The 131,383-nt window shown below is 40.5% G+C and overlaps 10 protein-coding genes and 2 long non-coding RNA genes across 17 annotated transcripts; 7 read left to right on the forward strand and 5 right to left on the reverse strand.

Annotated features, from left to right (window-relative positions):
* Positions 1-3,435: 3,435 nt before the first annotated feature.
* LOC103974742 (uncharacterized) lies at positions 3,436-12,332 on the forward strand. Its single transcript, XM_018821912.2, has 6 exons — positions 3,436-3,666; positions 5,202-5,310; positions 6,418-6,548; positions 6,624-6,698; positions 7,083-7,232; positions 12,009-12,332. The coding sequence occupies exons 1-6, from the start codon at positions 3,472-3,474 to the stop codon at positions 12,126-12,128; spliced, it is 780 nt and encodes a 259-aa protein (XP_018677457.1). The 5' UTR covers positions 3,436-3,471; the 3' UTR covers positions 12,129-12,332.
* Positions 12,333-13,055: 723 nt separating this feature from the next.
* On the forward strand, positions 13,056-14,375 carry LOC135680293 (gibberellin 20 oxidase 1-D-like). Its single transcript, XM_065194176.1, has 3 exons — positions 13,056-13,612; positions 13,716-14,037; positions 14,109-14,375. Exons 1-3 carry the CDS (start codon positions 13,056-13,058, stop codon positions 14,373-14,375), a joined length of 1,146 nt encoding a protein of 381 aa, XP_065050248.1.
* Positions 14,376-32,959: 18,584 nt separating this feature from the next.
* On the forward strand, positions 32,960-35,103 carry LOC135587571 (gibberellin 20 oxidase 1-D-like). The gene is made up of 3 exons (XM_065079137.1): positions 32,960-33,733; positions 33,836-34,157; positions 34,246-35,103. Exons 1-3 carry the CDS (start codon positions 33,168-33,170, stop codon positions 34,513-34,515), a joined length of 1,158 nt encoding a protein of 385 aa, XP_064935209.1. The 5' UTR covers positions 32,960-33,167; the 3' UTR covers positions 34,516-35,103.
* A 3,887-nt stretch (positions 35,104-38,990) lies between these two features.
* Positions 38,991-47,774, reverse strand: LOC135587572 (phosphoglucomutase, chloroplastic-like). Of its 4 annotated transcripts, none has more exons than XM_065079139.1 (23): positions 47,452-47,774; positions 47,293-47,358; positions 47,148-47,192; positions 46,978-47,070; positions 46,802-46,854; positions 45,598-45,649; positions 45,454-45,522; positions 45,015-45,083; positions 44,354-44,476; positions 44,215-44,267; positions 43,043-43,121; positions 42,904-42,968; positions 42,767-42,834; positions 42,299-42,417; positions 42,141-42,215; positions 41,705-41,820; positions 41,250-41,391; positions 41,086-41,167; positions 40,958-41,004; positions 40,778-40,855; positions 40,575-40,680; positions 40,291-40,358; positions 38,991-39,219 (listed from the first exon to the last, which is right to left on the reverse strand). In XM_065079139.1, the coding sequence occupies exons 1-22, from the start codon at positions 47,665-47,667 to the stop codon at positions 40,291-40,293; spliced, it is 1,884 nt and encodes a 627-aa protein (XP_064935211.1). In that variant the 5' UTR covers positions 47,668-47,774; the 3' UTR covers positions 38,991-39,219. The 4 variants fall into 4 exon arrangements, with proteins under 4 accessions (XP_064935211.1, XP_064935213.1, XP_064935212.1 ...); XM_065079141.1 differs by having other exon boundaries at positions 38,991-39,223; XM_065079140.1 differs by lacking the exon at positions 38,991-39,219 and adding an exon at positions 39,364-39,636.
* A 1,654-nt stretch (positions 47,775-49,428) lies between these two features.
* On the reverse strand, positions 49,429-52,151 carry LOC135587573 (uncharacterized). Its single transcript, XM_065079142.1, has 4 exons — positions 51,756-52,151; positions 51,594-51,685; positions 50,395-51,522; positions 49,429-50,300 (listed from the first exon to the last, which is right to left on the reverse strand). Exons 1-4 carry the CDS (start codon positions 51,955-51,957, stop codon positions 49,623-49,625), a joined length of 2,100 nt encoding a protein of 699 aa, XP_064935214.1. The 5' UTR covers positions 51,958-52,151; the 3' UTR covers positions 49,429-49,622.
* A 2,929-nt stretch (positions 52,152-55,080) lies between these two features.
* Positions 55,081-55,921, reverse strand: LOC103994985 (NDR1/HIN1-like protein 1). Its single transcript, XM_009415469.3, has one exon. The coding sequence runs from the start codon at positions 55,844-55,846 to the stop codon at positions 55,160-55,162; it is 687 nt and encodes a 228-aa protein (XP_009413744.3). The 5' UTR covers positions 55,847-55,921; the 3' UTR covers positions 55,081-55,159.
* A 136-nt stretch (positions 55,922-56,057) lies between these two features.
* LOC135587574 (ribosome-binding factor PSRP1, chloroplastic-like) lies at positions 56,058-58,962 on the reverse strand. The gene is made up of 5 exons (XM_065079143.1): positions 58,577-58,962; positions 58,357-58,500; positions 58,004-58,270; positions 56,538-56,646; positions 56,058-56,439 (listed from the first exon to the last, which is right to left on the reverse strand). Exons 1-5 carry the CDS (start codon positions 58,811-58,813, stop codon positions 56,303-56,305), a joined length of 894 nt encoding a protein of 297 aa, XP_064935215.1. The 5' UTR covers positions 58,814-58,962; the 3' UTR covers positions 56,058-56,302.
* Positions 58,963-59,338: 376 nt separating this feature from the next.
* Positions 59,339-62,495, forward strand: LOC135584323 (protein GRAVITROPIC IN THE LIGHT 1-like). 3 transcript variants are annotated; one of them, XM_065079146.1, is made up of 3 exons: positions 59,344-59,469; positions 59,550-59,616; positions 60,903-62,495. In XM_065079146.1, exon 3 carries the CDS (start codon positions 60,937-60,939, stop codon positions 62,203-62,205), a length of 1,269 nt encoding a protein of 422 aa, XP_064935218.1. In that variant the 5' UTR covers positions 59,344-59,469; positions 59,550-59,616; positions 60,903-60,936; the 3' UTR covers positions 62,206-62,495. The 3 variants fall into 3 exon arrangements, with proteins under 3 accessions (XP_064935217.1, XP_064935218.1, XP_064935216.1); XM_065079144.1 differs by having other exon boundaries at positions 59,396-59,469; positions 60,898-62,495; XM_065079145.1 differs by lacking the exon at positions 59,550-59,616 and having other exon boundaries at positions 59,339-59,469; positions 60,898-62,495.
* Positions 62,496-63,080: 585 nt separating this feature from the next.
* On the forward strand, positions 63,081-70,216 carry LOC108953665 (uncharacterized). The gene is made up of 3 exons (XR_001979566.2): positions 63,081-63,211; positions 63,324-63,392; positions 70,049-70,216. It is a non-coding gene; the product is annotated as an uncharacterized LOC108953665 (long non-coding RNA).
* On the reverse strand, positions 64,900-71,032 carry LOC135587575 (beta-glucosidase 18-like). The gene is made up of 12 exons (XM_065079147.1): positions 70,898-71,032; positions 69,372-69,438; positions 68,655-68,713; positions 68,476-68,551; positions 68,330-68,404; positions 68,019-68,106; positions 67,678-67,930; positions 67,348-67,463; positions 66,719-66,968; positions 66,031-66,133; positions 65,561-65,666; positions 64,900-65,344 (listed from the first exon to the last, which is right to left on the reverse strand). The coding sequence occupies exons 1-12, from the start codon at positions 71,021-71,023 to the stop codon at positions 65,137-65,139; spliced, it is 1,527 nt and encodes a 508-aa protein (XP_064935219.1). The 5' UTR covers positions 71,024-71,032; the 3' UTR covers positions 64,900-65,136.
* Positions 70,488-72,260, forward strand: LOC135587576 (uncharacterized). The gene is made up of 4 exons (XR_010475915.1): positions 70,488-70,664; positions 70,849-71,314; positions 71,486-71,915; positions 72,060-72,260. It is a non-coding gene; the product is annotated as an uncharacterized LOC135587576 (long non-coding RNA).
* Positions 72,261-84,614: 12,354 nt separating this feature from the next.
* LOC135587577 (succinate--CoA ligase [ADP-forming] subunit beta, mitochondrial-like) lies at positions 84,615-91,911 on the forward strand. Its single transcript, XM_065079148.1, has 13 exons — positions 84,615-84,867; positions 85,186-85,296; positions 86,012-86,123; positions 87,604-87,668; positions 88,209-88,286; positions 88,945-89,019; positions 89,171-89,323; positions 89,436-89,570; positions 89,769-89,933; positions 90,196-90,318; positions 91,239-91,310; positions 91,428-91,505; positions 91,584-91,911. Exons 1-12 carry the CDS (start codon positions 84,769-84,771, stop codon positions 91,503-91,505), a joined length of 1,266 nt encoding a protein of 421 aa, XP_064935220.1. The 5' UTR covers positions 84,615-84,768; the 3' UTR covers positions 91,584-91,911.
* Positions 91,912-131,383: the final 39,472 nt, after the last annotated feature.

The raw sequence follows: 131,383 nt of genomic DNA on the forward strand, positions 1-131,383 counted from the left end.
TAATTCATATGAGAAAACTATAAAAGTAAATCATAATTTATATTTTTTAAAAAATTAAAAAATTAAATCTAATCAAATAATCAAAATATAATCATGATTAAATTCAATCATAATTATAATAAATCATATTTATTAATTTTATAATTGAGAATATAAATTAAAATTCTTAATTTTATAAGGGTAAAATTGTAAATATATTGATAGGACATATATTAGAATTATGAAATTTGTAAAGCGCAAAACTATAATTTGATAAAATCTTAGCCTCAAGGGTACAATTGTAAATATGTCAAAAACACTACTGCTTGCACCACTACAGCCTGCACGTGCAACACTACCACTGCTTGCACGTGGTCGTTGTGATGGTTCCTGCCCGCGCGTGGCCACTGCCTTAGTGGGGCTCCTGCCCACGCATGACTATCGCTTGGGCGCGACCTACCTGCGCACGACTACCGTCGAGGCCGTTTGCCTTCTTGTAATCATTGAATGGGTGCGGGTTATGCCCGCGTGTAGTTACCGCCTGTTGCGCTATAGTGGGCACGCTGCCCAGCATAGCCTCTATCGCCTATCGATTCGCTAGCTGTACAGCAAGGTCGACGATGACTATTTCTGCTTTGCGATCATTGGAGAATATGGATCATTCATACATCGTAAACAAAAATAATAGATCTAATATATCTGATCTCAAGAACCTAGGCTCTGATACCAATTGTTAGCATAAAATCTGTAATATACTATATTAAATGTGAAAATGATCTTTTATGCCAGGATTGAAATCAAATATAATTAAATCTAGTTTTATGATGTATACCTTTTGTTGTCATCTAAAAAAGAGATCTCTATTTTGATTTGTAAAGACATCGTCTTTAGATCCAAGATCGCTGTCAATCTGCAAGAGAACTAGATAATTTTCTTCTCTTCTTATTCTTTCACAAGACCACATATATTAATGAGACTGTAATCTCTCAACTGAATCATTTATGAGATGCGTAACCTCTCTTCTTGTCCAGTCCCTAGAGGTCTTGTCTATTTATAGATGAGAATAGAGGGTCTAGGATAAATAATTAGAAGAAATCCTCCCATCAAAATTATAACCTAAGAAATTCTACTTTAAATTAGACTTTTTTTTATTTACCAATATATATCATCAAAATCTAATTAGTTATATTATATATATTTTATTTAATTATAAAAGATCACAAAATCTAACAGTATTCTCCCAATATAAGATGAGTTCTATATTCTCCTAAATTGGAAAAACCCATGTCACACTTCTAATAATCACAGATTAAATGATATCTCTCATCCATCCAAATGGGATGCATTCTTCTCGAGTGATATCTCTCACCCATATCATTCTCTCCCTTAGTACGAAGTCCAAAGGCTTGTAGATCTTCGCCAATGACAGCTGGTATACCACCACCCCCAAGCCCAATGCCTTCGTCGTCAACATCGACAATACCTTCTTCATGGTGAAGCCCAAGCGAGCCTCCCTCCCACTACACTAATGCAGGCGAGTGCTCCAAAGCACTAACGAGCTGCTGCATTACACGTAAGGATTGTTGAAACGGGAGATACAAGAGTTGTCTACACAAGGTGGCCGTGAACATCAAGGTAGCACAAAAGTCGATCCTTCTTCCTATGCCCATCCATCGACAAGGTGGTGCGACCGTCAATCTACCCTAATGCATACCCCCAACCTCACATGGCCCGAGCTACTCTGAGTTCACGCAAAAACATCATCGAGCTTACTGAAAGGATACACTCGACGCCTTTACGAGTTGGATTCTGCACACTCGAGTTCACGCAAAAGCATCATCATCGAGCTTAGTGAAGGTCTTGTTGGCCGTGCCCAGGATGAGACGAATAAATAACTCTGATTTGATCGGTCCAAATCAGAACTGGACCTTTTTTATCTGTTTTTGAGTGGTTCAATAAAAACACTCAAATATCTACGATTCTTGTTTTTATTTATCCTACGGACACTTTATTGAGTTAAGCACATTCCTTTTGTTTTATTGTGCTTATCTTGGAATCAAGTTTTTTTATTACATAGTTTAGCTTATTTTTTACCATTGCAAAAAGTATAATAATTATATATTTTTCCGGACGTTATGCTTTAACTGATACAAATATTAATTATCAATTATCCATGGTGTACTTTGGGTGCTCAGTGGTATGCTTTCATTGGATGAACGGATATAACTCCACATAATAAAAGGTTTAATTTCTCATAGACGAAGATAACTTTTATTATTATTTTAACGATGAATGTAGTGTTATCTCTTATATGCCAATGCAAGATATATGTTTTTCGATGATAGATGGAAACTTGCTGTGGAGAACATGACTGTATATGCAGAGGTCTTAAGGTCGTATCAATCTAAGCAGTTATTCATTTTGTTTCTTTTAATATATCATATTCTTATTTATGTACGCATAGAATACCATTAATAATGCGTCTAACAAAATATAAATCTATTAACAAACATGTTATCACATGCACAAAATGATATTATTAATATTATCATTATACATATATCATTATGTTATAACGTCAAACTTCATTTTAAATGATTGACTACAGTCGAAATAAATCGATTTTACGAATAACGATTCAAATTCCATGGTAAAAATACCCCACAAGCTGCTTAGAACAACCACTAGATTCTACAATGGGCCCGACTAGGCCCGAAAACAGGGTCATCTGGCCTAAACCAGTTTGGGTCGATTGAAATCCTTATTGAACCGATCCTAGTTTTTACTAAATCAACATATACTGGGCTCAGTTGCTGTTGAACGAGACACTAAACCGGCTCCAATTGCTACTGGACCAACATAAATTAGGCTTAATTTCTGCTGAACCCTATCGAACCGACTCTAGTTGCCACGGGTCCAACATTAAGCGGACTAAATTTCCACTGAACCGGAGGAACTCCAACGAACTAGCAAAATGTGGGCCCCATCTCTATTGAGCTAGACCGGATTGACCTGGACAAGCTTGAACCAGGTTGAAATCGGCTTGAACCGACTTGATTTGTCTGAATCGAGTCGAACCTGTCTGATTTGCGTCAAGTTGCGCACGTCACGTGGTGGGTGGAGATGCGCTGCATACCTAGTCCAACCGACGCTCGCTAAACCGGACCCGAACTGGGTCTGACTTGCCTAATTAGATTCGATCGGAATCCATTTTAGCCTATTTGGTTTGTGCCGGAATCGCGCCCGTGTTGGGTCAAGACAAAATGTACCTTTCTCTTCTTGCAACTCTGATATCTGAGTTGTAAGCCCTAATTTTATTTGATTTAAATTTTTTGGGTTTAATTAGGAATAAATTTGCTATTTAAGTAGGAATACACACACATAAATAAATAAATAAATAAATAAATAAATATATATATATATATATATATATTTATTTATTTATTTATTGGGGGATACGAGGAGGGAAGAAGAAAAAAAGGCCGCGAGAGAATGGAGGACGGGCGGAGCGTGCTGGAGACGGGGCGGGCGGAGCGGTCGGTGTGGCTGATGAAGTGCCCGCCGCTGGTGTCGCGGTCGTGGAAGTCCGCCGCCGCCTCCGCCGACCCCTCCAACCCCAACCCCGCCGTCGGTAAGGTCGTCCTATCCCTCGACCCCCTTCGCCCCGACGATCCCTCCTCCCTACAGGTAATCTCCCTTCCCCCTCACCGCCTTCTCGTTCTTTTATTAGGTGTCTTGAATTTTGATGCTTCTTTCTGGAATGTTATGTGATGATCTCTTGCCCTCATGTCCTCGTCTCTGGAGCCGATCTTTCAGAATCGTTTTTAGCTTTTGTCTTCTATGTCGCCGAGAAGTTTGAACCCTCCCACTTGCTATCGATTGCAGACCGGCTTGTGAATGGCATGTCCCCTGGTAGGATTTAGGAGTAACAATGTGAAGAAGGGAGACGCATGTGATGGGCGCCTATTTTAAGATGTCGCTGTTGTATGGAACCCTAAACGAATCTTAAAACTTTTGTATGAGAAATCTTTCCTGGCCCGGGAATAAGGCTATTTAGGTATATATATAAAGGGTTCTAACGATGTTCCTGGTATCAATTGCTTGTTCTGTTACGATACTTGGTATATCTTGTTGAACTTATCGACTATTGGCTTTTACCTTTCTTCTTCAAGGCATGCCTTGGTTGGTGCAGAATTGTGTTTATTTTGATTGTGGTTTTTGTTTGTTTTGTTCCTGCAGGGTAACGATCTTGACGCATTTGGGAGTAGATAGTTATCACACTAACTCTTATAGTTTAAGGACAAATTAGACTTTGTTCTTTCTACGTGATTACTATATACACGACCCTCAATGTAATGCTAGAATTCTGAGAGGTATTTTTTACAGAAAGCCACTTTGTATTTGCTTAGGTTATTTTTTCCTTTTTTCTCTATTGATCATTCATCCTTCCTTGAGTTCTATGTTTCTATAACTCTGAGGCTGTGCAGTTGCGGCTTTTGGGAAGGAAACACTCGAGCTTGGTTGATTGCACCTATGTCTGGCTGCATGTCTTAACTAAGAAATGATCGCTCGGATTGTGTTTTGGCATGACCTGGGTCACAAGGCCAGACACTCGGCTATTCTGTTGGCAGTTCTCAGATATATATATCCTTTTGACTATATCTCAGTATAGGTGATCTTGACACTCCAATTGAGTTCCAAGTTAGATGTGGGAGGACAAATGAGTTGGTTTACAGGACTAGAGTAAGTCTATTACCATTAATTTGAACCTATGTCTTTTGGGCTAATGGTTCAGGCCCATCAAGTTAATGTGGGATATCCCATTGGACTGGTTTATGTACGTCAGTGTACTAAAAAATTATCAACAAGTCCCCATGTCATGATACTCTCATTTCCTGTTTGGACTTCCATAGGCCTTTGTTAGTTATGAAATGCTCCGGAACAATCAATGGTATAGTAGCCATTCATCTTGATGTGTCTTATCCAGCTTAGCATTAATATTTGTTATGCAGGCTGAGCTGCTTATATTTAGTGCTTATATTTGTTTTCTGCATTCTCTAATTATTTGTTCTTTTTAATGGTTCTTTTTTACCATTGCCGAATCAGATTGGCAGTTGAACTGGCAGTACTTTTAAAGCTCATTAGACTTATGATTTTGGCCTACTAAAGTCCATAGCAGTGAGATCTACCTTTGGAGTAATACTATGCTTTTGAATTTGCAGTTTAAGATGGAAATGTCACAAACTGATTCTGCCAATACACCCAAGAGTTACACCCTGAATATGTTCAAAGACTTTGTCCCAATGTGTGTTGTTTCTGAATCTAACCAAGGTAAGGATATGCTAACTTGCCTTTGTTCGGGGGGTTCTAAAGCCAATAGTGTGCACTTTGATGGATTTTACATCACCAGTTAAACCCATCATGTACAGTCACCTAAGCTTTAGATAGACCTTAGGAACTATGCTATGCATGATTGAACCAGTATAACATATTTAAAACCATGTATATTATATGATAAGTATAATCATGTATAATACAAATATATGTATTTAATCTCTTTATATGTTGTTTGTTGAATAATAGCTATATGTACATACTTATACATATTAGTATGCTTCATTTCTAAGTCTGTAATCTTTGCTATTGCAATATTTTTTCAAGTATTTTTTGAATACATTTGTCACTGCTGTAAAGTTTCTGTTATAATATTCAACTGTTGGTTTTGGTTATAATATTTTTTATGTACTAATGATACAAAGCTGAGTGGCCTTTTTTAAAAAATTGTTACCTACTGTTCCACCAAGAAGCCTAGACAGCTTGTTTGTTAATCCCCTAAGGTAGCCAAGTTTGATCAAGAACTATGCAAACTGCCTAGCAGCGAAAAGCCCCCGCACATTTTCCTTCTATTGTGGTGGCAAGGCTGACTGGGCTATTTATTGCTAGTGTATTTGTCTAGAAAAAAAGATCTATTCCAATATTGTACATGCATTTTATTTTTCAAAATAATTGGGAGCATTTGGAATATGTTGATAGCTAACCTCTGCGGCATCATACTGTTATTTCTTATGTTCCTGAAATTCATTTTTAGGTAATGAATCAATTTGTTTTACAAAATAAATATTAGCATCATGCAGTTTACCTGCAACTTTTTTTGGTTTTACCATGTTTTGATTATGGTTACAAATATAGGAAACGATTGTTGTACTGCACGTCATGGTTGGCATTACTCAGATAACACCAACTCTTGCAGTCGATGCCACATATAGTTAGTTGGCATGTGTCGACTGGTGCAAGGACATGTTAAAAAGGATCCTTGATCTAGAATATTGGTACCGTTGATCATATGCTTTATAAGTCATTATACTCACTGAATAGATTCTTTTGCATTAGATAAATATTGCAGTTGTATAATATCTTGATAAAAAAATGCTAATGTAGGAAAATTTTCACTGGAGGGGAAGGTGGAACATAAATTTGACATGGAGCTTCACAGTGAGAATTTTAGTGACTATGGTAAATTATGTCGTGAAAGGACTAACAAAGCTATGATCAAAACTAGACAAGTGCAGGTTGTGTTTTTTTTTCCCCATTAATTTGTGTTCTATCTTTTGTGTGGTTCTAAATCTTTTTTTTATTGGTTTAAGGTAATTGACAAAGATCATGGAGTGCTTATGAGGCCTATGCCCGGTATGGTTGCTCTGGTTCCATCGGGTTCAAAGGTAAATGTTTCTCTTTGTTTTTGAACAGTCAAGATACATACATGTATATAATGTTTTATTCACCTTTTTATGTGTCAGATGTACATGTTTCTTATGTTTTTGTATTTCATGCTCATTTAAAAACACTTCATCGGTTACTTTTGGTGGCAGTTATTTTTCATTGGTGCGTACAGATAAGTGTGCACAATTTATTGCTACTTTCTCCAGCATCTCAATATTGGTAAAGCTTACTTGTGTCGGTGCCTGTATTTTCTATCTTTGCAAAGACTGTTGTTGCAAGAAAACATTGTAATTAATATTTTGCAGTGCTTGTTAGTAACAAAAGTGCTGGTCACTATTTACAACACTAGATATTCCATTTTAATTGATATTGTTATGCACCAGGACAAGAAGAAACTAACACCAACAAAAGGATCGGATGCAAAACGAACACGTAGGGACCGTCGTGAATTGGAGAATATTATCTTTAAGCTCTTTGAAAGGCAACAAAATTGGGCACTGAAGCAACTGGTCCAAGAGACTGATCAACCTGAGGTTTGTGCTTCAACTAAAATACTATACTCTTTAGTATCAGGGCTGTAACTTCATTGGCTGATTTCAGAAAAATCATAGCTGAACTTGATTTAATTTTCTATTACCACCAAGCCTGAGAGATAAAAAGTATGCTACAGACTACTATTATGTTTTTCATGTAATGCTCTACACTATAGAATAGACGAACCTTAGATCCCTCTTTGGTGTCATAATGAACACCTCTTTCTTGTTACTGTATCTGGAATTTTCCAAGTATCCTTTATGAGAAGTTCCTTTTTATATTTACATTGTCAAAGTAATGTAAGAATACAACACATTTTCTATCCTTTTTGGCACTAGCTTTGTTCAGGTCGGAGGACTGGCTGATAACAATTTCACAAGTGACAATGATAGTCTTGAACACGAGAATATAATTTTTCTCATTCATTGTTCTTTTCTATATACAAAGGAAGACATATATAGGTTGATTACAATTTGGACAACTAAGGAAATTGATTCTATACAATATTTCATTTTAATTCATTTCTTATAATATTGGCTGATTTGATACTGATTGTGAATCCCTTAATTATGATACTAATTCATTTTCTTAATTTGATATTGATTTGATACTAATTCATTTCCTTAATTATGGGATTATAAATCCCTTAATTATGGGATTATAAATCCCTTAATTATGGGATTTAGGATCCTATAATCATCGGATTTTTTACACTCCCCCTCAAGCTGGCTCGAAGATGTCAATTATTCCTAGCTTGCTAGTTAGATCCTCATAAGAAGATCTTTGAGGCCCTTTGGTAAAAATATATGCTAGTTGTTTCTCTATAGGAATGTAAGTTATGTAGGCAATTCCTTTTTCAATTTTTTGCTTTATGAAATGTTGATCTACTTCAACATGCTTTGTTCTATCATGGTGCATTGGATTATAAGCAATGTTGATGGCGGTCTTATTGTCACAATATAGTCTCATAGGAGTTTCTATGATATTACACATATTTGGATATAGGATGTATCGTACAAGATCTAATTCTTTTTCTAATGACAACGAGAACATTAAGATCTGAGGAAGGAATAGATTTACCTGTATTTATGCCTGGATCTGCTATCGGCTAAGACTCTTTGCAATACTCAGGAGGGTGAACATCGACCTTTTTTAGATTTCGCTGTCTTGAATACATATGAAGCTCAGGTGCAATCACAGTGATGTCTCCCCTTGCCAATAGCATATTGTGGCATTGGAGATTTGGGTTATGGTGTTGGAAATTTGGATTCATAATTATTAATAGGACTAGTTAGTTGTTGACTAGGTAGGTTTGGTAGAGTAAAAGTAGGATATGAACGTGACAAGAAAATAGGGATTGGTAGAGATAGTTCCCAAAAACAATCTTCTTGGGTAGAATTCTCTCTTTTGGGAATATGTTTGGTTTTCAAAGAATGTGACATCCATAGTGGCAAATATTTTTTTGATATAGGATCATAATATTTATAACCCTTTTGAGTCGGGGAGTAACTAATGAACTCACACTTTAATGCACGAGGTTCAAGTTTACTTCGATGATAGTTATGAATATGGACAAAAGCAATGCACCCGAATATTTTTGGTGGAAGAGAGTTAAACAGTTTCACATGTGGATAAATGGAGGATAAATAATCAAGGTGTTTGAAAATTAAATATTCTGGTAGGCATTTGATTAAATAAAAAATGAAGCAGTAAGATTGACATCTTCCAAAAGATATTTGGGAATATAAGTGGTAAATAAAAGAGAGCGTGCTACTTTAAGTAGGTGTCTATTTTTTCGTTCTGTCATATTATTTTGTTGGGGGCTATCAACACATGAAGACTGGTGGATTATTCAATGCTCTAGCAAGTAGGAACCAAGAATGATATTAAAGTATTCTCTATCATTGTCAGTTCTCAGAACTTATATTTTTTCTTGGAATTGATTTTGGATCATGGTATGAAAGTTCTCGAAAGTTTTCTCTACATCAAAATTTTCTTTTAAGATGTAAACCCACCATACTCTTCTATGGTCATCAATAAATATTATAAACCACTTGGTCCCAGATAAATTTGTCACTTTAGAAGGAGCCCAAATGTCACTATGTATAAGATTAAATGGTTTAAATTCTTTCTAAGGACGAGTAGGAAAACAGTGTGATGGTGTTTAGCAAATTGACAAATTCCACATTGAAATAGAGAACTATTATTGTTTTTGAACAATAAAGGTAAAAACTTTTGTAAATAAGGAAAGCTCGGGTGGCCTAGTCTATAGTGCCACAACATTATTTCACTACTAGCATGAGTGCTACTATGTACTGTCAACTGAGCTTGTCCATTCCAAGTAGCGTCATCTTCAAGATAATAAAGTCCTTCACTCGCTTTATCACTGCCAATCGTCTTCCCCGAATACAGGTCCCAAAAATCACAGTGAGAAGGAAAGAATTTAGCAAAACAACGCAAATCCTTTGTGAGTTTGCTAATAGACAAAAAGTTCAAGAGAAGTTGGGAACATGAAGCACATAATTTAGTACAAAGGAATCTGAAATTGCAATCGTGTCTTTTCCTACTATAGAAGAAAGTGATGTATCGTCAACTTTTATTTTAGAGTTTCCAGGACAAGGTGTGTAAGAGGAAAACAAGTGTGGAAGACTAGTCATATGGTCTGTTGCACCTGAATCTATGATCCAAGGAGCCTTAAGACCAAAAGAAGCAGACAAAGCTGTGAAACAATTACCTTTCTTGGCCAAAGAGCAAGATAGTTTTGGGATTGGTTCAGAAACTTAAATAGTTTCTCAATTTGTTCCTTACTAAACAAAGGCGTTTCGGCTCCTTTAGAGGTGGTGGCAGATTGATTGTCTTCTTGAAATCCTTGGTCATTAACCTCATCTGGAATTCGATTGTTCTTTTAGTTTGCTGATTTTCTATGCATCTTCTAGCAAGTTTCTCGTGTGTTTCTCGGTTTATTGCAAAAATCACACCATACTTTGCTATTAGCATCCCCGTTCCTTTGATTACATTGCAGAACATTAGCAGAAGAATTAATTTCAGCTGTTATAATAAGTGCAGAGGTTTTTGCAACCATAGATGGAATGGTATATCTCATCATGACTTGTCTTCTACTTTCCTTTCTCCTAACTTCGAAGAATATAGCTTAGAGAGATGATAATGGATCATTTCCTAATATCTGTCCACGAACTGCATTTAGTTCTTTGTTTAAACGTGCCAAAAATTGAAAGGCCTGATCCCTCTCAAGCATTTTTATGTATTGAGCACTATCAGCAACACAACCACTCAAAATCATAAAAAATTTCAAGCTCTTGCTAGAGTGTTTTCAAGGTATTAGAGTATTTTGTAACACTAGTACTACCTTATTTAAGCCCTTTGATCTTGTTTGTAATCTCAAATAATTGAGGTAAATTCCTCATATCTGAATATGTCTCGATTGCAGCATCCTATATAACTCCTTTGCTGTTGGTAAAAACATATATGTTTGGCCAAATTCTGGTTCCATAGAGTTTATCAATCATGATATGATCATGGAATTTTTAGAATCCCATACTTCGAACTTGGGATCCATCCTCTGCAGGTGTCGTTGTTGATTCGATCAAATAGTTGATCTTTTCTTTTCCTCGAATATACAGCTTTACGAACTAAGACCAATGAAGAACGTTCTGTCCGTTGAGTTTATGCATTGTAATCAGCAATGATGGATTGTCGCCTAAGCTGTTTGTTGGTGATGGAAGTATTGATTTCATCTTCTCTCCTCGAGACATAGTAGCGTAGGTTCCTCATGAGCAAACAAGGAAGAAGAAATAGTTGGGGCTGATCCAGAGAGTGGTAGAATAGAGGAAAAGATTTTCAGCAATTAAGGCTGAAAGAAAGAAATTTGTTTCCTATAGGAACCAAGCTCTGATACCATGAACACAAGATAATATAATTATTCGTATTCATTAATCTTTTCTGTATACAAAGGAAGACATATATAGGCTGATTACAACCTGTACAACTAACGAAATTGATTTTATTGATCATGGTTTGCCTTACCAGTCAGTATCAATATATTGACCAGTCATCGGTATGATATGTGCTGACATACCGACACATGATATGGTGGAGTGTACCGGTAGACTAATATGTACCGCCCATATTGATTTCCTATTGGACCAATATGTATCGTCCATACAGGGCGATATGCTTCGGTACGATGAACCTTGCTTGCTATTGATTTTATATAATATTTCATTCTAATTCATTTCCTATAATATTTCAATATAATATTATTTCAATATAATATTTGATATTGATCGAGAATCCTTTAATTGTGATACTAACATATTTCCTTAATTTGATACTAATTAATTTGATGTTGATTTGACATTAATTCATTTTCTCAATTATGGGATTCAGAATCTTTTAATTATGAGATTTTTCACAAGTATTAATTGGCCTACAAATGAGAACATATACATTTTTTAATTAAATGCAGAAATCTAGTGTGATGTTGTGTTATGGTCTAAAATACTTCTACTCGGGCAAAACTGTGAGAGAAGCATATTTTTAGGCTGTTAAGAGTAGGAGGAACATTTTCTCAGGCTGCCAGCATTTTTTGAACGTTGTATTACTTTATATTCTTGTTCTGACTTGGTCGGCACACGGAAGCCGATTATAGTGTTATGGTTCAGTTACTTCTTCCCATGGAACTGTGCCAAGTACTGAGATATGGTTGACTTATTGGTTCGTTCTGTTATTTAATTTTGTTACTTTTCCTTTTGCAGCAATTCCTGAAAGAGATACTAAATGATCTTTGCGTCTATAATAAGAGAGGACCAAATCAAGGAACCCATGAACTGAAGCCAGAATACAAGAAATCCACAGAGGAACTCGACAATATGTGAAGTTCCATTGCTGCTTCCAGCAAATTTCTTCTCCTGATGGCTCTAAATTTAGAACTCTTTTCTTGGAGGAGCATATAGAGATACTTTGGGCTTGTTGATGTATTGGGTCCATTTCCCATTTCACTGTTGATCAATATTCATTCATTGTGACATTAAAACAGGATACCACTTTTTAATCAGGCATTGCTGGATGATTTCCTACCATTTTTGAAGTGATATTGTATCACCTCTCTCTCTCTCTCTCTCTCTCTCAAACACACACACAAATATACGGTGATGAAACCTCAGTCATGCCAGTTAATGATATTTTAATTTTGTTTTAGAAAACTACTGTAAGTTGTAATTGCCAGTGCTCATAGTGAAATATTATGTGTATAACCGGTAACTTGAAGTATATATCTTCTTCAGTAAATATAACGGCTCTTTTGTAGTAATTACAATTGTTGTGTAGTAATTGCTTCTTGTATTATTGACCGTGTCATCTGTTGTTACAACTAAATCCAGAGCTGCAAGAAGCAATGGTGATATGAGAGCCACGGAGCATGGGCTTCTTTCATCTATGACCCAACTTTTGTACATGTGACTTCAACCTTTTATACATCGTCTTTAAATATAATATAATACATCCTTGTGCGGCGTCTCCTATATTTGCACGTACTCATGCCTTCTCCGTACCAATTTGTAGATGCAGTTGGGACATCCTATTTATTTTTGGTATCCTGTGCCCGGGATTCGCTGCCCGATTCACCGTAGCGAGGTAAGATACACTGATAGAAATGGATGATCGCTGTTGATCCGATGCAGCACCCCGAACCCTAACCCTCCCCCCTCCTTCCCCTTCGAGGAAGAGGAAAAGGCAGCAGCTGGACGTGTATATATATACTTTTTATATGCACACGCAGAGGTCGTCCAAGGAAGCTCCTCAGCATGGTCCTGAACACTCCTTCTCCACCCAAAACAGAGGTGGATGCAACCACGGCGACGCCAGGGCCACCCGGGACGCCGTTGGTTTTCGACGCTGCTTTCCATAGCCAGCAGGCCGACATCCCCAAGCAGTTCGTCTGGCCCGAAGATGAGACGCCGACTCCCGACGCCGACGAAGAACTCGTCGTCCCCATGATCGACCTCGGCGGGGTCATGTTCGGCGACCCCGCCGCTGCTGCCATGATCACCAGGTCCATTGCGGACGCGTGCCAGCAGCACGGGTTCTTCCAGGTCATCAACCACGGCATCGATGCCGGGCTCCTGGAGGAGGCCCTCCGCTGGGCGGAGGCCTTCTTCGTGATGCCGCTCGCCGAGAAGCAAAGGGCGCAGAGGCGGACGGGCGAGAGCTTCGGCTACGCCAGCAGCTTCACCGGGAGGTTCACCGACAGGCTGCCATGGAAGGAGACCTTCACGTTCCGCTTCTCGCCTTCGCCGCTTGCCGGCGACATCGTACAGGACTACGTCGTCCGCACCCTCGGGGAAGACTTCCGTCACTTCGGGTAAGCGATCGGCAATGAATGGACTACGATCGAGCAGGTCAAACAGGATTCATGGTGATGAAAGCGCGTCTCGCTAACTCGATGCTTCATGGTTGGATGACAGGGAGGTGTACCAGCGTTACTGCGATGCGATGAGCAACCTGTCGCTGCAGATAATGGAGGTGATCGGGCTGAGCCTGGGGATGGGGCGGGCGCACTTCCGTGACTTCTTCGGGGACAACGACTCGATAATGCGGCTGAACTACTACCCGAGGTGCCAGAAGCCGGAACTCACGCTCGGCACCGGCCCCCATTACGACCCCACCTCGCTGACCATCCTCCTCCAGGACGACGTCCAAGGCATGCAGGTCTTCGCCGACGGCAAATGGCGGACCATCAGCCCCAAGCCCAATGCTTTCGTCGTCAACATCGGCGACACCTTCATGGTAAGGCCTAGCGAGCCTCCCTCCCACTACACCAACGCAAGGGCACTAACGAGCTGCGGTACTGCGTGCAGGCGTTGTCGAACGGGAGGTACAAGAGTTGTCTGCACAGGGCAGTGGTGAACAGCAAGGTCGCGCGGAAGTCGCTGGCCTTCTTCATGTGCCCGGCCACCGACAAGGTGGTGCGACCGCCGCCGGAGCTGGTGGACGCCGACCATCCCAGGGCGTACCCAGACTTCACATGGCCCGAGCTGTTCCAGTTCACCCAGAAGCATCATCGACCTGACATGAACACACTCGACGCCTTCACGAGTTGGATTGCCGCTGCGGTGCCACAGTGAGGAGAAAGATGCGACAGGAGTATAAATAAATAAATCAATCAATCAATAAAATTTCCTCTTCGGTTTCGATGAATTATAATATTTTTTATTTCATATATATATATATATATATATATATATATATATATATATATATATATATATATATATATATATATATATATATATATATATATATAGAGAGAGAGAGAGAGAGAGAGAGAGAGAACCTTTAGACGTCTGATGTATTTCATGAAGAGAATCTTCGGAAGAATCGACATGTATTCCATGCAGCAATATAAAAGCAAACCTTCTATTGATCAGCGTTCCTTGTGCCGATCTGGGCGTCGTGTATTTCGAGCTACATCTCTCCTTCTCCAGGGTGGCTGGCAGCTCGCCTTTGTGGGGTGGCCGGGTTTTCCTGTAAAAATGGCCCTCGTTTGGATCACCCGACGAGGCCCCTCCAACGAGCAAATTAGTGGAGTGATCAATTGATCTTTCGCCCCCCCCCCCCCGGCTGTCAGATGCTGGCTAGAGGTCTTTATAGTACTGCACGTGGGTCGGTCGTATGTGGGTTGGTGTGGTAGACATACCAAATAGTGTCTTGGTACGAATTTTGACTTGGCGTGTCTCGGGAGCGGCTTTGCCTCGGGATTCCCAAGATATGACGCGCTGAGCAGTGTCCTAGTACAGATTTTGACTGTGGCCGATGGCATCGGACTCTGACGTGTCTTGGGCCAAAATATACCGTATCACTTCCTCTCCCCCCCCCCCCCCCCCCCCCTTCCAAGGCGTCCGGAAGGGCCGGGAGGCATGCATGGGTCCGAATGACGCGATTGTGTTGGCTACTCATGCGAGGAAGCTGGATTGATACGTCGGGGGATGATTTAGAGGGGCGGTGCCCCGTGATTCGGGCAAGACTGATCCTGCTGATCGATCGGTGGGGGCCTGGTGAGGCAAAACTAAAGCGGTGAAACCGGCGAGGCGAGACCTGCGCGACGAGGTTGGATTGACTCGTCGGGGGCGTTTTAGAGGGGCGGTGCCCCGTGATTCAGGTAGGACTGATCCTGCTGATTGATCGGTGGGGGCCTGGTGAGGCGAAACTAAAGCGTCGAAATCGGCGAGGCGAGACCTGCACGGCGAGGTTGGATTGACTCGTCGGGGGCGTTTTAGAGGGGCGGTGCCCTGTGATTCGGGCAGGACTGACCTTATTGATCGATCGGTGGGGACCTGGTGAGGCGAAACTAAAGCGTCGAAATCGACGAGGCGAGACCTGCGCAGCGAGGTTGGATTGACTCGTCGAGGGCATTTTAGAGGGGCGGTGCCCCGTGATTCGAGCAGGACTGACCTTGTCGATTGAACGGTAGAGACTTTGTGAGGCGAAACCGACGTGTCGTAGGTCGGATAACGGGTTTGGCAGGCCCGGAGTTACAGTTGCCGAGATGCGACTGAGGTGTGGCTCGGGCGTTGGATTGGCCAAGGTGCGCTGAGGCGTGGCTCAAGCGTTGGATTGGCCGAGGTGCGTTGAGGCGCGGACGCTGGATTTGGTCGAGATGCGACTCGGGCGTTCGATTTGGCCGAGATGAGTGGCTCGGACGCTGGATTTGGCCGAGATGCAACTCGGGTATTGGATTTGCCGAGATGCGTGGCTCGGACATTGGATTTGGCCGAGATGCCACTCAGGTATTGGATTTGTCGAGATGCGTGGCTCGGACGCTGGATTTGGCTGAGATGCGACTCGGGTATTGGATTTGCCCAAGATGCAACTCGGGCATCGAATCAATCGCGAGGTGTGACTCGGGTGTTAGGTCGCCTGTCGAGAGCGATCTAGAGTGATTCGGGCAAGAGCTAGACCTGCGGGCCGAGGGACTATGCTCGTGCTTAGGTTTTGGTGCCGGCGGGTCACCTGTCGAGAGCGATCTGGGACGACTTGGGCAAGGATTTGGACTTGTGGGCCAAGTGACTAACCTCGGGCTTAGGTTTGGTGCCGACGAGTCACAAGTCGGGGACTGATCTGGAGCGACTCAGGTAAGAAGCTGAGCTGGCGAGTCGCAAGTCGGGGATTGACATGGAGTGACTCGAGCGAGAAGCTGAGCCGACGGGTCACAAGTCGGGGATTGACATGGAGTGACTCGGGCGAGAAGCTGAGCCGATGAGTCACAAATCGGGGATTGACATGGAGCGACTCGGGCGAGAAACTGGGCCGGCGAGTCACAAGTCGAGGATTGACATGGAGCGACTCGGGCAAGAAGTTGAGCCAGCGAGTCACAAGTCGGGGATTGACATAGAGTGACTCGAGCAAAAAGCTGAGCCGACGAGTCACAAGTCGGGGGTTGACATGGAGTGACTCGGACGAGAAGCTGAGCCGATGAGTCACAAGTCAGGGATTGACATGGAGTGATTTGGGCGAGAAGCTGAGCCGACGAGTCGCAAGTCGAGGATTGACATGGAGCTACTCGGGCGAGAAGCTGAGCCGATGAGTCACAAGTCGGGGATTGAAATGGAGCGACTCGGGCAAGAAGTTAAGCCAGCGAGTCGCAAGTCGGGGATTGACATGGAGCGACTCGGGCGAGAAGCTGAGCCAACGAGTCACAAGTCGAGGATTGACATGGAGCGACTCGGGCGAGAAGCTGAGCCGACGAGTCACAAGTCGGGGATTGACATGGAGCGACTTGGGTGAGAAGTTGAGCCGACGAGTCACAAGTCGGGGATTGACATAGAGTGACTCGGGCGAGAAGCTGAGCCGACGAGTCGCAAGTCGAGGATTGACATGGAGCGACTCGGGCGAGAAATTGGGCCGGCGAGTCCAAGTCGAGGATTGACATGGAGCGACTCGGGCAAGAAGCTGAGCCAGCGAGTCACAAGTCGGGGATTGACATGGAGTGACTCGGGCGAGAAGCTGAGCCGACGAGTCAGAAGTCGGGGATTGACATGGAGTGACTCGGGCGAGAAGCTGAGCCGACGAGTCGCATGTCGGGGATTGACATGGGGCGACTCGGGCGAGAAGCTGAACCGACGAGTCATAAGTCGAGGATTGACAAGGAGCGACTCGGGCGAGAAGCTGAGCCGACGAGTCGCAAGTCAGGGATTGACATGGAGCTGTTGGGAAATCTTGGGGGCGACATCATATGCGCAGCGGAAGAACTGTTGGTTAATCATAAGGGGGGGGCGACATCATATGCGCAGCGGAAGAACAAGAAAACAAAAATCCCCGATTCCCAAAAAGATGTTCATCGTCGTGCGAAGATTGGTGCGCAAAATCCGCAAAAATCACAAAAACTGCGTATAGAGATTGTGTTACCTAGGGAGATCGTATATCCCTGTTTCCTTGCAGATCCTTAGAAGAGGGTGAAGGAGGTCAAGCGTCCTCCTCTCTAGCGGTGATCCACACAGCAGGGTTGCGACGACGCTCCTCAAAACTCCAGGCCTACTCTGAGGTGGAGAGGGAGAGGAGAATAGGAAGGGCAAGCAAAGACTCTAGCCTATGAGGCTGTGAATCCCTCCTATTTATAGAGATCCCGTGTCAAAACCCTAATGGGTCCTTTCCCTAGTGGGTATTGGATCTGCATCCAATAAGACAAGGGCTCCGTCGGATATCTCATATCCGAACCTCTACTCATCACAATGCCTACCATATGTGTGTGACCCTCTAGGCCCAATATCGAGCTGGCCGTGAGTCATACCTGTCAGAACTCCTTCTAACTAAGTGAATTATTATCTCTGTAATAATTCACTCGACTCATCGACTACGGAAGTACTAGGCCACTACGCCGTAGTCCCCAGACGATACAGGGGAATCCAATCCATTGGACCTGTCTGTCCTCAGTTACCATGTACCTATAGTCCCTCATCCATCTAATATCCCAGAGACCGTATATCGAGCATGGTGCTGTCAGACCCATACGGTTTCTACTCGAGTCTCGCTCTAATCGGATTCTCCCGGAGAACTCTTTCTCTCTCAACCCGAATGACCCTGGCCAGGGATTTGTCTGAGCAAGAACACATGGGATATTCCTCTCATGATACCGAGAGTGGATGATCCTCTATCGACACTCAATAGCCCTCGTAAGGTCGACTACCACTCCCAATGACCAGCTGTACTAGATCTGGGAACAGCCAAACCTATAAGTCTGGTATCAAAGAGTGGAGCACTCATACAGGACATCCTTGGTGTCTCAAGTCTAAGAACCAGATACACCACTAGGACTACGGAATCGTTGTCTGACAATAAGGCATCATCAACCATCCAGCATTCCGTAAGCGGATCAATCAGTGAACTCATTCTCCAATGAGCACCTGTACTGTATCCCTAGTGTCCCTACACGAGCAGCTATGAGACCAGCTGCATCCATCATATGGACGGGTATACAGCATACCAGTCTATCCGGTTATCACGATGTCCCTCTCGAGTAACCTATGACCGGGATTATTTAGGATATGTGTTTAAAGGTGAATCGATCTCATTATCGTGATCTCATCACGATCCGATTCCCATTGCACAAATCCAAGGACATCACAATATATATGCATTTATGCAATAGTTATAAAGTGATATATGCCAAAATATAATAAGCAAAAAGATTCTGTATCAAGTCACACGTGTCATCACTCACGTGATTGGCTTGCTGGGCACTTATGACTAGCAATCTCCCACTTGACCTAAAGCCAATCACCTATGTGTCTGATCCCCATCAGACCCCTGTGACGCTCAAAGACAATCTGAGACAATGGCTTTGTTAGTGGATCTGCAATGTTATCTTCGGATGGAACTCTTTCCACTGCTACATCTCCTCGGGTCACGATCTCTCTGATAAGGTGGAACCTCCTCAGAACATGCTTAGATTTCTGATGAGACCTAGGTTCCTTCGCTTGAGCAATTGCCCCGTTGTTGTCGCAATATAGGGAAATCGGCTCCTCACTATCCGGCACGACTCCCAAATCTGTGATGAACTTATTCAACCAGACTCCCTCCTTTGCTGCATCCGATGCAACAATGTACTTCGCCTCTGTGGTCGAGTCAGCAGTAATATCTTGCTTGGAACTCTTCCAGCACACTGCTCCTCCATTCAAGGTGTACACATACCCTGAATTCGACTTGCTATCATCGACATCAGACTGAAAACTTGAGTCAGTGTAGCCTTCAACCTTAAGGCTATTACCTCCATATACTAGTAAAAGATCCTTAGTCCTTCTCAAGTACTTAAGGATACACTTTACTGCTTTCCAGTGCTCCAAGCCTGGATCCGCCTGATACCTGCTCGTGACACTCAGAGCATGCGCTATATCAGGCCTAGTACATAGCATGGCATACATGATAGACCCTATTGTTGAGGCATAAGGTATCATATCCATGTTTGCCCTTTGGAATTTTCCATGCCAAACCTTTTGACAATGGTTTTTATGTACCTGGACTGGGACAAGCCAAGCATCCTCTTGGATCTATCTCTATAGATTCTAATCCCCAAGATATAGGATGCTTCCCCTAAGTCCTTAATGGAGAAGTGTCTAGATAACCAAGTCTTTACAGTGGATAGCATTCCTATGTCATTCCCAATGATGAGGATGTCATCCACATATAACACCAAAAAGCTAATAGCGCTCCCACTTACCTTTCTGTATACACAAGGCTCATCTTCATTCTTAACGAAGTCATAAGATCTGATTGCCTCATCAAATCTTATGTTCCAACTTCGGGAAGCTTGCTTTAGTCCATAAATGGATCTAAGCAACCTACACACCTTATCTGGGCAGTTCTTGGACACGAATCCCTCAGGTTGCATCATATACACCTCCTCCTCCAGGTTCCCGTTGAGGAATGCGGTTTTCACATCCATCTGCCAGATCTCATAATCATAGTGTGCTGCAATAGCCAATAGAATTCTGATGGATTTTAGCATTGCTACGGGTGAGAAAGTTTCGTCGTAGTCAACACCTTGCCTTTGACGATACCCCTTAGCCACTAGCCTTGCTTTATAGGTCTCTACCTTTCCATCTACTCCGATCTTTTTCTTAAAGATCCACTTGCAACCGATGGGTACAATACCTTCGGGTGCATCAACTAGGTTCCAAACCTTATTGGAGTACATAGAATCCATCTCAGAATTCATGGCTTCTTTCCACTTCCCGGAGTCTATACTCATAATAGCCTCCTCGTAGGTCTGAGGATCAATATCCTCTACATCCTCTGCTCTAATATGTCCCACATATCTCTCAGGAGGATGGGATACTCTATCAGACCTGCGTAAAGTTGAAACTTGTGTATTAGATACCTGAACAGACTCGGGCTGTAGAGTGGTGCTTGAGCTTGGTTCTCCAACCTCGCTCAACTCTATCATTCTCCCACTGTCTCCGCCAAGAATGTGTTCCTTCTCAAGGAACACTACTCTCTTAGCTACAAAGACCTTTTGGTCCTCGAGATGATAGAAATAATACCCACAAGTTTCCTTGGGGTATCCCACAAATTTACATCGCTCTATCCTTGATTCTAACTTATCGGGGTTGTGTCTTTTAACGTGGGAGGGCAGCCCCAAATCTTAACAACCTTAAGATCAGGCTTCTTCCCTCTCCATATCTCATATGGTGTAGACACTACCGACTTAGTTGGAACTCTGTTCAGAAGGTAAGCTGCGGTATCTAGGGCATATCCCCAGAATGAGATGGGTAGGTCAGCGAAACTCATCATGGACCGTACCATATCTAATAATGTATGATTTCTCCTTTCAGAGACACCATTGAGCTGAGGTGTATAAGGAGGTGTCCATTGGGATAATATCCCATAGTCCTTGAGGAACTGAGTAAACTCTGTACTTAAGTACTCACCTCCTCGATCTGATCGAAGAGTTTTGATACTCTTTCCAGTCTGGTTCTCCACCTCATTCTTATACTCTCTGAATTTCTCAAAGGCCTCGGACTTGTACTTCATTAAGTACACATATCCATACCTTGAGAAATCATCAGTAAATGTAATGAAGTAGGAGTAACCTCCAATGACATGAGTTGACATGGGTCCACATACATCACTATGTATGAGTTCCAACAACTCAGTGGCTCTCTCTCCAGTTCCACTAAATGGAGAGTTGGTCAGTTTTCCACGAATGCAAGGCTCACAAGTTGCATATGACACATAGTCGAATGGATCTAGATATCCATCATTTAGCAACTTTTGAATCCTTCTTTCATGGATGTGACCTAGCCTACAATGCCACAGGTATGCACTGTTCAACTCATCTCGTTTCCTTTTGGACACATTTATATTCATGATATGTGGAGTGGTGTCTAACATAAATAAACCATTATGCAATGTTCCTTTCGTGATGATCTTATCATCTAATAATATCGAACAACCATTGTTCTCAAAAACAAATTTATATCCACTAACTGTTAAACATGAAATGGAGATAATGTTTTTGATAATAGAAGGAACAAAATAACATGCATCTAATGCAATAAAAGCTCCACTAGGCAGATGTAAGGCGACCTCGCCAACAGCTAATACAGCAACTTTTGCTCCATTACCCATCTTGAGGTCCATCTCGCCTCTCTCTAGTCTCCTAGGCCTTGCCAGAACCTGCAACGAATTACATATATGATAAGCACTACCGGTATCTAATACCCATGTGTTATCATAAGAGTCTGACAAATGGAGACTGATCATGAATGTACCTGAAGCTTCATCAAGCTTTTGTTTCGCCCTTTCTGCAAGGTACTCTTTGCAGTTTCTCTTCCAGTGCCCATCTTTACCACAGTGGAAGCACTGGCCTTTGTCCTTTGTTGGGTCTTTCTTAGCAACCTTTGCTTTACCTTGTTTGCCCTTGCCCTTTCCCTTCTTAAGGGACCTTTCTGCTTTCCTTTTCTTTCTGGTCTCACCAGTGTAGAGAACTGGCTTCTCTTTCTTAATAGTACTCTCTGCCTCCCTCAACATATTGAGGAGCTCTGGGAGAGTCACCTCAAGCTTGTTCATATTAAAGTTCATTATGAACTGTGAAAAGGAATCTGGTAGGGACTGAAGCACAATGTCCACACACAAGTTATCCTCTAGGACCATTCCTAGACCTGTGAGTTTCTCTATCCACTCAATCATCTTTAGGATATGGTTCTGAACCGGTGTCCCCTCAGTCATCCTAGCGCGGAAAAGGCTCTTGGATATCTCATATCGTTGAGTCCTTCCCTGTTCCTCAAACAATTTACGGACATGTAGGAGAATGGATCTGGCATCCATCTTTTCATGTTGTCTCTGTAACTCTGGAGTCATAGAGCCCAACATATAGCACTGAGCAAGAGTGGAGTCATCAATGTACTTCACGTAGCGAGCGATCTCATCCTCGCTTGCCCCTTCTTCGGGCGTAGGCATCACTGTATCAAGGACGTACACGATTTTCTCCGCTGTGAGAACAATTCTCAAGTTACGGAGCCAATCCGTATAATTTGGACCAGTGAGGCGGTTGACATCAAGTATGCCACGTAAGGGATTTGAAAGCGACATTTTCTGAAAATAAAGATGTAGCAAAAATGAATAACATGCAGATTTTGCAAGAAATAAACTATCAAGATATGGACTTCTATCTTAATATGCTCCCACTATTTTACTAACGAGTCACGCGACACCCTCAGCACGTGAAACGGAAGTCTCCGGCAGACTTCTAGTGGGGATCAGGATCCAATCAGCGTCTTAGTGTAACCTCGAGGGACTCGACCAATCACACTAAGCCTAAAAGGTAGACAACTCTTGCCGATCACAACTCCTTATGATTCCCGTCCTGTTCGGCCTCCGAATCACCATGGCCTCGAGGGACTCGACCAACCATGATGCTCGGTTAAGTCAACACCTTCGTTACAAGATGAGTCTGATTTGATGATATACCCTCGAGGGACTCGACCAAGCATATCATGCCCTCAGGTCACCGGTGACATCTCTATGTCGTAAGCAAGATAGCGAATCGCGATATAGGTGAGTCTCGAGGGACTCGACCAACTCAACCTACACCGGGATTCGGTTCCTACTCATAACGATGGAAGGCCACGTGGGTCAATCTAATTGCCTCACGTTTACCGACTTAATATTATCGAGAGATGTTTCTATGATTTGGTCTCCTAATATGACATGTCACACATATACATATTTAATATATATCTACATCGCATGCAAATATATATACATATCTAGTATGTGTATAAGCAATCACACCAGATGATCATGGACCACAACCTAATATGATTAGGCCCGAGCCAGTAGGCCTAATCACTCACATCAAGATCTGTGTGTGCAACGGTGCATCTCCATGCCTTGTGATCGTCCATCTCGTCCTCGTCGGTTCCGTCGACATCTTGATGCATCTCCATGCATCACGATCGTCCGTCTCGTGGGTCCCGCTATGGCTTCCACGCTCCCGCTGCGCCTCCTCATGTGATTACAACTTAATCATAGGCACGCAGGCCCGACAATAAACGAGAAATATAATGGAGGTTCGCAGACCTCAATAATAATAATCACAAGTACACACATCACACGGTCCATGATCATCCGTCCACTCATCATACATCACATGTATAAATAATCATCATCATGTAGGACTACTAGATAATAATAAAAATAATAATCAACTAAACCTTTTAATTAATTAATATTTTCTGAAATCAGGGATATATAGGGAATTTCTCAATTCCTAAGGGTATTTTCGTAATTTGGACAAAAGACAGAAACTGGAATTTCTCAAATTCCGAGGGGCAAAACTGTCTTTTGCGCAGAAAACCCTAATACCCTTTCCCCTTTTCGCTGCTGCCGCCGCCGCCACCCTGCCGGCGGCGGCCTGTGCGGCGGGGCGAGGGCACTGCCCTCGCCTGCAGGCGGCACGCCCGCTGGCGGCGATGCCGCTGCGGGTGGGCGCCCTCTTCGGGCGCCGCCGCCTCCGCGGGCGGTGCTGTCCCGCCAGGCGGCCGCCCCTGTGAGGGGGGTTTCGCCCGCGGGAGTAGCGGCGGCAGGCGTCGCTGCAGGTGGGCTCCCCCTTCGGGCGTCGCTGCCTCCGCAGGCGGTGCTGTCCCGCCGGGCGGCCGCCCCTGTGGGGGGGGTTTCGCCCGCGGGAGTAGCGGCGGCAGGCGTCGCGCGTCGCTGCCCTGCGGCGGCAGGCGCCGCTTCCTTTCGGCGGCAGGCGCCGCTGCCCTGCGGCGCCTCTGCCCGTGGGTTGCCAACCCCGTCGGCAGCAAGCCTGCTGCAAGCAGACCGCCGGCCGGCTGCTGCAGGCATAGCGCCGGCGCATGCGCCGGCGCTGTGCTGCCTGGCTGCGGCTGCCGCTGCAGGTGGCTGCAGGCATGCAGATCGAGGGCAGCAACTGTTGTTGCCCTTCCTTGCTTTTGCGTCAACGATTTTGACGTCAAAATTCTTCCTAAACACAATACACGCAGTTCAAAACCAATCATTCGCACGAACAACCTGGCTCTGATACCACTGTTGGGAAATCATAAGGGGGGGCGACATCATATGCGCAGCGGAAGAACAAGAAAACAAAAATCCCCGATTCCCAAAAAGATGTTCATCGTCGTGCGAAGATTGGTGCGCAAAATCCGCAAAAAACACAAAAACTGCGTGTAGAGATTGTGTTACCTAGGGAGATCGTATATCCCTGTTTCCTTGCAGATCCTTAGGAGAGGGTGAAGGAGGTCAAGCGTCCTCCTCTCTAGCGGTGATCCACACAGCAGGGTTGCGACGACGCTCCTCAAAACTCCAGGCCTACTCTGAGGTGGAGAGGGAGAGGAGAATAGGAAGGGCAAGCAAAGACTCTAGCCTATGAGGCTGTGAATCCCTCCTATTTATAGAGATCCCGTGTCAAAACCCTAATGGGTCCTTTCCCTAGTGGGTATTGGATCTGCATCCAATAAGACAAGGGCTCCGTCGGATATCTCATATCCGAACCTCTACTCATCGCAATGCCTACCATATGTGTGTGACCCTCTAGGCCCAATATCGAGCTGGCCGTGAGTCATACCTGTCAGAACTCCTTCTAACTAAGTGAATTATTATCTCTGTAATAATTCACTCGACTCATCGACTACGGAAGTACTAGGCCACTACGCCGTAGTCCCCAGACGATACAGGGGAATCCAATCCATTGGACCTGTCTGTCCTCAGTTACCATGTACCTATAGTCCCTCATCCATCTAATATCCCAGAGACCGTATATCGAGCATGGTGCTGTCAGACCCATACGGTTTCTACTCGAGTCTCGCTCTAATCGGATTCTCCCGGAGAACTCTTTCTCTCTCAACCCGAATGACCCTGGCCAGGGATTTGTCTGAGCAAGAACACATGGGATATTCCTCTCATGATATCGAGAGTGGATGATCCTCTATCGACACTCAATAGCCCTCGTAAGGTCGACTACCACTCCCAATGACCAGCTGTACTAGATCTGGGAACAGCCAAACCTATAAGTCTGGTATCAAAGAGTGGAGCACTCATACAGGACATCCTTGGTGTCTCAAGTCTAAGAACCAGATACACCACTAGGACTATGGAATCGTTGTCTGACAATAAGGCATCATCAACCATCCAGCATTCCGTAAGCGGATCAATCAGTGAACTCATTCTCCAATGAGCACCTGTACTGTATCCCTAGTGTCCCTACACGAGCAGCTATGAGACCAGCTGCATCCATCATATGGACGGGTATACAGCACACCAGTCTATCCGGTTATCACGATGTCCCTCTCGAGTAACCTATGACCGGGATTATTTAGGATATGTGTTTAAAGGTGAATCGATCTCATTATCGTGATCTCATCACGATCCGATTCCCATTGCACAAATCCAAGGACATCACAATATATATGCATTTATGCAATAGTTATAAAGTGATATATGCCAAAATATAATAAGCAAAAAGATTCTGTATCAAGTCACACGTGCCATCACTCACGTGATTGGCTTGCTGGGCACTTATGACTAGCAAGAACAAGAAAACAAAATCTTCGATTCCCAAAGAGATGTTCGTCGTCGTGCGAAGATTGGTGCACAAAATCTGTGAAACTTAAAACTGCGTGTTGAGTAGATTGTGTTACCTAGGGAGATCGTATATCCATGTTTCCTTGTAGATCCTTAGGAGAGGGTGAAGGAGGTCAAGCGTCCTCATCTCTAGTGATGATCCACACAGCAGGGTTGCGACGATGCTCCTCAAAACTTCAAGCCTGCTCTGAGGTGGAGAGGGAGAGGAGAATAGGAAAGGCAAGCAAAGACTCTAGCCTATGAGGCTCTGAATCCCTCCTATTTATAGAGGTCCCCTATCAAACCCTAATGGGTCCTCCCCTAGTGGGTATTGGATCTGCATCCAATAAGACAAGGGCTCCGTCGGATATCTCATATCCGAACCTCTACTCATCGTAATGCCTACCATATGTGTGTGACCCTCTAGGCCCAATATCGAGCTGGCCGTGAGTCATACCTATCAGAACTCCTTATAACTCAGTGAATTATTATCTCTGTAATAATTCACTTGACTCATCGACTACGGACGTACTAGGCCACTACGCCGTAGTCCTCAGACGATACAGGGGAATCCAATCCATTGGACCTATCTATCCTTAGTTACCGTGTACCTATAGTCCCTCATCCATCTAATATTTCAGAGACCGTATATCGAGCATGGTGTTGTCAGACCCATACGATTTCTACTCGAGTCTCGCTCTAATCGGATTCTCCCGGAGAACTCTTTCTCTCTCAACCCGAATGACTCTGGCCAGGGATTTGTCTGAGCAAGAACACATGGGATATTCCTCTCATGACGCCGAGAGTGGATGATCCTCTATCGACACTCAATAGCCCTCGTAAGGTCGACTACCACTCCCAATGACCAGTTGTACTAGATCTGGGACAACCAAACCTATAAGTCTGGTATCAAAGAGTGGAGCACTTATATATGACATCCTTGGTGTCTCAAGTCTAAGGACCAGATACACCACTAGGACTAGGAATCGCTATCTGACAATAAGGCATCATCAACCATCCAGCATTCCGTAAGCGGATCAATCAGTGAACTCATTCTCCAATGAGCACCTGTACTATATCCCTAATGTCCCTACACGAGCAGCTATGAGACCAGCTGCATCCATCATATGGACGGGTATATAGCACACCAGTCTGTCCGGTTATCACGATGTCCCTCTCGAGTAACCTATGACCAGGATTATTTAGGATATGTGTTTAAAGGTGAATCGATCTCATTATCGTGATCTCATCAAGATCCGATTCCCATTGCACAAATCCAAGGACATCACAATATATATATATATATATATATATATATATATATATATATATATATATATATATATATATATATATATATATATATATATATATATATATATATATATATATATATGCATTTATGCAATAGTTATAAAGTGATATATGCCAAAATATAATAAGCAAAAAGATTATGTATCAAGTCACACGTGCCATCATTCACGTGATTGGCTTGCTGGGCACCTATGATTAGCAGGAGCGACTCGGGCGAGAAGCTAAGCTGACGAGTCACAAGTCAGGGATTAACATGGAGCAACTCGGGCGAGAAGCTGAGCCGACGAGTCATAAGTCAGGGATTGACATGGAGTGACTCGGGCGAGAAGCTGAGCCGACGAGTTGCAAGTCAAGGATTGACATGGAGCGACTCGGGCAAGAAGCTGAGCCGGCGAGTCGCAATTTGGGGATTGACATGGAGTGACTCGGGCGAGAAGCTGAGCCGACGAGTCGCAAGTCGAGGATTGACATGGAGTGACTCGAGCGAGAAGCTGAGCCGACGAGTCGCAAGTCGAGGATTGACATGGAGCGACTCGGGCGAGAAGCTGGGCCGATGAGCCATAGGTTAGGAATCGATCTGGCGAGCCTATGGACCTCTTGTCGTGAGTGGCTTTTCGACGAGAGATTTTGGATGACGAGGCATCTTTCGATGGGTCCCTTGGGACGTGGGGTTGCTGCTCGGAGTTCCTTGAGATAGCACCCGAGGTGACCTTTGCGGATCAAGTCCTCGATTTGATTCTGGAGGTAACGGCAATCTTCCGTGCCATGGCCGTAGTCCCGGTGGAACGTGCTCAGAGGGAGAGGCGGGGGCCTCGGGAGCAATAGCTCTTGTCAATCGAGCCTCTGGCGAGGTTGCACTGGGGCTGCTGAAGTCATTCTCCAGGATTGTTCCACCCTTGGCCTCTTGCTGTTCATGCGCTTTCCCACCACCAAAGCTTCGGCAGCGATGTACTGGTTGGCGCGTTGGAGCATCTCAGGGATAGTTACTGGCGGCTCCTCGATCAGTGACCAGAATAACCTTGAAGGTTTCAACCACCAGAAACGCCTGCATGATAAGAGAGGGGTGAGCATCGGGAATCCCCGGATCTCAACGGCAAAGCGTGCCACGAACTGAGAGAGCGACTCGTCTTCGTGCTGGGATAGCACGAGTAGGGTGGCCGTGGAGGGCCTAGGTTGCATGTTGGCGAGGAAGTTCTGCTCGAACTCCTCGGTGAGCTGGTCGAAGGATGAGACCAAGGATTGGCGTAGCCGGCTGAACCATGCTCGTGCCGGTCCCCTTAGAGTGGTCGGGAATGCCCGACACATCAGTGCGTCGGGGGTGCCATAGAGGGCCATCTGAGCCCGAAACGCGACGACATGCTCCGCGGGGTCGGAGCCGCCATCGTACGTCTCCAATGTGGGTAGCATGAAGTTGAGGGGTACAAGCTTGCCCTGTATATCCTGAGTGAAAGGGGACCCACCCGAGCCGCCTTCGTTGGACTCACCCCGTAATTTTTGAAACTCACACTAGAACGCGTCCAAACGCTGGTTGACCCGGGACAATTGGGCCCTAAGCGAGTCGTCCGCCGAGTCGGACGATATGGTGTCAAGTTCTGAGCGGGGCGGTGTGATTCGATAGGGTGCAGGTATGCTCTATTCGGGCGGGCCTCTCAGGTCCATTGCTTGCTCTCGGGCTTCTCCAGTCCAGATCTGCTCCTCGCTCGGCCGCTGCCAAGTCGGGTCGGTCATGCACGTCACTAGTCGCACGATCTGAGAAATGATTGGAGCGAGCATCTACATCATACCCGTCATGGCCTGCATTTGCTTGGTCAGGCTAAGGAATGCCTTGGGTGTCACGGCCGAGGTCCCTGTGGCAAACCCCGGGGGCGACAACCCCAGGTCGTTGAACAAACGCTAGTAGTGATCTGGCGTCAAAGCCGACGTTCCCCCGTCTCCGGGGGTGGGGAGGGCCTGGCCTTTTGGTTCGATGGAAGAGAGGTCGGTCAGAGGTTCTCCCTCGGGGAGAACTCCTGTCAGCTGCTCCTGCGACATCGACCCTCCTTCTAACGCCAAAATGTTGGTGAACAGATGTGCCGTGGCTGGTGAGTCAGCATGGCCTGGTCCACAGGTCAATGTCGGGAGTCTTCTATCGGTTGAGCTGGATGCCGAGGTCGATCGGGCCCTCGCGACGGGGTATTGATTAGCATTCCTTGTGTGCCGATCCGGGCCCCGTGTATTTCGAGCTGCGTCTCTCCTTCTCCGGGGTGGCTGGCAGCTCGCCTTTGTGGAGTGGCCGGGTTTTCCTACAAAAATTGCCCTCGTCAAGATCACCCGACGAGGCCCCTCCGACGAGCAAGTCAGTGGAGTGATCAATTGATCTCCCCCCCCCCCCCCCCCCCCGCTACCAGATGTTGGCTAGAGGTCTTTATAGTACTGCATGTGGGTCGGTCGTACACAGGTTGGCATGGTAGACATGTCAAATAGTACCTTGGTACGGATTCTGACTTGGCGTGCCTCGAGAGCGGCTCTGTCTCGGGATTCCCAAGATATGACGTGTCGAGTAGTGTCTTAGTATGGATTCTGACTGTGGTCGATGACGTAATACTCTGACGTGTTTTGAGCCAAAATATACCGTATCACCTTCATCCCAATCGTCGCTTTCCGCTCGTCCTCGACCCTCTCTCGTGTTGAATGGATAAGGAGAAGTGATAGAGCTAAAACACATGGAAGAATTGGAGACAAGGTAAAGTAATTTTATTACGGTCGAAATATTCTTATAACAACTCAATCGTATGATTCTCATGATCCGACACATAAGGAACCCGACCGTCGCCGTGTCGTCACCTGTTTGGCGTTCGCAGCCTCCTCCGACTGGGCCGCACGGTCGTCCCGTCAATGCTGTCCTCGTGGATGAGCTTTGGGCCTACGGGATACGATTACTGCCCATCTCGCGTTGTTTACGAGAAAAGAAAGGGGTTGGTTGACATTGGTGGGCTTACCGTCCACGAGTTGGGCGACAAGATGGTCAAAAAAAGGTGTCACATCCTTCCATTTCCGTCGTCGTCGCACACACCCGCGGTGCGCGAATTCCCTTTAATCTGGCATGTCGTAACTTATCGGACTGCTGGCCCACGTCAAAAGAGCACGTGACGGCGGCTTGCTTACTGGATGGCTTAACAATAGGATACGAGCACCTGTCGGTAAGATTACCGTTCACCAGTTTCATCCCAAAGGGAGCCGAAAAAAAAAAAGGGCCTCAAATCCTTCGACTTCGTCGTTCTTAGTCTCACAATCGGTGACCAGAATCGAATCGTTTGTCGATACAGATAGATCGACGCATATCTTCCGGTGGGACGCAGAGACAGCGAGGGATCCCCTACACATGTGACTTTACAAGGAAGACGACACGTGTACGTACACGAATATAAAAGCATTCAACATAACATGATCCGTCATTGGGCCTTCGCGGCATTAGCGTGGCCCAATCGAGCCACGTTCGTGGGCTCAGTAGTTGCCCATCGGAGAGGAGCACTGTTGTCACAGGACACAAGAAGCGTACGTCCCCAACCGTGTGTTTTTTATGCCCTGCCTCACATTCCATTCAATTATTAGAGAGGCATTATGCTAATAAGAACGTGAGACGCTCGAGCCTTTATGGCTGTTGAAGGGACAACAACACCATTCCCTATGGTGTAAGGGGACAAGCGTCGTGAATTCTATAAGAGCATGGAACCACTAAACAACTCTATGCTCGAATGTGGCTGCCCTCCTCTATGTGCCAGCATGAAGACACACCTACGCACAGAAGATAGACAGGTATGATGCAAGTGGAAATTTGCCACCATCATGTAGCAGTGGAGCACCCGTTGGACTATTGTTAGAGTGAGAAGTTCAATAGGCATGGCCAGCCTTAAGGGTTTTGGCAGTTCTTGCCGGCACCGGATTCACTTCCCCAGGGTTTTGGCAGCGCTTCCATCAAACAATGTTTATGATCACAGATTGTGGCATCCGTTAGCGCAGTAGCTGATGGTGCTCAGCTCATGTCTGGTCACCGATCACTGTTTCCGGAGTGCAATCTCCCGGCATGATGATTTCTGTTTATCTATGCAGGTCCTGTCGTGCAGCACAGACCTCCTCTCCTGGCTACTGATTTGGTCCATCCCGGGCTCTGTTAAAGAACTCCTCCATATTGGATCGGGTGGGGAGTCAGAATGAGGTCGTCTGTGGTCTCGTAGCGCTCAACATCTGCATGCGACGAGCGAGGGTGGGTGATGGTGAGCGATGGTGTGAATCCTCCTGACGCGGTGTTGCTTCAAGCTGTTTTAGGAGACGCAGGGTGGGTGATGGGATGCTTGGAGTTGGTAACCTCGGAGCAGACCAGATTGAGACTAACCAAATGATGGGGACTAAGTGGAGGGCGGTGGGCGACACTGTTTATCCATTTACCTTGCCAGCGTCGGGAGAGGGAGAGAGGATAAGAAGAAGGAGAGGGTGGTTGCAAGTGCACACGGAGGCCCCCATCGGAGAGGGGCGGCCAACCATCGTCGACCGCATCAATTCCAACTCTGCCAAAGAAAAAGGCGACCGGGTCCACCTTAGAACTGGAACTGCTGCTGCGCTCCATCATCACATCTTTCGGATCCTGATGTTTGATATCAGGTAGATATTGTCATTGTCACCCGTAATTTTCTTGTAATTCCTCTCTTCTTTTTTTTTCCCTAAAGAAAAATAATTATGAAAAAAAATAAAATAAATAAATAAAGACAAAATATTCCTAATTTTGAATGGTCAAGTCCAATTATTTGACAGGTCAGATTTGATTTCCCTTCTTTGATATCGACCTGAATTCGATAACAAATCTGCATCATCTCCTCTCCTTTCCATGAAACTGAGATGGCGGAAAAGGCCAAACTTTTATCCCCAAAATCCAAAATTTCATTGGTTAAAGATGATGCGTGCCTCGTTGGATCCGATTACACCATAGGAATATAATTGCTATATACGGGAAGAGAGAGAGAGAGAGAGAGAGAGAGAGAGAGAGAGAGAGAGAGAGGAAGACATCCACAACATTGCACCCATAAGATATGGTATACTGGAATTGTACTTTGCTGTGTTTGCTTTTACACATGCGTAGCTACGCACATCATTCTCCATCGCCATTTGTATATGGAGAAATAAAGACATGCTCTTTTTGGTATTATGTGGCTGGGATTCGCTGTCAGGGTCATCACAGCGAGGGAGAATCTCTTCATGATTTTAATCTTGTATATGGTGATAGATATTGTAGGATTGTAAGGTTGATGATTGCTGTGATCTGATGCAGCAAACCCCTCCTTCTCCACTATATAAGGAGGAGGGAAGGGCAGCAGTTAAAAGGCAGAGGATATGATGCCATCGAATCCTTAACAGGAGACACCGTCTTCCACGATTGGATTGGCATCTCCTCCTCCTCCTCCTCCTCTTACCTCGCTTTCGTTCTGAACACAACAAGTGGTAGACGTGTTTATATATGCACTCATAGAGCTCGTCGCAACAAGCGTCTCAGCATGGTCCTGCGCACTCTGTCTCCACCCAAAACAGAGGTGAATGCGACCATAGCTACCATGGCGAAGCCGGGGCCACCCGGGACGCCGTTGATCTTCGACGCCGCCTTCCATAGCCGGCAGGCCAGCATCCCCGAGCAGTTCGTCTGGCCCGAAGGCGAGGCGCCGACTCCGGACGCCCACGAAGAACTCGTCGTCCCCCTGATCGACCTCAGCGGGATCATGTCCGGAGACCCCGCCGCGGCTGCGGCGATCACCGGGTCCGTTGCGGACGCGTGCCAACGGCACGGGTTCTTCCAGGTCGTCAACCACGGCATCGACGCCGGTTTCCTGGCGGAGGCCCACCGCTGCGTGGAGGCCTTCTTCGTGATGCCGCTCGCCGAGAAGCAGAGGGCGCAGAGGCGGACGGGCGAGAGCTGCGGCTACGCCAGCAGCTTCGCCGGGAGGTTCGCGAACAAGCTGCCATGGAAGGAGACCCTCTCGTTCCGCTTCTCGCCCTCGCCGCTCGCCGGTGACATCGTGGAGGACTACATCGTCCGCACCCTCGGGGAAGACTTCCGTTATTCCGGGTAAAAGATCGGCAATGAATGGACTACGATCGAGCAGGTCGACCGGAATTCACGGCGGTGAATCGCATCTCGCTAATTCGATGCTTCATGGTTGGATGACAGGGAGGTGTACCAGCGGTACTGCGAGGCGATGAGCAACCTGTCGCTACAGATAATGGAGGTGCTCGGGCTGAGCCTGGGGGTTGGGCGGGCGCACTTCCGTGAGTTCTTCGAGGGCAACGACTCGATAATGCGGCTGAACTACTACCCGCCGTGCCAGAGGCCGGAGCTCACGCTCGGCACCGGCCCCCATTGCGACCCCACCTCGCTGACCATCCTCCACCAGGACGATGTCCAAGGCCTGCAGGTCTTCGCCGACGGCAAGTGGCGGACCATCTGCCCCAAGCCCGATGCTTTCGTCGTCAACATCGGCGACACCTTCATGGTAACGCCAAGCGAGCCTCCCCTCCCACTACACCAACGCACGTAGGCGAGTGCGCCGAAGCACTAACGAGCTGCGGTACTGCATGCAGGCCCTGTCGAACGGGAGGTACAAGAGTTGTCTGCACAGGGCGGTGGTGAATAGCAAGGTGGCGCGGAAGTCACTGGCCTTCTTCCTGTGCCCGGCCACCGACAAGGTGGTGCGACCGCCGGCGGAGCTGGTGGACGCCGACCATCCCAGGGCGTACCCAGACTTCACGTGGCCCGCGCTGCTGGAGTTCACCCAGAAGCATTACCGAGCTGACATGAAGACGCTCGACGCGTTCACGAGTTGGATTCTGCGGGCCGCGGCGCCGCAGTGAAGAGAGAGAGATGCGGCCAGGCCTCGGATTCATTTTTGGTTCTTGCTATTAGAGCTAAGGGGAGGGGTCCGAGTTGTGTGTCGACAAATAAGGCTTCAACCAATAAGAAGACAAGTCGAGACAGGAGGAGAAAGCGTTATATACATGTATCTGCCGGTTGCATCCCTCGCTGTTAAAAACCTTTCATTTCGGTCATATAGAAAGTAATAGCCCATATCCCCTCTTTCTCTCTTTCTCTCTCTCTCTCTCTCTCTCTCTCTCTCTCTCTCTCTCTCTCCTCTCCGATGAAACCAAACTCTAAGTTGGAGAAGGAAGAGAGAAAAGAGAGTGGGAGTTGCATGACGATAGAGAGGGGAGAGGAAGGAGCCAAGGTGACAAACTGGGACAGCATACGTTGTCTCAAATTGAGGTTGATATAACTGGAGGGATCCGTAAACCAGTCCTATCCTCTGCGCTAGAGTGGCTTGTCCTCTACTTGGCACCAGTGTACTGGTATTCTAATTTTCCCCCTTCCTTTGGCATGTAGCATCTGCCACCAGGACATGTCGTGATTGGATCTTGGTGGCAAAGGAGGATTCTTCTTTCAAACTCTTGCTTTGGATTTATTGCTACAAACACTTGTGCCACACCAACATCAGATCAGAGAGAGAGAGGTGTCCTGTGTGGAGATTTGTCCTAATATTTGTCGTCGGATTAGGTGACATGGGTAAGAGAGATGACGATAAAAGGGCTGTGAGGCGGAGAGTGGGAGGTCCCATGAGTGCCACTCCTCCCCTCCCTCTCTCTCTCTCTCTCTCTCTCTCTCTCTCTCTCCATTGTCCTCTAACGCTGGTTAAGGGGCATGGCAGCCGCCAAGGCAAAGGACAAGGCTGCCTCTGGGCGTGGCACTCGCATCCAAGGAGCCCTTCGTCACATGGCAGTAGCATTTGGCTGCTTTCGCCCTCTTTTTTCCCGCAGTGCACGAGGGAAAGAGCACCGGACAAGACAGTCCTGTTGCTGTCCTCCTCTCCATCCGGTGGAGAGCGGAGTCTGGCGAGCTAGCTAGCTAGCTCGCTAGCTAGTGGAGTACTACTGCTCCTTGTCCTCTTCTCCCTCCCTCTACTTACTTGGTGGGCTACCGTGACTCCATCGCTCTCCGCCTCCCTCCTCCTCTTCCCACATATATAGATAGAAAGATGGATAGCATCACGCCAAGTTTGAATACTTTGGGAGGAGGTCGGGAGTTTGTGGAAGGGATATACGCTATATCTTTTTTGGAAGCTTCTCTCTCTCTCTCTCTCTCGCTCTCTATATGCCCATGCAAGCGACAAATGGATGCTCACATGAAATCTTATTTTCCTGCCACGTAGATTCTATCGGTACATTGGACAACGAGATCTTAGGCTTTTACTCGTCAGCAACAGGACAGCCGACGTGTACATACTAACCGGTGAAGTTATCCATGTCCGGTGTCACTGTCACAGTCTATACTTGGATTATCTTCTTCCCCGATTTATTCCAGTCCACTTCCGTCTCCGTCATCCGGCAATCACTGCATCAATCAGCAGTTGACACGGCTCGTTCATCCAGCGATCACCGCAATGGCACCATGATGAAGCTGGAGAAGAACTAGTCATTCTCATGCCGTATCATGCGCGACTAGAATGAGAGCACATCAATTCGCACCGTGGTTTTTAATCACCACCGAGAGTTAACTCGAAGCGCTGCTCTCTAGGATCTCGTAGAATACTTGTCGTTACCCTAAAAGGACCACAAATACATACGATTTAAGAATCACCATGGATGAGAAGGTTGTTTCCCGGTGTCTCATTATTATACTCTTTAGGACTTTTCCACAGCGCAAAACAAAACAAAACAGGACAAAGACAGACGAGCAAACAACAAGGACAATAACCGCAAATAATCTAGTCGAAAGGGAAATGGGATTGCCATGGCACTTTCATAATCTCTAAAACTGTTATGGCTGATGCTTAAGCTCTTGAGGACTTCCTCGTGCACACCACACACCCAATAAAAAACAGCAAGCTCACTAGATTAATGTTTGCTCCTTTGGATCCATTTGTGTTTGTGGGATGGATGATCGTTGCTTCTCACTGCATATCGCCATAAGTTTGTCCATTTTGTTTTCAGAAATAACTAATCTTCTGCCACAGGCATATTTGCCGAAGTACACAATCTGAGCTTAGTTTTCTCTCTCTCTCTCTCTCTCTCTCTCTCTCTCTCTCTCTCTCTCTCTCTGTGTGTGTCTGAAACACCAAACGAATCTATACTGCAAGCATTTTCTACTACTGATGAAAGCCTTATATTGTTTTCTTTGATCTAATTTGTTTTAGAATTGATGATGCACTCGCTCGATACATCATTTGCATGGCAGCAACAATTTTTTGCTGCTTTCTCGTGCATATCTGATGCGTGCATTTTTCAATCAGCGCCCAAAGATGGGTAACCCCCAAGAGAATCACTTGTACAAGTAGCATCAAGATCACCGATGAAGAGATCCACGCACACTACATTTGAGGTGCTGTTAATAGCTGAAAGATGAGTTGTCCCAAAAAGACAATGGCTACAGGCCACGCCTGTGTCATGTAAAGCCGAGTCGGCAGTTCCTCACAAAGCTTCTCCTCAGATGGGATATCCATGACATCCTTCTTACAAAACCATGCTTTCAGCTTATCAGTTAACAGATGATTCAAAAACCCACCAATCACCCATATATATGACATCACCTTCCATGATTCTGTGTACAAATAAATGCAATCCAGCCAATGAGATGGCTGCCTTTCGCTGGCTCGGCATCCTTTACACCGTACTCGTTTATCCCCACATCGGCCACGGCCTTGGGTGCCTCTCGATGGCAGCAAATGGCATGTCAGAGTCGAGGCAGTGGCGAGCAATAGCGTAACACACGCAATCCCTGGAGGATCTCCCGGCCGACAGAAGCATGAGGGGCTCCAAAACAAAGGACACCAACCTTTTCCCCTCTTCTTGTCCAAAGCAAACGACAAGGTGGCCATGGAATCATAGGCGAGAACAAGAAACAAGATTAGCAGCAGCAGTAGTGGCTCATCATAGTGTGAGAAGAGAGGGGGAGAAAGAGGAGGTTGTGGTGGTGGTGGTGGTGATGCATATGGTGGTGTCCGAGCTCTCCAAATGCATGCCTTTATTACTGTTGCCATTCTGCTCATGGTCCCGCGATAAAGGTCTCTGTGTCCTCTGCCCTCTCATGTGTGTGTGTGTGTGTATGCGTGCGTGCGTGCGAGAGAGAGAGAGAGAGAGAGAGAGAGAGAGAGATTATTGTTCTTGGAAGGAAGTGGAGGTGCGACCTAGAAGGGTTGAGCTCACTGTCTGGGGGTGTAGGAGATGATTGTACTTTGGGGGGGGGGGGAGGGGGAGAGGGAGTGGAATGGCTGTTGGAGACCAACATGGGACTTGGACTTTGCCAGTGGCCACTTTGGGAGGCCGACGGAGCTCCCATGGATGACGAAGTGGGTCAAACAGGGTCATCCCACTGTTTCCCTAATATAGCACGTCAAAGATGGAGAGATTAGGAGTCCTGCAATATCTCATGTCACACAACCGATGCTTCCATCATCCTCTCTCTCTCTCACGAACAAGCTCGACAAAGTGGCACAGCAGTTGCTACACGGAAGGCTTTGGTCTTCTCGTTGATGCTGGAGGGTTGCACGGTACTGGTGTGTGCAGTTGAACAGGAGTTGCAATGGTGCAACATGTGAGCAAAACCCTGGTGAGAGGCAAGCAAAAAGTGAGTCTAAATCATGGTGGCAATGATGAGCTCACAGCAGCATCCATCCTTCCATCATTGAGCAGAAAGTGGAAGCTACAGTATGGCGATTACTACTCCGGAATGAATGGATCCAGCGAGCCTCGGATTTTGCCCCTCCATCATCGCTTCGGTTTGGTTCCAAGTTAATAATGCATGGGGAACAAATCCAACCCTCCTGCACACTTCCCACGTACCCACGTCACCTTTTATATGGGGGGTTCCAAATTTCCATCGCTTCCGCTCTCGCCTCTTGACGTCCATCGATGCCACGCGCTTCATTGCGTCGGCCACTGTGTGATGATGGATGCTTGAGATGCCAAGTCGGCAGAGTTCTACCCTCTCTCTCTCTCTCTCTCTCTCTCTCTCTCTCTCTCTCTCTCTGCTGCTTTGTCCCAATATAAATGACTCGAATTTGATATGTAATAAACAAAAAAAAATATCTAATACCATTAAGTTGGGATTGAAATGAATCGGACCAGACCGACCCGATGGCTCTCTCGTGGGTGGACGGGCCAAAAGAATATTCATCCTTGAAATTTGCTGAGAATTGATCTCATCGTAAAGATAAGATTTGCTGATCCAAGGAAAGATTTAATGGAGGAGAAGCAGTGAGCATAAAAGCATAACCCAGAGATTGCAACACTATCGCACCGGAATTGACTTGACCTACGATCCCGAGTGACACAACACCTCCATCAAATCCATCCGGTTGTGGCCTCAGTTACCATTAAAAGATGTTAATCCAATCTAGTTGATAATATGCCATCAAATCCTAAACTGTGCATGCAATCTTTACTTTTCATGAATAAGACAGTCTGTAAGAGCTGTAAGAATAATTATTGCGTCACCACCATCAAGCCAGTGGAGAAGAGGATCGAGAAAGCGACTCTTTAGATCCTGCATCGCTGCTCCCTCGTTGACTTGCTCCAGAAGAGTGACGGAAAAAATAAACAAAAATGCAAGCATAAGATCCTCACAGGAGCTAAAACATGGAGACATGATGGAACGAAGATGACAACATTGGTGAAAATATCAAGCGCAATAAAAAGACAAGGCTCGAGTCAGATCTAAAACTCTAGGAGAATCAAATATATTTGTAGGTGGCCACCCAAATTTCCAATCAGCAGATACAGAAGGAGACAGTCAAATTTTGTTTATTATTTAGCTATAAAGTTGTGTTTCTTTTGGGTCTAATTGTAGCCCATCTAATAAGATCAAAAGCCTTCATTTCTCTCATGCTTTTAATGACACTTGTGGGCCAAGTGCTTGGATATATTTGGTAGAAGAATTCTCTTCTCCTCTTCATCGATGATCATTGCTGGGATAGGTCGTCCATCCTACAGAAGAAACATGTCTGGTTGTTTCTTGCTGTAAATGATTGGAAGAGTTAAGTCAATTCAAAACCAAACATCATGCCAAGATGGAAGAGGACCAAGAAAAGACCAAAGAAACAACCATGGGATTGTCAATGTCCCTCGCTCCTATCAATAACTACATTAAGAAGCTTCTGATTTGTTTTCCCAAAAAAAGAGTCAAATCATAAAACCAATCTTTATTTTTGCAGTCTGGCATTTGATGTCGCAAAGAGCTGTTACACAAGTCTCAGAGATTTCACCAAGTTTCAACATTTGCCAGTATCATCATAAAATTATGTACCAGGACTGATCAACAGATTCTCCCAAAGCTCTATGAGAAAAATCCAGTTTAAGTTGAAAACATTTGCCACAAGCAAATGGCAGCACGAATCTAAAGCACTTGCTTGGAAAGGTTCTTCAGGTTCATGATAAACCGATAAGGCGGCAAACAAAAGTCTATCATATACATGGGAAACTTATGGCATCAAGAGGAGGGTTATATCAAAAGGCATTGGACCACAGGCATAACAGTGAACATGTAGTACATGTAAAATATGTTTATGATTGCATTAAACAAAAGAAGGGGATCAAATATAACAAAAAAAGGGATTCTGACGAGAGAGCACCAGAACTAACTTATGTGATGACCGTAGGCTTCTCCCTGCCGGTGAACTCGCTGAGCTTCGAAATGGACAATGCCAAACCTAAGACAGGACCAAACCATTAGCAATATTCTTTAATAAGAAACAACAAACTAAGATAACTTGTAGATTTGAGTCCCCCACCCCCCCATCCTGCCATTTACCATGTCATTAGCTGCAGGAAGCAAGAGCTAAGAGTCACCTCGTGGTAAAATGGCCCAGTAGATGGCAGGTGGGTAACTCCAGCATTTTTCTTAAAAGTAACAACAAATCACTAACCTATCAAAGGCTTCAATGCTGTCTGTGCATCTGTCCCATGCTTGGACACATCAGGCTCGAACTGTTCGATATATATTCGGATGGTTGCACCTGCCGATCCAGTGCCCTGTCAAATATGATGTGTTGCACTCAGAATACCAGGAACTTAATCCATTCCTCCAAGAAACAATATTTCTAAGGATAATAATCAGTATTTTCATTACCGACAAACGATATATAATCCTCGATCCATCAGTGAAAACAAATCGAAGGCCTTGCTTCGATGCTACGCTGCCATCCACCTGGTTTGGCACCATTTCAAATCATTCAGTGCCCAAAGAATGACAAGTGTCATTTCCCTTCTGCTGAAAAGGATGCTTAAGTGGTGGCTACATGAAACTTACAGGATCCTTGTAGGTGAAATCATCAGCAAATTGAAGGGTATAATTTCCTATGACCACAGAACATTAACCAGTACATAAGAAAGAAGAAAAAATAAATGAACACAAACCATGGAGTACAAAATAACTACCGTATTTTTCACCAGACTTGGTTTTAGAGATGACATGTCTAAGATACTCCATCATTTTATTGGCTCCTTCAGATTCACATTCCTGACAACAGCAATAAATAGTATATTGAGACCACAATATTTCATGGAAAAAGTTTTCCTTTCATTTTTATTTTCCTTCTGACCTCATAATCATATCTAGAGAAGAAATTCCTGCCGTAGGATGTCCAGTGCTCCTTTGCAATGTCAGCAACTGAGACCAACTTCTCCCCAACCTTTTTGTCCTTATTCTGGTAGGCAATGATGGAAAGCCAAGCCAGTACAGCCCTGAAAAATAGTTGAATCAACTAATAGAACAAAATTCACCACTGTACGAGCTGAGGCTCTAGACATTTTGATTTTGCTTTCCAGCACCATGGACAAGATCAAGACCAATTTGCACAAAAAACATAAGCAGGGGTCAAACTCAGCAAGTGTAATGGATAACGGACCAAAGGATCCAAGTAGAGACCATCAAAGTCCGCAAAAGGCAAGCTAGCAAAGCAAGCTATCAAACTCGTCCTAAATCAACATGACATTTGCTATGTTTTCAAAAATAACCAAACACTTCACCCCTACATAATTTTACAAACAAGCTTACCATATCCCATCCTTCTCCCGGATGTGATCTGAACCTGTTCCAAAACTTTCTTCCCCACATATAGATAACTTCCCTGCATCCATCAGATTTCCGAAGAATTTCCAACCAGTTGGAACCTGTATATTAAAAGACCAGATTAAGACAAGCAATTAAAAAAAAGTCAAAATGCATAAGCATATACATATGTATATGCAAATGTCTATGTACATGTACACGTGTGCTGAAGCTTAAGTGGACAATCTATTGACCTGGGCCTACAGAACATGTGACAATATAGCATATATATGACTGCAATTCAAATGTGGACATCCAACATCCAATAATATTGTACAATGGATCTTCAAGAAGTGAAGAGACTATGTACATCATTCATATTATATGCATGAATAATCATCCAGAAAACTGATGATCTAAAGGAATTTCACAAGTACAAAACCTCAAAGAAAGGAAGATTCAGTTTTGATGCAACACGATCAAGTGCTCCACTTGTAGGCATAGACCTAGCAAGTCCCTGTAGAAATCATTAGCAACTATAAAGTTCACTATTTCCATCAAGGTCATAAGAATACTTGATTCTTTTTTTTATTTTTATACCTTGGCACCATCTTTAAAGTAAGGGATGGCTTCCTCTGCATTAGCTGCAATAATCGCAACAGAATCTGATGGTGTGATGAAAAAGCCTCTTCCAAGTATCATATTTCGATCACCGTCACCTGAAGGCAATAAGCATCTTTTGCTATAAGACTGGACTCCATTAGAATACATACTTCTAAATTCCAATGAAGAAAATAAACACTTGAAAATAGAAGAATGACAGGTTAAATATAATCAATTACAAGCATCATAATCTTCAGTAAGACACTTTTATAATAGAATGAACTGTCTAACTGAAACAAATCCTAGAAACCCTTACAGCTACCAAATCTTTCTTATATTTGGATAAATAGTTAAGTCATCTTTCTTTCTTTAGAGTGAATACAATCCACATTTTCAAATAGCAAGCATGAAAACCAGCAAATCAGAATATATACTTAATTCTCATCGCATAAATCATACACATACCATCACTTGCTGCTCCAAAATCCGGTGCATCCTCAGAATACATAATCTTAACAAGATCTTTGGCATACCTGTTCCAAAATAGTTGAGGATATGAAACTACCACAAGAAACGTACTGCAAGGATTATAAATTCCTTACGTAAGATTTGGATCAGGATGCCCATGCCCAAAATCTTCTAAAGGCACTCCATTTGAGATGCAGTCCTTCAATGAACATAGTAATAACATTCAGGTCACAATTAAAGCAATATAGCTTATGCAATGATTGAATCTCAAACCAGGCTAGCTCCAAGGCGGTCCACAAATATAGGTTTTGCATATGCCCCAGTCACAGCATGCATCGCATCAAATGTGAACCTGAAAGATTAGTTTCAACAATTTCAAGCCACTGGCCACATTTAAGAAAACAGATACTGCTTGTTCATGAAGATAAACAGTCAGAAGAAAGACAATGAACCTTGCTGCAAGAAACTATAAGTGGTCAAAATGTAACTTTCAATAATATACTACAAAGAAAAATCCTCAAATATTAAACTAAAAAATATTTAAAAAAATTGCGCTAACAAAATGTGCCAAAGGCTGCAAATCAGCTCCAAAATTAAAAAAATAAATTTTTTTATTGAACCGGACTTTCAGAATACCCAGTGAATTGGATCATTTGGTATTAAAGGGCCCTAAAACTGTGGTCACTCAGCTAATTTGATCAGTTCAGTCAAGCATGACATTGCATGGTGCCAACAGATCTAGCCTCTTAGCATGTTTAACAGCTGATGTTCTTTCTTTTTTCTCTTTTCTGTTTATTGATTCTTTTAAGTTGGGCAGCTTATCTGCCTGGCAATAGGCATATAAGGTCCAACAGGAACTGAATCTTAAATGTTTGGGACAGCCAGATGTGCATCAGTTAAGAATACACTGGGCATCAACTTTCCTTATCCGATGGATATGAATGAGTACTGCTCTGGTAAGAGAAATGACTGGTTACTTCTATTCAGAAAAGGGACCAATATCAAGGAGAAACATATATAAGTGCCAATGTAATTCAGATTTCAAAAGAAAATTAAGTTGTTTACTCTTTTCTCTAACTGATTCTACCTGCAATATGTTTATTCCACCACCACCAACAACAATGACAACATCATACTTACACAAACTGATGTAAAAGCACCTTCACTGTTTTAATAAAAAATAAGACTGAAACTGGTCCTCTTCATTCTGCATCTGACCACCCCATTATGAATCAAGGATGCATAAACGCTATTACTGCCTCTGACACATTTAGGGTTTTTATCAACAATCATGAATGGTAGATTCATTCAACAAGCATTGTGTTTGCTGCAGAAAGTAATCATTCTATTTTAAAGTTCAACAGTGTCGTCCATTATCTTCTGATAAGCTTGAAGTAATGCTTTTATGTTACTTAGGTTTAAATTCCAACTTATAAATTGCGTACCTGAAATCAGGCCGGGAAACAAGACCCTTGATAAGCTCAAAATCGAACACATTCTGCAGAAGTAGGAATTAGAATTGCAAGACTTCAAAAGATGAAACACGCAGCATCATCCATAATTCAGTTCTGGTTTATCTTGTACCTCCATTAATTCCAAGTAATCAGAAACAGGGTCTATCACTTCCACTGTGAAATTTCCATAGGTTACAACTCCAAGGGAGGAGAGATCAACGTCTGGAATATCTGCAATTTTTATCTCAGAAATCTGCAGTTACAAATTTACACAAATTTAGAACTGAAAATTGTGGATATAGACAACCAAATTAGACGAAATTAGGAAGCCTGAAGTGGCAGCGGACAGGAATCCTGATCCAGGTGCAATATCAAGATAGCAGATGCAGTATCGAGATAGCAATTTTAATGAACAAGACGAAGTGCCTCAGAAGATAATAACATATTTCAAACTGGAAAAACATTCAATATAGCCAATCAATATCATACACAGAAAATCAAACTTCTATTCAATATGATCACTAGAGGCATAAAGCTTAAACTCAGAGGTACAATGATCTTTTCCTCCCTTAAAATCCAACCGGCTTCAGTCAGATTTATATCGTTTCATTTTAGCTCAAACTACTAAGCTTCGAATGAGAAGAAGTTGAAGGCTTTTGAGATACAAGACAGGTCACATAGTTCAGATTACAGGATAGATATGAATGAAATTTAGTACTGACAGGATGATAACATCCTCTTTACCAGAGGAACAAAAGATGAAATGGACCTGAGAGGATAAAGAGACATACTGAAAGTGTGTTTCCAAAAATTTTGTCAGTTATCGATTCTGGTGCAGGTTGTCCGCTGCTGTAGTTAAACTGCAATGTCAACATGAGAGAATGAATTATAAATTACTAAATGAAAGAAGTGGAATAAACCATTCTACGTCAGATTATTCAGATATGAAAAGAAAAAAAAAAGTCCATTACAATAACTAGTCATTTAGATTTATCAACTCCAGCACATAACTGATGATGGAACAAAGATATCCCCCCCATAAACAAACTTCAATTTCATAGTTCCAAACCAAGATTATCACCACACAAAAAGAAACCTGTTATATAGCTCTGCAGGTTATTCTCAGAGAAGTCCTTCAGTGAAACTAATCCAGAGACAGAAACAATTGTCAAGAACTCTGTTCTCATGAAAGGAGGAGGAAATTTGATAACCAAGTAGTAACATACTCACCTTAATGCCCCAGTCATATTCTGGTCCACCGGGATTATGACTTGCACTCATTATAAAACCACCATTGGCCTGCCAAGAAAATTTGATCCAACAGAAACACAGCAAGACAGTCCACTTCCAAATAATATATAAAATGAAGCATACCCCTCTCTTCCTAATCACTGCAGAAACAGCTGGAGTTGACATGAGGCCATCCCTGCCAGGGCAATACTCAACATTTAGAATTCAATTCTATGACATAAATACTGTGAAATACTTTTTCAATAAGAATCTGATTTATTATAGAACTCAAGAATTGCAAAGATCCTGAAATATTTATTACCAATGGGACAAAAGTGCAAGATCAGAACAAGAAAGACAAAAATTGTTATGATAGAGGTTTTTTTCTTAACTATTGGTCCCATTATCACCAGGTTTAGCTCTAAAGATTAACATTGTTGGCAGATTTAGGATTCCAAAATAGAAGAAAGTTCTCCACAGTCAAAAGATATGAATTTTACAGCTTCCATGATGGTTTGAAAGCTTCAGACAGCCCTATAGTTCAGGTTCATAGCTTAAATTTCTCAGCCAGCTTAGACTAAAGAAAAGATCGCTCAGGTCATGTTAAAGGTTATTTGAAATGTAACACTCCCGATTTAATCTCACATCAAAAGTCGGCTGAGATGTATTTCGGTTACCTTGGGCTTAAACATTTTAGGTTAGTAGTTTAGACTTAACGAAGTTAATGGATCATTTATCCCATCAGGCTCGAGGGTTTAATTCTGAACAATGTTGGGTCTTGACGAGAATGTCAAGGCCCCTAATTTAGTCGCACATTATAAGTGAGCTACCACTTCAATTGGAATGATCTGATAGGTATACTATTGCTACCTTGAGATTAAGTATTTTGTGTTAGTAGTTTGGGTAATTTAACAAATCAGTTATCCCATCAAGCTCCAAGGTCTAATTCTGGGCTATGTTGGGTCTTGACAAGGATATCAAAACCTAAAGTGAGCGATTTTAACCACCCGATTTAGTCCTCTCGTCAGTTATCCCATCAGGCTCGGGGGTCTAATTCTTTATTGTGTTGGGTCTGGATGATGACGTCAAGGCCTTGAGGGAATTTAACAGCCAGATTTAGCCCTCATCGAAAGTGGGTTACCTCATCATGCTCGATCATTACAACAAGATTTAGGCTCAACGAGGTTGACTATTGGCTGAGAGATCATGACGAATGCTATCAGAGTTAGATGGGGCTAAAGTTGGTCTAGTAGCATGAATTTAGGTAAGCTTTTATGGCAGTGATAACCAGAGTGGACAGACTCATTTGGATCAGCAATTACGATCCCGGAAGCAGTAAATCACTCACCTGCCAACAAGAATCTTTCCCACGCCATTCCCTGCAGCAATCTTGATGATTATCTGCATCCCTCAAATGACCACGAGAAGCAATCCATCACAAGCAAGAAACAAATTTATGAAGAGTGAGATACGGAAACGATTAGCTATCAATCAAGCTCCTCTCACGTATTCCCAAATGTCTACCTGTGCAGCCTCACGATTGAAATACCGACCATCGCCTCCCAATACCAGCACGCCACCCTTGTAATCCTCAGGAGGCAAAGAATTAAACAGCGCCTGCGCCACCCAGACAGCATAAGAGCTCCCTTCCATTCACTCATCACTTCAACTTCAACGCAATGAATTGCTCATACCTGTATCCAGTTTGCCAGATAATTCTCTTCTTGGAAAACCTTAACCTAAATCCACCACCAATTCAAACTCAGCTCGAAGCCATCATCCATTACAACCGCGAAAAAAGAACGCATCAAAAAGAGAGGGGACGAAGCACGAAAGAACCTTCTTCCTGAGCCCGCTGGTCCCGGTCTTCTGCCCTTCGACCGGCTTCGTGGAGATCGTTGATATCTGCAGAGACCTAGCCATTACCGATCAAAACAAAAATAGACACGAAAAAAAGGAGGGACCTTCTCGGGCGGAAAAGAGGAATGAGCTGGGGACCTTGAGTTCTTCTGCCGTGGGCGGGGCCGAGGAAGCCTTCACCGCGAACCGACAACTCCTACGGGAGATGGGTGAGGGGAGGCTCCTTCGGAAGAGGGGTATTGGCCTCGGAGCCGCCGCCACCACTCGCGGCGCGGCAATCAAAGGGGAAATGGAGGTCGAGGGGAGCACCGAGAGAGCGAAAGAGCCCTCCAGTCTGAGAGATGGAGCCGCCATTGATGAGCCAGTGATCTCCCTCTTGCCTTCTGCGTTGCGCTCGATTTCGAGTCGGCGGTAGATAAAGGGGAGGACGGGAGAGGAGAGGAGAGAAGGGATCGGATGCGTTGTCGTGTGGCGCGCGAGACGCGTGAAACCGCCACGTGTTCAAGAGAGGCCACACATTTGGTCAGGGGACTTATCACTACGACATTGAAGGGTATACGTGTTCCGCCCAGAACGAGTCCAGACTTCAGTTACGACTACCCGCACAGAGCACACAAGACTCACTCGTCGGTGTGAAATAACGAAAAAAGGGGACCCGCAGCAATTTCATGTGAGAAGAGAAACCGTATGGGATATCCGTTGGGGACACGATATATTCCACATCGATCGCTGAGAGCCGGAGCGCCTCCGACCGTCCAAACCTCTCCGAAATCAATGTCTTGTTTTCGTCATTGAAAATAAACAAAATGAGCTTTGGAAGAAGTTTCTGGATTTTCCTGTTGAGAATTATGACCCAAACATACTATTTTTAATGGAGAAAATTAGTTTTTTTTTATTTATGCTTTCGTATGATGATACTTAATTATATTATATAATATTAATTCATATCGTCTAATACGATAAATGATTTGGATACAATCGTAATTCTTTCCCAAATATGTTTTCGAATGAATTCACAATACTCAATAATTACATCCAGTTATGTCTTAGGTATGTTTAGCAAAGTCTTTTCCTTTGAGAGGATTAGATTAAAGATATTAAAAGTGAATCTTAACTCTAGAGATGATATATTATTTTATTATAATACGATTGATGATCGTGAGACTTGAAGATCTAGTTATATAGTGGAAGCAATTACACATACTATTCAATGATGAATTGGTCGTATCCAAAAATCATGAGATTATGATTATGATTGTACAACTATCAAGTCACATCACCTGCTTAATGAATTAGGATCCACGTGACGTATGATTTAGAATGATCAAGGTATTGATCTTACAGAAGTGTCGATAGTATGTCAAGTGTCATATTCCAATATCATATATAATCAATAATTTTAATTATTTATGATATTTGCTATATAATATAATATATATAATGTAATTAGATGATAGAAGGTGACGAGGAAGACGTGGAGGTAAGTCATAACCATTACTTATTTTTTTAATGTTAAAAGATGATTAAAAAGTACGTTCGAACCTGACTTGTATTAGGAGACTTTGAACCTATTGGATGTTTCTTGTAATGTCTAATGTAATATCCAAGTTGTACTTGGATAATATGATATAAGTTAGATAGTGATAATAGAAAAGGAAAAGGATATCGTATTTCAATTTCCCTTAATCACTTGTGGTAATAAAGAATATTAGTAAGATATCACTATAACACGATTATTTTCTTATCATTACAAAACAATTATCTCAAGCTCATCGATGTTTACCATTGGTTAAATAGAAGAAAAAACTAGCAAATAATCCTTTAATTTCGTAGATAGAGGAAGGCTTAATGTCCATAACACTTTTTGGTTCCGAAAGGTTAACTCAATTCACTGTCACATGCACTATTTCGAACTTTGTGTCAATATCATTGACCATGACAATCAATGGAAACAGTGCCTTTAGATCTCATACAACGTGTGTGCGATGCTGCTACTCGTCGCAGGCTGATTGTGATCACATATCTGTATACGACCTTGACAAGGGCAAGCTTCTCCACACATCTTCTTCTTGGTAAAAGCCCACGAGGAAACAGAGAGAGAGAGAGAGAGAGACGGGTTAAATTGATGTCTACTTCATATACAACAAAGTGGGGTCGAGTTTACACAGCACAGTACACACTACAGAGTGGGCACCGATGCTTCAAACATGACAAACAACTGTGGTTGCTGATGGCATGAGGCGCCCGGCGTTTCCGTGGGAACAGTACCGTGACCGCATTCCTCCGGTGTCCCCACCGCCATCGCCACCTCAGACTTCCGCGGAGAGCGCGAGCGACGCCGCGGTCTCGCCGAGGAGGTCGTCCAGGATCTCCTGCCCCACCTCCAGCGCCACGTCGCCCGCCTCTTCCGTCACAAAGGGGTGGAGCAGCAGCCGCCGGACGTTAGCCTGCCGGAGGTCCCCCGCGACGAGGGCGTCGATGTCGCCAACCACGCGGCAGTCGGCAGCGGGGAAGCTCTCTATCTGCGCCACCAGTTGCTGCAGCAACGCCTCTCTTTCGATCATGCCGCAGTTGTCGCGTCTAACGAGACGGAAACTGCTGCTGCCGCTGCCGGTGCAGGGGGAGGAGAAGATATCGGAACGTCCTAGGAGGAGATCTCCCAAGATCTCCTCCACGAGATGGAATAGGAGTTTCCTGTTCCATCGGTGCCGCAAAGGGCCGACGAGGGCTCTGCCTTCGGTCTCGACCTCCGAGCCTTTGCACCGTTTCCCTTCTCCCACGATCAAGAAGGGGAACTCGAGCTCCAGCCGATGGAAGACGATGGGGTCGATCGGGAGCGAGAGCGAATACCATCTCAACATGTGAGTTCCGCCGATTCCTGCACGCTCGAGTATAGACGTCACGTATCTGAGTTCTGAATCTTTATCCTTCGGTGCTTTTCGCAGGCGGTTCCGTTCACCGTTTGATGGATGTGAAGTACTTCCAATCTGTGTCGAATCAATATCAAGCAAAATACATTAAGGAAGAACAAGTAATTCTTGCTCATTATCTCGGAGACGTGCGAGGCGCACGAAAGCTCACCGGCAAAGGCGGCCGTGGGACTGCTTGAGACGATTCGTTAAGTCTCGACGTAGTAGTAGAAGGTGAGGAGCTGGAATTGTTCTTATCAGGCTGGTTCCTCTGTGGTAGCGAGTCGGCTGAGTGAAAGAGTGATGCTAATGTCGGAAGCGAACGAGTTTGCTTCTTGATCCTCCCTGTGAATCGCTCGTAATCAGCCTTCCTGCACTTGTTGAGGACCACCTTGACGACCTTTGCTTCGCCATAATCGCGAGTATCTCCTACGGTTCTCGACGACGACAGTTGGTCGGGTGACCTCGACCGAAGCGCCATCGGAGGCTGCGCTAATGGCTTCCTGATGACGTCTTCAGTTTTGTTGTTTGCGACCTCCAAGAAGGGCCTGATCTGAGGGGAAAAAGTGGAAGATGGGGGATCCGCCATGGCCAGTTTCTTCTCAGGCGGTCTGCTTCTCTTAGACTTGGACTTTATCTCATCTCCGCCACTGTCATGTTCACCACCGCCTCCTCTTCTGTTATTGAAACTTTCCTTCACTTGCTTGACGATCTCGCGGGCATGGTAGAGGCTCTTCGGGCTCTTGTTCTCATCATGATGCCTTCCACGGTCTTTCTTCCTGGACCTTGCAGCGGATGCGGAAGAAGGTAGCGGGTAGTCCGCAGACGAGTAACCGAACCCATGCACGGCCTTACGGGTGTTCTCCTCGTTGAGCTGTAGAGAAAGTCTAGCCTCCACGTCGCGAGACCAGGTTGACGAAACCCTCGGTGTCTCCGGCAAGGAGCGGGAGCCGACGACGTCGACCGTTCTGGCTGGTGGCGGTGCTGACACGTTGCAGTTCAGACTCCGGAGCGGCTGCCGCGGAGATGGAGACTCCTTCCCGCACCCATCACCGATAACGTGCCTCCTCTTGTTCGTCATTCGAGACTGCGCTTGCTGCTCCATAAACGGCGGCGTGTCGGGGGTCATCGGAGACAAGCACTGCTCCGCCGGGATCTCCAAGCCCATGAGGCGCGCGATGACGCTCGGTGTCCTCGGCGTCTCAGCCTGCGAGCTCCTCTTCTCGTCCTCCGAGAACTCCGTCATCTTGTTGTTGCTCTTCGATAGAGGAGCCGGCAATGGGCGTACTTCTACGCCAACCTGATCCAGTAGCAAACGATAAGCCATCGAAGACCACATCATCGTCTAGTCGGTGCAAACAACACACTCACAGGAACATCGTAAAGCTCTCCTTTTACGGCCGAAGTCGCCGACGATGCTTCTTCCTCGCCCAGCTCCAGACTATTCCTGGGCGCTTCAAATCCTACGTACAACGCATGATGAGCAACCTCGCGATCTCGAACAACAATAGAGACGAAGGCTTCGGTTCTTACCTTTGCGCTGTGAAGTACGATTGGCACTCGGAGGCGATGGCAGGGACGATGAGGACGACGCTGGCGGAGGTCTGCAACTGCTGCTGCTGTTGCCAGTGGAGTTGGAGTAGTGAAACATGCAGCTCATGCAACCAGGATTGATCTCCTCGCGGTCGCCTCTACCCTGTGAAGGTCTCGTGCTCCAATACCACTCTCTCCCCATCCCCCTCCCTTCACTCCGATCTATGATACCTCTCGAACCGCGCTGGAACAAGCACTGCAATCTATGAAGTCGTTGGCACGAACTCCTCCTCTCTCATACTTGAAGGAATCAATCAAAGCGGAACTCAAAGTTTGGGGGCACAAACGAACAACGAAGGTGGACCAGAAGCGCAGAATAATTAAGTGGGGGACCGACAAGAACGGATCGGCCGACGAAGCACCGTTCGAGAACGGATCTTTTCAAAAGAGAAAACAGGGGTGTGGGTGGGCAAATAGTGTCGGGAATCGGGCCCCAGGGCGAGGGTATGACCACGAGACCCCATGCAGGAAGAGTAGTAGTTTTACGGGGGGTGGGACGCATGTGCTGGCGGTGAAACAGAGGCGGGTGGCGGACATTTGGAAGGACGAACATGTGCTGCGTTGCAGCCATTAATGTGGGTTATTGGTGCCTGGGCTTTGTTCTTTAGCCGGGGATGATCCGGCGAGCCAAGGAGAGGGCGAAACGTGCATGCGCGCACGGAGAGAGAGAGAGCGCTCCTATTTGAAATTTCAAAGGAGGATGGGGACGGGGAGGGTTAGGATGGCAGCAAAGGATGGGTTGGGTTTGACGGCATCTCCACTCCCATATTAATTGAGTGAGCGTACGGGCAGAAGAGGGTGGCAGGTCGGGAATTGGACGGTTAGTTAGGGGCGACAATTGGGGCACCGCAGGCAGCAGTAGGCGCGTGGGAATTCCAGCCCTGGTAACATGGTAAATGTCCCTCCTTCTGTTCCTGGCCCTTTTTTACGGTTCTACCCTTCACATTATTCTTGAAAATACTGACCAATTTCGGGAGAAAAAAATATATATGAAAATGATTATTTTCTTCCTAAAATTCCCGAATATGATAATTGTATACGATCATACCATCGATATCATTATTATTGAGACTTTCTCTCGGGTATGAGTCGTGAGAACATCTGATCATAGATTCCTTTCGCTCTATCACCATTAGAGGGTAATAATGACGATAAGACTCGGGTTGACGTCAGTTGCCCCAGATGACGTCTCGGTTAACCTGACACCACGTGGTCAAACGGATCGGAACGTTGACCGAGGTACATTAAACATTCTGCTCAGGCTCGGTCCTTCACACCACGCCAACACCAGTGTCAAACACTACCAGGAGTACGAGCATGCCTCATACAAGCGGACACATCAGGAAACAATAAACTTTCTTATAAATACCCTCGCATTCTAAACGAGGGAGAGAGGAGGAGAGAACTTAACTAAAAAAATCCCCTTTACCATCTACTGACTTGATCGTCGGAGGGATTGGACCGAGCTCCCCGACCCGATCTTTGTGCAGGTGCAAAGCCGAAGGTCCCCATTGGATGCGTAGGCGAGGAGTTCTTGCCTGGAGAAAACGGTGACCCCGTCCCGATCGAATCATCATAATCAGCCACCTCAGCAGTCTCAAGGAACGTTCCAGAAAGATTCCCGTCATCCGGACTCGAACCCGGCGTAAGGTTGTTTACACTAACAATTACAAATACGTGCGAGAGTCGATTGCATAAAAGCGTATGCACAATGGTCGTAGTAAATGGTTGATGGCTAGAGTCGATTCCGCTTTCAGAATCAAAAACTCACAAACCGATGTTTTCTGTTTCTGTAAACATTTCACGCTCCTTTTTCCGTTTCGGAAAACGTTTTCACTGCGTTGCCAATCGCCGTGGAAGCGGATCCGATGCGTGGGTGTTGTCAAACCGATGGATGAAGACAAATGTTTCTTGCATCATGCTTTACCCCTGCTGACGCCATTTACTTCCCCATTAATTACCTCGTCGGGGCTCATCAACCGCGCTGCGCACCATACGCACGAACATGCACGGAAGATTAAGGTGGTATGTACGATCTTGATGAAACTTGTTGAGATCAATTATGATCAAGGATCCGCGAGGAGAATCAAATGTGATATCGGATCAAAGGAGATGATAAAAGGACGATATAAATGCACGGTGGCGAAGGATTCCCGGAACAAGAGGATCGGTGTCGGGACCTACCTGAGGACGAGACGGAGGAGACACGGAGAGAGCTACCCGAGGACGAGAGAGGAAAGTTACGGAACGTTCGAGGTTCCATCATTGTACCATCCTATGTTATGTTTGAAGCTTGGTGAAAATATCTTTACGGCAGCGGTTCAATACCGGTACGTGAATTTGAATTGATGTTTGCATGAGTCGAAGCACAAGCAATAATCGCCGCAACAGATTCGCGACGTAAGTAAGCTTTCAAGGATATATATAGTTGGCATTTTGGACGTACTCGAAACCAAGGAAACTTAGTGTGCTAGTAATTTACATCGATATTACATGATAGTGTCGACAAAAAAAGGTAATGGGGTATTTTATTTTATTTTTTTTAATAATAATATAGGGCTTTTATAAGTAGAAATTCATAACAGAAGGTAGTGCGCGATAACCGTTACATTCTTACATAACGGTATCGGTTTTGTGACGGTGGAGAGGGATGGACACTGAGAAGGCCCTCACCGTGACACGTAGCGGACGTGCATGCGTTGCGTGCGTGCCAACGTCACGCCAGCTCATGCTCCCACGCTGGCCGTCCTCATCCGCTTCTTCTCCTCCTCACCGTACGAGGATGGGCACAACCTGCGACGCGACCAAATAACAGAAGCGAGGCACCATTTTGATGGGCCTGGGGGATGTTCGAGACGTGCAGCTGCAGCTGCAGTCCTGCCCATAAATTCCGGCGAGGATGCAAATTCATCCTAAAGAGCTCAAATTTTCATCCATCACTCTGCTGCAGTAGTCAGCAATGCAGGTGAAAGAGAGACAGTAAATAGACTCAAGACTGAAGAAAACATTAATTAGCGACATTTCCCTGTACAACGAGATCGATGCACAGAGAAGAAATAGATGGATGTTTACCTGCTTATTATATATAAGTATTCGTGCTATATCTTCTCCATGTCATTCCGTTATTCACTCGCATGACTATATTTCCGTTTATTAAGATGCACGCAAATTGAGATCAGATGTCGACGTCGCATACCGGCGTGCCGAGCAGTGCACAGAGAAGAAATAGATGGATGTTTACCTGCTTATTATATATAAGTATTCGTGCTATATCTTCTCCATGTCATTCCGTTATTCACTCGCATGACTATATTTCCGTTTATTAAGATGCACGCAAATTGAGATCAGATGTCGACGTCGCATACCGGCGTGCCGAGCAGCGGGACCTGACCAGGGACTCCGGTCTTCAAGCCGGCGAGCACGTCGCACCGCACGTACATGCTGTGCCAGCCGCTGTGGAACGGCCCCGACTTGAACCGCAGCCGACCGAGGACCACCAGCCTCAGCGCCACCACCCCGTAGGCCTGGTCGGTGGCCAGCCCCGCTGCCACGTCGCCCGACACCGGCACGGGCGACCCGCCCAGCAGGGGAGACACCGAGACCTCGCTGTCCCGCTCCTGGAACAGCGGCGGGAGCGGGGCCGGCAGCGTGATGGCCTGGCCGCGGTAGGTGGCGTAGGTGGCGAGGCGCTCGTAGCTGATGGAGGAACGGTCGTTCGGGTTGCGGATGAGGAGGGTGAACTGCATGGCGGAGGAGATGGCGGCGACGGGCGCGACGGTGGTGGCGTTGGAGAGGCTGTAGATGGCGGCGCTAGTCACGGAGAAGCGTGGGCGAGAAGGGCGGTAGACGAGGTAGACGACGAGCGCGGTGACGCCGGCGAGCAGGAGGAGGAGAAGGACGAAGAGGGCTAGGCGGCCGGGGTGGTGGTGGGAGGGCGCGTAGCGGTGGAGCATGGGCTTGTGGGGTTTGCCGTGGCCGTCATCGTCGTGCATCTTTCGTGGGGGAGAGGGGGAGTGATGTGCCTCAGACATCTCGGAGACGAAGGGGGTTCGTAAGTGTCCTCAAAGTCGTGGTGGAGTGTCGATCGAAAGCTGTGTGTCAGCGTATTCAATTCTGTTGTTTGCTTTGCAGGAAGAAACCCACAAATGGAGGCCGGCTTACGTTTTGATCCGGCCCGGCCCGTTACAAAAAGAGAAAAGTGTAAGACACTTTGATTTTGACTTTGTGTTGACCTCTAACAAATTGAAATTTAAATCTGGCCCCTTGCACCGACGGTCCATTCCATACCATGATATTATAGCCAGTTTATAAGCTATAAAGATCAAATATGACTGGAAGAAGAAGAAGAATATAAACCGTGTACTCTAGCTAGCCAATCGAGTGGTGAATGGGCTACAAAACCTGTTAACTCCCGTCGTCAACAAACATCCTTGCGGAGACTATGTGAGTTCAAGTCAACAACATACATGCAGCAAGCTCGCACTGCATCAGCCGCTGACCCGCTCGGTGATGGACTCTATGGTGCGTTCGGAGGATGTTTCCAGATCACGCGCTTGGCCATCATCTTTAGGTATGATCAGGCCGTATCCACCTTCTTTCCTCTTGTACAATATGTTTATTTCACCTGCGCAGGAAATAATTCATCTTCTTATGCTGCAGGACCACCAGAGGAAAGCATCTCCAGAAGAGGGAGCTGATTTAAAGATCTACAAGGATGATTACCGGTTTCATCGTTCCTGAAAGCATAAAAGCTGTGATCGACATTCTCCAGCTGCTCTTTTGCCTCGTCAACTGTTAGTGGTGGCATGTCAAAATACTTTGTGCGCACAATCTGAAATAGAGAATGATTCGTTAGTAAAACCAGATCATACTGTTCCATCCTAGGAATACTTTCGTCTGCTGCAACAAATGGTAAACAGTAATCATAAAACATCAATGATCCATCAGGAAGCAACTGTTGTGGGTCTCACAGTTCTAAACCAGCAAAAAAGAAAAAGAAAAAAAATCCATACTACTTGATCTTTCCATGACAGTTAGTCTCATCCAGATAACTCATTTTGTGAAATTACTGTCTAGATATATGGATAGCTAAGGATCTACGAAAGATAGTTGAAGAACATACGCATTGAAGTAAAAAAAGGGAAGTATGCGTTTACTAAGCACAATGCATTAAATGTCGGAGGAAGACTGCTCTGGTAGTTTGGCACAAAAATGTGCCGTAGCTATATAACACATCAAAGATTGCACTACTTAAAAAGTAACAAATGCATTGCTAACAATTTTTGCAAGGTGTAACAGCGCAAGAGTGACCATACAACACTTCTAAAAGCCCGAAAGTGTTTGGAACCAATATTTGTAAGCGCTCTTCATATAAAGAAAACTGCAATACTTGTCGCGGTGAAGTGAAATCGAACTACAGCAGAATCACAGTTACTAAGTGGATCTAGCACACTAAAAACTTACGATACAACAGGTCGAACAAAAAAGAGCATATTTCTCTAGCAGACTAATTTAAATGAAAATATCACTACCACTTTCTTGGAGGCATGTGATTATTAAGATAGTCAAGAATTATTTTTAACACAAAGGATATCACTAAGAAACTCAAGGATTGTGCCATCATGAAATTGTATCATAGAGCCATCTTCCACTCCAACAAGCAAGGACAACATAAAATAATTACACATATTCTGCAAGAAACTAAACATCTCATGAACATTCCAAAACAAGCTTGAGGCCAAAGTGCTAATTCTTCCAGTGTGATCCAGCCAAAGCTCATACTAAGTTCAGATATTTATAACCGAGTCATGTTCTAATATAATGGTAAGAGAGTTAACAAAGATAGCTATCACATAATATCATTGTTCATCCCTAGTCAACACTGTAAATTAGATCCAATTTTAAAAGGCAATGTTGTTTTCCCCCTCAATAGAAGTAGATGCATACGATGAACAATATGATACAAAAGAAATGTAACCTAAATTGCGAATCAAAGTCCTAAATGATGCATATGATCCAGGTCACATGGATTTGGATACAGATTCATACGGAAACAGAGGATAAATCGACACTGTTCATACTCCTTTTCCTTTTCTCCAAAGAGTGCACTATGACCAGTTAAAAGACAACGCCAAGAAATTAAACGAAGCATGAAACAGGCAAAGCATGATGTGAGCGAAGAACATTACCCGACCCAGACGTTCCACATCCTCTTCCGCAGGCGCAAATTCCTCTAAATCTTCTACCTCCTCTGCATCCTCGACTCCCTTCAGCTCTGTATCCCGAACCTTGAGACGGTTGAACCCTTTCATGTGCCGCCCATGGTCGGTGTCTTTCTCCTTAATCTTCCGCAGCTTCCTCTGCAGAACCGACGACACCAAATCGATGCTCCCGTACATCGTCTCCGCTTCCTCCTCTGCGCGAATCACCCCGTGCTTCTTGCTAAACAAAGTGACCTAAAACACGAGAAAGTCACCACCTTTGGAACAGCAGCATCCAATTCGAACACTCTGACAACAATCTGAGGAATTTAGACGAACACCTCGCATCGGCAAAGCCGAGGGCCTCTGCCGACTTCTCCGCCGCGAAGGGACAGCCGGACGTCGACCTCACGGACAAGGTAGCTGTGCTTCTGCACCGCCTTGCCGACCTTGTCCTCCACATGCTTCTTCACCGCGTCCGTCAACTAATTCATGTCAAGAAAAGCATCAAGAAAGCACCCAATCACGCCCCCAACCAAACCGATGAGCAAGAACACATACGTCGAGGTTCTTCCCTTGGATGATGAGTCGGACGGAGGAGAGGGGACCGTCCCAAGACATCCGGGCGGCGGAAGAGCTCTTCTTGCCGGAGCGGAAGGAAGAATCATCGAGCCTGATCGCGTTGCCGAGGAACTGGCAAGGAAGAGACCGAGCTGTTCTCGCCGTAGCGGTCGACGAGAGGGGTTTCTGGGCGGAACGTGAGCAGAAGAAGGTGGGATGGAAGACAATGGCAGCCATCGCTCTCAAGACTGGCGATGTATGTAGGGAGAAGTAGTAGAGTGTTGGATGAGTTGAAGAAACGAGAAGAGGAGAGAAGATTCTCTAAAGAAACAGAGATGGGAGAATGGGGTGATGGAGATGATCCGTATACGGGAGAAGATGATAGGATGGATAGGATATGGAGAGGAGATGGTCCTGTGGATATATATGAAGTCATTAGCAACGCTGATGGACAAAGACACGGACACGGACAGGGACAAGGACGTGGGTAGATTGGAATGGGGTAAACGGGAAAAATCGGCCTATTTCAGCTATTATTGGCCAATGGTGAGTTGACATGTCAGATTCCTTGGGAGGGGCCCTTCACAGTTATTCATTTTACTCCTTTTTTAATACACATATTACATATTGAGATGTCTAGATTGATCGCTGTTTGCGTCTATTATGCGCTATGGGACTTATTTGCAAGATGATCAGATTGGGTAGATGTGAAATTTTAATACTTATGGGGGTACATCTACAATTTATTCCCGTAACATTGCACCGATTTTGGGGTACCAAAAGGGCAAAGGGGAAAGTGAGTCCTGGTAAGCATCTCCTTGGTACCTCGTCGACCGATCTCCTCCGATCTGAGCGACTCCTCGCGGCCGATCTCACGCATTCGCGGCGAAAGGGTACGGATTACTTCTTATTCTTCTTGCTTGCTCGGATCGTGTTTGTCTTGAATGTTCGATGATTAGAATGATCGTTTTAGGGTTTTCGGCTTGGTCTCTTAGACGAGTACAAGGGAGAATTCTTGGCTGGCTCGTTCATCGAACTCGGTATGCTTCGATCTGATATTTTTCGCATGTCTGCCTTTGAATTGATATATCGTGTGGATGATTGTGCAAAAATGGGGCTTTTTCCGAGTGAAGTTTGAGCAGTGGAACGCTGCGATCTGATTTCGTGTCCGATCTCGAGTTGAAGTTTATACCTTTGGAGTAGATGGTAGCTGTGAGTTTCGTTTGCCTGCAAATTATATTTCTGAATACATATCTTGTATCCAGATGTTTGGTATTTTTGGGATGCGCTCTGAGGAGGTATTTTGTCAGTCTGGTGGCATCATTTCTATTTTTACGTACATTGCATATATTGGTTTTTAAAAAAAAAAACAAAGATTTCTTTCTAAAACTTTTCCGTGCTTGAGCTCTTCCACGTTTTTCTGGGCGGACTGTTGGTATTAGAAGAGCATTGCATAAAAATGGATATGTAGAACCCCTGGCTGTTATACAGAGGTATACATTTAGAATACCTAGCTGTTGTACAGATCTATACGTTTTTTTATGGAGTCATTGAACTCATACAAGCAGCTTGTTCAGGTCCCTTTTGACATGGCTATCAGGTGGCTAATTTTGATTGTAAGGTGGGAGTGGTAAGACTCCATGGAGAACCGGAGCATGTATGCAAGATAATTCTCAGATAGATGGTGATTGATATGTAAGGTGTATCATGGAACAGAATGAGAATTTTATGATGTGATTGCTTCCATTTTTATCAAGTGATGGATCATGAATTATTTTGCTTGACATAAAAGGAAAGAGGCCATGTACTCTTGGGCTAACTTTAGTGTCTTGTTTCCAGCTTGTAGAATTGTCGTAGCATTTTTCTAAGTATGAAGTTTGATCTTTCTGATTGTGCTATACAATTGATTCACTATTGTGATGTTTTGTCGTTTTCTCAGGAATTTATGTGTGGTACGTGTTTTTACTTCACTTAGGAATTTACTGATTTTACATTGGGTTGAAATATCATTTCGATAATTTACAATTAAATTTGTGTTTTTGCAAAAACTATCTACTGCAATCCCCTTGTAAGAAGCATGTGAAGATTACTTGTTTGGATTAGTCTTTAAGGGTTGACACACAATTCTGCTAAGTGAATCTCAAGATCACAGGTTGAGTGATCGTGAACTGTACAAAGAGTATTTGTTTGTTTCAATGTTGTTGTATCACTTTGCCATATGAGTTCCATAATAAATTACAGTTGCTGCATAATCAAATATTGGTGGACTATTACATGATAAATGAAATTGTACTTATTGGAGTTGGCTTGTCATATGTCAGATTAGAAACAAAAGAGCAGCTACTTCAACAAAAGAAGCAATGCTACGAACAGGGCACAAGGAAACAGAAAGTCATGATAGCAACAACCAGAAGGTTTATCCTCAACCAATGGATGACAGTGTAAATCAAAACAAGAAATCTATGGATGCACTTGTATCAAAGATCTTCAACAACATTTCCTCTCTCAAAGCAGCATATATGCAGCTCCAGAATGCTCATACCCCTTATGATCCAGACAAGATCCAGGCTGCTGATAAACTTGTTATTGAGGAACTCATGAAGCTTTCAGAACTCAAACATTCCTATAGGGATAAAAATCCCAAACTGACATCAGCATCACCTAAAGATTCATCCCTACTTGCAGAAATTCAAGAGCAACAAAACTTACTTAAAACCTTTGAAGTAATGGTAAAAAAATTTCAGTCTCAGATTCAAACAAGAGACGTGGAGATTGTCCAACTGCAGCAACAAATTCAGGAGTCAGGCCAGAGAAAGCTGAAATTAGAAAAGAAACTTAAGCAGAGGGGTCTGCTCTCCAAGGAACCGGAAGGCTTTGAAGAAGAACACAATTTCTTTTCCATTGAGTTGACTCCAAACCTTTTCTCTTCTGCTGTAGAAACAGCATATAAATCCATCCATGATTTCTCAAAACCACTGATTAACATGATGAAAGCTGCAGGGTGGGATCTTGATGCGGCAGCTAATGCGGTTGAACATTCAGTGATCTATGCAAAAAGGGCTCATAAGAAGTATGCATTTGAATCACACATTTGTCAGAAAATGTTCAGTGGGTTCCAGGAAGAGAACTTCTCAATGGAACCATCTGAACTCCCCATTTCTCATGAGGGTTTCTTCCGCCAATTTCTCGCTATAAGAGCCATGGATCCTCTGGATATATTGAGCCAAAACCCGGACTCAGTATTTGGTAAATTTTCACGGAAAAAATACCTATTGGTTGTGCACCCTAAGATGGAAGCTTCATTCTTTGACAACCTGGATCAGAGGAACTATGTCATGAGTGGTGGGCACCCGAGGACACCTTTCTACCAGGCTTTTCTAAAACTGGCTAAATCAATATGGCTGTTGCACCGGTTGGCAAATTCATTTGATCCCAAGGTCAAGGTTTTTCAGGTGAGTAAAGGAACGGAATTCTCAGAGGTCTATATGGAAAGTGTTGTGAAGAACATAATTCTGGCAGAGGGAGATTCCAAACCTAAAGTTGGGCTCATGGTCATGCCAGGTTTTATGATTGGAGGCAGCGTTATACAATCTCAAGTATACCTTTCAGGTGTGAAGTGTGCCGAATGAGCACCGAGCTTCGGTTTATGCTTGTTCAGAGAGAATTACCATTCACTGCTCTTGTCGAGATGCAGTTCCATGGTTCCGAGGGGACCTATGTTTGCTTATGCTATCTGCTGGCAAAGTGATTCTCGAGGAGATAATTACTTTGTATTCGAACACCACCATGTAATGTTGCTACTTCAAGGTTGCAAGTGTAGATATTATATTAGGTGCTGTTTGCTTGATACTTGTGATGTATAATTGACTCCAGGCCTACTAATAGTTTTAATTAGTTATTTCGCATTTTATTCCGTCAACTTTGTGTTGAACGAGTAATGTTCCTCACATGTTGATTTTGTTGGCAAATACCCCCCAGAATCCAGGATCTGTACATGATGGGCTGTGATTACCTCCATGCAGATCTAAACTTCACATATTTGTAAGCTATGATTATCTCACTACCATAGGGTTCTTGACGTAAGTAGACAAAACTTATTTGTTGCGCTCTGTGTCTAAAGGTGTAAAGCATTGGCTGTGGAAGATTGTTAACAATGTTCTAGTTATAAATTTGCAGGTCATAATATATAATTCTTATGAACCCTTTTCGCAGAGGATATATATATATATATATATATATATATATATATATATATATATATATATATACTCGAATAAATTTTGACCTTTCCAACAGTGATTGAGAGTTATAACAGATAGGAAATGACAGATAAATTATAAACAATTCTTTTGCCTTTGAGGAATTAATATGCAAATATCTTCACACATCAAAAATTAAAGGGGCAATGACGCTATTTCAAAATTGCTAAGGGCAAATTAGTAAAAGAACCACTTTTCAAAACCCACCCACCCACCCGTTTTGCCCTTTACGTGAGAGAGCACGCGCGCGACCAATGGGGCCGTGGAAACCCTGAACAGACCCCCGTTGTTGATGACTTCCACCGTGGACGGCGGCGTCTTTAGCAATGAATCTCCGTTTTCTTCGATTTTAATCGTCGTTCCCGTCGAAATCAAGGTTCGCTTTTCTTCTCTCTCACCTGACTTGTCGAAAACGAGAACGTCATGTGCGTTATCACCGTACGATTTGATGGTATTTGGTCAACTAAAGTGTTGTTTCCTCTGATTAGATGGTGGAGGAGCGTTACATGGACGGTCATCGATTCATCAAGATTTGTCCTCGGAAGACGGATGGCGATGTAAGTAATAATTTTAGCTCATCTGATTGAGATTTTGCTTACTTGCAGAACATCAGATTACGTAAGGTTGAAGATTTATTCCGCTGCTTTCGAATGTTTCTTCAATTGGGTTCTTTTGCTTCAAGCTTAGTTGTTCTTGGAACATTCGTGCAAGTGCAATCCGTGTGTCGCCGAGTGATTGCTCAAACGAATGATTAAATTTGGTGGAAACCAAAGTCTATTCGGTCTTCAGTTGGAAGTTCTACTGAAAGTTTGGTGGAAACCATAGTTTGATTCAAATCAGATCGAAGTCGGAATCGAACGGGGCCGAAGGTTCATCGGTTCCAAACCGAACTGAAATTGGCCCCGGGTGATTTGGTTCCGTTTCTAGGTTTGGGAAATCAGAACTGCTTGTTTAGAAATCGATGGTTCAAGAATCGGAACTATTCGATTCGAATAGTCGGTTCCGTAATTTTAAATATTTTTTTATTATTCAAAAATAAATTTATGATTTTTTTTCATGTTTTAAATTTTTTTAGTTAAAAATAATAAATAACCAGGTACAACAAAGAAATCAATAATGTGATCTTAAATAATAAATCGGTAGATCAAACCCAAAACCTACGAAATGATATCTATAATCATTTAGAAGCTATTTTAAGTGATAAGGCACAATAATTTGAGTAATGTGATAATAGTTATTACATCATGGACCATGTTTATAGTAATAAACTGACATCACAACATAGATAAAAGTAATAAGGAGACACAACACAAATGGTATAGGACAATGTTTTCACGCTCTTAGGGATTATCTATGTGGATACTTATTACATATCAGTTTACATTCTCTGCAAGTGCAGGTGCCCTAATCCTCAGACTGCAGTTGCATGGACCTTTATGCAATGTGGTACCTAAGACTGGTATTGATCATTGGTTGTGACAAGGCTTGACACAAGGAATTTAACTTTATGGAGTTTCTGATAGAGACCATCACATCTTTCCACTTGGTGCAACTGGAGATATATATGTATATAAATATATATACATTGTGAATAATTTTCATAACTTTAACAATAGCATAAAATTGCCCAACATTTCTGCTGGTCCTTGACATGCTCCTCCTTTATCTTATTTTAGCACTTTCCCATGCTAATGAACTGTTGAAGTTATAATAGAACAGAACATATTTGGGTTTAACAGTGATAGTCATGGGCTAATCAATCAAAACCCTGGTGGTCATGCAAACTTCACAACTTTATATATATATATGAGAACTTTGTTATGCATGTGCGTTTCAGTGCTTGGTCTAAACCATTCCACATCTTATTGTTCTAATTCCTAACCCCAAAGGCCAACAACATATGTACCTTTCCTTTTTAGATTCATATGCAGTTTTAGATGCGCATACATAACTGTGTATCTGCATACTATTGTGTGTAGTACTTGAGATGTCACTCAATATAGGCACACCATGAATGATTGTTGTTTCTTAGCAAATTCAAGAACCATATTTACAAGGTATTGCTGCTGCAGATAAAATGAACATTATGTTCAGCACAATATCTTAATACATTACCACACAATCGTAATGTTTGTACATAACGATAACAAAAAGTGAAGCTGACTATTAAGATATATTTAAAATATATCTTACATTCTTGACGTTTCTGAATGTTTTCAATAATTTTTTCTCAATATTCTTCAACATGTGCACAAGGTTTCTCAAACAATATGATCTAGCAACTTCACCTCGAAAGGGGAATTAAATCTCATTATTTTGAGTGCTCGTCCTCAGGTGTAGCTTTTTACCACTGAGAAATTTCTTGTACCATTTAGCAGATAGCTTTGGGGTTCTTCTTTGTGTCTTGTAGTCAACATGAAAGAGTCCAAATCTGACGGTATAACCAAATGCCCACTCAAAATTATCTAGAAGAGACCAAGAGAAGTAACCTCTCACATCAGCTCCTTGGCTGCATTAGGATACACAGAATCAGCAAATTATTTTCTTTTTGTCTACAAGGTGACATGATAGATCCATGTATACGTTAGATGTCAAGTTTGACTTTAGAAAGATAATCAAAATATTTTGTAAAGGCATGATCTTGAGTATCTTTGGTTAGATATTTAGCACATAGTTCATATCTATAGGTGGAATTGCCTTGTTGTTTTTTATACCCAATGATTACCTTATGGCAGCAGACAAAAAGGTGAGGTAGGAGTGCATAAATTTTATCCTCTCTGTGTCATTGATCAATTCCTTTGTAAAGGCACCGCTGCTTCCTTGTGCATAACCTTGCAAGTGCAGAAGTGCCACACATGATGAAAAGATGCATTAAGGTGGAAGACGATAAGATTTTTCTTGTTTGTTTGCTAGAAATAAAAGTCTGTATCAATCAGAATGGAAATGATGATATGAACCGTGTTGTGCTTCAATGGATAGCATGTGACACATCAATAATTGGTAATGGCTACTAAATGTCCTCACTTGTTTATCATGAAGTGCTTTAGTGGAGTCTTAAAAAAATATCATAGAATTGGGTTGCAGAATAGGTGCGTCGGTCCAAGTCAATTTTTAACCTGATGCAAGTTGACCAACAAAGTACACAGCCAATCCAAGTTACATCTTACCATTTTCTTCTTCGACTTTACCACTTACCATTTTCCGTAATGTACATAGGTACATTGTTATATCTTTCCATGATGTACCGGACCATTTTTTCTATACCATATGGAACCGCATAATATGTTGGCAAGGCAGTCTGCAAGGCAAAATAAGTTCAGTAAGATTTTTTCTTTATGCATTCTTATTGTTTAAAGAACTATATTACAACCGCAAACAATTTCAGTACCAAACATTTCTGCTTATAACATGTGCTTCTTGTCCATAAACATTGCGAGTATGAGATCTAAGGTTGCATTTGGTTTTACATTAAAATAACCGTGTCAATATCCTAACAAAACAAAGTCTAACGAACCTGTATGTGTCATTCTTTTTGTATGGTTGCTCCCTCTTTAACCTTGATTATATTGGTTAAACTACTTCATATAGTTCAAAACAAACCTCTCCTAACTTCATTTACTCGGTTTGACCTCTAAACCGCAGTTTAACCCTCCTAAACACCGAACCAAATGCTACCTAAAACTATTCTGTGGTTGATGTTAGTGGAGGTTGCATGGGGTCATATTCTAGTCTTCTGCAGATATTTGAGCCAGACTGCTCTACCTTATAGAAGTCATGTTACAGAGGATTGAAGTAATTTAAAGCATGCAAGGGGACTAAAAGCTTAGTGTAAATATTCTACTCTGTTGTTTGAAAAATCGTCTGATTCGTTGCATGCTCATACCGGTTCTCCAATCAGCACTCCATCTTTGTATCCGGTGGTGGCTATTAATGCATCTCTCATGTAGCCATCCAAATCACATGAAGAGAGCATACAGTCCATCACATAATTGGTGGAGTAATGGTTGATTCCAATAAAGTCCAATTTGTTCAACAATAATTTCTTTTCTTCATAGGTGAATATGGGCAATCTTGAACCTAGGACTTCATGCATTTCTGATGGATAATCGCCAAGAAGTATGGGGTCTAAAATCCTACAAATACAAGAATTAGTATTAGACTACATCTAATGCATGATAAAGAGTATTCAGCACCCCATGTTGTTCCATGCAAGATTTGAAAAAATAACATACATAATAGGTAACATAAACTTTGTTACAGATACTCACATTGAATAGTGATATAAGTCTGTGTTCAGATACAATTTGCGACATGCAAATGCATTTTCTTTCACAACTCAACATACTGAAATAGCAAGGGAACTGAACTATGCAAAGAATTGATCAGGAGGAAACAAAAGTTTCACAGCATAAAGTCCTTCAATTTAGATTGTATTGAATTTTTTGTACTATATTCATGAGAGTAATAATATGATATTGACAGTGCCTATAAGTTCAGGTACAAGAAAAATACCATGGCCCTTCGAAAGATAAAGCTCGTTGAGTTGCCAAATAATCAGCTGTTGAATTTGTCAATGGCTCATACCACTTTGAGGTGATCACTATCCCAATGGATCCACCTTGTTTGACCTTGAAAAAGATGCATTAAGTTACTCATTTTTATAGGCAGCACGAGAATAGATAGGTCTTTCGAGGCTTTTGCATTTACTTTATTATGCAATTTATTTCCTTTCAATATAGATAGAACACAGATAAAGGAGAATTCTAACCTTGATTTCATAAAAATTAAAAAGGACATCTAGGACAATTAAGATACAATTGGCAGCAATATATTCAGAACCACCTGATAGTTTTTTCTATAGATATCAACTGCAGTTGCATGTGATAAGATAATATTGTGGGCAGCTATATATGGTTCGACTTCAGAATCTCCAGTAGTACAGTTCGCATATGGTTCTGAACAACGGCCTGGGGGATACTTTCCAAACGCATAACTAAATTTTACAAAAAGGTTTGGTTCATTGAATGTGGTCCAGAATTTTACTCTGTCACCAAATTCCTTGAAACATACTTCTGCAAGATGTCCAAAATCTTCCCTGAAAATGTGCATTGGCCATTAAAGGGCAATTAGTGCCTATGAAACATTGAGCTTGTAAGAAGTCAAGGTTGTAAAATAGAACATACCTTATTTGTGGACTCAACCATGAACCATACCGGTCTTCAAGTTCTTGAGGTACATCAAAATGATTCAGCGTTACGAATGGTTGTATTCCTAGCCAGCAAAGAAATAAAACATAATGATAGTGACAGTCTTTGTTTCTGATTTGCATGGTTGTATTCCTAGCCAGCAAAGAAATAAAACATAATGATAGTGACCGTCTTTGTTTATGATTTGCATAGAAGTTAGTTATTATGCTTGTAATTCCAAGTTTACTATTAAAAGGTTACATGCAAATATTAGGATGAAATATATGAATTAGAGAGTAGCCATTTACCTTTGACTAAAAGGGAATCAATAATCCTATTGTAGAATTTTATTCCAACTGGGTTTACATCCCCAAATCGACCTCCTATTTGTCAGAAAAAGTTTCATGAGTAACAGATCTAATTTGCAACATAACAGTAGATGAACAGAACTCACTTGGAAGAATTCTTGACCATGACATGGAGAATCTGTAGGAGTTAACGCCAAGGGAATGCATTAAGCTAATATCTTCCTGCTCAATAATATCAGTGTACCAGTGGGAAGGCAATATATCATTCTTCTTTGAATAATAATTATATTTCTCTGTTGTTATGATCTTTGATGCGATGATTTACCATGTATCGATGATAATGATCATCAGCAATGTCACCAGTTCTCCCATCTTTAATTTTTCCTGATAAAGGAAAAAAATGTTGAGGCTTTTATTAGTAGTTTGTGCAAACAGCCTTGAGTGCACATGGAAACAAATAGAATCTGACTTCACAATATAAACTTTTTTTTTTTTTTTTTTTTTTTCTGTTTCTTCTCATGGAAATCATGTAAAACAGCCCATACGGTTATATGGGATGTGGATATGAGTTAAGGGGAAGTGTGTATGAATATACAAGATTACAGTACAAGTTAACTCGGAGCCAGAAAGAATAGGTAAATATTTTACAATATAAAAGTGCAAGTCAAAATTCAGAAATGAGTTAGAATCCTGTTTCTCATTCCAGGGGACAACAATGCATTTGATGATTTTTGTTATTAACCGTCATGTCAACCCTTGACATGAGATGTAAAGGAATTTAACTTACTAGTAAAGTCCGTCTGTGAAGTCTTGATTTTACAAAATAACTACATCCACTGTTGATGTATCACACTACCATATCAGATAGGTTGCATTTCTGTTCTTTTATGGAAAAAAGATCCTAAAATGTTTATGATGCTATGTCTTGCCAAAGAAATTATACAAAGCCAGGCTACTGAAGAGACTCTCATGTTATAGTACACATGTTTAGTATTTACTATGCTGATGAAAAACAAAGATTGTGAAATAATAGTGACATCACCTGGTAAGTGAGTGAAAACATCCCAATTGCTCAAACTCTTGTTACCTTCTAAATATGCACCTTCAATCTGAAAGAATATGGATAAAGAACATTTAAGGAAATATGAACATGTATCACAAATGATTTATTTTTTCAATCAAATGATTAAGCCATGAAGATGTATTTCTATTGATCTCCAATATGACACCATGACCATCCCTGATATTTGGAAGAGGGAACCATTGCACTTTGTACAAATTTGTGCTTTTCAGATCTCGTGAAAGGAACTTCTGTAGGTCTATTATTGGCTTTTGTTCCCCTTTTTGCAAATGCTTTCATTTTGGTCCCAAAAGTTAAAGATTATGCTATGATAAAAATGGCTTTTAAGGTTCGATTATGTTGCTTGTTGAATTTGAAGTGCCACAACATATGACTATTTCAATGTTCCATCAGCCTGCCGTTATCTAAACCCACGTATGTCTCTGTTTTACAGGATCAGAAATTTGTTTAAGTGGGTTTCATTCAAAATCACACCTCAACTAGTTTTCCCTAGTCTTTTTTTTTTTATAATGTACGTTAAGATGATAGTTCTTGAATTTTGTTTTCATTTTTTAACCACCCTCGCCTGCTTAACTTGAAGAAACCATTAATTGTTTCCTTTATTAATGTTGCATGTTCATATTATTTGCATCATGCAGTTATTTGAGTCATAGTTCTATGGAGAAAATCAGGCGAATTGAATCGGACCGGATGGGTTGCTTTTGGGCAGTTTTTGCTTGCTTGGTAAACCATTTTTCTGAACAACCCTCAGTTATAGATTTAGGTACTTCCCTATACTGTTCTTTTGACAGAACCGCTTTATCATGTCTTCTTTCCTCTGATATCTGCTATTACACAGTATAAAATTTTTTGTTTGCAATGATTGGGATGGAATCTTGATATGTCGACTCATTTGAAATCTCAATTTATTTTTGTGAAGATTTCTTTAAGTGCAATGTTTGCAATGATTGTTTCAAATAATTAAATAACTTTTTCTTGCAGCTGAGTATACATATGCAAATATTTTTTGTTTATCAGCACGAAAACTACCCAAATGAAAGTTTTCTGATTCAGGCATCACATGAAATCGAAAAGAGAGAGATGAAAGGATCTAAACATTTTGAATCGTGACATGTCCTTTTCTGATTCAGGCATGTAGTAGTACCATATCATGGCTGTATGTTTCCAGAACCACCGTGATCCGAGAATTCTTTGTGGCTCTGTGCCCATCCACTGACCATTGCTGGCTTGGATGTGCCCCCCGAGCCATGATAGGTATGTACTTCCTCGATCAAGCTATGTACAAAGTCTGCAACTTTTTTTGTTTTCATGCGACCATTTTATCTTACAGGGCGTGGTCTCCTCTATACCATCTTAAGACAAAGATGAAGCATAATTAAAGATCTTTTGCAGATTGACAGCATTGTCTCTTTCTTTTTTTTCCTTATTTCTCTTCTAGGAAGAAGTGAATTTTCAAGTGCTGCAAATCTGAAACATCATCAGATTACCTGATAAGAAGAGGTTGCGGTGCCGAAGAGGAAAGTGGAAGTGAAATCGCTCCGACTGAAGCATGCGACCGAGGAAAGCAGTTGGAAGAAGAGGGTGATTGCCAAGGTCTTCTTGTTGATCCCCATCCTCCAAAAACCGACCACCTCTCCTTCAGCTCTCCTCCCTGAGAGAGGATGAAGTTTCAGCTCTTGTGGAGTTCGACCAGGTAAGAAGCAATCAGGTATCAATCCCCGGGGTCCACTCCATTATTTCTTATTCTACTTGGCCATTGTTAACATCACATCTCGCATGGGTCGCGTGGTGGTTGAAGGTATATATATATAATATGTGTGTACAACGATAACCGCAAACAAGTCCAAAGATGCGCGGTACGAAACCATGCGCGTCACACGTCTTCTCCAAATGAAAGGCCACAGGTATTTATTCCTCCTAATATGTCCGTGTCACTCTTATTTCAATCTCTAATATCGGTTGTCTTTTGTTGATTGCTGACTTAGATGCAACAAGATGTTCTTATCATCTACTCCTGTTTTAATCTTTTCATTAGTATGTAACAAGATGTCCATTTGATCTTCATCCATTTGCAGGAATAGAAATCGAGAGTGATGGTTTTAGAGGGACTCGTTGCTCTGCACATCTACTCCGTGAGTGTCTTTCTCATATGGAATTTGTTTCCACAGCAAGTATTGATCGACTTTTCAAGTTGCGTGCACTCCCAACTCTCAATCCTTCACCCCCGTTTATTTACTTGTTGACATGTGGTCTGTTGAATCGAGTGTCGATATCCCGTCTTTTTTTGCCCTAAAGAAAAAGAACACGTGTATGTCGTACCAATCATATCGTGGATTGAAGATGGAGTAGGAATTTGGTGGTCTGCCTATTGGACCACAGCAGCTGAGCGGCACTTGATGCGTCGGTGGCGGGAGCGGGCCCCAGTCGTTTGACCTGTATCCGCCTCCCATCGTAAGGCAAGTGGACAAGACGGGCGAATATAAAACGGGTCGGATCTACCTCGAGGTGATTCTTGATCTGCCCGAACTCATTCCGGTCCTTTTTATCATCGTAAAACCATGTGGTCACCACGAACACAACATTCTGGTCCTTTTTTTTTATTTTTTTTTCTGGCAACACTAACTATTCATTTCTTTTTGCTTTTCGCAGAATGTGATGGAACTGTGGAACCAAATGCCGAACCGCAGGTTTGTTCGAAGGATTATTATGGTGATACTGATCTGATGTGTTTTTGGAGTGGATTGATGAAGATGCAGAGTGCCCATATTGTGAAGGACTGGGCTACACCATTTGTTTGATGTTTGTGATGTTAACTTTACTGCACTATTTTCATATCAAAAGTTTTCGCAGGTCGGTTATTTGGGACCATATATCCCTAAATTACTTCAAAAGAGAAGAAAAATGCTCCATCTAGAGTTTCCGGGGATGCATGATTTCATAGTGCATCCGAATGTTCTTGATTTGTGGAGCTCGGTGATGAGAAAAAGTCCGTTCATGTAGTAGCTGCCACGGCAAGTAGTTGGCATATTTTGTTGTTGGTAATCGACGCATTTCGAGATGAAAATTATAATTATATTATTATTATATAAAAAATTTTAATGTCATAAACTAAAATAGAATAATGATAGATTAAATATTTGAATAAATGAATTTAAGGACATAAATAAATTTTTAAAATTTAAATATTAATTTTTATATATTTTTTCTATGAATCGTTTAGGTTAATTCATATAAATCTATATATCTATTTTGAAAATTTATTTTCATATTAATATGATGTAATATAAAAATCATAATGAGTTAGTAATATTATATTGATTCTTAACACGTTTATTAGATAAATGTCTCGTTGTGATTAATGCTTTTTTTATGAGTAAAATTTTTAGTTATATAATTAATTTTATATAGTTTTATATTATCCCTTAAGTCATGTTGTTATGATAGATTCTTTCGTAGTTATTGAATAATTTGATGTGTTTTCAAAACATCATTATGCTCTATTGACTTCGATTCTTCTTTTATTACATTATACAATTTTTCACGATTGTCAATTTTCATAACTTGTGAAATTATAAGGGATTCTTTTAATTCATATGTCATAATCATATTTTTATAAATATAATATATAATAATAAAAAAATGATAGATCTTCTTTCCCTTAAAGATCTTCTCAAAATTATCGATTGTGATTGTTTTATCATATTATTAGCGATGACATCAATAACATGTGCAAGTTTATTAATGTTATTTTATTATTTACATTCATAAATTCTCTTAAAAATTTAAGAAATAATAATCTCTTAAATAAAAAAATGATAAAGGAGCATCAAACTAAAACATACAATACCACTTTAACGTAAAGATTTTTTATAAATTTATATAATATTTATAAACTCATTTGATTTATTTGATAAATTATATTTCGATCTCTTACTATTACTCACTCCTTTAATAATATAAAAAATATTATGAGATTTTTCTATTTTAGTCTTAATTCTTTCTAAACAGATATACTAGTTAACTCATTTAAGTTTTCTATATCCTTAATTTTATTATAGTAAATTTTAAATGAGTTAAACTAAAAAAATTAAAATTAAAAATAAATTATACAAGAAATAACTCGACTACATTCATAATATTCTTAACAACAAATACTATCATACTATATCTCATTCAATTTTTTTATTAATCTGTTAACAAATTACTTACAAATAAATTTAAATTGATCTTTAAATATTCTAATGTGTTGGTCGTAGACTATAATAAAGTCTAAATATTACTAGTAATTATCATAAAAATAAGTCTTTTAATTTTTTTTAATCATTTATCTTAATTATTTATTTAATAAAAATTAGTTATGTCTATGATCATTTTAACATCAAAGTCTAATGCTATCACATCCCGGATTTATAAAAAGAATAATAAATTAGTATTTTATTATTCATCATTTACATAATAAACTCATTTATTATTCATCATTTATTATTCATCGATCCGATCTGATAGATCAACCTGACTCAAGCCGGACCCTAATTAGACTCATCTTATTAAATTAAATTTTAATATTTAAAATTATTAAAAAATAACTTAAATCCATTAACTAAAAATCCATTAACTTAAAATTCTCGATATCATCTCCTTGGGAAGTCCTTTCCTCAATACTCCCATTATTAGGCTCAGTGAGGAATGAGGGAATAGGAATCCCCTTTATATAAGAGAAGATGAGATCTCCTCATAATGTGAGTAATAATTTAATTCTTATTTTAATTTATTTTTATTTTTCTTTCACATAAAAAAGAGAAATATAATATTTATTTCTTATAGTTCACTCACGAAAATGGAATATAAACTATTTACTTTCTAAAAATCAAATCACTCGTTAGGAAATAAATTAATTAATAGAATTTCTAACTTATCCATATAATTAAGGAAACCAAATTAAATTATTTCCTTAAATACATTACACAAATAGAAGTTAATAATAAAACAATACATCATTTATAGTAATTAATTTATGTTAAGAGAGAAATTATCGGTGATTACATTTCTCCCTCACTTAATAAAAATTTGGTCCCCAAATTTGATTAAAAATAATATTAATCAATATAGTTATCTCTTGCAATACCAAGTTAAATGACAAAACTAAATTAGCTTGAAACATATTCAGATTTAATATGTCACTCCAAAACTTTTAAGTCAAAAGATATATATTTTTTTAACATAAAATATATGATAAATTAATGAAACTCATTAAATAAATTTGGTTTTAGATTACCCATATATCAAATTTTATATATGATAAATCAATAAAATTTTTAAGTTTTAAAAATTGATTGATTGTTGACATAAAATATAAGTTGAGGTGCAACTCAACAATAAAAAATAATTGAAATGATGAAAATTTATCCAACTATTCAACATATATTTTTTTTTATAATTTTAAATTATTTATATATTATATATGTCAAAGAAATAACATTATATTTAATCCTCATTAGATCTCGTCGTTACATTAAACAAATAATATCTTATAATTAATTTGACATTAAATCAAAACTCTATTCAAATTAATTACTCATACAATTAAGTTTAAATATTGATGCATGATCAAATTTATTCAACTCCAAAGGTATATATTTTATTAATGTCAATAATAACTTCTACAAACCATCCTAGCATATGTAAAATCAAATCCTAATTTTAAGAATAATATATGTTAACAAAAATTATAAATGTAAATACTTTTTAATTTATATTTTTAAAAGATCCTATAAAATTTTTGAACCTAAAATTATCAAAACTTATACATATGATAGAATAATTGAAACTTAGTATAATCTTTAATTAGTAAAACTAGATATTTTAACTATAAACATTCATAATAATGTAAGACAAAATAAAAAAAATTAATTATCGATCCTAAAGAAACCATAACAAATATGTTTTATTAATTTACCGTATTCATAATTATAGATAAAATAATATTCTAGAACAAAGGGTAACAAAAATAATATGTCAAACTATAGTAGAAATTATGTCAAACTTTCTTCATATATAATCTACTTTAAATTTATAACAAAATTATATGAATGAATTTTAGGTCCCTCACATGAAAATGATATGGTCGAAATAATAAATACTATAAGACTTATGTAAGAAACTTAATTTATTTACTTTTTATAAAATAAAATGAAAATTCTAACTAACTTGCATCATATAATATTTCTAGTCAGATGACCAAATTATTTTTTAAAAGTATTAGATATAAATCTAATATGTGCATCTTCATGAATTACTAAGTCAATTGATATTATTTATTTATTAAATTAACAATCCTAATTTACTTTTCAAAAAGGGGACAAGAGGGCCATGGAAAAATTATATTCAAAATGTAAAACGAGAATTTATAAGATAAACTAATACAACATTTATTTTAATTTAGAGAAAAATAAAATTTTGACCTTTTACTCTATAATCCTATTTCAACTCATTTAACTAGATTCTCTTTTAGTAATATCTTTAATCAATTATTTTTATAAAAAGAATCATATTTGACTTAAAAAATGATCATAATATCTTAAATTTATATTTTAGTTGTATTATAATCTAATTCTCAAAATATAAATCTCAAAAATTAATTGGATCATCTAATATTTTAACCTTATGATCACATATTCCAACAGGTCCTTAAAATCATTGCTCTGATACCATTAAATTATCATATCTTGGATTTATAAAAAGACCAATAAATCAGTAATTTATTATTCATAATTTATATAATAAACTCTCTTTTATTTTTTCATTCTTCTTTAAATTCAAATCCTTATATTTATAATAGTAAATATTCTATTAATTAGAAAAAGAACCATATCTTCTTAATAGGGTCAAAAGTCTCTTCTACCCAAACTTCAGATCTATTATAAAATAGTAGATTACTCTGAAAATAAATATAAGATAAAAACATATTAGCAAATACACATGTTGATAGGAACCTCAAAATAATCATTAAAATAATATTCAATATTTATGAAATAAAAATAAGTATCAATAATTCAATAAGAAATGATAATATATCGATTCATTATAAAACTTATGTATCAAAAAAATGATGATAATTTCTTATATAATAAATAAAATCATGCAACAACAACATGCAACACATATATACATAATAACAAAGGCATACATCACCCGATGGTGCACTCTTTTAACAATGGATGGAGAGGCATATTCTACGGGATGGATTTCTCCTAATAGCGGATGGAGAGGCATATTCCACGGGATGGATTCCTCCTAATAGCGGATGGAGAGGCATATTCCACGGGATGGATTCCTTTCACATCGGAAGTGAGCAGATGGAGAGGCATAAAATGGTCTGATGAGTGTACTACTATCAACTTCAGCTTAAGTATTTTGGTCAGTGGTTTAGACCAAACAAAATTGATAGGTTAGTTAGCCCATCAGGCTTGGATTGTGACATTTGGTATTAGAGTCGACCTAGTATTTGGGCTTTGGGCATGGTGAGGGGGCTCGAGTAGGAAAGGGCTACCCATAGATGGAGTTAGAAAACTTGTCACGACGTGGAGCCACCATTGGGTTACGTCTCACATGCACTATGCTAGGGTTTGATCTGGGTCATGCTAGGCCTTGACGAGGACGTCAAGCCTTTGAGTGGGGGAGATTATAACACCCCTAATTAGTCCCACATTGGAAGTGGGCAAGATTGAGATTGACTTATAAAGATCTGATGAGTATATTACTATTAACTTCACCTTAAGCATTTTGATCAATGGTTTAGATCAAACGAAGTTGATAGGCCAGTTAGGGTCATGACAAATACACTTAGTATAAATTACATATACATTAGATATTTATAATAATTTAATTAAAAAATATAGGGAAATTTATAAAAATATAACGAAGGAAGTATCATTATAAATATCCTACATCCAAAATGGTATCATTCTATCTTATTACATAACTACTTAAAATAGATTTATTTTTTGGATTATCTAAATTTACTAATTATGTATGTTATTATAAATATTATTTTTAATATCATTTAGAATTAATTTTTAATATAATTTTATAAGTTAATAGTCTATATTTCTTTGATGGATACAAGAGCAATATAATAATAAAATATCTTATAAATGATAAAATATTTATTATTATTTATATCTCATAGTCTATCATCCTAGATTACTTTGGTAGTTACTTGTCAAATAAAACTTATGAATATAAATGACACATAATATTCATCAAATTTTTTCAATCTAATTTACATTGAAATAAATTTAATAATAATTATTAAATATTAATTATTATAAAATTGATATTGTTGAATCTCGATGATGAAACTAATTTATAGTATTTATGATTTGATCTGTGTTTAGAGTGACGCAGGAAGCTTCGATCAAGGAAAGACAATTGAAGTAGAAAGAATCATGTTGGGCTAAAAAAAAACATGTTAGAAGATTGGGCGTCGAGCTAAAGGATCGATCGACGTATCGGTAGAAGGCTTCGGTCCATGGGTTCGGGCATCGAGCCAAGAAGAGCAGAAATTGTGTCAAGTAAATCAGAGTTGCGGAGGTCAACTGGTCGATTGAGAAATAGGCCACAAGAGAGGATGATGCACCGAAGATTCGGACGAAGCATTGATAAACCAATGACATATCGGACAACACTTGATTTACTTTGTAATAATTGTCTAGATTGAAGTAGGTTTTATGTGGGCAGGATAAACTACGATAGCAAGGCATAAAGCAAAATAAAGTCCCAGAGTCACAAACACGATTTCGTTGGGTGTTCGAGAGTTCGTCGGAAGTCCGGATGTTCGTTAGGAGTTTTGCCGGAATTGATTGAGAAGTCTAGGAGCTTGCTAAAAAAGCTCATCGAAACTCGCTAAGAAGATCGCCATGAAGTCCAGGAGCTTGCCGGGAGTCCACTGGAACATTGTCGAGAGATCATCGGAAGTTCGCCGGAAGCTCACCGGAAGAAACATAGACTTATGGACTTATTTAACTTAGAAAATATCTTAAAATTTGTAATTATCACATAATTGGATTGGAATTGGACCAACTAAATTAGGGGTCAGTTGGGCCCTTGTTTGGGCTGTGTTGGGTCAAGTGGAAAGCTCAAACAATGACCAAATAGGTGAAACCGTTGTAGCACAATCTTCGAGACCGTGTCAAGTGATGATACCGCCTAGACACAATCTCTGAGAGACTGTCAGGCAGTGGTACCACTCAACTAGATGGTGGTACCGTTATGACCCGGGAAACCCAGGATGAGACTCTTTTAGGCTCCAAGTTTGAATCCACTTGAGGCCTATAAATACCCCTCTCATCCCTAGTTAAAGGACACAAGAATTGAGAGTGAAAAAGAAAGAAACGTTGCTGTAATCTTGTGTGAATTCTTCTCCTTCTTCTAACGGTTTCACCAAACAGGTGAAACCGTTGTAGCACAATCTTCGAGACCGTGTCAAGTGATGGTACTGCCTAGACACAATCTCTAAGAGACTGTCAGGCAGTGGTACCGCTCAACTAGGTGGTGGTACCGTTATGACCCGGGAAACCCAGGATGAGACTCTTTTAGGCTCCAAGTTTGAATCCACTTGAGGCCTATAAATACCCCTCTCATCCCTGGTTAAAGGACACAAGAATTGAGAGTGAAAAAAAAAGAAACGTTGCTGTAATCTTGTGTGAATTCTTCTCCTTCTTCTAAGTGTTAGAATAGTTTGAGAGAGGAGTAAGTGAGGGTGTAAGGGTTATCTCCTAAATCCGGTAAAAGGAGAAAGAGCTGTTAAAGGTGGTTGGTCTTCGCCTATTGAAAGAAGACCGATAGTGGATGTTGGTGGCCTCGACGGAGGAGGAATCAGGAGTGGATGTATGTCATGACGAACAAACCACTATAAACTCGGTTTGCATTTACTTCTTGCAATTTACTTTTATAGCAAACTGCCTCTCCTCCTTACTGTGCTTTTATTATGCCTATGCTCGTGAATGCTTTCAAGTTAACATCTTCCGAATCGATTTTAATCAAAACAAAAAATTCAAACTAACGTTTTTATTGCTATATTAATTCACCCCCCTTAGTGCCGACTCGTTCCAAACAGATATGATAGCTAAAAATATGATAAATCATAATTATATATTTATGTAAAAAATAAATATTATTTCATAACTTCAAACATATACATATGAATAATTAAATAAATATCTAGAACAATAATTAAATTTTAATTATCAAATATAAAATTGATAATTGATAATTTTATTATTTCTGTATGAATCCTTACATAGACTAGTCAACTTTATTTAATTGGGCAAGCTTAAGGTTAGGTTAAACATTAGCTCTATTAGATCAATCAAAATTAAAGTTGATTAAAATTTAACTCTTTTCGAATTTGATTAAAACTTGATCGATTGAATCTAAATCAAGTCAAGCAGTTAAAATATAATAATGATTAAGTTTAATTAAAATATTTAATTAAAATATATCAAATTATTTAATTTTATAATTAAGAATATAAGTCAAATTTATTTAATTTTTGAAGGCTAAAATTATATTTTTTTCTTAGGATATATAATGAAAATATATAGTTTCTATATGGCAAAATTATCAAAAGGATATAGATTGGAATTAAAGGCTATGTAAGGGAAAAACTATAATTTCAATAGTGAAACCTTAAGATTCTCTCTTAGCCACCACGTTCCATCATGCCCACGCCCGTGGGTCCTTATGGTGGTGCACTAACCATTAGTCGCTTATGTTTCACTCGCAATGGGATGATATTCTCGTGTGGTTGATCGATAATCTCACTATTGTAGTGTCTTACTATTGTGCCCATGTGCAAATTGTTAGTCATAGATGTCCTGTAAGCCAATCACGTGAGTGATGACATATAAAACATGACACGCAGTCTTTTTGCATATTATTATTATGATATTTTCTCACTTTGTATTACTTACTGCACAAATATATGATGATATCCATGGATCTGTGAATGAGATTTGGATCGTGATGAGATCACGATAATGAGATCGATTCACCTTTAAACATAGACCATAAATAATCTCGGTCATTGGTTACTCGAGAAGGACATCGAGATAACTGGATAGACTATTGTGCTGTATACCCATCCATATAATGGAGGTAGCTAGTCTCATAGCTACTTGTGTGGAGACATTAGGGCTATAGTGCAGGTGCTCATTGGAGAATGAGTTTACTAATTGATCCTCTCACGAAATACTAAATGTTTGATGATACCTCATTATCATACACTAATTTCATCGTTCTAGTGGTATACCTGGTTCTTAGATTTAAGATACCAAGGATATCCTGTATGAGTACCTCAATCTTTGATACTGGACTTATAGGTTTGAAAGTTTCAAATCTACCATAATCGATCATCATGAGTGATAGCCAATCTTATGAGGGCTATTAAGTGTCGATAGAGAATTATCCACTCTCGGTATCATAGAAGGAATATCTTGTGTGTCTTTTCTCAAACAAATTCTTGGCCAAGGTCGTTCAGATTGAGAGACAAAGAGTTCTCCGAGAGAATCCAATTATAGCAAAACTCGAGAAGAAGTCATATGAGCCTAATAGCACCATGCCCGATATACGATCTCTTAGATATTAGATGGATGAGGAGTATAGGTACATGATAACTAAGGATAGATAGGTCCAAAGGATTGGATTCTCCTGTATCGTCTAAGGACTACGGTGTAGTAGCCTAATATGTCCGTAGTTGATGAGTCGAGTATATTATTATGGAGATAATAATTTACTGAGCCAAAAGAAGTTCCGATAGAAATGACTCATGACTAGCTCAATATTTGGGCTAAAGGATAACACACATATGGTAGGTGTTGCAACGAATAGAAGTTCAGATATGAGATATCCGTTGGAGCCCCTATCTTAATGGATATTCATTAAATCCTTGAATTATTGGATCATATATATAAGATCCAATAAGAGCTAATATGAAATTATTGGGTAAAGACCCACTAATCTAAGAGGCTTGAGTAATTAGTTGGAGATCTAATACCCAATAGGATATGATCTATCAAGGTTAAGTTGATATGAGACCTCTATAAATATGGGAGGAACCAAAAGCTCATAGGCTAAGACTTTTTGGTTGCCACCTCCTATTCTCCTCTCCCCTCTCCTCCTTAGCCAACAGCCCTAGTTTGGGGCATGTGGATAGCAAGAAGGGTCGACCCCTTCTTGAGTGCATGGTATATGCAATGAGAATATTTAAACAATAATTTGAGGAGCATTGCCACAACCCTTGTCGCATGGATCACAACTAGAGAGGAGAGCATTTGAACTCATTCATCCAATTTTATAGATCTATAGAAATTCAGGGATATATGATCTCCCTAGGTAATTCTCTTATGCATAGTTTTTCAATTTCGCGAATTTTTACGCGCCAACTTTTGCACGATAATAAGAAACCTTTTTGCCATGGGAAATCAATATTTTTGTTTTTGTTCTTCCGTTATGCATATGATGTTGCCCTAGATTTCTCGACATGGATGTACATCGATTGATGACCACCATGATCATCGTGGCACGTGATTGTACTCACAAGTCTACCATGTTGTCACCAGGAACCGTGGCTTTTAGTTTCTAGTTAACATTAGTCTCGACTAGCAAATGTTGCACTAATGTTGCTGTAACCGTTGGTTAAAAGCAGCATTGTAGCCAACATAGGTAGCGACATTACTATAGTCGCCACAAATCACACATGTAATCGTTGTTAGTTGTTGTACCTCACCATGTTTCTGTTGCTTTCAACAGCACCTACATATAGCTACTACCTGTGACTAGGTTGACAACCACTAGAGGCCACTATTCTTAACAATGTTGTCACTGATGGCAAGCTATCGATGGTAATCTATTGATCAAACATGATGAACCTCATAATGCTCACAAATAGATGATAGGATGGACGAGATAGAAAAATAGATCGATAATACAAATAGATCATTTAAGCATTGTACAATCAAAATCAAATAACGCCTCTTTACAAGTGAAAGGTGCTAACAAATAGATATAAATACAAAATAGATCTGAAATACTTTCTATTTGATTTTAAACATAGCTCTGATATCAATTGGAAGCATAAAAATCATAATTGTACTACTATTATATAAAATAAATTTAATATCAGAAACTAAAATCAAATAATGATAGATTGAAGATTATGATTGTGTATTTGCTAATGCTATTTAGAAAATATTTATCTGATATGTAAGTGCATTATCGTCCAAAAGAAACGACGACGTCGATCTATGATGAGAACTAGACTCACTTTCTCCTCTCTTTATATCCTACCACTATAAGCGATAGATTAGGATCAAAAGGGAGATAAGAGAAGATTTGTTATCTCTCAATAATGTTAAATCGTGTATCATATCATGACTTTCCAAAAGGTCTTGTCTATTTATAGGCAATAATAGAGGGTATATGATAAGTAATTAGAAGAGTCTTTTGATAGGATAAAAAGATGACTTTTTATACGAACAAATACAAGCAGATGGTAATATATAGCAGAATTAAATAGAAATCACAATCAAATAGGACACCAGATTTACGTGGAAAACCTCTCCAACATGAAGGATAAAAATCATAGGGCAAACTAAAGAAAATTTACTATAAGAATAATGAATATACAAATCTCGGAGTCTCTTGCCAAAACTCAAGTAACAATCACAAGAGAATAACTATGATGCAAGGATTATGTCATCCAAAATCTCCCCAAGTAATCATAATAAGAATTCACTATAAATCTGATCTAACTGAGGTGAAAACATTGCTTGCTTGGATGATTGAAAATAATTTTTGCGTTGTCCTTATCTTTTTTCTTTTTCTCTTATTTTTCTATCTTTTCCTTCTTTTTTTTGAACCACGTTGTTGTAATTTTTTAGCCTTATTCATAGCCACCATTTGCCCCCTTTTTATTCCTTAGCCACCACATATTAGGGTTTAGGTTAAAAAGAGAGGAGAGTTAAGACTAAAGTGGGCTAGAATTATTCAAACGGGCTGAACTAATGGGCCATCTACCTAACATCTTCCTCATCAAGATCATCTCGAAATCCTATCATATTGTATAATATAGATAGGATATTATTTGAAATTTCATATTAGGTTGGGTTTTACATAGCTTACATATTGTGTTCTGATTATCTCAATTTAACTTAACTATCAAAGTTTAAATAAGATTAGAATATATATATTTTTTATCAATCTGAAGGTATCTTAGTCGGTAAAAACTTTATTATAATGTCATAGGTTTAGATCATGTCTTTTATTATATTCATAAAAATATCACATGATTATTTTTTAATAAAAAAAATATATTTAGAAGAGTATTAGGATATTTTTGATTTTTAAGGAGTATAAATTTATGAGTAATTAAAAAGGCATGTGTATAATTTTTCTATTGTTTTGACAGGAATAAGTACATTAAACTAAAACATAAGTGATAAGCTGAATGTTCGAACATTTGGTAGATGTCATTTACTGATGACAAGATATCTTTTTATAAAGAATAAGGAAATCTCCTTTTCATAAGTGATCCTACAATCATTTATCTTTTATGAAGAATTAAGTAAATAAATGCTACAACCAACGTATTGCACAAAATATAGGCAGAATGAAAAGTCAGTCATCATGATGCATCTGACACACCAATATAGTGCACCAAATAAATACATCTTCCACTCTCTCTACTTGTATTAACCATCCAATTTTCACATGCATTTTAACATTAAAAAAATACAAGTGTAGAGTGAAGTTATGAAGGAGTTCTCTATTTTACGTTTTTCTTGAAAATATGTAAATCTCAGACGACTGTAAATAATATTAAGAAATATTTAATATAATTATATATATATATATATTCAAAAAAATAAAATTAGTCATTATTCAATAGGGGTTTTTTTGAGATGATATATTAAAATTTATAGCGAACACCGGCTTGCACAATTTACGTAAAAGTCGGTCGCTTGCACAGATTTCAACTTTGCTCCCTTCTTTACTTTATTTCTTTGATTTTTATTTTTAAAAGGTCCTAATTATAAAAGGAAATGGTACTACGAAACTAAATACAATAACTAACAGGGATGTCGTTGAAAAGTTGCCTTCACGGGAGTCTCCCACGTAATTTCCCTATTAACGACGATTCCTAGTGAGAAGAAAAGGCAAGAAGAAGTGTAGCGACGGAGAAAGAGAAATCTTTAGGGTTAGCTTGTATACGCGCCCGCATCCGCGTCTGCCTCCTCTCTTCTGCCAAGATCTGATTCGGGGGTCTGGGTGTTGTGTGGCGATCGAATAGGGAGGAACGATGAGGGGATCGCTCGGGAAGCTCGTCGCTGGGTCTCTCTCCCTCGCCGGGAGGTGGCAGAAGCAGCAGCTGCGGCGCCTCAACGTCCATGAGTACCAGGTATTTATCCGATCTGTTTGTGACCATTGGTTTTAATCTTTATTTATTTTTCTTTGATTCCAGTAAAATGGCGATGAAAGGCCTCATCGTTCTGTGTGATGCGTGTGATATTCGAAGGAAGTATATTTTTTTTGTTAATCCTTTGCGAGTTCTGATTGTTATTAGATGCTCAAGATTTGCCTATACGGACCGGTCGTTTCATCTCCCGTTGTCATTGAGCACTCCGATCTTTCTTTATTCCATAAATATTTATTATTTGACTTCGAGGATGTCCGTTTGCATAAGATATAATCGCAAAGGTTATTTCTTCTGGAGCAGGGTGCTGAATTGATGAGCAAGTATGGCATAAACGTGCCAAAGGGAGTCGCTGTTTCATCTGTTGAAGAAGTAAAGGAGACTGTTAGATCTGTATTTCCTAATGAGAAGGAGGTGAGCTTCTTGTCCCGGACAATAGATAAAAGAAAAAAAGATTGCTAGGCATTTTCTGAAGATCCCGTTTTCTTGGGGATTTGTTCTGTCTCATGATATTGCTATTCATTTTGTTTCCGTAAAGTTCTACTAAAAATCTACGATCCAAATTATACAATCTGCTGTTGTGATCATTTTCATGCTTCTTGCATGATAATTTATTGAGTGTACACGAACGAGTGGCATGGGCCTTTAAGAGATACACATCAACGGTACGGTTTTACTATCTAGAATTGCTATATGCTTCTCTTGGAGAACTTCCCTTTTTTTTCTCTTGCCTTGAGTCTGATGCCAAGGCTTGGAAGCTAATAAGTGCTGATATACATATGTGGAAGTTGCAATTGATAAAAGTTGGTGTGACCATCATATATCATCTTATGTTATCATTGTAATGCCAAATTCATTAAATCGTGAAAACATCTTAGAAACCAAATCATAAAGGAAAGAAAATCTTGAGAAACTGAAAGTTTGTCTATATGCATGTAATATCATTATATATGATGCAAAATGTCTTGTTTCACGTGAGATTCTTGTTTCTGTATATATACAGAGTCGTTTTACTCGTACATCAGTTTCATATCTTAAAATGATTTTATATTTTTTCATTCTATTTTCACATATAGATTAACCCAAACAAAGTAACTAAGAAACTTAAGCCTTTATGGCGTTGCCACAGATTGTAGTCAAAAGCCAAATTCTTGCTGGTGGGAGAGGCTTGGGGACCTTCAAAAGTGGGCTTCAGGGTGGAGTGCATATTGTGAAAATTGAGGAGGTTGCAGATATAGCTGGTAAGGGATGTACTTTTGTGCTCTTTTTTTTTTTCCTTCCAACATGCTTTATTCATCTATTCACAATCAATTGGCTCTTTTTAGGATGGAACCACATGTTAAAGAATTTGAAGCCTTGAAAATACATTAGAATGTGACTAACGTCATTTTTGGTGGATGCATTAAGTCACTGCTTTATTGAAATGGTTTGCTGATTGCTTAGTCGTGGTAGAGGTGTGGAGAGTGTTCATCATATTGGCAAAGCCGGAACACTATCCATTATAACTTATGCTCAGTAATATGTTATCTTGTTTTATTTTGGTAGGATGTCCAGATTATTGGCATTAATGCTTCGAGCATGATCCTGAGGATCAGGTAATTAGGAAACTGAAAAATAATGAATTCTATTTTATGACATGAGGTAAGATATATATATGTAATCCTTTCTAAAATCTAAGATCACATCATTCATGATTCTAGGATTTTTTAACTTCCTGTTGTGGACTCAAATGCGTATTTAGCACTCCATACTTGCTAATCTGGTTGTCTTTGACTTACAAGACATCAATTCTTCTTTCGCTTCTCCTTTATGTGTTTGGATTATAGAATATAATCTTCAAAATATTAGATGCTGTGTATTTGTCTTCATATTTGCTTTACTAAAGCATGTACAAAATTTTGGGATTGTCTTTTTATCCACCTATGTTTATCACAGAAATCAAATATGATATTGTAGGCCAGGGGCTGTAAGCCCCCATTGTTCATTCTTGTAAATTGATAATATGCAACTTTATTCTTTGCTGTATCTATTAAATGATCTGTATTACCTTGTGATACAAGGTATGTTTTCCTTTTTGTTGTTTATTTGACCCACTTTTAACTCTTAGAGTTGAATTCTGGGTAATGTTTGAGTCATACAAAGAAGGAAGCTTGTCATGAAAATCTGGGTAGATCACTAGGTACAAAATTACCTTTTGGTGGTCATCAAAAACTAGGTGATGCTTAATTTTTCTATTATGTATCAAATACATATCTGACATGGATATCATTTCAGACATCTCTTTGTTTGTGAGTTCCATAAATAGTTACTTCTTACTTGTTTGAGTCTTTAGTTGGATCCTTTTCGGCATGAATTTGAGTTTCTTCTCTTGGTGCTGCTTTTTCAAAAATTCAGAAATTTGTGCAGTTGGTTATCATCATTTATATTAATCCATTGTATCTGGTTTTGTTGGGTTTACTTGGATTCCTCATGCATCAAGCGTATTAGTCAAGTTCATGTGCGAAGCACCTTATCTTGTACAAAGTTGAATTCTGGATGTTGCCTCTTTGATGTTGGTGAATGGTGATTAAATGATTCTTTACAAGCTTCCTCAATTTTGAACTTCCATTTCATGAATATTATGTTGTCTAGATGAATTAGTTGTTTTTTTGTGCTTTGTTTATTGTAACACTGAAGGCTGAAAGTCTTGATATGTCAACTGCAACCAAATATTATCTGCAGGGAAAATGCTTGGCCAGATTCTTGTTACCAAACAAACTGGTCCACAAGGAAAGATTGTGAGCAAGGTTGGATTTTGTTCATCCCTTTATTCTTTTAAAACTTAGCAAAAAACATTGATTCAAATTCATCTTAAATGATCATGGTATAATTTTTTAACTGATTTTTTAATAGATTTTGCTCATTAATCTTTGCTGCAGTTGTCAAGTAGATTCAGGTTTCTAACAATTGTAACTTATTAAGGGTCAGGCCTAGTCCATTTTCTATTATGTTCATGAGCAATATGTCCTAATTTGTAGTATGGCCCTCTAATCATGAAAGCATTTGTCAGAAAATTGTTGATGATGCATTTAACTACTATGTCTTGGTTTTAAACTGAAAATTGCCGTAATTCCTATTTTAAGTTTTCTTTTCCAATTTTGTGCTCCTTTTGATAGATTTCATCCATAACTACTCTTTAACCCTTTGATCGTATACTTCTTTGCTGTACGAATGGAGAGCTTGTGAGCAGGTTAATATTTTTTGCAAGTAGTCAAACACTTTGTTCTGCTACAGTGTTGTCATAAAAGCTTTTGCAGTGAAATTTATTTCTTTGCTTCCTTTTGCAGGTTTACCTGTGTCAAAAGTTATCCCTTGTTAATGAGATGTACTTCGCCATCACCCTTGACCGCAAGACTGCTGGACCAGTATGTTTTAGAACAAAATTAGGTTAATTTGCCATTTTGCCTGATGGTATATCATCTTCTAAGCATAGGCTCCAACTTCAAAGTTTCTAGAAAGATTCTATACTGTTTTTTTTTTTTTTTTTTTTTCAATTTTTTGGTTTAGATTGCGGCTTTACTCCTCTTTGCTACTATGCTATACATGTGATTACTATTTTGCTTCTCATGTGCATGTGTCGTGTTTTTGTTCCTCTTGGAATGGGGATATAAACTTGCTTTAAATACAAGCCATCATTGATCAAAATTTTCTGTTTTCCTTTTTCTGGTTTTTGGTTTAGATAGTATTCTAGTCATTAAAAGATAACTGATTCTCCTGTCCAAATTCCTAGATAAAGAAGTAAATGACAATCATTTAGTTTCTCATTCAGCATTATTCTCCTTCCTCCTCTTTGTGTTTTTTTTCTTTATCCTAAATGTGTGGATTCTATGTGGGATACTGTATACCTCGTATCTTGTGGTCTACTGATTGAACATAGATATAAAATCAACTGTTACATATAACATCTCTGGACAATTTTGTCATGTTCATTTGATCATGTGTTCACTATCCTGACTTTGCTTTACAACAAAGAAACAAACCTTTAGTTCAAGATTTCTTTACATGAGTTATTATGCTTTTCAGCTAATCATAGCTTGCAGAAAGGGAGGAACTAGCATTGAAGATCTTGCGGAAAAGTTCCCTGACATGATTATTAAGGTCAGTCATCTTCGTTTCTTTTCTTGGTTTACCAGAAAAAGTTTTCTAAAATATTAATAAGGTTTAGTTCAGCAAACAAGGGAGTGTTATTGTTTTCTCAAATGGTTAGGTAACAGTATTTTAGAATTAACTTTATGCTTTCGATGGGAAGGTTCCAATTGATGTTTTCAAGGGAATTACTGATGAAGATGCTGCTAAAGTTGTTGACGGTTTAGCACCTAAGGGAGCTGACAGAAGTGCTTCAATAGAACAAGTGAAGAAACTTTACCAACTCTTCTGTGAATCCGATTGTACACTATTAGAGGTTTGGTACATAAAGGATTTCTTTAAGTTAACACATTTTTGTCAGTGCTGTTGATTTTCTTTCTGTTATTACTCTCTCTGTACTAATAACTTTTAGGGCCTTTGTTGACTAGATAAATCCAATTGCTGAGACGTCTGATAACCAACTAGTGGCTGCTGATGCAAAGTTGAACTTTGATGACAATGCTGCTTTTCGTCAGAAGGAAATATTTGCTCTGCGCGATCCATCACAAGAAGACCCTAGAGAGGTCTAAATTCATTTTCTTGTAACTGTGATTTTATGTGCTTTTGAAATGTTTACTTGTTCTTTAGATATGGACCTTGTTTATGTGAAGTACACTTCTGTATTATGCGTATTTAAATATTGACACTCCCTTAGCTGATCAATCAAAGATAGGCTTGCAATTTCATTTTTTGTATTTGTATGCTTTTTTTTCCTTCTGCAGGTTGATGCTGCAAAAGCAGATCTGAACTATATTGGTCTTGATGGAGAAATTGGATGCATGGTAAATGGTGCAGGACTTGCAATGGCTACGATGGATATAATCAAATTACATGGTGGTACACCTGCAAATTTTCTTGATGTTGGTGGAAATGCATCAGAAAGTCAGGTGCAGATTATATTATATTATGCACTGGTTATACATTTCTGTGTTTGCTTGATCAAATTCAATTCCATATTCTTAATTGAGTGGATAATTACAAAAGGAACTTTTTAGATGTCTTGCAGTTGGTTTGCTAGGAATGTAGAAATCAGGACACTAGTTGTAGGGGCATCTTTTTTGTAGGATATTGGTCTATCCTCTCTTATTCGTTGAAAAGAAGTACTTTATTATTTGTGTTGTCATGAAAATTTGAAATATTGTTGCTCAGGTGGTAGAAGCATTCAAGATATTAACGTCTGATGACAAAGTGAAGGCAATTTTGGTCAACATATTTGGAGGGATTATGAAATGCGACGTGATAGCAAGTGGAATTGTCAATGCAGCCAAACAGGTGCGTTATTCTATTCAGAAATAGCCTGGTTATCATGATTATGAGATGCCCATGAGAATTAATGCAACCTGATGTAGGGTCCTTCAGAATTATGGTCTTAGAGACATGTTTCTCTTAGAATTATGGTCCTTCAGAATTACTTGGTCATGCAACATGGGAACTGTGAAGAATATGTATATATCTGCAAATGTTAATGCAAATGAGTGTGGCTTTCAAAAGTTGGAAATTCATAAGTGGTCGGTCATAGGCTCCTTTTTTTTTGTTAGCTACACTTGTTAAAGTATTATATTATACTTTGGAGTTTGGACATCATTCTTTGTCTGAAATTGCATTATTTCTGTGGCATCCTCATACTCCTCTTTGAGCTGCTGACTGATCCCAGAAGAACCTTAGAGGATTATCTTTCTCTATAATGAAGGCGCTTAGGTATGATGACATATGAGAAGTGGCTGATGAAGTGATTCGGCTGTTACAAAAATACATAATTTTGAGTGAGGAGAGGCAGTTGAAACAATATTGAAATTTGAATGATGTAGAAAAATGAAGCAAAGAACTATTAGTTTAAGGAGGAGAAAAGTGACAAGAAACTATTTGGAAAAAGAATTCAATGACAACAGAGGTGATTCTTGATAGGAACCATTCTGGTGAAGATTCTTTAGTCCAAACTAGGAGTTGGGATGACACTCATGGGTTAGTTATATGTGTTTGGTCTTGCGGACTTGATGATTAAATAGCGCTTCAGTGTTTGTTTCTGAACGTTTGCTGAAATTGTCTATCACTGTTCGTGACCTAGACTTTTGCTAATTGTTACTTCTTTGGTGCTCGATCTACTTTACTACTGTGTTCAGTGTGGAATTTTGTTTTTAGTTGTGACTATTATATTTTTCAGTAATGATTGACCTGAAACCTGTACTAATCAGGTTGCACTAAAAGTACCTGTAGTGGTTCGTTTGGAAGGCACCAATGTAGATCAAGGAAAGAGAATTCTCAAGGTATGCACAATATGGAATTTATTATGCTTTTACCTTGTGTTTGTTCATGTCTTTCCTTAGTATCATGTGAAGGAAAGGAAATTATCACCGATCCATAACCTATGCAATAATTTATAGGAGAGTGGAATGACTTTGATCACTGCAGAAGACTTAGATGATGCAGCAGAGAAAGCAGTGAAAGCTGCTGCCCATTAGGTATCCTGTTGTCACACTTGCATAATTTTTGAGAACCAATTTCTGATTCAATCGCACGCTATCATGTGCTTCATTCAGTTCAGTGGAATTCTGAATCCTCCGAAATAAAGGTAACTTGGCTCGGCCAAGTTGTGAGAACGTGGCCAACAGTGTAATCCAGTGAGCAACGTCTCCGGTAACTTTTTGTTACTCTGGCCTGCTTCCATCTATTTATCTGTCGGTAATTTTTGACGTTGATGTGGAACGAGTTTATTCTGATTCGGAGATGGTAAAATCTCCATTCCTGGTTTTGTGCGTTTCTTTTGTTCATGTGGAACAAATGCTATTATTTCTGATTCAAGGATGGACAGAACTGCATTGATGCTCCTCTAAATCGATTTGTTCTACGCTTCACATCTTTCTTTCACGATAATTCCGTACTTTATGGCATGCATCTTTTGACTTTAACCAGTGGATTGCTGCTACATGGATACTGCCCATTATTCGAATCTTGTATGGTTTATTTGTGACCGATTGCAGTTTTGTTGAGCTTTCCATTGTCGGGTTCTTCTTCTCTAGCATTTCGCCAGCCCTTACTCCCCACTTGGTTGTGATTACTTCGTTTTCCAAAACAAGCAAAATCGGTTGTTTGACTGATCGTGTAAAAATAATTTCGACTCCTTACCGGCAAATTCACGTGTATTCCTCAAATGAGGCAGAACCGTTCCCTTCCAACGATCACAAAAAGAGACTTTTTATCTTTCCACAAACATGATGATATATTCTAGTTTATTAAAATGATCCACAAACATAGGATGATATATTCCCTTAAAGCAGCCGCCAAATTTGACTCTCTACCCACTCAAATTTAAGAGCTCGTAGATGATGATACATTCTAGTTTATTGAAATGATCGCTCTGTATCAATTTTTATTATCTCCGGGTTAGATTGTACGATATTATATATATTATTATAAGTTAATTATATATTATTTTAATTTTTTTAGTATCTTGATTTGTAGACTTAAAAATATATATTATAATTTTTATAATTATAAAAGTAAAATATTTCGTTTCATTTATCATAAAGTTGTTAGTTTTACATATAGAAACACGAAAACGATAGACAAGGAGGTAATTTCAATGTTCCAATTATGTTTACAATGGTGACGAACAACGATGCTACTTTGTATCTGAGTTGGCATTAATACAAATGTTGAGCGATTCTTTCGGTAACAAAGTTGTCGAGCGGTGTCGTTTTAGATACAAAGTAATGAAACGATAATGGTCTACTATAAGTCGGACACGACCTTCCTTTGTTGGGTCTGCGATGTATCTGTCCACATTGCTAACTTCCTCGTGGCTAACCACATCCACTCCCTTTGTGCTTCCTGTGATGTCGATCCTACTACCTCCTCTTCAAACTTTGTGGCCTCATTGTCCTCGAGTTTTTGTCGATCCATGATGATGCTTTAAGCAAAAAAGCTCGTAGATTCTCGGCGAACTATCACGGATAAAATTATAAACAGGGTGTTCGATGTAATGCTTATGTATGTCAGTATCTTTCGATTTTATTTATGCTTTGCACAGCATATAAAGAGCTGGCAGTAGGTTTGACAACCATATTTTATTTGGTTTTGGTGGTTGTCCTAGGCTTCTAAATAAAGGTTGTGTCATGTGGGCACTTGCAGGGATTTCGATCTATAGTGGACTATTTTGGACTCTTTGTTGTGCGATCGTTCAGAGCTTATAAAGTTTGTTTGTAATTTGCATTGACTATTAAGTATTTACTGAAATGATTGCTTGTGGATCCAGAGTGAGATGCTTTCTCTAACCTATTTTCTCGTTTGTAGGTCCTAAGGGACAATAGGAGGTTTCGGGGAGGTTGACCTTTGTAGACACATGCAAGAGTATAGCATGACTTAGGTAAAACCAGCTAAGTGTGTGACATATGATACCAGAGTGGGACTAGCACTCATAGAAATACTTGACATGCAAATGTGGGGGACTTAGCGGGGTTGTGTTGAGGGCAGCCAGCACACGTGACCATTTGGGGGAAAGCAGGCATGGAGATTGTAGGGAAAAGGAGTTGCCCAAAGGAGCAGGCATCTGAGATTGGCATTCAGAGAAATGGCCAACCCTTCGTACAAGAGGCACCACGAGGACAAATAAGCTGGGAAGAATACATAGTGCACAAAGGTTGGAATGACTGAGTTTGAGCTATGGCTCGACGTTAGCAACCATACTTGATGGTGCTCAAGGTAAGTGAGACGCTTGGTAAAGGATGAGACCATGCAAAGTGGAATGAGTTATTTAGCAATCGAAAGAGTTGTGCAAAGCTCATAGAGGTGAGGAGAATTGCTAACTCGAAGAATTCGTTCGGTACTCATGCAAGGGCTCGTATGCGGACGATGGAATGTTCATGGCCATCCCAAGGCAACCGAAACTTAGTACTATAGAGCATTGAAACTTTCTCTTCAGCATGAGAAAGATATGTCTGTAGGAGGCTAAAGTGTGCAGCGAGTTCAGCATGTTGCTAGGCCTTGAGGGGTGCAGCAGGGGTTGTATTGGTGAGGAGTCTCAATCTAGCAAGTGCATTAGCAGGGCAGAACAATGCATAGTTTGTTTAGCAAGGTGGAGTAGTCCAAGGGGATAGTGGTCTCCGAAACTTCTAGAGGGAAGGATGCAAAGAGAGAAGTTTCTCTAATAGGATAGATACCTTAGAGAGATAAGTCTCGGTTCTCCAAAGAGAGAATCATGTGCAACAGACCGCACATGTTGAGGAGAAGTACCTTAAGACAACAACCCCACAAAGTTCAATGGACCGAGCGAGTGGTGAGGAGTCATCACATGATCTTGCATTGCGAGATCAAGGGGAGAGCGACCCAAGGCAACACAAATGAAGGCACACTTGGAGCTGAATTGGAGATCAGACTCAACAAAGGGCTGACCCGTGAAATGGTGGGCGCAAGGGCTGCCATCAACTCAATGCAAATCGAGGAGCGGAGCAACTTGGGTGGAACTTGGTGAAGGACCCCAGCCGCATGAAGGGAGTTGACATAGAAGATGGAACATAGAGTGGAGACACGAAGCTTTCCTTGGACAGAGGTCTAGGATATGAACTCTTGCAGAGGCAAGAGTGGGATCATGTCGTTCCATGGGTCCCTCATTCTGATAGAGTGGACTTACCCTACATGGTGCCAAAGACAAAGGGAGCTTCGAGGCACATGCACCTTATCTCAGAGAAGTATTTGACGGAGGAACTAAGGCGACTCAACTTATGAATGTGAAGTTGGGTTCAGAAGGCCTTAACACGGGACAAGAAGACGCAGAAGTGGGTACTCTTGAAGAATATACTATAGTTCTTGTCACTCCCCATAAATTTAATTCTCATTCAGGAGGTGTGAACCTAACTCAAAATTGATAATATTATAATTCAACAAATAATCTAGGACCCAATCACACATTTGAAGCCACTAAGAAAACACTCAAGTCAAAATTTACTTATATAATCCACAATTCATAAAATCTATGTAGTTTATAATCATACTATCATATCACTTAATGATTCACAAAATCCAAAGCCAACTTAACTAAACCATAACCACATCATAAATCCAAAAGCGTGACAATCTATAGAATCACAGAACTAATATATACCACAAGTTTATATCATGACACAGCCTAAATTTAACATTCCCAGAATCCCGACATGAGAGGTACTTTCCAAATATTTATAAGATACATCGATCTAGATTTGTCATTAATATTTCATTACACACAAAAGGAACATATACAACATCAACCTATCAAGTACGAAATGTTTGCCCCAAAATCTTCTAGCTTTCCACTACCTCAACCCAATTTACACATTTTAGTGAGCGATAAGCTATCTTGAAAATTTTATATAGCAATGGGGTGAGCATATAAAGCTCAGCAAGTGACTAACATATCCATAGCAAAGAGGACAGTTTTCAAACAAATAAAGTATCAAAAATACAAAGTAGAGATACAAGATGAAAACAAAGGCATGTTTTGTTTGAATGCAAAATTACAATATCGTTTCGTTCAAAGCATGTTTTGTTCATATAATCGAGGAAAGGTAACTAGAGCATATCATTGGCATAAGGAGCATATCCATGGCATATGGTATATTTCAAGGCATAACAAAGACATGTAAATATTTTGGAAACATATCAAAGAACAAAACATGAATAGAAGCTCAAATGTCACATAATATTGTATTCATTTCATTCTTATCCAAAGCATGCATAGAAACACAGCCAAAGCCTTGGATATCATGTCAAACACATAGAAGGTAAAGTGGGATCATAATATAATATGGTTTATCTATTTTTGAATGACCACCAAACATAAGTCTCCCACGTCTGAATGAAGTCATAAGGGACCGACAGAGCATCGCGAGCTCTAAGAATAACTCCCTTTATCATTTCTAGGAAAGGTTCACATTTATCCCACAAACACCGGAGTACAAAAGGATAGTGAACAATAAACTTGGGACGTATCAGAAACACATGCGGAAACAACGGAATGCATGTGCCGATACAAAACATTGCGATACAAACTTGAACTTTACATAATAAATGCAGGTATACAACTAATTAAAGGACTAAAGTATATGAGAATTCAAAGAAATAATGTAAAACTCAACTTAAGTAAGGGTTTTTGCTGAAATCGATTTCCAAAAAGAAGAAACAAGAGGAGGCAAAATCGACTAAAGCTCGATTCTAGCAGAATTTAAGAGGCAGATTGTATGAATTATTTGGATAACCAATTATGCTCCAATTTATACAAAATAGGTGTCGTTCGAAAGCTGTGTTAATCTATTTTCAGATAAATTAAATTTTGCGTGAATTGGAGTTTGCTGCAGGGAGTTACAAATAATTTTGTAGCAAAAGGTCTAAAAATATAAGCTTTGTTTTACTAAGTCCACAGGGTCGATGAAAACAGATGTTTCAGTTTATAATTGTACTCTAAAAATATCAAATCAGGTAAGAACAGAAAGCATTTTGAGTCTAGTTTCGAGTAAATCATACTGAGTTCCCAACAAAAAGTTATAAGCAGTTAAGCAACAAGAGGTCATAAATTACAGGCCCTATTTTATAAAATCTATAGGGTTAATTGAAACAGAAGTCTTAGCAAGCATTTAAACTCCAAATCATTCAATCTCAATTTCAAAATAAATATCTTTAAGTCTAATTTTAAATGAATTAGGCTTTGTATAAATCAGAGTTTAGTGCTAAAAGTTAGGTCAAAAAAAGTGCATAGAGGTCAGATTACCGAAAAATTTTAGATTCATGGCTTGTATCAAAACGAAAGAAAGGTTTGGTTCTAAGTTAAAATATTTCGATTTATGAAGAATTAAAAGGAAAATAGAGATTAGGATTTCCTGTGTGCTATGTGCTGGGGTTAGAACACTTGCCTTAGAAGAGTTTGATTCTCAAATGTGGGGAGTTGATGCAAAACCTCAAGCAAAGCTTCTTCTTCTTCTTCTTCTTCTTCTTCCCTTCTCTTCTCAAACTAACGTCGATTGCAGAAACTTAAGTTTTCTTTCTTTAATCTCTCATCTAATTACTCTAATTACTTAGGTTTGGCTAATACAAGGGTTGCAAGGTGTCATGTATGCATGAAAGCGGCTAGGTGTCATCTTTAGAGCAAACATAAGTGACACCAACCTTAGGTTAGCTAGTGACACATGTCCACCATTTTTTTTTCTTTAACTTAAATATGAATCTTTCATAAATCATATCAAAATTTTAATATTCACTCTTAGGTCCCTAGTCATAAACTTTTAATATAATATCATTTAATATAAAAATATATATTAAATAATCCTCATATTTATAAATATACATTTACTAAAATTTTAAAAATGGGGGATGTTACAGTTCTGCCAATCAAATTGCCACAAAGGAAGCAGTGCATAGCGGAGATTGTGTTGGTAGGAGCAGAGGCATAAGATACAAATAATGGTGCACCAATTTCAGCGAAGTCTATGGACTTTGGGAGCTACTATGGGACGAACTATCCTAAAGCGGTGCTTCGTCTGGGTGTGACCCGAGAGTGGGTCGAAAAAAGTCGATTGTCAAAGGAACAAACACAATCGAAAGTGGAAAAGGCCCTACAATGCGTTAGCAAATGATGCTAGTCATAAGTGCCCTATAAGTCAATCATATGAGTGATGACACGTGTAACATGATACAAATAATGGTGCACCAATTTCAGCGAAGTCTATGGACTTTGGGAGCTACTATAGGACGAACTATTCTAAAGCGGTGCTTCGTCTAGGTGTGACCCGAGAGTGGGTCGAAAAAAAGTCGATTGTCAAAGGAACAAACACAATCGAAAGTGGAAAAGGCCCTACAATGCGTTAGCAAAGGATGCTAGTCATAAGTGTCATGTAAGTCAATCATATGAGTGATGACACGTGTAACATGATATACATTCTTTTTTCTTACTATATTATTTGGTATTTTATCACTTTATATTGCCTGTTGCATCAATATATTGTGATATCCATGGATTTATGCAATGAGAATCAGATCATGATGAAATCACGATAATGAGATCGATTCACCTTTAAACATAGATCATAAATAATCTCAGTCATAGGTTGCTCAAGAGGGACATCGAGATAACTGGATAGACTTGTGTACTGTATACCCATACATATGATGGATGTGGTTGGTCTCATAGCTGCTCATGTGGGGACACTAGGGATATAATGCAGGTGCTCATTAGAGAATGAGTTCATTGATTGATCTGCTCACGGAATCCTGGATGGTTAATGATACCTTATTGTCAGATAGCGATTCTGTAGTCCCAGTGGTGTATCTAATCCTTAGACTTGAGACACAAATGATGTCTTGTATGAGTACTACACTCTTTCATATCGAACTTATAGGTCTGAAGGTTCCAGATCTAGCATAGTCGATCATCGGGAATGATAGCCAATCTTACGAGGGCTATTGAGCGTCGATAGAGGATAATCCGCTCTCGATGTCATGAGAGAAATATCCCATATATTCTTGCTCAGGCAAATCCCTGGCCAGGGTCATACAAATTGAAAGAGAAAGAGTTCTCTAGGAGAATCCGATTAGAGCAAGACTCAAGTAGAAACTGTATGAGCCTAACAGTATAATGTCTAGTATATGGTCTTTGGGGTATTATATGGATAAGGGATTATATATGTACAATAACCAAGGATAGACAAACCCAATAGATTGGATTCCCCTGTATCGTCTGGGGACTACGATGCAGTGGCCTAGTACGTCCGCTGAGTCGAGTGAATTATTATAAAGATAATAATTCACTAAGCCAAAAGGAGTTCTAATAGGTATGACTCAAGGCCAACTCGATATTGAGCCTAAAGGGTCACACACATATAATAGGCATTGTGACGAGTTGAGATTTAGATATAATATATCCACGAGAGCCCCTATCTTATTGGATATCCAATAAGCCCCTAAATTATTGGATACTATGGATGAGATCAAATAAGAGCCAATGAGAGATTATTGGATAGAGATCCATTAATCTAAGAGGCTTGAGTAGTTGGATGAAGATCCAATACCCAATAGGGTCGGATCCATTAGGGTTAAGTTGACAAGGAGCCTCTATAAATAGGAGGAAACCAATAGTTCATAGGCTAGAGCTTCTCTTGGTTGTCATCTTCTATTCTTTTCTCTCTTCTCCTCCTCAGATAGCAGGCCTGGAGATTTAAGGAGCGTCGTTGCAGCCCTATTGTGTGGATCACCGCTAGAGAGGAGGATGCATGACCTCCTTTATCCTCTTCTACAGATCTGTAGGGATTCAGGGATATATGATCTCCCTAGGTAAAACATAATCTTTTATATATGTATTTTTTAATTTTACGGATTTTGCGCATTAATCTTCGTACGACGAGGAACACAATTTATGAGAAATTTGGTGATTTTTGTTTTCTGTACTTTCGCTGCGCATGTGATGTCGCCCCTAGATTTCCCTACAGTGGTATCAGAGCTAGGTTGCTCATGCAAAAGATTGGTTTTGAATTATGTGTGTTGTATTTTAGAAAAGTTTTTGATGTCAAGATCGTTGATCCAAAGGCGAGAATGGGCAACAACCGTTGTTGCCCTCGCAAAAGTGGCCAAAGGCTGCTTCCAACCTTAGCCACCTGCGTGCAGGTGGTTGGTGGCCAGCGGTGCCTACGGGCAGGCCGCCTGCATGTAGTGACAGCGCCCGCAAGCAGGCTGTCGCGCAAGTGTTGCGCCCACCCGCGAGCGAGCCGCCTGTAGGGGCGGTGCTCGCCCACGGGTGAGCTGCTTGCAAGAGCGACACCTGCAGGGGGTGGCAGTCACCCACAAGGGGCAATGCCGCCCTTGGGCACAACATCCATGTGCGAGCCACCCACAATGGTGCCCGTTAGGGTGCTAGCTCATAGGGGGCGACGCCACTCGCGGGCGAGCTGCCAAGGGGCAAAGGCGATGCCCCCACCCCACCCTTCACAGTGGTTATCGTCGATAGGGTGGCAGTGGCTACAACACAACAAAGGGGATGGTTAGGGTTTTTTTGGGAAAATGATAGTTTTGACCCTCGAAATTTTAGAAATTTTAAATTATATCCTTTTATCCAAATTACGAAAATACTCCTCATAATTCAAAAAATTCTCTACATGTCCCTAATTTCAAAAAAATATTAGTTAATTAACAGGTTTAATTAACTATTATTATTATCTAGTAGTCCTACAGAATGATATATACATATAATGTATGATGTGGACGGATGATCATGGACTGTGTGATGTGTGTATACTTATTATTATTATTATTATTATTATTGGGGCCTACGAGTCACCACTTTATTTCTCATTTATTATCGGGCCTATGTGCCTATGATTAAGTTGTAACCACACAAAGCAACGCAACGGGAGCGTAAAGGCGATAGCGGGACCCACGAGGTCGAGACGAACGAACGCAACACATGGAGATGCGTTGAGATGCCAACGGAACCGACGAGGACGAGATGGATGATCATAGGGCATGAAGATGCATCGTTGCACACATAGATCTTGATGTGAATGATTAGGCCCATTGGCTCAGGCCTGATCACACTAGGCTGTGGTTCATGATCATCTAGTGTGATTGCTCATGTGATGTGTGATTCCTTATATACCCACTATATATATTTGCATGCAATGTAGATATATATTAAATATGTATGTGTATGACATGTTATATTAGGAGACCAAATCAAAATCCCCTCTTTCGATAATATTAAATGGTAAACGTGAGGCAATTAGATTGACCCATGTGACCTTCCATCATTATAAGTAGAGACCGATTCTCGATGTAGGTTGAATTGGTCGAATCTCTCGAGGCTCACCTATATTGCGATTCGCTATCTTGTCTACGACATAGAGATGATGTCACTAGTGACATTAGGACATGGTATACTTGATCGAGTCCCTCGAGGGTATATCATCGAATCAAACTCATCTTATAACAATGGCGTTGACTTAAACGAACATTATGGTTGGTCGAATCACTCAAGTTCATCTTTAGAAAATTTGAGGATTTTATTTTTATGTTCTTCCGCTGCGTATGAGATACCCCCCAAGATTTCCCTACACCTATATCTTGGGGATTCAGATCTATGGAGATAGATCCTAGAGGATGTTTGGCTTGTCTCAATTCAGGTACATAAACATCATTGTCTAAAGGTTTGACACGAAAAATTTCAAGAGAGGTCTCAGGTAGATCTAGGCTTAGAGCATTGGAAAACAATAATGTGTTTCCTTAAATAATCACGAAGGACTAATGATCTTTTACTGGTATATGAAAGTAGTAGCCTCAGGATTGAAGGCTACACGAATTTGAGTTTCCAGTTCGATGTCGATGATAGCAAGTCGAATTTGGGGTATGTGTACACTTTGAATGGAGGAGCAGTATGTTGGAAGAGTTCCAAGCAAGATACTACTACTGACTCGATCACAAAGGCATAGTACATTGCTACTATAGAGACAGCAAAGGAGGGAGTCTAAATGAAAAAGTTCATCACAAACTTTGGGAGTTGTGCCTAGCAGTAAGGAGCTGATTCCCTTATATTATGACAACAATGAGATGATTACTTAAATGAGGGAACCTGGGTCACATCAGAAATGTTCCGAGGAAGTTCCAACTTATTAGAGAGATCGTAGTCCGAGGAGATGTAGTAATGAAAATAGTTCTATCTGAATATAACATCGTAGATCCACTAACAAAGCCGTTGTTTCAGATTGTATTTGAGCATCACATAGGTCTGATGAGTATCAGACATATAGATGATTGGCTTTAGGTCAAGTGGGAGATTACTAGTCATAGGTGCCCTACAAGCCAATCATGTGAGTGATGACATGTGTAACGTGATACACATTTTTTTTACTATATTATTTGGTACTTTATCACTTTATATTGCATGTTGCATCAATATATTATGATGTCCATGGATCTGTACAATAGGAATCAGATCGTAGTGAGATCACGATAATGAGACTCATTCGCCTTTAAACACAAATCCTAAATAATCTCAGTCATAAATTGCTCAAGATGGACATTGAGATAACCAGAAATATTGGTATACTGTATATCTATACATATGATGGAGGCGACTAGTCTTATAGTTGCTCGTGTGAGGACACTAGAGATACAGTGCAAATGCTTATAGAGAATGAGTTCACTGATTGATTCACTCACGGAATGCTGAATGGTTGATGATGCTTTATTATTAGATAACAATTCTTAGTCCTAATGGTGTATCTAGTCTTTAGACTTGAGACACCAAGGATGTCCTGTATGAGTACTCCACTCTTTGATATCAGACTTATAGGTTTGGAGGTTCCAAATCTAGTATAGTCGGTCATGGGAGTGGTAGCCACCCTTACGAGGGCTATTAAGTGTCGATAGAGGATTATTCACTTTCGACGTCATGAGAGGAATATCTCATTTATTCTTACTCAAACAAATCTCTGGCTACGGTTATTCGGATTGAGAGAGAAATAGTTCTTCAGGAGAATCCGATTAGAGCGAGACTTGAGTAGAAACTGTATGTGCCTGATAGTACCATGTCTGATATACAGTCTTTGGGGTATTAGATAGATAAGAGACTATAAATACACAGTAACTAAGGACAGGCATGTCTAATAGATTAGATTCCCCTACATCAGTTAGGGATTACGGCGTAGTGGCATAGTACGTCCGCAGTCGATAAGTCAAGTGAATTGTTATGAAGATAATAATTCATTAAGCCAAAAGAAATTCTAACAAGTATGACTCACGACCAGCTCGATATTGGGCCTAGAGAGTCACACACATGGTAGGTGTTGCGATGAGTAGAAATTCAAATATGAGATATTTATTGGAGCCCCTATCTTATTAGATATCCAATAAGCTCATGAATTATTAGATCCTATGGATGAGATTCAATAAGAGCCAATGAGAGATTATTGGATAGATATCTACTAACCAAAGAGGCTTGGATAGTTGGATGAAGATCAAATACCCAATAGGGCAGGATCCATTAGGGTTAAGTTGATAGGAGGCCTCTATAAATAGGAGGGAACCAAAGGTTCATAGGCTAGAGCTTCTCTTGGTTGTCATCTCCTATTCTCCTCTCCCTTCTCCTTCTCAAATAGTAGGCTTGAAGATTTGAGGAGCGTTGTCATAGCCCTGCTTTGTGGATAACCGCTAGAGATGAGGACGCTTGATCTGTTTCATCATCTTCTGCAGATCTATCGGGATTCAGGGATATACGATCTCCCTAGGTAAAACACAATCTTTCATATATGTAGTTTTCGATTTTGTGGATTTTGCACACTAATCTTCGCACGACAACGAACATAATTTATGAAAAATTTGGTGATTTTTGTTTTGTGTTCTTCCGTTGCGCATGTGATGTCACCCATAGATTTCCCTACAGAGGCCACACATTGAGGGATCACAATTTGAGTTCATCCCACAAGGATCAGAATGTAATGAAAATATCACCAAGAGGTGACTTGGTGTAGCAAATCGTGGTAGAACAATTTATGGCAATGCAATACACACAAATCTAGTCCCGCGAGGGACTAGATCATATAGACGTTTAATCGGGAGCTACTGAGAGCTCCACTTCGGTGAATAACATGATGACAAGAAAAGGCTATGGATTCAAAAGAGTGAATGCTATGGTATCGTAGAGATGGGTCTTTCGTGCGTGCATTAAATTTTACATCAGATAAAAGCCTTGATCATCAGCATATAGAGGTTGTGTACCACTGAGGGAGTATACCGAATGCAAGTACCAGTGAGTCCTATGAGAGGGACTTGATCATGCAAATGTATGATCAGAGCAGTTGGAGAGTTGCACTACTCCAAAGCTCATATTCGCTTAAGAGAGCTCCGTAAATCAGAGGACAAGGCCGAGTAAGCGAACGTTGCTACCAAGTAAGCTAAGGAGAACAGAATCGGTGCAAACCTTGTAACATGATGGCATAGGTCATACATGAGAGTTGTAGTCTGTCTTTCCATCGACCTAGGGGAACTGCTTGGAGAATACAAAGGTGTTGAAGCAGGGGGTCGAAAGGGGTGAGTAAGTGATGGCGAGTCCAAAGGGACTTAGCTACCCAAAACCACGCATCAGTTAGAATGTAGGTGGATTCATTGGAGTACCACAGCGGTAGATCTACTGATCGCGAAGAAAGGGATGCAGATGCGTTAGCGACGGATAGTAGGGCCATGAGCATGGCAATATCATAGTACTGCAGAGGTAGGACTTCCATGAAGTCATCGATCCCTTGCTCTTATGGAGAGAGAGCACTTAGTCATGAAAGAGGTCAAGGAGGTGGAGATGTGAATGCAAACTCTAAGAGTGCACGACTAAGGAACGAAGCAAGTAGTACGTGGTGTTATACATTTGCTACTCAGTGGAGTAGGCGATAGAGATGATGTAGAAGACGGTACAATCCCAGAGGCGACTAAAGCTATTAGAGATTTAATTTAAGTTTGGGTGAAAACTTCCTACATTTTAGAAGTTCGATGGCATTGAGAATGTGAATCACAATAGCTAACTCAACGTAAGGAGTGTAAATACTTCGAGTGCTCCAAAAGTGTGAGCAAAAAATGGGCGAAGGCTAGTAACCAGCTTGATACATAGAGTACAACCCTCGAGGAGGCGAGCAAAGTCAAGTAACCTTTTCCTTCTCAACTCTTAAGAGAATGGGTGAAACCGAGTGCCTCAATTCTCTTATATATCTAGCAAATGAGCTCTACATATGTTCAAAGACCCTTCGAAGAAACCAAATGAAAGATAATAGTTGTCAAATCTTCACCAATGGTGATCAGTGCTACTAAGAGTAGATTATCCGCTTCATTTCTCAACAAAATGTAAATCGAAAGTGGAAGTGACAACTGAATGAAAGAAAAGTCAATGGGCAAATTTTATGGATGAAGGACCCGAAAACTTCAAAAGTTTATGAGGTGATGCTCATAAAGCTCCAATAAGCATCCACCTAATTCAAGCAACATGAAGCATTTGAGAGATTGGCGCATTATCACGAATGGTCGTTGCGCACCTATAACAACTTCATTCAATGAATAGTTCGTCGCTTTTGCATGCTTATACAGAGACATAGCAACATGTTTTGGCTTGGTTTTGTGTATTTTTGCTTAGAAAATATAAGCAATGACAGTTCGTAATGCTGCAGTGCGATCGCTCGTCACACTGGGCAAAACTGCATCAAAATAACTCTATTTTCGCGTGCCATGACTTGTTTTCTATACATCGCAACTACACACGAAACATCAGCCATCTTAGCACCCTGGAACCCCTTGGGTGACACAAGGCTAGATGGGGCTTCGGTATATTATCATGCATTGAATAATCTTCACAAGTTCGCACATTAACTTGACGGGAACTTGCCTTCGCGCCCAGCATCCGGTGAGCAGTTGTTTGTGGATTTGTAACTGTTCATTCTACCTTCTAAAGTTCTTATTTTCTCCTTCCTCACTTTTCTCTCTTGTACTCAAGGTGCTCGCTGAATTGCTTGTAAAGCTTTCCTCTTTGTGAGATGTCGGGACTTGTCCGTCGCTCGTTTTTAATTTAATCAACTTTCTATTTTATAGGTCATTCAGGACCTAAACGAGGTTGCAACTAGGCTAACCCTTTGCGAACGCATATGTAGCAAAGGTGCCTCATGACTTAGGCAATCCCAACTAAGTCCAGGGAGTTTACGCAAGAGTGCTTCACGACTTAGGCAATTTCAGTTAAGTCCGTGACTTTACCGTAAAGGTGCCTCACAACTTAAGCAATTATAGCTAAGTCTATGACAGTATACTAAGGATGGTCTTTTCCTTCATTTGAAGAATCCATAGGAACTAACAGTGATTAACACAACTCAAACAACCCCATATTAAAGTTAAGTCATTGGCGAGTTGAAGCAGCATGATAAATTAAAAGTTCAACTACTCAACAATAGCAGCAAAGAGTAGCTAGGAGTCAAAAGACACATTACAGTTGGAGTAAAAAATTAAAGACTCAACAAAGGCGAGAAGTTGCAGAATTAGTAAGGGCTTCGACGAGGACGTCAAAGGAATAAGTGAGGGAGAATATCACAGACAAAATTGTAAACAAGGTGATCGATGTAATGCTTATGTATGTCCGTGTCTTTTAGTTTTATTTATACTTTGCACAACATATAAAGGGCTAGCAGTAGGCTTAATATCCCCATTTTCTTTGGTTTTGGTGACCGTCCTAGGCTTGCAAACAAAGATTGTGTCATGTGGGCACTTGTGGGGATTTCGGTCTATAGTGGATCATTTTGGACCCTTTGTTGTGTGACCATTCAGAGCTTGTAAAGTATGTTTACAATTTACATTGGCTATGAAGTGTTCACCAAAATGATTATTTATGGATCCTGAGTGAGACGCTTTCTCTAACCCGTTTTCTCTTTTGTAGGTCTTAAGGGACCATAGGAGGTTTCGGGGAGGTTGACCTTTGCAGACGGACACGCAAGAGTACCTCACGATTATGCAAAATCAACTAAGTGCATGATAGAACGACCACGAAGGGAGACACAAGATGGTTGAGGAGAGGGTTGATGAAAATAATAGAAGATAAGAACAATTATTGAAGAAGCTTTATTGAAGAAGTGAAAAAGCTTAAATACATTAACATGTCCCTCTCCTATTTATAGAGGAAGGATTTTCCTCAACAGAATAGAGGATTTTCCTCAACAGAATAGAGAGATTTCCTCATATAGTTGGGGAAATCTTATCTTCTATCATGCCCCGCAAGATGGTGCTCCTATCAAGGATACCAATCTTGGATCGATGCAAAGAAAGGTTTACGAGTGACAGGCTTCGTGAGTAGAGCAAGAATAGATCGCTGCTGTTGCTACGATTGCTGTTGTTGTGAGGGCACAAGCATTTCTTTCATTCTCCTTAAGTCCACCCTTCGTTCTCCTTAAGTCCGTTGACTGTTGGCAGATCAATGAAGACTATCGCGGTGAGGAAGATGAGGATTGGCCATGGAGCCTCTTAGGAATTTGGCTGCAGCGACGTTGTGTCACGAACGGTCGTCGTGCACCCGCAACAACTCCGTTCAACGAACCATTCATCGCTCTCATCTATATGTACAGCTACTTGGCAACTTGTTTTGCCTTGGTTTTGAGTCATTTTGTTTGTAAAAATGTAAGTTCGAACAAGCTGCAGCGTTACAAAGCGATCGCTCACCGAACCGAGAAAAACAGCCCCAAAACAGCCCCAAAACAGCCCAAAACAGCTTCGTTTTCATGTGCCGTGGGCTGATTTCTGGAATCTACCTCCACTCACCAAAACATCAACCATCTCAGCCCCTTGGAACCCCCCAGGTGGTGTAGGGCTGGATGTGGCTTCGGTATAGTACCGGGCGTTGAACACTCCTTCGCAAGTTCACACGTTGCCTTGACGGGAACTTGTTGTCGCGCCGGGGACTCGGTGAGCAGCTGTTTGTGGGCTTGCAGCTGTTCATTCAACCTTCTAAGCCCTTGTTTTCCCCCTCTCCCTCTTTTCTCTTGTGCACACAAGGTGCTCGCTGAATTGCTTGTAAAGCTTCCCCTCTTTTCGCGAGACGTCGGGACTTGTCCGTCGCTCGTTCTTTCGAACTAATCAACTTTCTCTTTTACAGGTCCTTCGGGACCTGCGAGAGGTTACAAGTGGGCTAATATTTACGGACGCAAATCACAAGGGCGAAGTGCGACTTAGGCAACGCAAGCTAAGTTCGCATCTTTACCGTAAGGGTGCTCCGCGACTTAGGCAACACAAGCTAAGTTCACGTCTCGGCCGCAAAGGTGCCTCACGCCTTAGGCAATTCCAGCTAAGGCCGTGACATTGTGGTATCAAAGCGGGCAAGCACTTCGAGCGAGCAGCGAAGGAACTTCGCAACTTCGCCATGGCAAAGCATCGTGACGAATCAAGCAAGACGGGGCAAGCCGGACCCTTGCCCCAAGCAGCCGCAGGTGGGCTGCATGTGCACACTCGCTCTCATGCTGTTGGAGCCGCTCAAGAGGAGTGCGGCAGCGAACATGATGAGCGAGAAGTTGGCTACTCTCCGCGAGTGGAGGAGGCGCAATCTGGAGCACCAACTGGGAAAAAGAGTCACAAGGAGAGACTCACAACGGCGGAAACCCGCTTGGATGTTCTTGAAGCAAGCGTGGAGGAACTCTACTATGGCCAACAAAGGCTTGTTGGGGTAGAAAGCTCGCAAGAGGAAGCGGAGTCCAGGATCAACAAGGTCGAGGCCCTAGTCGATCGATTGTCAAATGACACTAAAGACTTCATGCAACACATGCAGGAAGTTGTGGCGGAACTTACTTCAAGGGTGACTATGCTCACTAGAGCACTAAATGCGGGAGGAAGCAACACCCGCGTTGCACCACCACAAAATTTAAGGGCACCCGAGCCTCATGGATATGGAGGGGTCAGAGATGTCACAGAGCTCGAGAACTTTCTGTTCGACATGGAATAATACTTTCGAGCTACGAGGCCCGATTTTGAAGATACCAAAGTTTCTATAGCAACAATGTATCTGAATAGAGATGTGAAACTTTGGTGGCGAACCTGTTGGGACGAGATCCAACAAGGTCAATGTTGGGTTGACACATAGGAGGACTTGAAGTAGGAGTTGAGAACTCAGTTCCTATCGGAGAACATAGAGTTCGTCGCAAGAAGGAAGTTGAGACAACTCCGCCAGAGTACCACCATCCAAGACTATGTGAAACAATTTTCTGCACTAATGCTGGACATACAAGACATGTCCGAGAAGGACAAGTTGTTCAGCTTCATCGATGGTTTGAAGCCATAGGCTCAACAGGAACTAAATCGAAGGAATGTTACCGATGTGGTCGGGGCAATTGCTGTTGCAGAAAGGCTCACCGACTTTGTTTCCTCTGAAGACCTAGGGAGAAGGAAACAATCTTCAGGCAATCACCCTCCAAAACATTCTCGAGGGAAGGAGCTCGGGGGTGAACAAAAGAAGGAGAATTCCCTCAAAGGGCCAAACCCAAAAAGCAAGGCCTCAAAACCTGGATGATGCTTCTTATACGGAGGACCGCACATGGTGAGGGAGTGTCCAAAAAAATAAGCACTCAATGCTTTGACGGCTTCCATCCACGCCCCCCCCCCCCGATCGGACAAGGGCAAAGCTGTTGCTCTGAGTTCGAGCAGTTTTGAATCCAGCAGCGACGATAAGGAGTCGCAAGGACCCCGGATGGGAGCCATGCGTTTGTTGAACGCCATGTGGGGTCAAGTGGGGGAGAACCCGAAGACAAGGCAACAAAAAGCAGGAAGTGGCGAGCTAATGTATGTAGACATCAAGCTCAATGGCCAAACAACTCGTGCAATGGTGGACACGGGTGCTACCCACAACTTTATAGCCAATCAAGAAGCAAAGCGACTTGGGTTGATATTAGAGAAGAGCCCAAGTCGAATGAAGGCGGTGAACTCGGAGGCCAGGCGAATCTCCGAATTGGCAAAGGGAGTTCCCATCAAGATCGGAACATGGAGCGGGAACACCAACATGATGGCTGTGCCACTGGATGACTTCCAAGTAATTCTTGGAATGAAGTTCATGCATGCGGCGAAGTTGGTGCCTATGCCGTTCCTAAACTCCTTGTGTATGATGGGAGGTGATGACCCCTGCGTGGTTCCTGTCTCTCGGAGAGGAACCAAGGAACCACAACATATATCGGCATTGCAACTAAAGAAAGGGGTGCGAAAAGGTGAATTAACCTTCGTGGCTGCGATGAAGCTAGAGCCACTTGACGAGAAGGCCATTCAAGAACTTGCTGTGGTGGCGAATGTCCTGAAAGAGTTCAATGACGTTATGCCACTCGAGTTGTCGAAGACTCTTCCACCACGCAGGGGTGTGGATCACAACATCGAGCTAGAGCCAGGAGTGAAGCCTCCAGCGAGACCACCCTACCGCATGCCCCCCGCCAGAGTTGGCAGAACTCAGGAAGTAGTTAGGTGAACTGCTAAGCGGTGATCTCATCCGCAGCTCTAAAGTACCTTTCGGAGCTCCAGTTCTCTTCCAAAAGAAACAAGATGGGAGCCTCCGACTATGCATCGATTACCGAGCCCTTAACAAAGTGACAGTGAAGAACGAGTATCCCATCCCGCTCATAACGGACTTGTTCGACCAGTTGGGCAAAGCTAAGTATTTCTCGAAACTCGACCTTCGGTCATGTAATATCCCCCATTTTTGAAAATTTAGTAAATACTTATTTGTAAATATGAAGATTATTTAATAATTTTTTTATATTAAATAATATTATAATAGAAGTTTGATATGATTTATGAAAGTTTCAGATTTAAGTTAAAAAAAAAATTAGTGGACATGTGTCATTAGCTAACCTAATGGTGCCACCTAAGTTTGTTCTAAGGATGACATCTAGCACTTTTCATGCATGCTTGCCACCTTGAAACTTTGCAACTCTTATGTTAACCAAAAGTAATTAAATAAGAGATTAAAGGAGAAACTAAATGTAACCTTCAGATGCTGCATCCAACGTGAGTTTAAGAAGAGAAGAGAAGGGAAGAAGAAGAAGAAGAGGAATTGAAGAAGAAGATTTGATTGAGGTTTTACATCAACTCCCCCCATTTGGGAATCAAATTTATTTAAGGCAAGTGTCCTAACCTCTTCCTACAGAATTCCTAATCTCTGTTTTCCTTTTAATTCTTCATAATTCAAAAGATTTCAGCTTAGTACCAAACCGTTCTTTCCTTTTGATACAAAGCCATGAATCTGAAATTTTTTCGGTAATCTGACTTCTATACATTGTTTTGGATTTAACTTTTAGCACTAAACTCTGATTTAGGCAAACCTAATCCATTTGAAAGTAGACTCAAATATCTTTATTTTGACACTAAGATTGAATGATTTGGAGTTTAAATGCCTACTAAGACTTCTGTTTCAATTAACCCTACAGATTCTGCAAAATAGGGACTGAAATATCTGACCTTCTGTTACTAAATTGCTCATAACTCTCTAGAGAAAATTCTGAATTATACAAAACTTGGTTCTTTTGAAAATAGATTCGCATATCTTTCTTTTGACATATAATTTAGTAATTTTGAAGTACGTTTGCCTTTTGAAACATCTGTTTAAATTGACTCTATCAATTCTGCAAAACAAAGATGATCAATTCTGACCTTCCTTTACTCTATTTATTGTAACTTCCTGTTAAGAACTCAAAAAATTATAAATCTGAGTTCATCCGAAAATAGATTGATACAGCTTTCCAATGACATCTATTTTTAGTGATTTGGAGCATGCTTGGTCACTCAAACAATTCAGGAAATGTACCATTCAAATTCTATCAGAATTGAAAACTTTGTTGGGTTTTGCCTATTCAATTTTCATCCTATTGGAAATATGATTTCTGCTAAATTCTTCTTCAATTGAGCTTTATATTAGTCCTTTGAAGTTCTTGTATTGTTCATCCTGAAATTATTGTATAACTGAAATTTATTATGTAATGCTTTGTTTGCATTTCCTTGTTTGATAAAGGCACATGCATATCTTCGTTGTTCCGCATGTGCTTCTGATATGTGTCAATGTTATTGTTCATAGTACCCTTTTGTACTCTGGTGTCTTGTGGGATATTGTGAACCTTTGCCAGAAATGGTAAAGGGAGTTATGCTTAGAGCCCGCGATTGCTCTGCCGGCCCCATTGACTTCACTCAGACGTGGGTGGATGGAACTCCTAGACGTGGGAGACTTATGCTTGGTGGTCATCCAGAAATGGATGAATCACATTATGTATGTGGTCCCACAGCGCCCTCTATGTTTATTGATATGATATCCAAAGCTTTGTTTATGTGTTCATATTATGCTTTGGATAAAAATGGAATGCATGCTACATCAAAAATGACATACAGCTTGTGTTTATTATTCGGTTCACTTGTTATACTTTGAAGTGTTTCGTTTGTCATTATTATGCCTCCAAACACTCTTATGCCTTTGATGTGCGCCTAAATGCTTCATGTGCCATTTGATACATGCCTAAATGCTTCTTTTGCCAATGAAATGCTCCAATTTCCTTTCTCTTATTGTTATGTCTAATGCCTATTTTTGAACGAGGTAAACCTTTGTGATTTTATATCAAATGAGATGACTTCAAATGAACACTTGTATTTCTACTTTTGTAACTTGATACTAAGCCTGCTTGAACTTCTCCTATCGCCATGGATATGTTAGACGCTTGCTGAGCTCTTTATGCTCACCCCGTTGCTATATAAATTTTTTTCAGGGTAGCTTGTCACGCACTGAAAAGCTAGAATTGGGTTAAAGCAGTGAAAGGCTAGAAGATTTTTGAGCTAATTTTGTTGGATGATGGTTTTTGTTGTATAGTAAACTTTACTTCTGATGTAATGTTAAGGATCTGTTGATACTTATGTGTTGTAAAAGTTTAAAGGACCGCTCATGTGTATGGAATGATAAGTTTAAGTTGTATAAGGATAAGAACTCATGGTAAATAATTATCTTTTTGTGATTGTATATACTTCTATGTTTATGGATTTATGTTGTGGTTGATGTTTAGTTGAGTTGTCTTTGGATTTTCTAAATCTCTGAGTGAAGTGGATTATGATTTATGTAACGTACATGTTTATGAATTGTGAATATTGAATTTTGAATGATTCTTAGTATCCTCAAATTGTTAGATTAGATCCTGGATTGAATTGATGATGAATTATAATATTATTGATTTTAGACAGGGTCACACTTCTTGAATGTGATAATTCGGGGGGGGGCGTGACAGAGTTGGTATCAGAGCATGATTTGAGGATTTCTAAGAATTTTGATATGCTAGATGTGTAATAAATTTTGAGGTTTAGTGATTTCTATTTAGAGACTGATCAAAAGTTTTTTTTTTATTATTTTTAGGAAGCAAGGATGACTAGGTCATCTGGTTCTCCTGTTGCATCTACTTCTGATCAATTGAGTGGAATTATGAAAACTCTAGAGGCAATGACACAAGTAATGCAACAACAAGTCCGACAAGGAAGAAATGATGAAGGTGGGAATTCAAACCAGACTGGGTTGGGAATTGAACAGTTTAAGAAGCTTAGTCCTCCCAGTTTTGGTGGTGAGCCTGATCCAATGGTAGCAGAACAATGGATGATGCGGATGGAGAAAATATTTGATGTTTTAAATTGCCCAGATGATAAGAAGGTTTCTCTTGCTACCTTCATGCTAGAAGGAGAGGCTGAGCACTGGTGGCGAACCATGAAGAGGATTTCTGAAGCTCGACAAGAGCCAATCACTTGGAAGGTATTTACAGAAAAGTTCAATGATAAATATTTTCCAGATTGTATCAAGAGCAGAAAGAATTGGAATTCCTGAATCTCATCCAGGAAAATTTGACAGTAGCCAAATACGAGTCTAAATTCACCGAGCTCTCTAGATTTGCCACACATATGATTGATGATGAATATAGGAAAGCAAGAAGATTTGAAATAGGATTAAGGCCAGCAATAAGAAGCCGGATATCAGTTTTAAAACTCCAAGTATACACTGATGTAGTATAAAGAGCTTTCATACTTGAAAAAGACTTGGAGGAGATCCAAGAAATCAGGGACAAGAATAGCAAGGATAAGTTTGTTGGTAAAAGTAAGAGAGGAAATGAAGCAGAAAGAAGTAACGAGAAGGTAAAGGTACCTAGATTTGAGAAAGGAACTCCATCACAAAGAACTCTATCGTGTACAAAATGTGGACGTAATCATGAAACAAGTGAGTGTTTTCGGGTGACTGGAGCCTGTTTTGCCTATGGAAAGTTAGATCATAAAGTCAGAGACTGCCCACTAAACAAGAAGAAAGAGCCACTACTCCCTAAGCCGACAGCCCATGCTAGAGTATATGCTATCACAGAACAAGATTCCAGAGCCTCTAAATCAGTGGTTGAAGGTATTCTACATGTTTCTAATAGAAATGCAAAAGTTTTGTTTGATCCTGGCTCCAACTTGTCTTTTGTTTCATAATATTTTGCTTGTCACTTGGGCATTCAACCTAAACTACTGGATTATTTGCTACACGTTACTACTGCTGTTGGGGATTCCTTGACTACAAATCTGGTTTATCCATCTTGTTTGATTTCTATTGGAGAACATGAACTCCTTGCCGATTTGATACTCCTAGAAATCCAAGGTTTTGATATTATACTTGGCATGGATTGGCTATCTTCCTATCATGCTAGTATTGATTGCTATATAAAAATAATTACTTTCTGCATACCAGATCAGCCTATATTTTACTTTGAGGGTATTAGGCATGATTTGCCTCCTTGCTTGATATCAACACTTCAAACTTATCGTCTTATGCAGAAGGGTTGTTTTTGTTATATTGTGTGTGTAAAGGAGCATTCAAATCAAGAAACTCACCTAAATGAAATTACAGTGATCACAAGAGTTTAAAGTATATTTTTACACAGAAGGAGTTAAATATGAGGCAGCGAAGATGGATAGAACTTCTGAAGGATTATGATTGTACCATCTGTTATCACCAAGGTAAAGCAAATGTTATAGCTGATGCACTTAGTAGAAAATCTACAAGTTTTATGGCTAGTCTGGTTGTGAAGCAATGGAAGCTATTAGAAAGAAATTATGATTCAAATGTAATAAGGAAAGGGCAAGACTCAATAATGTTGATGGCCTCTATCCAGGTGCAAACTGATCTCATTCAACAAATTAAAGAAGGACAACTACGAGATCCACATTTAATATACTTGAGGAATGAAGTTGAAAAGGGATTGAAGTTGAATTTTCAAATTTCAGATGATGGCCTATTGAGATTTGGGGATAGAATATGTATTCCAAATGACTCAGATATCAAGAACCAAATCTTGAACGAAGGCCACAATTCAAAGTACACTATGCATCCTGGTAGCACAAAAATGTACAGAGATCTACAAAGTCATTATTGGTGGAAAGGTATGAAGAAGGAGATTGCAATATATGTTTCAAGGTGTTTGACTTGTCAGCAAATCAAAGCAGAACACCAGAGACCTAGAGGTTTGTTACAGCCCTTAGATATTCCTGAATGGAAATGGGAATGCATTACTATGGACTTTGTTTCAGGACTACCCAGTGTTAGGATCGGAGCGGCACTAAGAGGGGGGGGGTGAATTAGTGCAGCGGATTAAAACTTCGGTTTTAGAAAAATCTTTCGTATGATAAGAACGAAACTTGAAAGACTTAACTCGAAAGCGTATTCTTGAAGTTGCGCAGCAAAGGTAATAAGGAACTAAAGCATGTAAGAAGGTTTGCAGTAATGTAAACAGCAATAATGAAATGCAAACCAGAGATTACGCCGATTTTAGAGTGATTCGGTCAAATGACCTACATCCACTTGCGAGGCCCCTCTTCGATGAGGCTCCCACCTTCCACTAGCAAATCTCTTGAAATGGAAGGGTCAATACCCCTCTTACAACCTTTTACAAATAGCTCAACCTCTTACAAATTTTCAATAAGAAAGAAGGAGGAGAACTCTTTAGCAAATTGAAAATAAGACTTGCTAAGACTTTCTAAGACTTTTCTCTCAATCAAAATGCTTCTCAAAAGTTGTAACCTCAGCTGAGATTTGAGGGGTATTTATAGGCCTCAAGAGGATTCAAATTTTGGGCTCCAAAATTTGAATTCTCTTTGGGTTCCCGATATTGGCGGTGCCACCGCCCAGCGTTCAGATGCTGGGAGGTGCAACCGCCCAGCCCAGGAGGTGTCACCGCCCAGCTCTCGGGTGCTGGGCGGTGCTACCGCCCAGCCAGGCGGTGCCACCGCCTGGCTCTCCAATTTCACTGGTTTGGCTTAATTTTAGCCCAAACCATATCTGACTTTGGACCCAGTTGGCCCCTAACCAGGATATAGGATTATCTCTTAATCCTAATCCTAATTACAAGTGAACTACATAACAAAAACATATCCTAAGCAAGCTTTCAACCGCGAACGTCGAGTCTTGTTTCGGCGAGCTTTCCGACGAGCTTCTTCCGACGGACTCCCATCAAGCTCCCGATCTTGTGATGACTTTAACGAGTAGCCGAGCCTTCTCGGTGATCTCCGTGAACCTCCGACGATCTCTTCGGCGAACTTCTGAAAATTCCGATAGGTTCCCGATTTCTTCTCGGTTGGTTCCGGCAGCATCTCCGACGATTCTTCGGACTCTTAAACGTCCATCGATCTTGACTCCGGTATTCTTGCTTTGTGTTTTCTGGTTATCGTAGTTAATCCTACACACTTAACTCAATAATATGGATTAAATCAATTAACCCATCAATTGATTTCATCATCAAAATCCGAGATTCAACAATCTCCCCCTTTTTGATGATGACAATCAATTGATGACGGAGTTAAACATAACTCCCCCTATCTATATGCCATATTATGAGAAGATGAAAATACTTGAATTTCATCCATTGAATTCAAGCATAAACCGATAAGTTCTAACCATAGAACTTATCGTTATTCTCATTAAGCAATAGTAAATGCGAAACTTCGATGAAAATCATAAGTCAAATGATATGGGACAATTTTTACTACGATAGGAGATAAAGATTTTCAACATGAATTTCATGATATCGATGTAAGGCATGCTTTCAATATGATCAATCAATCTTGTGATATTTTCAAGGATTTTGCAAGGCATATAAGACATTCATATCACACAAGCTTTTGCAATTCATATAAGTCATGCTATTAAAATGATACAAGTCATCACTTTTCTCCCCCTTTGTCATCAACAAAAAGAGAATGAGACTTGAAGCACATAATTTATCGTACAAAGATTTTATCATTGATCATACATCACTCATCTATATTATCATTGATCATACAAAGATTTTATCATTCAAAATTAAGTATGCTAAAATATTTACGCAGAGTTCATCTTAAAGGAAAATTCAGCATTCATCCATATTATCAAATCTCTTCTTTTTATAAATAACAAAAATTGTAGATGTACAAAGAAGAGATTGGGATAAGAAAAAATTTTAAGTAGTAACTCCAATAAGTCAAGATCATAATTCGAATACAAATCCATTCAAATTCAATTCGTCAACTTGAAACTCATAATCAAGCCATCAAAATCAATTTCGAGATTCAAAATATCATAAAATCATTAATCTTGATCAGATGGAACCGGTGTTTGACTCAAGATAGGATAAGATAATTTAACAAGTCACTGAGGAACAGAGAGAGAATGAAAAACTTTACGGAAAACCCATTCAAACAAGTTTATTCTTAGGGACAATTTAACATACCTAATTCCCTTCTAATGAATTCAAATTGGTCTTCATTCAAATCTTTTGTAAATATATCTGCTAATTGATGCTTTGTGTCAATGAATTCTAGAACAACATCATTGTTAAGGACATGATCGCGTATGAAATGATGCCTAACGTCGATGTGCTTAGTTCTAGAGTGCTGAATTGGATTTTTAGTAAGACATATGGCACTAGTATTATCACATTTTATGGGAATGTTTTTAAAGTGAATTCCATAGTCTTCTAATGTATTTTTCATCCAAATGACTTGTGCACAACATGCACTTGCAGCAATGTATTCGGCTTCCGCCGTAGATAGTGCAACTGAATTTTGTTTCTTGGAAGTCCAAGAAACAAGTGCATGTCCTAAAAATTGACATGTTCCGGATGTACTTTTTCTATCTATCCTGCATCCGCCAAAATCGGCATCTGCATAAGCTATTAGATCGAATTTTTCAGATTTTGGATACCACAATCCTAAATTTAGAGTTCCTTTAAGATACCTAAATATTCTTTTAACACTCTTTAGATGAGATAATTTAGGATTAGATTGAAACCTAGCGCAAAGTCCTACACTAAACATAATATCTGGTCTAGTCGCGGTGAGGTAGAGTAGACTACCTATCATTCCCCTATATGTTTTTTGATCGAAATTTTCACTATTTTCATCCATATCTAACTTAGTCGCAGTACTCATAGGGGTGTTTATTGCTTTTGAATTATCCATGTTAAATCGTTTTAACAATTCTAATGTATATTTGGATTGGTTAAGAAATATACCATCACTAAGTTGTTTGATTTGTAATCCTAAAAAGAAAGTTAATTCACCCATTAAACTCATTTCAAATTCATGACTCATACATTTGGCAAATGATTCACATAGTGATTCATCCGAAGAGCCAAAAATAATATCGTCAACATAAATTTGCACAATAAGAAAATTATTTTCAAAATGTTTAATAAACAATGTAGTATCAATCTTGCCTTTGGTAAAATTATTTAAAATAAGAAAGGAACTAAGCCTTTCATACCAAGCTCTAGGAGCTTGTTTCAAGCCATAGAGAGCTTTAGTCAATTTGAATACATGATTAGGAAGAAGAGAATTTTCAAATCCGGGAGGTTGTTCGACATATACTTCTTCGGAAATAAAACCATTCAAGAAAGCACTTTTGACATCCATTTGAAATAGTTTAAAATTATTACTACTAGCATAGGCAAGGAGCATCCTTATGGCTTCTAATCGAGCCACGGGAGCGAAGGTTTCTTCGTAATCGATACCTTCTTCTTGGTTGAAACCTTTGGCCACTAATCTAGCCTTCTTTCTAACCACGATACCATTTTCGTCTTGCTTGTTTCTAAAGACCCACTTAGTACCTATGACTAAGTGGTCACTTGGTCTAGGAACAAGCTTCCATACCTCATTCCTCTCAAATTGGTTCAATTCTTCTTGCATTGCAATGACCCAAAAATCATCTTTTAAGGCTTCGTCAATGTATTTAGGTTCAATTTGAGAAAGGAAAGCGGCGTTAGCACAAAAATTCTTGAAAGAAGAACGAGTTTGAACCCCTTTTGTTGTATCTCCTATAATTAGCTCCTTTGGATGAGCATCTACATACTTCCATTCTTTGAGTAAAGAAATTTCGGAAGAAGATGTATTCAAATGGCTATTTTGAGGAGGGGGTTCGTTTAAATTCAAATTATCAAAACCAAGATCATCATCAAAATCATTTTTCTTTAAATCAGAAATTTCATTAAAAACTACATGAATAGACTCTTCTATTACTAAGGTCCTTTTGTTAAAGACACGAAAGGCCTTAGAAACGGAGGAGTAACCAAGAAAAATGCCTTCATCGGATTTAGCATCAAATTTACCTAGGGCATCCTTTTCATTTAAAATGAAGCATTTACAACCAAAAACTTTAAAATAAGAAATATTTGGTTTTTTGTTATTCCATAATTCATAGGGAGTTTTTGATAGAGATGGTCTTATTAGGACCCTATTCATGATGTAACAAGCCGTATTTACGGCTTCGGCCCAAAAATATTTGGGTAAACTATATTCATTTAACATAGTTCTTGCCATTTCTTGTAGGTTTCTATTTTTCCTATCAACTACTCCATTTTGTTGAGGATTTCTTGGAGTTGAGAAGTTATGATTGTACCCATTAACTTCGCAAAAATTTTGAAAGTCACGATTTTGGAATTCACCACCGTGATCACTCCGAATTGATGAAATCATGAAGCCTTTTTCGTTTTGAGTGAGTTTACAAAACTTAGAGAAACACTTGAAGCAATCACTTTTGTGAGCTAAGAAATAGGTCCAAGTGTATCTAGAGTAGTCATCCACAATCACAAAAGCATATTTGCTTCCACCTAGACTTGTTGTATCAATTGGTCCAAATAAGTCCAAATGGATCAATTGTAATGGTCTAGTGGTGCTAATTTGATTTTTTGGTTTGAAGCTTGTTTTTATTTGTTTGCCTAGTTGACATGCATCGCATACGTTATCCTTAATAAACTTCATATTCGGAATCCCTCGTACTAATTCTTGAGATGAGATTTTAGATATTGTTTTCATGCTTGCATGACCTAATCTCCTATGCCAAAGCCAAGCATCATCATTTACGGCGGAGAAACACATTTCATTACCTAGTTCATCAAGATTGATGGTATAGACATTATTTTGTTTTAAAGCAATCATAGTCATGTTATGATTTGGTTTTTCAATAATGCACATATTTGATTCAAATCTAACGATATAACCTTTATCGCATAGTTGACTAATACTTAAGAGATTGTGTTTCAATCCATCAACTAGTAAAACATCATCAATGGAAAAACTAAATTTGTTACCAATAGTTCTCTTGCCAATGATTTTGCCTTTATTGTTGTCTCCGAAGGTGACGTACCCTTCTTCTTTGCTAGTGAGCATAGAGAAATGAGATGGATCTCCAGTCATAAGTCTTGAGCATCCATTATCGAGATACCATCTCTTGCTCCTAGCTTGTGGGTTTGTCTACAAAAGAGGATGATTTTTAGGTACCCATTTGATTTTGGGTGCCTTAAAAATTGACCCACTAATTTTGTTATTTATTATTGAATCCTTTATAGTTCCTTTAGGAACCCATATTAATTTTCGTGAACTAATTTTCCTAAATGGACATTTGTAGACAATATGTCCGGATTTGCAATAGAAGTTGCATTTCATATAAGAGGAAACATGTAATGTAGGTCCTTTTATGAAAGTGGTAGGATTTTGATGTAATCCTTTTACAAATCCAATTCCATTTCTATTTGCGATGTGACCCTTGTGTGCAAGGATCATATCTAATCCTTTGCTACCAACCTTAAACTTGTTTAAGGTTTCTTTAAGAAGCAAATTTTTATTTTTTATTGCTTCTAAATGCTCACACTTAGAGCATGGAGGAATTTGAAGATTCTCAAACTTATCTTGTAGCAAAGCATGCTCTTTCTTTAAGATACTTAACTTCTTGCTAACAATTCTACATTCATCAAATAATTCATGAAAAGCGATAGAGAGTTCTTCAAAAGATAAATCTCCATTAAATAAATCACATACCTCTTCTCCTAAAGCCATTAGCGCGTAATGAGCAACTTGCTCGGTGTTGGACTCCTCTTCTTCGGACGCGCTTGAATCATCCCACGTTGCCTTGAGCGCCTTCTTCTTTGATGTTCTCTTTTTGGCTTGAGGACAATCGTTCTTGTAGTGTCCCGGTTTTTTGCATTCATAGCAAATCACTTGGTCCTTCTTTTGTTCAAATTTGTTTTTAAATTTGTTCTTTCTTAAGTATTTCTTAAATTTTGAGTCAAAAGTGCAATGTCATTGTCACTGTCCTCATCACTTAATGTTCCTTTCAAGTGGTCTTCTTGTGATTTGAGTGACATATCCTTCCTGTTCTTTGGAAGGGGGTTCTCGAGCTCGTCATGAGCTTGACATGTCATTTCATAGGTCATTAGAGACCCAATGAGTTCTTCAAGAGGGAATGCTTTAAGGTCTTTGGCCTCTTGAATGGCCGTAACTTTTGGATCCCAACTTTTAGGGAGAGATCTTAAGATTTTAGTTACTAGTTCAAAGTTAGTAAAATCTTTACCAAGAGCTTTGAGTCCATTGATGACATCCGTAAACCGGGTGTACATGTCTCCGATGGACTCACTTGGTTTCATTCGGAAAAGTTCGTAAGAGTGCACAAGGATGTTGATTTTGGACTCTTTCACTCGGCTAGTGCCTTCATGAGTGACCTCAAGAGTTCTCCAAATATCAAAGGCCGAATCACAAATTGAAACACAATTAAATTCATTTTTGTCTAGTGCACAAAACAAGGCATTCATAGCCTTTGCATTTAAAGCAAAAACCTTCTTCTCCGATTCATTCCATTCACTCATCGGAAGAGAAGATTTTTGAAATTCGTTTTCAACAATAGACCAAAGCTCAAAGTCCATAGAAATGAGGAAGATTCTCATGCAAGTCTTCCAATATGTGTAATCTGACCCATTAAACAAAGGTGGTCGTGCAATAGAGTGGCCCTCTTGCATGCCGGAGTAAGCCGTCTCTCTTGGGTATTAAACCAAATATGAGAGATAACCTCGCTCTGATACCACTTGTTAGGATCGGGGTGAATTAGTGTAGCGGATTAAAACTTCGGTTTTAGAAAAATCTTTCGTATGATAAGAATGAAACTTGAAAGACTTAACTTGAAAGCGTATTCTTGAAGTTGCGCAGCAAAGGTAATAAGGAACTAAAGCATGTAAGAAGGTTTGCAGTAATGTAAACAGCAATAATGAAATGCAAACCAGAGATTACGCCGATTTTAGAGTGGTTCGGTCAAATGACCTACATCCACTTGCGAGGCCCCTCTTCGATGAGGCTCCCACCTTCCACTAGCAAATCTCTTGAAATGGAAGGGTCAATACCCCTCTTACAACCTTTTACAAACAGCTCAACCTCTTATAAATTTTCAATAAGAAAGAAGGAGGAGAACTCTCTAGCAAATTGAAAACAAGACTTGCTAAGACTTTCTAAGACTTTTCTCTCAATCAAAATGCTTCTCAAAAGTTGTAACCTCAGCTGAGATTTGAGGGGTATTTATAGGCCTCAAGAGGATTCAAATTTTGGGCTCCAAAATTTGAATTCTCTTTGGGTTCCCGATACTGGCGGTGCCACCGCCCAGCGTTCGGGTGCTGGGAGGTGCAACCGCCCAGCCCAGGAGGTGTCACCGCCCAGCTCTCGGGTGCTGGGCGGTGCTACCGCCCAACCAGGCGGTGCCACCGCCTGGTTCTCTGATTTCACTGGTTTGGCTTAATTTTAGCCCAAACCATATCTGACTTTGGACCCAGTTGGCCCCTAACCAGGATATAGGATTATCTCTTAATCCTAATCCTAATTACAAGTGAACTACATAACAAAAACATATCCTAAGCAAGCTTTCAACCGCGAACGTCGAGTCTTGTTTCGGCGAGCTTTCCGACGAGCTTCTTCCGACGGACTCCCATCAAGCTCCCGATCTTGTGATGACTTTAACGAGTAGCCGAGCCTTCTCGGTGATCTCCATGAACCTCCGACGATCTCTTCGGCGAACTTCCGAAAATTCCGATAGGTTCCCGATTTCTTCTCGGTTGGTTCCGGCAGCATCTCCGACGATTCTTCGGACTCTTAAACGTCCATCGATCTTGACTCCGGTATTCTTGCTTTGTGTTTTCTGGTTATCGTAGTTAATCCTGCACACTTAACTCAATAATATGGATTAGATCAATTAACCCATCAATTGATTTCATCATCAAAATCCGAGATTCAACACCCAGAACCTCTAGAAAGCACGATGCTATTTGGGTCATTGTTGATAGGTTAACCAAATCTGCACATTTCTTACCAATCAATATGACTTATTCTCTTGGTAAGCTTGCAGATTTGTATGTTGATGAAATAGTAAGACTTCATGGTGTCCCGAAGGAGATTATCTCAAATAGAGACTCCAGATTTCTTTCTAGATTGTGGAGGAGATTACAAGATTCTATGGGCACCAAAGTAAAGTTTATCACTGCCTATCACCCTCAGACCGATGGTCAATCCGAAAGAACAATTCAAGTACTTGAGGATTTGCTTAGAGCCTATGTTATGGATTGGAGAGGTGAATGAGACAAAGATATTTCTCTTATTGAGTTCATTTACAATAATAGTTACCATTCGAGCATTCAGATGGCTCCTTATGAGGCATTATATGAGCGAAAATGCAAAACGCCTATATGTTGGGAGGAAGTTGGTGATAGAAAGTTGTTAGCACCAGATAAAGTACAAGAGACTACTGAAAAGATTCAGGTTATCATAAAAAGGCTAAAGGCTGCTCAGAGTCGGCAAAAGAGCTATGCTGATAACAGAAGACGAGATATCGAGTTCCAAGTAGGAGATTTTATATTCCTAAAGGTCTCCCCTTCCAAAGGCGTTGCAAGATTTGGAAAGAAAGGAAAGTTAAACCCAAGGTTCATTGGACCTTTTGAGATCCTTGAAAGAATTGGCTCTGTCGCTTATAAGATTGCCTTACCACCATCGATGTGTCATATTCATGATATATTTCATGTGTCAATGCTCAGAAAGTATATACTTGATCCCTCTCATGTCATTGAGTATGAGCCGATTGTGATTGAGAAAGACTTATTTTACAAGGAAGAGCCCATTCAGATTATTGAAAAAAAAGAGAAGATCTTAAGAAATATAATCATTACTCTGGTTAAAGTAATTTGGAAGCATCATTCTACAAATGAGACGACCTGGGAGCTAGAAGAAGAAATGAAGAAAGTTTATCCTCATCTTTTCGCTGAATTACGTATGATAAATTTAGAGGACTAAATTTTCTTTTAAGGAGGGGAGAGAGTAATATCCCTCATTTTTGAAAATTTAGTAAATGCTTATTTGTAAATATGAGGATTATTTAATAATTTTTTTATATTAAATAATATTATAATAGAAGTTTGATATGATTTATGAAAGTTTCAGATTTAAGTTAAAAAAAAAATTAGTGGACATGTGTCATTAGCTAACCTAATGGTGCCACCTAAGTTTGCTCTAAGGATGACATCTAGCACTTTGCATGCATGCTTGCCACCTTGAAACTTTGCAACTCTTGTGTTAACCAAAAGTAATTAAATAAGAGATTAAAGGAGAAACTAAATGTAACCTTCAGATGCTGCATCCAACGTGAGTTTAAGAAAAGAAGAGAAGGGAAGAAGAAGAAGAGGAATTGAAGAAGAAGATTTGATTGAGGTTTTGCATCAACTCCCCCCATTTGGGAATCAAATTTGTTTAAGGCAAGTGTCCTAACCTCTTCCTACAGAATTCCTAATCTCTGTTTTCCTTTTAATTCTTCATAATTCAAAAGATTTCAGCTTAGTACCAAACCGTTCTTTCCTTTTGATACAAAGCCATGAATCTGAAATTTTTTCGGTAATCTGACTTCTACACATTGTTTTGGATCTAACTTTTAGCACTAAACTCTGATTTAGGCAAAACCTAATCCATTTGAAAGTAGACTCAAATATCTTTATTTTGACACTAAGATTGAATGATTTGGAGTTTAAATGCCTACTAAGACTTCTATTTTAATTAACCCTACAGATTCTGTAAAATAGGGACTAAAATATCTGATCTTCTATTACTAAATTGCTTATAACTCTCTAGAAAAAATTCTGAATTATACAAAGCTTAGTTCTTTTGAAACTAGATTCGCATATCTTTCTTTTGACATATAATTTAGTAATTTTGAAGCACGTTTGCCTTCTGAAACATCTATTTAAATTGACTCTATCAATTCTGCAAAACAGAGATGATCAATTCTGACCTTCCTTTACTCTATTTGTTGTAACTTCCTGTTAAGAACTCAAAAAATTATAAATCTAAGTTCATCCGAAAATAGATTGATACAGCTTTCTAATGACATCTATTTTTAGTGATTTGGAGTATGCTTGGTCACTCAAACAATTCAGGAAATGTACCATTCAAATTCTATCAGAATTGAAAACTTTATTGGGTTTTGCCTATTCAATTTTCATCCTATTGGAAATATGATTTCTGCTAAATTCTTCTTCAATTGAGCTTTATATTAGTCCTTTGAAGTTCTTGTATTGTTCATCCTAAAATTATTGTATAACTGAAATTTATTATGTAATGCTTTGTTTGCATTTCCTTGTTTGATAAAGGCACATGCAAATCTTCGTTGTTCCGCATGTGCTTCTGATATGTGTCAATGTTATTGTCCATACTACCCTTTTGTACTCTGGTGTCTTGTGGGATATTGCGAACCTTTGCCAGAAATGGTAAAGGAAGTTATGCTTAGAGCCCGCGATTGCTCTGCCGACCCTATTGACTTCACTCAGACGTGGGTGGATGGAGCTCCCAGACGTGGGAGACTTATGCTTGGTGGTCATCCAGAAATGGATGAATCACATTATGTATGTGGTCCCACAGCACCCTCTATGTTTATTGATATGATATCCAAAGCTTTGTTTATAAGTTCATATTATGCTTTGGATAAAAATGGAATGCATGCTACATCAAAAATGACATACAGCTTGTGTTTATTATTCGGTTCACTTGTTATACTTTGAAGTGTTTCGTTTGTCATTATTATGCCCCCAAACACTCTTATGCCTTTGATGTGCGCCTAAATGCTTCATGTGCTATTTGATACATGCCTAAATGCTTCTTTTGCCAATGAAATGCTCTAATTTCCTTTCTCCTATTGTTATGTCTAATGCCTATTTTTGAACGAGGTAAACCTTTGTGATTTTATATCAAATGAGATGACTTCAAATGAACACTTGTATTTCTACTTTTGTAACTTGATACTAAGCCTGCTTGAACTTCTCCTATCGCCATGGATATGTTAGACGCTTGCTGAGCTCTTTATGCTCACCCCGTTGCTATATAAATTTTTTTCAGGGTAGCTTGTCACGCACTGAAAAGCTAGAATTGGGTTAAAGCAGTGAAAGGCTAGAAGATTTTTGAGCTAATTTTGTTGGATGATGGTTTTTGTTGTATAGTAAACTTTACTTCTGATGTAATGTTAAGGATCTGTTGATACTTATGTGTTGTAAAAGTTTAAAGGACCGCTCATGTGTATGGAATGATAAGTTTAAGTTGTATAAGGATAAGAACTCATGGTAAATAATTATCTTTTTGTGATTGTATATACTTCTATGTTTATGGATTTGTGTTGTGGTTGATGTTTAGTTGAGTTGTCTTTGGATTTTCTGAATCTCTGAGTGAAGTGGATTATGATTTATGTAACGTACATGTTTATGAATTGTGAATATTGAATTTTGAATGATTCTTAGTATCCTCAAATTGTTAGATTGGATCCTGGATTGAATTGATGATGAATTATAATATTATTGATTTTAGACAGGATCACACTTCCTGAATGTGATAATTCGGGGGGGACGTGACAGGTCAAGGTATTGGCAGGTGCGCATTGCTGAAGGCGACGAAACGAAGACTACCTATATGACCATGTATGGAGCGTTTGAGTTCTTGGTGATGCCTTTCGGCTTAACCAACGCTCCGGCCACGTTCTGCACTATCATGAACTAGCTATTCAAGGAGTATTTGGATAAGTTCGTAGTCGTCTACTTGGACGATATCGTTGTCTACAGTCAAACGCCCGAGGAGCACGTCAAACACCTTCGAATAATTTTCAAGGTTCTCAAGGAGAACACTTTGTTCGTGAAAAGGGAGAAATGCTACTTTGCTCAAACTGAGATCTTATTCTTGGGGCATCGAATCGGTGATGGCTCCATTCGGATGGATAAGTCAAAGGTGCAAGCGGTTGCGGAATGGCGAACTCCAAAGAAGGTGCCAGAGTTGAGATCCTTCCTTGGTTTCGTCAATTACTATCAACGCTTCATAGCGGGATATTCGAAGCGTGCAACTCCACTGACAGAGTTTCTGAAGAAGGAGCATCCTTGGAAGTGGTCTAACAAATGTGAAATAGCATTCCAAGATTTGAAGGCTGTTGTTCTGGAAGAACTGGTGCTCAATGATGGGGATATAAAGAGGAATAACCTTTGTATATGAACAAATACTAGAAGATCATAATACGCAGCGGAATAAAATGGAAATACAATCAAACAGAACACTAAGATATACGTGGAAAACCCCTTCAATGTGAAGGGTAAAAACCATGGGGCAAACTAGAGATAATCCACTATGAGAATAATGAATATACAAATCTCAATCTCTTGCCCAAAACCCTAGCAACAACTACAAGAGAATAACTGAGATACAAGGATCACGTCACTGCCCACAATATCTAAAACATCTCCAAGTAATCACAGCAAGAGTCTACTATAGATTTGATCTAACCTAAGATGAGAACACTACTAGATGATTGAGAACAGTCTCTCTGCGTTGTCCTTGTCTTCTTCCCTTTCTTTCTCTTCCTTTTCTGTCTTGTTCTCCTTCTTCTCTTTGGAATCTCGTAGCCCTCAAGATCTGCCTCGTTGTTGCCTTTTTATAGCCTTTTTCTGCTTCTAAAACGCAGCCACCACACCCCCCTAATCTTAATTAGGGTTAGGTTAAGAGTGAGTGTGGGCTGTGGGCTGCCCTAGCCCACATGGGCTGAATATGGGCTATCAGCCCAATAACCTCCCCCTTCAGCCCATAAGAGAGGCTGTCCCATGACTCCTCAATGTGAAGCCATGTCGACCAGCTGTCGGCATATCTCCTATCTTTCTTTTGGTAAGGTCTTCGTCAACATGCCTGCTCCGTTGTCATCTGTATGAATTTTCTGAAGCTGCAACTGCTTCTCTTCAAATACATTTCGAATCTAGTGGTATCTGACATCTATATGCTTTGATTTGGAATGAAACATTGGGTTCTTACACAAATGGATGGCACTCTGGCTGTCACAATGCACAACATAATTTTCCTATTTTAGCCCCAATTCTTGTAAGAATTCTTTCATCCATAACATTTCTTTGCATACCTCTGTAGCAGCAATATATTCTGCTTCTGTGGTAGAGAGAGCAATACACCTTTGCAACCTGGATTGCCATGACACAGCTCCCCCTACAAAAGTAAGTATATAACCTGAAGTAGACTTTCTCGTATCTATATCTCTTGCCATATTTGCATCTATGTAACCTGTCAACACAGGTGATCCACCTCCAAAGCTTAAATAAACCTTAGAGCTCCCTCTGAGATATCTAAAAATCTACTTCACTGCTGCCCAGTGCTCTTTGCCTGGATTTGCAAGAAATCTGCTAGTAACACCCACTGCATATGCGATGTCTGGCCTCGTACATACCATTGCATACAATAAACTTCCAACTGCTGAAGCATAAGGAACCTTTTGCATTTTCTCCTTCTCCTCATCACTTGACGGACTCTGTTCTGAGCACAACTTGAAGTGACCTGCAAGAGGAGAACCAACTGGTTTTGCGTTGCTCATACTGAATCTTTCTAATACCTTATCGATGTATTTCTTCTGTGACAACCAAATCTTCTTATTTTTCCTATCACGAGAAATCTGCATACCTAGTATTTGCTTTGCTGGCCCCATGTCCTTCATTGCAAAAGACTCACTCAGTTCCTTCTTCAACCTGTCAATTTTAGACATATCTTTTCCAAGAATAAGCATGTCATCAACATAAAGTAAGAGAATAATAAAATCCTCACCAAACCATTTGATGTACACACAATGATCTGAAGCCGTTCTTTTGTATCCATTTTCTGTCATAAATGAATCAAACTTTCTGTACCACTATCTTGGAGCTTGCTTTAGCCTATATAAGTTCTTCTTCAACTTGCAGACAAAATTATCTTTACCTTTGACTTTGAAGCCTTCTGGTTGCTCCATATAAATTTCCTCCTCCAAATCACCATGAAGGAAAGCTGTCTTCACATCTAACTGCTCAACCTCCAAGTCCTGGCTAGCAGCAATACCAAGAGCAACACGAATAGAAGACATTTTAACAACAGGAGAAAATATCTCTTCAAAGTCAATACCTTTCTTTTGACCAAAGCCTTTCACAACCAATCTAGCTTTGTACTTTGGTTGAGAACAATATTATTGAGTCTTCAACCTAAAAACCCACTTATTCTTCAAGGCCTTCATTCCATTTGGTAGCAGCACCAAATCATAAGTGTGGTTCTTCTGAAGAGCATCCATCTCTTCCTGCATAGCAACTAACCACTTCTCTTTCTGCTCACTCTCAACTGCTTCCTGGTAACTCTCTAGTTCACCTGCATCAGTAAGCATCACATACTCATCTGTAGAGTATCTTTTGGAAGGTTGACATTGTCTAGAATATCTTCTCAACTGAGGTTCTGCGGGAACTTGCTCTCCTACTTCTTCTTGCTCAACATGTCCTGCAGGTAAATCAACATCAGGCTCTACACTATTTTTCTGCACATCTCCCCTATCACCATAATATACTGGAGGAATAACTGGGTCACAATCTGCTAATCCTTCTGCAGAAGTCTTGGCTGGTGCCTTCTTCTTTAAATCCTCAAAGGTTTGATCCTCAAAGAAGACCACATCTCTGCTCCTGAACACCTTCTGCTTTTCTGGATCCCAAAGCCTGTAACCAAACCGATCATGTGAGTAACCAAGAAAAATACATTCTTTAGACTTACCATCCAGCTTGGACCTCTCATTATCTGGAACATGTGCAAACGCACGACAACCAAACACTCTCAAATGCTTGTAGGAAACATCTTTCCCTGACCATACATGCTCTGCAACATCACCATCTAGGGTTGTACATGGTGATAAGTTGATCACATCAACTGCAGTCCTCAAAGCCTCATCCCAAAACCTTTTGAGTAGCTTGGCCTGTGAAAGCATACATCTGATCTTTTCCATGATGGTGCGGTTCATCCTCTCTGCAATTGCATTATGCTGAGGTGTACCAGGAACTGTCATCTCATGTTGGATCCCATGTGACCTGCAATAGTCATTAAACAATCCCGTATACTCACCACCATTATCTGATCTTATGCATTTCAATTTCCTTCCTGTCTCCCTTTTAACCCTAGCATGAAACTCTTTGAAGACATTAATAACCTGATCTTTGGTTTTCAAAGCATAAGCTCAAACTTTCCTGGAAAAATCATCTATAAAAGTGACAAAATAAAGTGTACCACTTATACCAAGAACATCAACAGATCCACTAGGAGTTTTTGTCCTCAAAGGACCACATACATCTGTATAAACACAGTCTAAGACATGCATTTTTCTAGACAAAGCAACACTAGCAAATGAAACTCTATGTTGTTTACCAGCCAAACAATCAATACAAGGGTTCAGATGTATACCTCTGAGATATGGTAATACCTCTCTCTTGGAAAGAGCTTGCAGCCCCTTCTTGCTCATGTGTCCCAATCGCCTATGCCACAACTCCATACTGAAGTCTTTCTCTGTAGCATTTAACTGCTCACCATAAGCTTTAGCCTGCAACCTATACAAAGTATGGTATTTCTTTCCACTAGCTATAACAAGAGAACCCTTACTGAGCTTCCATTGCCCTCTGTGAAATCTGCTTTCATAGTCTTCATCATCTAATCTTCCAACTGAAATTAAATTCAGCCTCAAGTCAACCACATGCCTCACATCATTAAGTACCAACTTGTAGCCAAGGTTGGTCTTTAAATGGATATCACCCATGCCAATGATGTCTGCTGTGTCATAGTTGCCCATCTTGACAACACCAAAGTTTCCAGACCTGTATGTAGCAAAAAACTCCCTTCGTGGTGTAGCATGATAAGAAGCACCTGTGTCAATCACCCACTCAAGATCCTGACACACACAAGAAAAAATATCATCAGAAGGAGACAAAATCAAATAATCATCACCCTGCACTGTAGCTGTAGTATTATCTTTTAACTCTGTAGACTCCACTTCTTTTTCCTTTTTCTTGTTCTTCTTAGGTTGCTTACATTGGTTCTTGTAATGTCCTTTCTTACCACAGTTATAGCAAACAATATCTTTTCTTGATCTTGACTTGCTCCTACCCATACGTGAACTGCTTCTAGACTTTGACCTTCTTCTGTTCTCTGAGATAAGTGCCTGTGAATCATTCTGAGA

Source organism: Musa acuminata, chromosome BXJ1-8 (assembly GCF_036884655.1).
Source record: "Musa acuminata AAA Group cultivar baxijiao chromosome BXJ1-8, Cavendish_Baxijiao_AAA, whole genome shotgun sequence".
Classification (NCBI taxonomy): Eukaryota; Viridiplantae; Streptophyta; class Magnoliopsida; order Zingiberales; family Musaceae; genus Musa; species Musa acuminata.

Coding starts and splice junctions, on each gene's coding strand:
- LOC103974742 (XM_018821912.2), top strand. CDS start 3,472: ATGGAGGACGGGCGGAGCGTGCTGGAGACGGGGCGGGCGGAGCGGTCG. Junction 6,699..7,082: donor TGGTTCCATCGGGTTCAAAG/GTAAATGTTTCT, acceptor GTTATGCACCAG/GACAAGAAGAAACTAACACC. Junction 7,233..12,008: donor AAGAGACTGATCAACCTGAG/GTTTGTGCTTCA, acceptor TTCCTTTTGCAG/CAATTCCTGAAAGAGATACT.
- LOC135680293 (XM_065194176.1), top strand. CDS start 13,056: ATGGTCCTGAACACTCCTTCTCCACCCAAAACAGAGGTGGATGCAACC. Junction 13,613..13,715: donor GAAGACTTCCGTCACTTCGG/GTAAGCGATCGG, acceptor GTTGGATGACAG/GGAGGTGTACCAGCGTTACT. Junction 14,038..14,108: donor ACATCGGCGACACCTTCATG/GTAAGGCCTAGC, acceptor TACTGCGTGCAG/GCGTTGTCGAACGGGAGGTA.
- LOC135587571 (XM_065079137.1), top strand. CDS start 33,168: ATGGTCCTGCGCACTCTGTCTCCACCCAAAACAGAGGTGAATGCGACC. Junction 33,734..33,835: donor GAAGACTTCCGTTATTCCGG/GTAAAAGATCGG, acceptor GTTGGATGACAG/GGAGGTGTACCAGCGGTACT. Junction 34,158..34,245: donor ACATCGGCGACACCTTCATG/GTAACGCCAAGC, acceptor TACTGCATGCAG/GCCCTGTCGAACGGGAGGTA.
- LOC135587572 (XM_065079139.1), bottom strand. CDS start 47,667: ATGGCGGCTCCATCTCTCAGACTGGAGGGCTCTTTCGCTCTCTCGGTG. Junction 44,268..44,353: donor ATTACTTGGAATTAATGGAG/GTACAAGATAAA, acceptor CTACTTCTGCAG/AATGTGTTCGATTTTGAGCT. Junction 41,392..41,704: donor CGGGAGAAGGATGGGATATG/GTAAGCTTGTTT, acceptor ACTATTTTTCAG/GGCTGTACTGGCTTGGCTTT.
- LOC135587573 (XM_065079142.1), bottom strand. CDS start 51,957: ATGGGGAGAGAGTGGTATTGGAGCACGAGACCTTCACAGGGTAGAGGC. Junction 51,523..51,593: donor GAGAGCTTTACGATGTTCCT/GTGAGTGTGTTG, acceptor CTACTGGATCAG/GTTGGCGTAGAAGTACGCCC. Junction 50,301..50,394: donor TCCCACGGCCGCCTTTGCCG/GTGAGCTTTCGT, acceptor GATTCGACACAG/ATTGGAAGTACTTCACATCC.
- LOC103994985 (XM_009415469.3), bottom strand. CDS start 55,846: ATGTCTGAGGCACATCACTCCCCCTCTCCCCCACGAAAGATGCACGAC.
- LOC135587574 (XM_065079143.1), bottom strand. CDS start 58,813: ATGGCTGCCATTGTCTTCCATCCCACCTTCTTCTGCTCACGTTCCGCC. Junction 58,271..58,356: donor CTCGGCTTTGCCGATGCGAG/GTGTTCGTCTAA, acceptor CTCGTGTTTTAG/GTCACTTTGTTTAGCAAGAA. Junction 56,647..58,003: donor ATGTGGAACGTCTGGGTCGG/GTAATGTTCTTC, acceptor TCTCTATTTCAG/ATTGTGCGCACAAAGTATTT.
- LOC135584323 (XM_065079145.1), top strand. CDS start 60,937: ATGCTACGAACAGGGCACAAGGAAACAGAAAGTCATGATAGCAACAAC.
- LOC135587575 (XM_065079147.1), bottom strand. CDS start 71,023: ATGGGGATCAACAAGAAGACCTTGGCAATCACCCTCTTCTTCCAACTG. Junction 69,439..70,897: donor CCGCAACCTCTTCTTATCAG/GTAATCTGATGA, acceptor ATATTCTTTCAG/ATTGAAGGTGCATATTTAGA. Junction 68,552..68,654: donor ATCATTATCATCGATACATG/GTAAATCATCGC, acceptor ATTATTGAGCAG/GAAGATATTAGCTTAATGCA.
- LOC135587577 (XM_065079148.1), top strand. CDS start 84,769: ATGAGGGGATCGCTCGGGAAGCTCGTCGCTGGGTCTCTCTCCCTCGCC. Junction 89,324..89,435: donor CCGATTGTACACTATTAGAG/GTTTGGTACATA, acceptor TTTGTTGACTAG/ATAAATCCAATTGCTGAGAC. Junction 89,934..90,195: donor GAAATGCATCAGAAAGTCAG/GTGCAGATTATA, acceptor ATTGTTGCTCAG/GTGGTAGAAGCATTCAAGAT.